At 41.2% G+C, this 144179-nt stretch overlaps 5 protein-coding genes across 6 annotated transcripts; 3 read left to right on the forward strand and 2 right to left on the reverse strand.

Annotated features, from left to right (window-relative positions):
• Positions 1 to 32617: 32617 nt before the first annotated feature.
• Positions 32618 to 60130, reverse strand: scaf6 (SR-related CTD associated factor 6). Its single transcript, XM_080277617.1, has 16 exons — positions 59964 to 60130; positions 58573 to 58743; positions 57789 to 58237; positions 56946 to 57104; positions 56104 to 56339; positions 55026 to 55100; positions 53451 to 53562; positions 52688 to 52846; positions 51146 to 51296; positions 44975 to 44999; positions 37098 to 37222; positions 36299 to 36557; positions 35550 to 35732; positions 35001 to 35087; positions 34425 to 34616; positions 32618 to 34263 (listed from the first exon to the last, which is right to left on the reverse strand). Exons 1-16 carry the CDS (start codon positions 59986 to 59988, stop codon positions 33987 to 33989), a joined length of 2685 nt encoding a protein of 894 aa, XP_080133743.1. The 5' UTR covers positions 59989 to 60130; the 3' UTR covers positions 32618 to 33986.
• Positions 60131 to 62090: 1960 nt separating this feature from the next.
• Positions 62091 to 71925, forward strand: LOC145406464 (angio-associated migratory cell protein). 2 transcript variants are annotated; one of them, XM_080277619.1, is made up of 9 exons: positions 62091 to 62182; positions 63653 to 63794; positions 63911 to 64035; positions 65571 to 65702; positions 66074 to 66218; positions 66600 to 66799; positions 68244 to 68408; positions 70087 to 70268; positions 71813 to 71925. In XM_080277619.1, exons 1-9 carry the CDS (start codon positions 62099 to 62101, stop codon positions 71874 to 71876), a joined length of 1239 nt encoding a protein of 412 aa, XP_080133745.1. In that variant the 5' UTR covers positions 62091 to 62098; the 3' UTR covers positions 71877 to 71925. The 2 variants fall into 2 exon arrangements, with proteins under 2 accessions (XP_080133745.1, XP_080133746.1); XM_080277620.1 differs by lacking the exon at positions 68244 to 68408.
• A 1142-nt stretch (positions 71926 to 73067) lies between these two features.
• On the reverse strand, positions 73068 to 77289 carry LOC145406465 (peroxisome biogenesis factor 10-like). The gene is made up of 6 exons (XM_080277621.1): positions 77229 to 77289; positions 76408 to 76519; positions 75478 to 75635; positions 74594 to 74845; positions 73921 to 74074; positions 73068 to 73280 (listed from the first exon to the last, which is right to left on the reverse strand). Exons 2-6 carry the CDS (start codon positions 76517 to 76519, stop codon positions 73090 to 73092), a joined length of 867 nt encoding a protein of 288 aa, XP_080133747.1. The 5' UTR covers positions 77229 to 77289; the 3' UTR covers positions 73068 to 73089.
• Positions 77290 to 112472: 35183 nt separating this feature from the next.
• Positions 112473 to 124712, forward strand: PolG1 (DNA polymerase gamma, catalytic subunit tam). The gene is made up of 8 exons (XM_080277529.1): positions 112473 to 114640; positions 115086 to 115247; positions 117349 to 117542; positions 118280 to 118501; positions 120182 to 120428; positions 121167 to 121261; positions 123367 to 123458; positions 124361 to 124712. Exons 1-8 carry the CDS (start codon positions 112672 to 112674, stop codon positions 124608 to 124610), a joined length of 3231 nt encoding a protein of 1076 aa, XP_080133655.1. The 5' UTR covers positions 112473 to 112671; the 3' UTR covers positions 124611 to 124712.
• Positions 124713 to 128259: 3547 nt separating this feature from the next.
• Vps51 (vacuolar protein sorting 51) lies at positions 128260 to 143713 on the forward strand. The gene is made up of 16 exons (XM_080277457.1): positions 128260 to 128323; positions 128835 to 128968; positions 130652 to 130786; positions 131095 to 131196; positions 133106 to 133225; positions 134627 to 134767; positions 135146 to 135412; positions 135991 to 136100; positions 137732 to 137929; positions 138865 to 139096; positions 139975 to 140190; positions 141008 to 141148; positions 141308 to 141418; positions 142236 to 142306; positions 142820 to 142994; positions 143398 to 143713. Exons 1-16 carry the CDS (start codon positions 128311 to 128313, stop codon positions 143617 to 143619), a joined length of 2388 nt encoding a protein of 795 aa, XP_080133583.1. The 5' UTR covers positions 128260 to 128310; the 3' UTR covers positions 143620 to 143713.
• Positions 143714 to 144179: the final 466 nt, after the last annotated feature.

Consider the following 144179-nt stretch of genomic DNA (forward strand, 5'->3'; position numbering starts at 1 on the left):
CAGATGTGATTAAAACTGATTATGGTATTATTATGGAACTTTTTGTAACTGAGTAACTACAAATACCTTCAGAACGATTACTCTGTGTATTCTCACTTCTATACTCGTTTCATTTTAAACTGGCGTAACTTGACATCTCTCCATTTTGAGTGTTGAGCTATAACGAAGATTAACACAAAAATATAGCGCTAGTCATGAAGAAGTGCTGTGGAAAGGACGAAGAGTATGGTATTGTCTTCTGTCAGTGAGCTACATGACGTAAGATGCAAAAGGGCGAAAATCTGAGCCAAGCTAAGATGAACAGATAATAGCAAAAGATGTTATCCTGTTAAAGAGAAGCCCATCCAGGTTAAAAAGCTCTCCTAGGCAAAAAAAAAAAAAAAATGGAAGTATGGCGGTAACAGGAGTCAAGAAGAGATCAGGCAAAAGGAGAAACCACACATACCCACACACAAATACCCAAAACACAATGATTACACACACACACACACACACACACACACACACACACACACACAGCCCCAGTAGCTCAAAGGAATTCGTGCCAAGTCTTTGATGTAACGCCCTCGATTCGCTCACTTGCTTCTGAAAGAAAATTTGCATCCACACTGAAGGATCATCGCTTCTGGCAGCGTTACTGGAGGAGTCAGCTAAAGAATGTGTATGTGTGTGTGTGTGTGTGTGTGTGTGTGTGTGTGTGTGTGTGTGTGTGAGAGAGAGAGAGAGAGAGAGAGAGAGAGAGAGAAATAGGTAAATTTAAAAGATATCGTATTGAAGTGGTAAGACGAATAGAAAACTAGACTTGTCCCGACATTATGAGGGATAATGGTGACAGTATTAACACTCAGGCTCCTATGACTCACTCCCAGCTGGCGTTAGATGGATGAGAATGCTGGAGTTGCCCCCAGCATGAGAGGGTCAAGCGAGTTAGTGACCCCCACGGGAGGAAGGGAGGTCGTGTCTGCAGTCACAGGGGATCGAGGAGGGCTGTGTTGTTGTTAAGTGGCCTATGTACAGTTCAGGACAATAATCGTGACATTCTCTCATCCACTCCACCCTGCCCACCCACTCTGCACCCTCATCCCACCCATCCACCCACCCTATCCACCCATCTCACCCACCCACCGCACCCTGTCAAGCTCTCCACCCTGTTGTTGTCAAATGAGTGAACGCTGAGTCTCGGATCCCATTACATCATCTTAGCAGAGGAGTCTCGGATAATACGTGATGTGGGACCTGATGGTGCTTGACGAGACAGACAGACAGACAGACAGACAGAGACAGAGACAGACAGACAGATAAACTCTCTCTCTCTCTCTCTCTCTCTCTCTCTCTCTCTCTCTCTCTCTCTCTCTCTCTCTCTCTCTCTCTCTCTCTCTCTCTCTCTCTCTCTCATTTCCCTTTGCACCCTATACCTTCCAACAACACCTCATTCAACCTCCTCTGACCCACCTCCTCTCCACCGCCTTCAGGGTCGCCATTACACCACTTACCCTGAAGTTTTAAGCTCAGTTTGCATGGCCTCTTCCTTCATATATCTTTCTTTAATTTCTTGCCTTGCCTTTCCCTGCATTAGTTTACCTTGTCCTCCACTATCTTGCTTTGTCCTGCCCTCCCTTGCCCTGCCCTGCCTTGGTGTGTCCGTTCCTGCCCTGCCCTGCTTTGCCCAGCTCTGCCTTGTCCTGTCCTGCTCTGCCCTGCCTTATCTTCGGCTATATTGCATTTCCCTGTGTGTGTGTGTGTGTGTGTGTGTGTGTGTGTGTGTGTGTGTGTGTGTGTGTGTGTGTGTGTGTGTGTGTGTGTGTGTGCGAATATACAGTAAGTGTATTTGCACAGGAGGTAAATTCAGGAGAGTCAGGGTAATAGAAGACATGAAAGGAACCTGTGTGTGTGTGTGTGTGTGTGTGTGTGTGTATAGGAGTGAGAAAACACACACACACACACACACACACACACACACACACACACACACACACACACACACACACACACACACACACACACACACACACACACACAGAATCCGAAATACGAAGAGTTAGGTGCAAAGGAATAAAAAAGGGGACTGAGTTACTGAGTGTGGAGGGAGGAGGAGGAGGTGAAGAAGGAGGAGGGAGAGAAGGAGGAGGAGGAGGAGGAGGAGGAGGAAGGGGGGGAAGTGCCTGAGGGAGGGCTGATCTGTATTGGACTGAAGAGAGGAAGGGAAGACTAGAGAAGATTGGAGGAGAGAGATGAAGAGAAAAGAGAGAGGAGAAGGAAAGGGAAATAAGAAGAAAGAGGTATGAATAAGGCAACAGGAGAAAGATATGGGAAAGGAAGAGACGGAGTGAGAATGAGGAAGGCACGAAGAGTGAGATGGCGATATGCAGAGTCAAGTGGAAATATTTAGCATTCCGAGGTTAAGGGGTTGAGAATATTTTTAGTTCTCTTTATCGTAGGTGTAAAGTAGTGAAATATGTTAGTCAGCACATTAGAGATAGACAGAAAGATACTGCAGACAGATAGATAGATAGATGGATGGATTTATTTATTCATAAATTCACTGTAAAAACATTTTCATTTATTGATTACAGCAACGCAGCACCAGAACTTTGACTTCTCACATAATCTGACCTTGATCTATGACCCTGACACGTTTATATAGATACATGCATACATACACAGAAACCACTTCATCACAATAGCAACAACTTCTACGTACAGAGACAGAATGATAGAAGAGAGAAAGTCTGTTTAGATGGGAGAGGAAAAGAAGAGGAAGGAGGGTGAGATGAAGGATGGAGATGGAAGGATGAGAGAGGAGACGGCGTGAGAGATTGAGAGGAGGGGGGAAATGGAGGCGGTGATGCGATGATACTCAGGCCACAAATGAGATGCAAAAATAGACCAACACAGACGCCTGAAAAACAAAGGATGGAGAAATGAGGGAGGGGAAATGTAGACAAACTGAAGAAAAATGTAATGATGAATAAGAGTCGTCAAACCGAAGAAAAAAGCACAGACATCTGGAAAATGAAGGAAGAGTGAATAACAGACGAAATGAAGAAAGATGTAGAGATGGGCCAAAGCGGACACCTGGAAAATGAAGGGGAACAGGAAGGGCAATGAGGGTGAATAATGATGATGATGATGATGATGATGATGATGATGATAATGTTGATGATAATGGTAAGGATGCCGACGAAGACGATGATGATAATTTCAATGATGAAAACAAGACCAATGATACATAAACAACAATTAAAAAAAAATAGCGCATGACATAAACAAAAGAGAAAGACAGGACGAAAGAGAGGAAACTGGAGAGAAGAAGAAAGTAGGTAAAGAGGAAATGAGGGAGGAAAAGGAGGGAAGGAACAATCAAGGAGGCGCCATAACAGGAGATTAAAGTGAGTTGTGGTGAGAGAAGGAGACAGAATGATGAGGAGAGAAAAGAGAATGATGAGGGAAGGAATTATGAGACAAGGAAGATGATGGCATGAAGGAGGAGGGGGAAGCACAGTGGAGAGAAAGAGGAAAATTAAAAGAGGGAAAAATTCAGAGGATAAAGAAAAGTTAGACAAAAATACAAAGGGCATAAGAACAGGAAGGACGATGACATTTTTATATATATAATTACAGAGAAAGAGAAAAGAGAAGAGAAGAGAAAAGAAGTGAAGAGAGAAGTGCAGTGAAGAGAAGAAAAAAAATGATAAAGTAAGAGAAATTAAACATAAAAGTAAATGAGAAAATGCGAGAGGAAGCGAGAAGAGAAAAGGCGAGACGATAAGAGAGAGAGAGAAGAGAGCATAAAATAATAGGAGGTAAGAGAGAGGACAATAAACCGAGATTGGGTGGAAACAAAGGAGAAAAGAGAGAGGGAAGAAGATAAGAGAAAACCAAAGAGGCGTGAAATAACGTGTGGAAGTTGTGGAGAGGAGGAGGAAGACGAGGAAGAAACAGGGACACGAAAATGTAGAGGAGGAGGAAATAATGTAAGAGAACGTCAAGGAAGCGTGAAATAACGTGTGAAAGTTATGGAGAGGCGGGAAAGAGGGAAAAGGAAAAAGACAGATGAAGAACAGGATGAAAAGAAGGGGGAATTGGAAGAAAATATAAAAAAAATAATAGGAAACTAAGGAGACGTAAAATAATGTGTGCAAGGTGTCAAGAAGCGAGAGAAGAGGAAGAAAAGGAATGAGGAGGAAGGAGGAGGAAGAAGAAGAAGGAAGAAGACGAGAAAGAAGGCAAGGATGAGGGAAATTATGTGTGAAAGTTGTGAAAGAGGGAGAGACGCCGAGGAAGAAGAAGAGAGAATGAAAAAGAGGAAGAAAGAGGAAGAGGAGATACAAAGAAAGAGGCTGAGGAAGAAGACAGTAGAAGAAGAAGAGGAGGAGAAGAAAGAATAGGCGTGATATAATGTGCGGAAGTTGTAAAGGGTGGAGAGAGGCTGGGGAAGAAGAAGAGGGATAAGGAAGAAAGAGGAAGAGGAAAAGGAAAAGGACGAGGTGTGAAGTAAGTTCAAGTAACGCACAAAAGGTGTTAGGAAGCTGAGGGACGAGGATGAAAGAAGACGAAGAACAGCAGAATGGAAAAGGAAGAGAAGTAGGAAGAGATGGAAGCGTGAAATAATGTGCGGAAGCTGTGAAGAGACTGGTAGGAGGAGGAGCAGGAGGAGGAGGAAAAGAAAGACTTGGGACGAATAGTACGAGTATAGAGGAGGAGGAAGAAAGAAATTAAAGGAAAGAATTGGGACGAGGAATATAATGGAGAAGGAAGAAGAGGATAAAACAGGAAAAGGAAGGCGAGAAGGAAGGATAGACTAAAGACGAGGAAGACAGGAAAGAGGAAGAGAAGAAAAGCAGACGAAGCGAAAACTAACAGACAGCTTATCCTCGGTCTTCCTCTCCCTCCCCTTCCAACTATCCCAATTTCATACACCAGTTTTTGCTAAATCTTGGCTTTTACGAAATCCATCTGTAAAGAAAAACACCAGAAAAAGGGAGGATCGGGATGGTGATGATGATGATGATGATGATGAGGAGGAGGAGGAGGAGGAGGAGGAGAAGGAGGTGAAGAAGGAGGAAGAAGAGGAAGGAGAGGAGGAGGAGTTTTTTTTTGGGGGGGCAATAGTTGTAATGTTTGCAATGGTTTCTGTGCTTGGAATGTTTTGCTCGTCAGTAACTGTGTGTTGTAAGAGGATTTGAGACCAATAATATCACAACGGAAAGAGGTGAGAGAGAGAGAGAGAGAGAGAGAGAGAACAGGTCATATCCCCGGCCACCGCTGAGCTCACAACTTTTTTCATGGAACGAGAGTGGAAGAGGATTGCATGACTACCTGTAGAGAGAATTGTATGACTGTAGAGAGAGCATTGCATGACGAGATGATTTCATGACCATCTGTTGAGAGAGAAATCCATGGCTGCAGAAAGCGGATTGCATGCCTAGGGAGGATTGCAGGACTGCTGAAAGAAGAACGCATGACGGCTTCTAGAGAGGATTGCATGGCTGTAGAGAGAGGATTCCGTGACTGTAGAGAAAGGATTGCATGACTAGAGAAGGGATTGCATGACGGCTTAGAAAGAAGCTTACACGACGGCCTATAGAAAGGGGGTCATGAAGAAGGAGTTACCGTATTCTGAGGAGATCTCTCAACACCTCCTCCTTAGCGATTGATTCCGCACATCATATTTCAGTATCTTTTTGCAAGGTGTTGATGCAAACAGTTTCGAAATTAAAACAAAACAAGAAAATGTCGGGGTGTAATATGCAAAATAAATCGCTAAGGAAGAGGCGCTAACATCCCCTTATGTCACTTAAACTACCTACCTAACAATGGCGATAGTTGATACGAGACAAAATACAGAGACGTGGGTTCACAAGTTTTTTTTATTATAGTGTCGGGTATATAATATAGCTGATAACTACCATATTCTATCTATCCATCTATCTATCTATCTATCTATCTATAGCCAGCCGCCCTAATCCCGTAAGGGGTGGCCACAGACAAGTCACCTCCATATCTCACTCTTCCCTGCCAATTCGCTGCCCTACCCCAACTTACACCCCCTCTCTCACATTCACCTGAACAAAATCGTCTGACCATTGCCCGAATGTAAATCCTCAAGTGTCCCAGGTGTCCTCAAAAGGTAGATCGAAAGAGAATATAACATTTTCAAAACGGCATTCTGTATACCAGCTGGAAAACACACACACACACACACACACACACACACACACACACACACACACACACACACACACACACACACACACACGGCATTAACAGCCTCAAAATGGTCTCCTCTGCTGCAAATGGCTTTCCGTGGTTTGTTTATACAGACGCCGGTAGGGTGGCTCCAGAAGAAAGTGAACTATACGGAAGGTGTGGTGAAACAGCCAATTATTACTCAAAAAAACAATACATACGAGATGAACACTGAAAAGGGTTAGCAGTATCACCGTAGACAGATTAACAGAGAGACAGACAGATAAATAGGTAAAGAGATAGATCGGGTATTGCATCCCACACGTTATACATTCCCAGCCTAAAGTTGTCCTCCACAGCGGTACCCCAGGCCAGGGTCACAAGGTCTGCACACCCACCACCAGCACCCCGACACCCTCAGCAAAATGGTCAAGTTCAGCGCATTGATCCAGGAGTCGGAATACGTCCACAGGTGGCCGGTATTGCTCCCATCACTCTTCCCTCTCCCGCCAGTTATTGCCGAGTTACGGAGGCTTTATATAATTAACGCTGGGAGTGACGCAGTGTTGGGGAGGCTTTATGTAACTGTGGTAAGGTGAGATTCCGTGTCAGAGAGGCTTTGTATAACTGACTGAGAGAGATGCGGTGATAGGAAGGCTTAATATAATTGTGACTGGGAGAGATGCGGTGTTAGGGAGGCTTTATATTATTAAGGCTAAGAGATATGCAGTGTTAGGGAGGCTTTATATAACCGTGGCTGGGATAAATGGCCGTATATGAAGTGTTACGTGATGTTTCGTGACCACAATGAGGCTGCAGAGACCTATGCAATTTTGTGGAGCTTAGTCATCTTTGAAATATCAGCGAATAGATTGTAGGTCGTTATGAAGAGTACACCCATAATTATAATAAAAATATATATATATCGTATCAATGGGGTTCTTTGGTTTTGGAAATGATTAAATTCCTCAGGCACAGACCGAGCTATTACGTTGGTACATCAAGTTTTTGCAAAATTCCATTATTGAACCGCTTTATGTATCTTCAGAACACTGACACATACCAAAAATAATATTTGCATTAATATCACAGGGGGGAACATGTATCACAACGCCTCCTCCACATTTCAAAATATTAAGTGCTTCAAGTGGAGCGACTTTTTTAATGGGGTGATGCAACTGTCGTAAGTCTGCTCTCCCTCTGCTCATAACATTAAAGACTCGGGATCTGCTGGCTGTTCAATTTACCAGAATGACATAATAGTGTTACAAATTAGTGTCCATGAAAGGAGTAACTGCATGCACACTCACGGATGCAGTAACCATCTTTATAATTAAAAAATGTGAAAATATAGTTTATGTAAAGCCAAAGCTATACAGTGTGTAAGTGTCGCATTTTAAGTGGCTTCACTTATTTCCTAACACCATTCCTTAACCCAATTTAAATGGCCGCCAAGGTGTGGGCTCGATCCCTGGCCACCGCAGCTCTAACAACAGGTAACTTAATGCAGGTAAGGGAAGTTAGGTAAGAGGCATACTTAGCGCAAGGTATATGAGAGCCGAGACAATACAGGTAACTTAAGCGGCCCAGGGGAAGGCCAGGGGAGGGTCAATGTTGCAAGCACGATGAATATGCAAAGTAGTTGGGTAAAATGCTCCTCCCAGAAGTTTATTTATGAAAATTGAAACGCCCAACGAACGGCATTGCATCGGGAAATTTGAATATTTTTCATGGGGGAGGCGGAGGGGGTGGGGGGTGTGGGGGCGGGGGAGTGGGGGGAGAGTAATAAATTAAGGGAGATTAAGTGAGGTGGGGAAAATGAGAGGAAGGTGGTGGAAGTGGTTTTGGTGGTGGGTGGGGAAGAGGTGGAGGGGAGGGGTGGATTGAAGAGAAATGAAGGGAAGGGAGGGGAGACAGAGTGAGAGAGAGACAGAAAAAGAGCGAGAGAAGTGTGGACGAGGGAAGATGAAGGGAGGGGATGGAGAATGCAAAAAGGATGGGAGAAGACAGAAAGTACGAAAGAAGATGAAGTGGATGAGGAATGGAAGAGAGAGGATGGAAGGATTGGAAGGAAGGGAGGGAGGGGAGAGGGAGTGGGAGTTGGAAGGGAGATGAGAGGAGAGAAAATGGAAGGGATAGAGGATGCAGAGTGGATGCGAGGGAATGGCGGGCTGTAACCAGAGAAGAGGAGGAGTTGCAGAGACAGGACTGGAAAAAATGGAGACAATATGATGGAAGGTAGAAGAAAGATGCGAGAGGGATGACAGAAGATGGGGAGGGGCAGAGAGAGAGAAAGAGAAAGCGATGGGGATGAGGGGGGCAAGAAGGGAGAGAGAGAGAGAAAGAGGGTCAAGGGCAATGTAAACCTGGAGAGAAAGTTTTTGATGAAGAGAGAGAAGTTTTGGAGACGGAAGCAGGTTAGATTAGGAGCAGAGTAATAACACAAAGAGAAGAGGGGCGGGGGAAGCACTGTTATAAGAAAGAGAACAGCATGCAGAGAACAAACACAAAGAAATGCACCGAATTACACAGAAACAGCATCACGAAAAGAAACGGGAAAACAAACTCTCACGACACTCCCCAAGTCAACAAACCAAACTTATATCAGTACAAACAAGACAAGAGGAAACAGAAAAAAGAACACGGACAAAAACGTATAAATACACTGAATATATCTGAAACAAGAAGCGCTGAACGAAGCAAAAAGGGTAGCATCGTTGGGCATAAAGATGTTTCGGCAGGATATAAAAGACGGGACAAAAAAAGAAAGCCGCTGTAAAAGTAGTGTGACCAAGGGGACTGAGGGATATAAAACTGGGAACAGTAAGAGGGAGTATTTATGGGAGTGAGGGAGAAGAGAGGGGGAGAATGGAAGAGAATATGGAAGGGGACCACGGAGATTGAGGGAGGAAAGAGGGAAAGGTTGGAGGAGGAAAAGGATAGTGAACTGACGTAGCAAAGAGGGAGAGGACATTTGGAGGAGACTAAGGAAAGGAAGACATGGGGATTGAGAGGGAAAAAAAGGTAGGAAATGTATGATTTTAATCTTACACTTAATTAACTCGTAATACGGCACATCTCTGTCTCCTTTTTTTCATTATCTTTCTTTTCTTCCAATACACAGCTTGATAAAGACTTCAACACTCCCTTTTAACTGCCTCGTTCTGTTTATTTATTTATTTATTTAGTTATCTATTTATTTACCTATTTATTGTCGCCCCTCCTCCTGTTCTCTATTATTTTTCTAACAGCTCTATTTTTTCTTTTCTCTTCCCTCCACACAACAACACATTCTCTCTCTCTCTCTCTCTCTCTCTCTCTCTCTCTCTCTCTCTCTCTCTCTCTCTCTCTCTCTCTCTCTCTCTCTCTCTCTCTCTCTCTCTCTCTCTCTCTTTCAGTCAATCTGTGGCTGTATCCCCGCCAGTCCTTAATCTACCTTAAGCTTTCTCTCAGTCTCCCTTCAATCATCCATCCTATCTCATGCTCCCTTTGTCTCCCTCCGCCCTTCTCTTCTCTGCATTCTCTCTTCTCTCGTCTGTCTGTCTGCCTCATCCTTCCTTCTTTCAATCTTATCTCGCATCCCACTTTCTCTCCCTGTCTCCCTCAGGCCTTCTCTTTCCTCTCCCTCTCACCTGCCTGCGGCATATTCCTTTATCTTCCTTCCCTCAGCCTCCACTCCTCATCTCTCCATCTCCCCTCCAAGCCAGCTCTCATCCCCTCCTCCTCTCAATATAGTCACCTCTCGTCTCATCCCTCCAGCTACCCTGCCTTGGCCCTATTTAGCAACACACCCTCTTCACCTCTCTCTCCACCTCTCTCTCCCTGGGGCATTTCTCCATTTCTGTCTTCAAATATGCGTCGTCTCTCCCTCCATTAATTATTTATTCCCTTACTCATTCCATCTTCTTTCATCCCTCATTCTCCCTTTATCCTTTCCTTCCCCATACCAACCTTCCCTCCACCCCCTCTCTCTCTCTGACTCCCTCCCTTTCTGTCCATAATATTCGTCGTTTCTCCCTACTTTCATCATTTATTCCTTTACTCCTTCCCTCTCCTTTCATCCCACATACCCCCCCCCCCCGCTATCCAATAGCCGCCCTTTATATAAATACTTCCTTCCCTTTCGCAAACCTACTCCCTTGACCTCTCTCTCTCCCAAAGGCATATCTCTCTATCTATAGATCAAAATTTGTCATATTCCTCATATTCACTGTTTATACTCCTATTCACCCTATGCGCCTCAACTTACAAATTCCTTTTTAGTATCACCCTAGTCTTTTCCCTTTACCTTCTTCTTCCACTACCTTTTCGTCTTTCCTCACATTCAGCGTTTATTCCCTCACTTCTCCTCTATCCCTCCACTCCAAATACCTCCTCTATCCCACTACTATTCCACACATCCCCCCCTTCCCCCCATCTGTCCCCCCCCCCATGCCACCACCCAAGGCAGGAAGGGCCCCATAATTCACTCTGCTTCAAGGTGTGGCCGGCAGACAGGTAAATCGCAGGCCCAGTACACCTGTGCTGAGATACACCTATACCTTCCACATCCCCACACCAGCCATACCAGTAGCCCCTGTACCGTATGTGTGAATATTCAGTGGCAAATTACACATGAAAACTTATTATGCATTATCTGTAAACATAAGCATAGATGGGTAGATGGATAGGTAGATAGATAGGTTGATAGACAGGGGATAGATAGATAGACAGATGCATAGATAGATAGATAAACTACTGATAACGCCTCCGTACATATGCATTTGATGTGTGTAAGCTATGTATACAACGTCAAGCGTCTTTACCTTATTTTTTTTTCATTCACACACATTATTTTCTGTTTTACATCCCCGGGACACTTTTATTTGTCACACACACACACACACACACACACACACACACACACACACACACACACACACACACACAATGAGCGGCCCTAGGGTGAAGGGGCCGACAGAGAAAAGAGTCAGAGAGGGAGAGAGTAAAGAGTGATACCATATTCCTTTTACCTCAGCCAGAGTAGATTAACTCCCAGAGCTGAGCAAGGAAGAATACAGAGCCTAACTTTTCTTACTTACAGAGCTTTTTTAACCCTTTATAATCCAGGCTCTAAATTTACTCCAGCTAAAAAGTAGTATAGAGTGTGTGGGGGGTGGGGAGGGAATAACAGAAAAATAAAAAAAAACTATGAGAAAAGGCAATAATCTGAAACTGGGAGGGAAATGAAGGAGAAATACTGCAATAAGAAAAAAAAAATCCCTGGGGAAAATGGTTGAGAGAAAAGTCCAAAGTGGAGATGGAATATGCAATGAGCCGAAGTCAAGGGGGAAAAATGTGAGGAAAAAGAAATGCAAAGGAAAGAATGGCTGACGATTGGAGAGGGAAAGGCATTAGTCGGGGAGATGGAGAGAGAGAGAGAGAGAGAGAGAGGGGGGGGAGAGAGAGAGAGAGGGAGAGTGGAGAAGAATGTCTGAAATGTTTGAGCAAGAAGGAAACTTTGAAGAGAGACGAAAAGCAGAGAATTTTTCGAAGGAGAGAGAATTTTTCGAAGGAGAGAGAATTTTTGGAGTGAGATGGAGGCAATTAGAGTCTTGTGGGGGATTTATGGCTTTTGGGGGGACTTGTAAACAGAGGGAATAAATTTAATGAGAGAGAGAGAGACAGCCAGAGGGAGAAAGAGAGAAAGCATGTGTATGTATGTGTGTGTGTATGTGTATAGGTTATGTGTATGTGAGTGTGTATGTGTATATGTGTATGTGTATGTCTGAATGAGTTACTCCCTTTTCGTTCCATCACAGCTATCACGCATGCCTGTTCATTTCACAGCCGCGCCACACTAACGATGACTGACACACATTATCGCCTCGTGTTCGTGCATGAGTGGCCCCAGGGAAGATGACAAACCCAGGCGTCAGTGTCAGCATCACATAGTCAGTCGTCAGCAGGCTAGACAGGTGACAGTAGAGCAGGATAGTTTGAAAGGGCCACACGCTTGGCTGGGTCCTGTTATTTCTGTCACATCCACTCTCGCCATCATCACTCACTGTCACACCTCTCTCATACATGATTCACTCACCACACACACACACACACACACACACACACACACACACACACACACACCACCACCACCACCACCACCAAACAAGTCACAACCTAATAAGGGCCACATGAGTGAGTATGCGAGGGAGGGAGGGAGGGCAGGAGAAGGTGGTTATGAGAGCAGTAGGAGGAAAGGTAATGAGTGTAGAGGAACGTATTAACTCCTTCATGCCCTGGACAACTCTAGCACTGTATTGCAACTAAGGCCAGACGATTTTATTCAGTCTGGAAGCATTTGAAAGTGATAGAAGCAATGGAAACGATAAAATAGGAGCCATATATTCGTTTTTCTTTTTTTCCAACTCCCACATTAACGCCGGGAAACAGGCTCTTCTGTGTGTCATATTTCAGTGATATACGATGCTCCATTCTTTCCTTATTGTGAAAAATGGCGTAAAAAGGAGAAACGTTTATCATTTCGACCTAGTAATATCACATCCCACTATTTTTCCACCTCTCTCTCTCCCTCTCTCTCTCTCTCTCTCTCTCTCTCTCTCTCTCTCTCTCTCTCCCTCCATTTTTTCCTCACTAACATTACGTCCCCTCTTTTCCTCTGCTCTTTTATTAGATGCCGGGGTATCTCTAGGGGCGACCCTGTCCATCTGTCACACTAATGATTTTCGGAAACCTGGCGCTTCATTCCCATAGACTTTAGTGACTTTAACGAAGCCCATGTTAAGGCCCTGAAGCTGTCAGTTCTATACAGTACGTCTGCTTTGTTTTTTTTTTTTTTTTTTTTTGCTTTTTTTGTGTTTTGTCTTGTCTTGTTTTGTTATATTTTGCTTTGTTTTGCTTTATTTTGTCTTTTTTGTTTTGTTTTGCTTTGCTTTGTTTTATTTTGTTTCCTTTTTCATTTTTTTTTTTACCTGAGCCAGTCTCTTTGCTTCACTTACGTTTACCCAGAGACTTCAGCTTTTTAAATGGAGTGTGATTTACAGCTAAGCATGAAATCTGATGGTCATTGTCGAGAGTTTAGTGATACAGAAACACAGTACATCCTTAAACAAAAACGCTTAACACAAAACCTGCCCAAAACGGGAATCTGCCACGAAAACAAGAAAAAAAGAAAAAGAAAAAAGAATACACAACAACATATAACTTTGAGGAGAAGTAACACAAGAGATGCATTACGACTACACACACACACACACACACACACACACACACACACACACACACACACACACACACACACACACACAAGGCCACCAAAAATACTTAAATAAAAACGCAAACGTACAACGCTTATAACAAGGACAGTCAAAGGATTCGTCCAAGACTGAGTATCGCCCGTCATCACTAAAAAACTGGATCAGTAATCATTCCTTAAACAAAATGGTTGCAGTTTAATTCGCCGAAATCTAATCAGCTCAAGCCACATATCCCGGGATGCTGCCCACAAAGTTTGGATACAATTTGTACAATTGATGTTGAGATATTTTGGTAACAGACAGACCCACACACAGACGCAGACGATTGCATTAACGCCTCACTAGGTACGCGATAACTAGCACCATATAACAGAAAAAAAAAAAAAAAACTCACACTAGTATACGTCCAGATATCGCGTAAAACACCCTACAGAAAACACGAATCAGAAAGATATATAAATGCACAAAAAACAACAAATCCTGGAAATGCTGAAAATTCTCATCGTCGGACCAGTAATTGCAATGAATCATATCTACTCAAAGTACAATAAACAAAAAGGCATCGTTACTTATGGAATCCATGAAACTGAGCCTGAGTTATGCTTATTATTACTATTATCATTATTATTATTATTGTTGTTGTTGTTATTATTATTATCATTACTGTTGTTGTCATTCTATGTGCTTATCATATGTGCTCAGCTAACATATATTCAAAATGCTGTCAGATTAACTTACTTGAAGAATTATAACAACAAAGTAAATAGGTCATCGTAAAAAGGACAGTCAGTAAACAGTTCTTCAAAATGTTTCGCCTTGTGGTTTAGAATGTTAAGAAAGTAAGGATACCTCTTTGTATGTGAGAAATTTCCAACTTACAGGACGAAGTGTTGATTATCTCTCTGGCTAGTGATGTCTTGTTCCTCGTCCTGGAAAAAAAAAAATACGAACATACTGAAGTGATATGACTGAAGATAGAAGCTAGGGTATTCGACACGATAAAGAAGAATTGAAATTATTGGATAATGAATGACATGCAAAGTGGGATCATTTGAAAACTTTGGAAAATAGAACTGTACAAGGAAATACATCAATAAACACAAGCTTCCATGTCTCACTTCACCCTAACACTATAAATGTGTCTTTTTACTCTTATTCCTACTCGCGCCAGACGATTTAATTCAGCATAAGAAGGACCCATAGTACTGGTTGAGCTATTGAACCTTATATACAATTCCATAATTTCGAAAACCTCTCCTAACTGCATACAAAGAAATAGTGTAGCAAGAAAGGATTGTGGATTATATTTTTAAAGGAATGGAATGGATAGCTACTTCCAAACGCTGTCAAGATCCTCCTGTAAATCAAGGAGAAGCATGGAGATGTAGGTTCATTTGAGAATTCTGACGTTTATGTTACCCCTGAGAGCTATGCACGCACCCTGGTTGTGAGTAACTGCACTAGACTAAAAGAAAGAAAGAAAAAATAGTGTTGCCGAGGGGGGACGCCTTCACGCGGGACAACAAAGCGGTTATACAGACATTCCTCATCTTCCTCCCTGTCTCCCCGAGCCACATCAGCCTGCAGTCCACCGAGTTCACGTTCAGAGGAGCCTGGGGCCACACCAATACTCCCAGGCACCTACGATACACCTTCGGCTGAATAAAATCGCTTGCCGTTAGGAGACGAAAATATATCAGAGTTCTCCCGAACTTGTGAAGGTTAATGGAGGCGGTATTAACACTCTGAGCCTCCTATGACTCACTCTTAACTGAAAAAAAATAATCGAACACTAAAAAATACTAATACAGGCTGATGACCAGAACGGAGAAAAAAGACGATTGGAAACGAATATTTATTGTACAGGAACCCAAGCAAGGGAACTGACAGGAAAAGTAAGGGGAGAGAGAGAGAGAGAGAGAGAGAGAAACCTTCAAAGTCCCACGTATGCAAACTGGTGTGGGGATCAAAGAAGTCAGGAGGAAGAGGTAATATGGAAAGAGAGAGAGAGAGATGGTCTGGGAGGGCAAAGAAGCATCCTACGACCACCAAGCTCTAATATTTACTCGGAGTCAAATAATATAGTTTCTAGTTAGATATGGACTCCTTGCCATCTTAACCCCTTGCATTCCAGCCGTCCTACCTCCCTAACATCCAGTCTATCCCCCTTCTCCCTATCTATCTCTCTGTTTTCCTGCCTATCTACTCCCTTCCTACTTATCTCCCTGACTCCTCCCTCCCTCCCACTTTCTTGTCTACCCACCTCTCTGCCTACCTACCTCCCGGCCTGTCTCCCTGCCTGCTTTGCTGCCCACCTGCCGCCCACCTGGATACATTAATACTGGAGAGCTACAAAAACTCGCCAATTTTTTCTGCCTTCCGCGCTGTTCTACATTTCCAGAACTGCACATCTCCACAGTTACACATTTACAGTTATACATTTATACAGTTACACATTTACAGTTACACATTTATATAGTTACACATTTACACAATTACACATATACACATTTCACAGTTACACGTTTACATTTATACAATTACACAGTTACATGTTTACATAAATACACATTTCCAGAATTAAAACTAGAACTGAAACCTATGTGAAAAAATACGAGGCCTTGAACGGCCACAGGAGCGACAGTAGTGCTAGCAACATCAGGGCAACAGCAGAGTAAGCAATAGCGAAGTAACAGCAGTGCAACAGCAGTGAAAGTAACAGAAGTGCAAACAAAGGCAGAACTACAACATTGCAATCAACAGCAGTGCAACAGGAGTGGAGGCGTCGTTAATCTTGCTGCAGCTCAATTAGTGGCAGTTTTATCCGAGGCGATGCTGGCCTGGCGGAAGTTGATTAAGTACTTCGTTAGTGCTGTGTCTGGTGAGTGACCTGGCATGAAGGTGTAGAAATTGACACAGTACTCCCTTGAAAATTTGTGGTCAATATTATATTTAAATGTAATCCGAGCTTCATATACACATTAGTTTATAAATTAGGTTGTGAATCATCCTCAACTGGAAGAAAAATAGGAAGTGACTCTGGTACACGCATTCAGACTGAAACTTTAGCTACTTTGTGTGTGTGTGTGTGTGTGTGTGTGTGTGTGTGTGTGTGTGTGTGTGTAGTGTAGTGTGTTGTAGTGTAGTGTAGTGTAGTGTAGTGTTCAGTATAAAGACAGAGAAACTGCTAAAAGCTTTTCTACGTCAGCCAGTCGTAACCTAACCTAACTTAGCCTAACCTCACAAATAAACCCAGCCTCCCCCAAACAGGTCGCCAAAGGAAATTACATGATCAAAGGCAGGAAAAGACACGGGATATACGTGGGCTTCAAAAGGCGATCCAGTAGGCCTAAACCCGCCCTGCCTCCCAAATGAAGATCACTGTGTAGGGGAATCCGAATCTCTCCACAAAGCACTCCACTCTGTGTTTCGCAGACACACACACACACACACACACGCACACACACACACACACACACACACACACACACACACACACACACACACACACACACACACACACACACACACACACACACACACACACACACACACTGATTTGCGAATATTTACATCCTTTTTTTTCCATCCTCTTCTTGCTCGTTAACAAGACTTATTTTATCTTACAGGAACTGCAGGGAAAACTTAATAATTTCTTGAGACTTTTTTTCTCAGAGGAAGAGCGTTCTTTTTGGAGATGTGTGTGCTAATTACTGGGCCTTTGAAGTGTTCGGTTCCTGATTCCTGTCAGTCAAAAGTCTCTCCTCCACCATAAAACACGGTATAGTTTTTAAGTAAGAAATTCGTGGAAGACACAGACCAAACTTCAGTAACATCAAAAGTTAAAAAATCCAAAACGTCACCACAATGTAATGAAAATGAAAAAGTTAAAAAAAAAAATCATCTTCGTAAAACACAGACCTTCAAAAGAAAGATAGACTGAATAGCAAGTAATTTCGCCATTCCAAGAAGTGCTGAGGCTGGCGGCACTCCGAAGCGAGGCCCGGAAATATGGAAATGAGGAAATATTATGTCCCGCCCAGCTGATGGCACTTCGGCACTTTTTCTGTCACTGATTTCCAACTTGCATTTTCTGATAGTCGTCTGGAGTGAATACTTTGAATACCTTGAAATACTCTGACTTATTTCAATGCCTTGAATATTTTGACTGAAATACTTAGATAACTACTTAGACTCAAATACTCTCAATACTCTGAAATACTTTAACTGAAACACCTTTTGAAGAATTGCATCATGAATGTTTACAAAGCAGTTATTGCATTCACGATCTTATTACTGATCTGACAAATATAAATATCATGTAAGAGAAATTATATTCGTCTCTTTTTTTTCCAATCAGATATAATTTCCTCTCCCTCAACGCTGTCAACAACCATAAAAACAGCTTGAAAAAAAAAATGCTATCTAGTGTTCCTTATAAATTTATTCTTGCCACCGCCAGAGGGAGACAATGAGGGAAGGGACGGAGAGGGAAGAAGGGAAAATGAGAGGGGGAAGGGGGAGAAGGGAGAATGGAAAGAAGAGGTTGGGAGGAAGAGGATGGAGAGGAAGAGAAGGACTGAGAACGGGAAGGGAAACGAGGAGTGCGGGGAGGGAAGAGGGAAGGAGAAAGTGGGAGAAGAGGGGAAGAAGGGGAGAGGGAAGGAGAAAGTGGGAGAAGAGGGGAAGAAGGGGAGAGGAAAGGGAAGTGGGGGAAAGGGAGAGGTGAGGAAGAAGGAGAGAGGAAATAGGAGGAGGAGAGGGAGGAAGATGAAAAGATTAATTCGAAAAAAGGCATCCGAAAAATCGGAAGGAAATTGCAATTTAAATAGAATTACACATATTGCCTGATATGAACTGACGCATTTTATTATTTGGGTAAAATTGTACTGGCCTGTCAGATTATCCTGTTTCATTATCCTAATTAAATGGTTTTAATAACAATATCAGTTAATTGGCTTTATTATATAATTTAGGATGATTTTTGTTTCAAAACATGTATATGGACAATTTCGTGACATAGTTAGGTAGACAAAAATAAATAAATAAATAGATTGACTGGCTGAGTGAGTGAGTGAGTGAGTGAGTGAATGGATAAGTGAGTGAGTGATATATAGATAGACAGACGGACAGATTGACATATTCAGGCAGTTTATAGTATACACATTTTAAATTCAGCCATGAAGTAAACAGCTAGCTTTGAAGAAAACTGACGTATCAGAGGAAGCATCAATATTACTAAGTGCTGATAATAATTATCTGTTTTGCAAGTGAGAGGACGAAAGGGTGACGCAGGCCAGACGCTCCCTACGCGGCAACATTAATCAGTGTGTGTGTGTGTGTGTGTGTGTGTGTGTGTGTGTGTGTGTGTGTGTGTGTGTGTGTGTGCTGATACCTACACCACGCTACAAAAAAGTCACAAGGCATCGGGAAGTGAGAGGTAACAGCATCAAGGGAAGAAAAACAACACAAAGCTTCCATTAAGGGACACGGAACTCGGTGTAAAGAACTCACTCTTGTTTATTTGCACCAGGAACTCTACAGTACTACCGACATTCATTTTTTTTCTATTTTCGGGTACTGTAGGGGAAGCCTTCATGTGGTGGCACTGATATAACATGGCTGATCCACTGCCTGGTTATATTACTTCCACTATTTTTCTTCTCACCCGATACCACTCTCGCATCCTCCATTAGCCTATTATTACTCCTGTTTCTATCTTCCTTCCATCCAAATATCCGTCAGTTTCATAGCTTTATACACGGAAGCATCTCTTCTGTCACTTTTTTTTTCTTTTCAGACACGGTGCTTAACTTTCGTAGATTTTAGTGACTTTAGAGATCATAATACGGCCCTCAAGCTCCCCCATCCATCTACACACCCGATACCCCTCTCGCCTCTCCCCTGCCCAATACTCCTCCCGATCCGATATTCCTCTCGCCATTATTTGACCCGGATCTGTGCCTCTCCAGCTTACCTTTCTCCTCTCGTGATCCCCCTCTGCTCCCACTCCTCCCTCCCTTTCTCTTCTCCTCCTCCTCCTCCTCCTCCTATTTTTTTTTTTCCTCCTTTCCCTCAACCTTTCCCCTCAACTCTCATCCCTATATCTTCTTTATTTCACCCTGTTTTCTCCTTTTAAGTTTTCTATCTCTTCTTGAGCTCTTCCTTTCTCTATCTGTCTATCTATCCATCTGTCTGTCTATCTATCTATCTATCTATCTATCTCCTCCCACCTCTCTTCTTCCTGGTTTCCTCACCTGGTCCCCCCCACACACTCCCCTAATACTGTAATTGAACATCAGTGCCGGACCATGTCGGAAGGGAAAAAGGAAGCACACTGGATTAACTCAATTGTCACATCGTATGCCTTCTCTCCCCACCTCTCTCTCTCTCTCTCTCTCTCTCTCTCTCTCTCTCTCTCTCTCTCTCTCTCTCTCTCTCTCTCTCTCTCTCTCTCTCTCTTTCTTTCCTCTATTTTTTTCTAGTTAAATGACCTGCTTTTTCTACCTCACCCCTGCTTTCCCTACCTTCCCTACCTCACCCCTACCTTCCCTTCCTCAACCTAGCCTTCCCTACCTTCCCTACCTCTGTGTATACTCTCCCGTCCTTCACCCAGCCACACTTATTTTCCATTATGTCCCTCAGGGTGCCTAGCCGGTGACAAGGATAAGATGTTAGGTAAGGAGAGAGAGAGAGAGAGAGAGAGAGAGAGAGAGGGAGGGAGAGGGAGAGAGAAAGGGAGAGATTACCTGAATTAATAGACAGACAATAGACACTGATAAAAAACAGATATAGATAGATAGATAAACAGATGATACAGACGGAGAGATAACAGACAGACAGACAGATATTCCGAAGAATGATACTGATAAGGCACTGATGTCATGGCTTAAAATTGTGACTGTTTTTCGTCTTGATATTTTTTTTCAGTGAGAGTGTTATCGTGTCGGGGTGCTTGGCCGGGTATGAGAAACGCGTAAAAGCCTTTTCATGTCGGGGTCTTGTCACCTACGCCGTCACTGTTCTCGCCTTTGTTGTCTCGGGGTAACTGGCACCGACCCACTCAGTGCCTTAAGTGCCAGCCTACTCCCTCGGCCCCACCACCACCGCCATCACAATAACCTCCCCCTCCCCACCACCACTCTCCACCATTCCCATTATCACCACCACCACTAGCACAATAACCTCCCCCCTCCCCACCACCACTCTCCACCACCCCAATTATCACCACCATTATCACGATGACCTCCCCTTCCCCACCATCACCCTCCACCATCCCCATCATCACCACCACCACTATCATAATAACCTCCCCCTCCTCACTATCACCCTCCACCATCCCCATTATTACCAACAACACTACAACAAATACCCCACCACTATCATCAGCACTACCATTGCCACCAAATGACCCCCCCCCCCTTCCTCCACAATCACCATCCACGTGCCTGAAATAAAATGATACAATTTTACCTTAAAGAAAATACAAACGACGCCATGACACTGAAAGGGGTTACTAAGACGACGTGACCTGCTCCCGATGCCGCCATGTCACCATCACTGCTCCCGTCACAATAAGGGGAGAGGGAGGGAGTGTTGCGGAGGAAGGAAGGGGGAGGGGGGAGAGATGTTGGGGAAGGGGGGAGAGGTGTAGGGGGAGGAAGGAAGGGGGAAGAAGGGTTCTATTTTCTGGCCCACTTAGAGGTGAGGCTGTGCTGGAGGTGTGGTGAAGAGTGTGGTGATGGGTGTGGTGGGGCAAGAGAGAGGCAGGAGGAGTGTGGGTGTGTGGTGGTGAGAGAGAGAAAAAAAAATGTCATGGGAGGTGTGGGAAGGTGTGATGGAGACAGAGAGAGTGGACGACATAAAACTGAGGCCAGGACGAACAAAGGAATCATTACGAGAGAGGATTGACGCCTGGTTCTTTCATCTTCCCAGTAGTTCCGGGAGAGAAACGATTATACTTAGTGCTGATCAAGTGCTAAGTCGATATGATTACACCCAGTAGAGATCGAATGTTGAGAATACAGGATTATGACCATTACCGATCCAGTGCTGCTGGAATGAGACGCCTTCACGAGGTGGCACTGATATTTCATCTAACGGAACTGGGTCACAACCACAACCTTAGCAGCAGTCTTTAGATCTTGCTTAGCGCTATGTCGTGTTTGGGTGAAGCCGTCTCTATGCCAGCTAAGGAAATCGACCCTCCAATATCAGTAAACGTAACTCAGCCGAAGGGGGATAGGAATAATTGTCAGGTTAGAGTAAGCGCACAGTAGAGTCGATTGGGAATAAACTTTAATTTGTGAGTCAGCGAACATTGCTTTAAGAGGAAAAGTGGAGGACATGGTAAAATTCTGCACGTGGCCATCCAATGCGTCACGGCAGATACAATCCTGGTTACGACAGGAAATTGATGGTGAGTTTGTGGCAAGAGGGGAGGAGAGTGGGGGTGGGGGGCAAGAGGGAGCAAGAGTGCGAGGCAAGAGGGGCTGAAGGAAGGGCGAGCACGGATCACTTTGGCAGGACCGGATTGTGTCGCTGCCAAATGTCCGTCCTGATGCGATCGTTGGGAGTCAGGAACGGAACATCAACTGGACTGATTAACCTTCACTCCCTGAAAGTTCTAAGACAGCATACGCCTGCCAAGATTTTACAAAAGAATAACATACACTTGCTAACTTAAATAACACACTGCAAATGAACACGCTCAGCCTTTAATGAGTCATTCTGAGCTGAATATTATAGTCTTTGTTCTGAATCAACCTGCATTACTCTTCTGCAAAGCGTAACTCTGTTTTGCAGTTGTGTAGTTGAAGCAAGGGGAGGCAGGGGAAGGAGGAGGTGGAATGCGAAGGAAAGGGTGGGGAGTAGAATGAGAATGAAGGGAAAGGAGAGGGAAGGGGAGAGGTAGAACGTGAATGGAGGGGTGAGGGCAAGGGTGGGAGATAAGGGGAGGGGTGAGGGACAGTGCTGGGGGGGTAGATGATGGATGATGCGCAGTGTCAAAGCAAAATAGATTTCTAAGTACTTTTCCTGAAAAAGAAAAAAATAATAATGCTTACCTACCGAAGTTCTGAAGTCTGGAGGATCTCATGCAATATGGTGTACTGACAGCAGGAAGGGTGTTTTAATCCCCTTTTAACTCGATTACTTATTTTTACATTGCTCAAAAGGCTAATGTAGTGCTTGCTTTCTCCTTGTCGCAGGTGCTCTCATCCTCCTTATTAACGCTCGTTCTCACTGATCCACGCCTGTATTTCTGGCTCAATTACTATGCATTCACCTGAGCCTACGCTTATCTCATAGTTTCAGTTAAGGCCTTCATAATTATATCAGAGCCCGAAAAGTACAAAGAAAGAGAAAGAAACGAAAGACGGGATAGAAACCACCGAATACGGACGCAACACCACCAGACACCAAAACAGTCACCCCAGTGCAGTCACGTAATCCTCTGGCTTCGAACGCAGCTACGGCTTGAACCAACTTCTGTTCGAATGAGCACTCTGGTATGCTTCCTCTTTGGTTCGTTAGCTTCATACGAGTTACAGATAAAAACAAATATACGTACTTACATACATGAAGCAAACTTCGGAGAAATGTCAGCATCTTCTTACACATGCTGCCTATCTAGGATATTTTATTCTTGCTGGCTTCAGTAGATTTTATTTTATGTAAGATTTTTGGAAGAGAAGGTATTAGTACGTAACATCATTCCGAAGTTGAATAAACTCGCTGGTACTAGCAAAAATAAACTAATAGGACAACATAGTGAAGGTGTTAAAGGCGTGTGTGAATTTAAGAAGCAGTATTGGAACTATACTCATTTTACTCCAAGTTGATCTTAGACTGCCATCTCTCCAGCTTCAGCAGAGTTATAAACAAGAGAATAACACTAGAAAACGATCCTAGTCGCGAAGAAGTGCTATGGAAAGGTCGTAGAATCATAACATCTTATTCTGCCACAGAGCTCCGTTGAAGTACGCTGCAAATGAACGAAAATCTGGGCTAGGGTAAGGTGAAAAAATATAACAGTATCACTAAAGACAAGACAATAAAGTCTCCCTTGTATACACTGGGATTCCAACACTTATTTCAGAGAGAGAGAGAGAGAGAGAGAGAGAGAGGCGTGGATGGTGAAGGGGTGGCTCAGGGAACTCATAACTATTACAGGGACATATATCGCTGTCAGAGGGGATGCAGGTAGACAGTGTGTGTGTAGCGAGGGGTATACACACACACACACACACACACACACACACACACATTGTTACTTTCATGTTACGGAATATTTTTATTTTATCCAGAACATCCTCTGTGTGTGTGTGTGTGTGTGTGTGTGTGTGTGTGTGTGTGTGTGTGTGTGTGTGTGTGTGTGTGTGTGTGTGTGTGTGCGTGCGCGCGCGCTCTCTCTAACTCTAATCCTGTAAAAATAGTTAGGTAAGAACATACATATATACACTTCATACACAGATAACATACATACCTACATACATACACACATGTCATCACATTCAAATCCCCACCTTTTTACGTAAATCCCTTAAGGTACAAATCCCTAAACCGTCACCCATTCCATTGCCACAAACCCTTTACATGTTTTCCTGCTCAAAAAAACAGATCTCTACGTTATTTCATTTTCACATCAATTCCACTTTGCAGGATATGTGAAAGTTGTTCTCCCTTCCCCTTGATGGAAAAATTGATGGAGTTGTAGATGTAGTTCGGTTTTGGGTTGTATTTTAAATGGTACTGGAAGCTACGTAACGAATTTTCTGTAGCGATTTAGTTTGCATTGTTACTCCTAAACGTTCTCCTGCATGACCAGGTGTAGTCAGATTTTATAGATGTTTTGACTCGTACATGGGTAACACAAGGAACCTACAAAAGCATTTCCAACAACATTTTCGGTGTTGCTGGAGAGAGAGACAGAGAGAATCCTTCATGTGACGCAAAATGACCTCTCTTGACCACCTTGAACGTATCGACCCTGAAGAGAGCAAACTGACAGGCCACGCAGCGTCCTTCTCTAATTAATTACTGGCTGTCCCGTTGCCCTGACACCACTTCCTTCTTCCTCCCACACCGAAGGGCGTCAGCGGGACCCAGTGACGTCATAGGGTTCGAGTGACGTCATTGGATTCGAGTGACGTCAATTAGCTCGAGTGACGTCATTGGGTTCGAGTGACGCCATAGGGTTCTAATGACGTCAATTGGGTTTGAGTGGCGTCATTGGGTTCCAGTGACGTCAGCGGATTCTAGTTTGCTGGCGACGGGGAGATATATCATTATGCCACAGAATTAAAATATTTTAAAAAGACAGTGTCATCTTTCTCAGTTCCACAATGCTCTGATAACAACTTCCTCTTATTTCCGCCAGCGTATTTCTTATCTCAGTTAGTAAACTTCAAGGAATCACTTAGAACTGCAACTGTAACCTATATTTAGTCTTTACTAACTTCCACACAGCCAGACATCACTCCAAAGTTAAATAAAATCTTCAGTAATCAGAACGAAAAGACTTTTGAAATGCGTCTCGGAGTGAAAGGGTTAATCTGGACTGTTAAAGAGTAATATTCAATTCTGTCCTCTCTTATTCGTCCAACTTCGGAAAAGCAATTATCCCCAAGCTGCTGACTGAATTAATTGGACCATTAACAAGTTTTCCGGTTCTGATACACAGCCAAATTTACCGAATCGCCGAACCAGTATCATTCTTGTTTTACTTGACGATTTTCTTTAGTTTGATGCGCCTGACCTTAATGAGGGACAACTAAAAATCTAGGTGCATTAAAAAAAAAAAAATGCAGGTTAGGTTGGGTGTTAGGTTTCCTTGACGTGTGTGTGTGTGTGTGTGTGTGTGTGTGTGTGTGTGTGTGTGTGTGTGTGTGTGTGTGTGTGTGTGTGTGTGTGTGTGTGTGTGTGTGTGTTTCCAATGGCAGTAGAACGTTCACAGAAAACATTTGAGCTGATGCTTAGTGACCTGAAAAATTCTAAACTGCATTTTTCTGGAGCTAAAACCCGATGACATTTTTAAAACCCTACCTTGCTTTTCAGCTAAAGCAAAATGCATATGCAAATGGTGATTGCCTATACAGTAAATATCGTTTTTAGCACAGACAGACGAGAGGCAGACGATAAAAAGGAGAAGGCGCAGCAGAGGACGCGCTGAGAAAGACAAGAAAGTGCCTGCCAATAGGACGACTTCAAAGAGAAAGAGGATGGGTGAGAGAGGGCAGGATGGGGAAAATGAAGCAATTAGGTGAAGGAGCCTCAGGGATCCAGTTAGCGAAGGGTGAATGGTCATACAAGAAGCCTGAGTCGTCAAGGAAGAATGCAGTGGAGAAGGTGGGCAAGGGTGTGGAAAGGAAACGAAGAAAAGGGGAATGCAATGGGAGGAATAAGGAAGAATTTGAAATGAAGAAAGAGGAAATGAGTAGAAGTGATAAGAAAGGGTTTGGAAAGAAGAAAGTGGAATTAAAAGGAAAGCAATAAAAGGTGTTTGGAAAGAAAGGGGAATGCAGTAGAAGGGATGATGAAGATTCTGAAAGATAAAGAAGAAAATGGACGTAGAAGTAAAATAGAAGCTTCTGACCCACGCCTCACCTTATCACTTTTGGAGTAACGGTGTCAGTTTGTCGATTCAAGTGTCCAACACTACCACTCATTTCACCGACGGAGCACAGACTCATATGTGGCCACTTCTGAGTTTTGGCCAACAAGAAATTGAAAGTATCGACACTGATCATTTTAGTAGTAAATTGCGTTTGAAACAGGTAAAAATCGTGTGGACATAGTTTGACATAATATCAAGTACTTGCTAAGCAATATTGTGACTCATTTTAGTCGTAAACAAGGAAAATAATAAATATTTCCTAAACTATGAAAATGGACAGTCTTCGATATTGTACTTTCCTTATTAACAGCTAAATCGAAGTATAAAGTTCGGCAAGTACTTGATATTATGTCAAAACTATAATCACTTGATATTTTTTGAGATTATATGCTATCTGCGGCAAGATTACGAAAATTATCATTGCCGATATTTTCAACTTCCTTGTGGCTTAGAACTCGTAGGTGACTAATTAGCTGTTAAGTATAGAGGAGACTGTGAACTTTGCAACAGACTAGGGAAAAATTGATCGAGAAAGATTTTGTGCTCCCGCTTCAAGATTTAATTTAAAAAAAGAGAGACAGACAGACAGACAGATCGACAGATAAATAGATAGGTAGATAAATAGATAGATAAGGAAAATAAATATAGGAGAAGGATGCTATAGGCAGGAAAATAATATATCATAGTACTGAATCTATCTATCTAACCATCTGTTTATTATCTACCTACAGTATCTACCAACCTCGTTTCTCCAGCCATTCTTCTCTCCATGTACTAGCCTGGAGGGGAAAAGAAACGGAGGGTCAGAGAAAGCTACGCAAAAATCCTGTGATGAACTACAAAAAATCATAGATCGTAAAAGGGAAAATGAGGGAAGGAAAATACGGGAAATGAGAGGGAAAATGAGGTCGTAAAAAAGGTTAAGGGCGACGAGATTGGAGAGTGAGAGGGGAGGAAGAGGGGAGAAGTGGATAATTGCAGGAAAAAACTGGATAATGATGATGAAGGGGATGATGGCGTGGACTCTTGAGATCGTGTCAAAAAAAGAGGCTCATTTCAGGATACGCAGAGAGAGAGAGAGAGAGAGAGAGAGAGCAGTGGAGAAATTATGGTTTAACTTCAGTCGTAAAACATAGCTACCACACCGTACCCTACTACACGCCCTGCCTAATAGTGGAAGTGTAAGGAATTATTACTGTCTGCTTGTCTACCTATCTATCTGTATCTATCTGTTTATCTACCTGTCTATCTATCTATCTGTCTGGCTCTACTTAACTGCCTACCTACCTACCTACCTGTCTATCTATAGCCAAACGCCATCATCTGGGAGGGGATGGCAGTGAATGAATTAATTACCTGTACGCCCTATCCACACGGCTCTCACTTATATACCTCTCCACTCCGCCCATCTACCTCATCCTCAGTCTTCCTGTCCCTCTCTCTCCCTCAGTCTCACACCATTCTCATTCACATGCCTCTCCACCTTGTCCCTCCACCTCATCCTCAGTCTGCCTCTCCCCCTCTCGCCCCAAGTCTCACACCACTCTTACTCATATAGCCTACTCGTACCTCTCCTCCTCGTCCCTCCACCACATCCTCAGTCTTCTCCTCCTCCTCTCCCCTCCACCTCATCCTTGATCTCCTTATTCTCCTCTCCCCCACCACCTTACTCACCTCACATACTATACACTCTCCTAGTCAATCTTTCTCTCTCCATTCATTCCACACGGCACTCCTTACACTTCCCAGAACATCCACATCAACATCACGACGCACCTCCTTCTTACTTCCAGTTTTCACCAAGTTGTATTACTCTGGTGGAAGAATATTTTACTGCACCTTTGCACACAAACCTTTTATCAGTATATCTAACACCATTAAAAAAAAAAAAAAAAAAAAGGGATATTTCAGTGCTATATCATTTTTATGGCTGCCAAAATTTCATATACCGTGGGTCGAGATTGAGGCATATTCCAGGCCATTATAGTCTTCCTCCAAATATACTAAAAAAAAGTTAAAAGAAAAAAGTTATATTTCAATGCTGTATTATATTTTTTAAGGCTGCCAAAATTTCAAATATGGTGGTCTGAAATGTGGTTTGTCCTAGACCATTATAGTCTTCCTCCAAATATGATTTAAACAAAAAAAAGTTATATTTCAGTTCCATATTATTTTTCTGGACGCCAAAATTTCTTATATATGGTGGTGTGAAATGAGGCTTATCCGAGGGCATTATAGCCTCCCCTCTTGCATGAGATTCCCGAAGGGCCGTGAGGATATTTTACTGCCCTTTACCGCACCATAAAACTCTCATTATGGCGGTAATTTGTCGTGCCAGAGAAGCTATACGGGGCTGTTTCCATGGCAACCTGGTCTTGCCCCTAAACCTCTCTCTCTCTCTCTCTCTCTCTCTCTCTCTCTCTCTCTCTCTCTCTCTCTCTCTCTCTCTCTCTAAGTTCATCGGTACTTAAATGTACTGGTCTACAGTTGCCTGTCCTTGGGTCACTAGGCCTCAAAAAGAGTAATGTTTTTGTTATATTTTCTTATCTCGTTTCATCCACAGCTGAGAAAATGCTAGGTATGTCCATTGAGACAAGCTGCCTGGACAGACGCCAAAGATCGACTTTAAGTGCCGTGCAGGACAATGGGGTATAGGGAGAAAAAGGAGAGAGGACTGGGGAAGAAGTGATGGGAGGAAGGGGAAAAAACGAAAATAATAGGATAAGTAGAGAAAGAAACGAGAGAACTGTGGAAAGGAAGAAGATGAGGGGCAGAGAAGGAGAAAAGGAAGAGGGAAATGAAAAGTCAAATAGTTAATGTAAAAAGTTAAGGAAGATAGGGAGTAAGTGTCGTATTTTGGAATTTCGAACACCTCTTGTTTAGCACTTTATATTGCATTCCTCACCTTAATATTCTCTTGTACGATACCGCACTTTACAAATGGAAGTTGGGAGCGCTCACCATTCACTCACTCAGTGTAGTGGTATCTTCATGTGACTATACTCTAACAAGCCAGACAGTTATGTTTTGATTTTTTCACTCACTGCCTTCCACTGCCATATTTCTCTCGACTCCCACTTTCCTCTCATTTTCTTATTTTTCACTTCCCACTTTCTCACCCTCCTTCCTCCACTTTTCCTTTCTCTCCCTCGTTTCATCCAACTTCATTCACTTTCCTCCAATTTTCCTTAACTTCTTTTTCTCCCCTTCCTTTATCTCTCTTCCCTCAATTCCCTCCCACATTTCTCTACTTTTTTTTTTCTCCCCTTTCCTCTCACCTGTTCCATCCCCACAGACAACGGCCGGATCCAAGGCAACTAATTCGTATCACCACCGCGGAGCCAATTTTCTTATTTTCATCTCGGCGACACCTGAATATATTGCCCCCTAAGGTAATAAAGACGATGGAGGGAGGCGGGGAGGGAGATGGAAAGGAAGATGAGGAAGTGGGGGAGATGGAAAGAGAGATTCAAGGAGATGGGGAGATACGGGAGTAAAGGAGACTGGGGGAGATGTGGCGGTAAGGGAGATGGAAATTGAGGGAGATGTAGGAGTGAGGGAGACGGACAGAGATTGAGGGAAATGTGGGTGGGGCGATAAATGCATAGATAGACAGAGGGAGAATGGAGGGGGGAGGGGGAAATGAGAGAGTAAAGGAGGTGGAGAAGGACACAACAGGAGTGCAGGAAGAGAAGAGGAGTGAGGGAGGTGGAGCGAGGCACTGTGGGAGTCAGGGAAAAGGAGAGGGATATTGTGGAAGCAAGGGAAGTGGAAATGACATGGAAGAAAGGGAAAAATTATAAAGAGAGAGGTGAGAATGAGGGAGATGAGAAGACATGCTGAAGTGAGGGAAAGGAGAAGGATACTGTGGGTGTGATGGAGTGCAGGAGAAAGAACATGTAAATAAATGAAACTCAAAGGATTCTATGAGAGACAGGGTGGGAATGTGATTGATGCAAGAAAGCAGAGTGGTGTGGAGGGCATTGAAAGGAATATTATGAAGCTCGAAAAAAAAAAATGGCAAGGGTAGGAATACAATATGGAGGGAACTGAGAGGAAGAGAATAAAGCTCAGGGACAGATATACAGTAGTAAGGGTAAAGATATGTGAAAATTATTGTTGTCAGACGTAGTTGCAGGTAGGAGGAGAGGCATGGAAGGAATCAAGGTTATGAAGCTTGGGGGGATCAAGCATTGGGATGTGAGAAAGATATTTTGAGGGGATGACAGACTAAGATATAGTAAAGAAGAAAGAATGCCGTTAGGTAAGCAGTGAATGTGATAAAGGATAAAGGTTTATTAGTGAGGTAGAAGGGAACATGGTTAGCATATCATTGGGAATAAGAAGGTTATAGCAACTATGAAATGCGTGGGGGAGGGTAGGAAGGAGGTGACAGAAGATGATAAAGGGAAAGGGATTATTATAGTCAGTTTGTTTTTGTATGACGGAACTGGTCCACTTCAACTACTTGATCCTAAACTGCGGTTGTGTGAAATTCAACAAGCCTAAGTAATAAGGTTGCAATTAATCTCCTTGGTTACTGTTCAATGCAACAAACCAGTCTGACTATATCCGGCCATCAACTGGACTGAATGGGGTTAGGGACCTCTGTCAGGTTAGAGCACACATGCTGTAGTAAAACAGGAGGAGAAATAATGAGCTTTTTAATGACAAAAGAAGATTGTTACAACAAGTACAAACAATATCGTGGTGAGAGGGATCAAAGGCACAGTAAGTATCCCCTTCAACTCAGCGACATCACTACCACCAGACAGTTTTGATCAGATTAAGGGTGACTTTTAGAGCAAGAGGGATTAGATTATAGTGTTGAAGATTTTGAAAAGGGCTGTATATACACAAATCATAACCCACCTAAATGAAAATGACATTTTATTTAAATTTCAGTCAGGCTTCAGAGGGGCATACTCTACAGGAACACACCTCATTCACTTTACAGACTTTATAACATCAAACATGTCTAGAGGTGAATACACAGGCGTGGTTCTGTTCAATCTTCAGAAAGCATTTGACATAGTTGATCATGGCATTCTTTGTGACAAACTACAAGCCATGGGCATAGGATCTGTTGATTGGTTCAGACAATGCCTCAGCAACAGAAAACAAAGAGTAAAGTTGATGAAGTAGAATCAGAATTGATGTATATAACTTGCAAGGTATCACAGGGAAGCATTCTTGGTCCACCACTATTTTTGTCCTGTGTCAGTTATATGATTCTGAGTGTCAACTGTAAATTTGTTATATGTGGATGACAGCATCCTTGTATCGGAAAGGATGGTTGTTGAAAGAATAATGTTATGGGAGGGGAAGACTGAAGGGGAAGGGGCTAAGAGAGGCAAAAGAGATAATGTATTGAGCAGATGTGGTTGTAGCAAGAAAGAATAATATGAGAGGGGAGGAGAGGCGACGAAGGGGGACTGTCAAGCAAGGCAGAGGGATATGAGTAATGTGATTACACTTGTTTCACCTTAACTTGGCCCAAGTTATTGCCCTTTTGTAATTTACTTCACAGAGCTCAGTGGCAGAAAAAAATGTTCTGGCTCCACATCCTTTCTATGGCACTTCTTCATGACTAACAGCATACTGTTACTCAGCTGTTGCACTTATGGATTCAGGATGGTGAAATGGGTTTTAGGCCAAAATAAGGTTTCATAAAAAGTATAATCTCATTGCTGTGAACTAATCAGATGGATGAATTACATGCACATACTGAAATAAGTACAGTACTGTAAGTCTTTGTTATAAAACACCTTTTCTGATGCTCTTTTTTTGCTGTTAAGGCTACAGTTTGTTATACGACAATTGACCATCACCGTACCATTGATACTGTATGGCAATTATACAGGTACAGGTATTGTAATAAAAGAAAACTTAGCATCCTATAACCAGTTGAGTTTCACCTGCTGGAACTGGGCTGCTTGAACTACAGTACTAAGTCATGGTTATGTGAAATTTGATTACCCTTAATTATAAGATGTCTCCTTGGTTACTTGTTAAATCAACCTTCCCATCTAAAAATACCTGACTACCAACTGAGCTGAAAGGAGTTAATGATTTTTATCACATTAGAGCAAATGCAATATGGTGTCTCAGCCATACTAAGGGGTTTTGAAAAATTATAAGAGATACAACAGAAAACCAGGAAAAATGAAAGGTAGGAAAGATAATGTTAGCTGTCAGAGAGATATGGTTGCTATTGTTACGGCACCCCTAATTTCACCTGGACATGAACCCAGCTGACTGCAGACTACAACTACCCTAATAGTGCAGTCTGTCACCCTCTTACTGGGAGACAGGAAGGGAGTTAAGGGAGACATCGACAGCCAGGCAACTGTGTCATTTAGTTATATCAGTGCTACCATGTAATGTCCTCCAGCACTGAGAGACGAGATAATGTGATTATAACTGATGATACAGGGTGAAAGTAGAAGCCTAATTAAAAGGAGGGAAGAAATTAAAAATTGGAATAATAATAGTTGTGATAAACATGGATTTACTTTTACTGAAATGATCTGTCAATTATATAAGGTACAGTTTATACATACCATACTACAGAACAATGATGGAAATAACAGGTACAACTGCAGTATTATCATTACATGTATCTTTAAAGGAGTACCAGTTGACTTTATATATATTATTAACAGATAAATATTTTACTTGTTAGTTCCACAGAAAAAGCACACTTCTGCTGAATGTCAAAAAATTTATACAATGAATAACACTCGTCTAAATGCTGCATCTTATAAATGGGGTGTGAAGATCCCAAATATGACACTGAGTTGTATTTTAAATCATACTGGAGACTATAATGATTCATTCGTAACGATTTATTACATGCATTTCACCTTAGGATCCTCTTGTGTGATATTCAGGCAAAGAATATTAACATTAAAGCAACACAAATAACATATATACTAAAAATATTAAGGTGTAATATACACAATATTTCATCATGGCAGAGGTGCTACCAGGCCTCCTACACCACTTGGAATACAGACCTTTGACCTCTGTCAGAACATGATTCTCAGGAAGAGGTTGTCCCAGATTCATCACATCCTTTACTTGTTATAAGATCTTCAAGGATGCTTGCACCACATGCATTTGGTAGTGGAACTCCATCCCTATGTCTATGCAAGGAGAAGAGGCAGTGGCCAGTTAACTGCACACTAGTGTCTTCCAAGATACTTTCTTCCTCTATCTCTCTTTTTGCTATCCTTTGAGATGAATGTGCACTTCTAAAATATGGTATGGTACTCAATGGCTAGACAATCATATGCTACATATGTAATAGGCATAATGTCTAACAATACCCAGCTCCTCTTTATATATTCACATCATGTCCAGTTTTACTGATATATCTACAATATAATCATTCTGTGTCTTCATCATACATGAATAACAGTTAGCTAATCATCTTATAACATACGTACAGATATACTGTATTGGTAAATACATATTTATATACACACATATACTTCTGCAATACTGTTCACTGTCTTAGTATATTGCTATATTCTGATACAGAATTAGTAGGCACAACAAAATAACCATAATATACTACTCAGTGAATATTTAATATTCAAATGTGATACATCCCTGCCAATACAGTGTGGCATCACACATCAAAACATTTGAAAATCATGAACACCAACTGATCTCGTTCACAACTGTACCAGTTAAAATTTTCTAAATATTCAAAAATACTGCCAGTAACAGTAAAAATGTTACAGTGCACAGTGATGCAGGCAAGTATCATTTGCTTATTTTTCTTCTCATATGCACGTAAACAACACACTGTGAAGAAGTACAAAAATTACAATGTTTGGAAAAGTGCATCATTTCATATCTTGCTGGTCAAAAAAATTTAACAAGTATCAGGATTAAAAGACAATCTATTAGTCTGTTTAAAACTTCTCCTCAGCGCGTGCCTTCATACGATTAATAAATGCCTGTCCTTTGTTTTTCCTGAAGGCTTCGTAAGGGTCAGTCTGAGCAGTGGGCACACCTAGGCCCCTGAAGCGCTCCTGTGGTGAGTCACGCACCTCCCCCGCTGCCACTGGGTCGCTGATGCCCTGCTCCTTGGCCCCAAGACCTGACCCTCCCCACCCCATCTTCCGCAGCATCTGGTGACCCTTGTTGCTTTCATCAAGACGCTGATCCAACTTCGGAAAAGTACTGCCCCTGATGATGAGGAAATGTGTGGTATTAACACTAATGTCAGTTACAAAACTGACACTAACAACATTATGTACAATACACAATGTGTGGCACACAAAAGTCTGAATAAAAAAAAAAAAAAAAAAAGTATATGCACATATGTTACAGTAACAGCTTTAACATACATGAATGATGGAGGTGTAGGGCTTCTTGATGGGGATCTGTTGAAGGGGACCCGGGCTGGGGAGGCATTGGGTGATTGTGATCGATTTGGAGATGGAGACCTGCTGATGCGTCGAGGAGATCTGGAACTGGAATCTGACTGGCGTGGTGACCTTGAGCTTGACCGACGATGAGAACGTGATGGTGGGGGTGACCTGGGGTGAGAAAAAATTAGTAAGATTGTGACTGTGGGGGTGATCTGAGAAGGAAGGGAAAAAAAAAATTGTGAGAATGCAATGGTGGAAGGTGGCTTAAGGGGGGGGGGGAGTGAGAACATAATGGAGAGGGTGACCCAAGGAGGGGGGAGGGGGGGAGGAGTGCAAACAGTTCGGTTAAGGTGATATGGGAAAAGAACATTATGAATATGATGCTTGGGGTAACTATGAGAAAAAAAACATTTCTCAAGATGCAGTGGTTTAACTGTACGCACACTCACCCTGGAACCAAGTCATCAAAGTGAAGGAGCTATCACACCAAGATGGGAATGTGAATGATTAGGGACAAGATCACAGCATAAGAGTAAAACATCAAGTACAAACCGTGACTGTGAGCGTGTGTCGGGGCTCCTGCTGCCTGATCTGGACCGAGATTTCTTCTTTTCTTCTGCTTTCTCTGGGCTCACCGATCTGAAGCAGACATAATACTTTATATTAAGCGTGAAGTGTTACAGGAAAATTACAAATTCAACAGAATTTATCTGTCATGGCAGTCAAACACATTTACGACAGTCTGGGAAAAAAGCCTGCCTTCCATTCAACTGCATCTGCATCCCACTTAGGGCATGCTGTGACATTCCTCCCAGACTCATTATACCTAAGAATATATTTAGATAGAGAAACATACCAAACCTCTCTCAGGTTAAGAATACTAGCCAACAGGGGAAAGTAATACGTACAAGAGGCAAAACATTAAGCAAAGTTTTATTAAGTCTCAGCTGAAGAACATTAGCCTGCAGAGACAAGTACAGTACGAGGTAAAATGAGATAAAACGTTATGTGAACTTTGTTTCCAATTATTTCAGTATCTGCAAAACCAGCTAGTCAGAAGCAAAGGAGGTGATATATTAAGCAAACTTCTGTCTGCCATACCTGTATCTGCGAACTGGCTGATCAGATGGCTTCTCCTCCTCCTCTGGTGGTGGCTCAATTACAACCGGGGACGGAGACCGCACTCTCTCTCGTACCCCATCTGCCACCTCCTTTTCCAATCGCTTTACTGCCTGGCTCTTTTCTTTGTAGTAGTCATAAAGACCTAACTGTTCCCACCCTTCACTATGATGGAGGAAATAAAGGTGGAATATAAAAAAATACTAACTTCTGATTTGGAAAAAGTGGCGAATACAAAGAGATATTACTGCACTCATTCACACTAAAACTAGTATAATGCTAACTATGGCATCAGCATGTACTAACTGTCCATTTACAGCTTTATTCCACTGCAAGACCTTGGCTATAGATATCTGTGTCTGTCTGTACTGACATCATAGGACATGGCATACAGGTATCCTTAACAACAATCTCTCCCAAAAACTCTAAATTAACACCCATACCTTCTTATACTTTTAGATCAAAATGGGGAGAGAAAATGTACAAAATATAATATCACTAATTTAAAAACAGTGACTAGAGCACTTCCCATACCATACCGTGGAGGGAAGAATTCCCAGAGGCAGATCAAGGAAGACATGGGGTAAGGTCCTGCATGGAGACCTCTGGGGTTAAGGTCTTAGTAGGAAAACGGCTAAAGATTGTGACACATGCGAGAATTACCATCAAGTGAATAGACCTACACATGCTAGTGTGATTAAGGTCTCTAAACGTATGGTAATCCACCATACCTGTTCCTCGGTTTCTCATGGGAGGGAGGGGCATAGAAATTCTCCACAGCCCTAAGAAGCCTGTCACTGGGTGGGGTCGGAGGTGGAAGTCTCAGCTGGTTGGGGTCAAGAGGCAGGTATTTATGGTCCTCTGTCTTCACAAGTGGTGCCATTAGTCCAGCTGGCAGTTCAAAGTAAGGCACTGTAGGCACCAGATTCTCCTTCTGCTCCTCAACTGGGAATCCTGGTGGTGGCTTGCTGAAGTCTACCATCGGCAAACCTGCCAAAAATAAGTACAGTACCATAAATGAGTTGCACATCAGGACTAGATTTCATACCCAAAACTGAATAAGCGAGATCCTGGGAGCTCAAACCAGCAGACAGGTTCGTAGTATAGTAAAGCAAACCTCCAATATTCATGTAATAGGGTCTGAGAAACTGCCAGAAGTCCACAAAACCTCCAATACCTTTTACAGATTCCTAGTCTTTTCAGTATGTGTATGTAGCTAAAAATCATATAAAAAAAACATACCTAAATTACACCCCTAAATCATATACCACAGACTTCGCTATTTCGGTCAGTCTTTACCTGACAGAACTTTGCCACTCTCACAACTTAAACACTATATCACGACTGCATGCAATTCAGTGATCCTCCGATCTGAATTATATTGGTCACCAATTAAGTGACAGTGGTTGGGGATCTTAATCAGGTTAGAACAAACATACTGTAATACAGTTGTATACATGACACATCTGGAGTTTTTAGGGATCTCTGCCAGGTTTGAACAAATGCACCATAGATATACATATAACATACCCGGAGGGAAGCCTGGGGGAGGTTGATTGAAGTCCAGGGAGGTGGGGAGACCAGGGGCAGCTCCAGGAGGTGGTGGGAATTGGCCTGGCGGGGGACCTGCAGTAAACCCTCCAGTCTGAGCTGTTGTGAGAAGGTCATCACACTTGTAGAATACGGTTACATAAAAAAAGGACCATATTCTAAGTGGCATTATAGATTAGTAGCACCTTTTTTTGGGGGGGGGCAGTTTATTACATGTTACATTTAATTATCTCCTTTATGTTACTTATTTATTTCTGCTATTGACATACAGAAGTTTGCCTTAGTAATGTGCTCGAGAACTGATCAGCCAGACAGACTACTTTTACAAGAGAATAAAACAATGTAACAGGCACATGAAATCACCAAGAGACATCATGAAATTTCTAAGGCAATTAGAAATACAGCCCTAACTGTTCATACAATTAATACCTCAATGACTCTGCAACCTTGGCATAACCTCTTACTGTCATAGCATAATCGTTATCTTTATAATGCTACTTGTATTATCAAACTTCACATTCCTAAAGCTGGGAGTTTCCAATACAACAGGATTTTCAAGCACCAAAACACCAGTGTGGACAAAGACACTGCTGTACACATTACTGTACACATGATTACAACACTCTGAAGTGATGCATCTACTATCAATTCCCTATTTCATTTCCTCTTTTCTCCACCTCTCTAATGCGAGTTCTCCCCCTCCTCCCAACAAAAAAATGGTAATAGTAATAGTTATTTTTGTGATATTATAATAATAAGTACATGAATAAGCACTGGTCAAAATAAGATGATAAAACAGATACTGTACACCAATAAAGAGCAACAAGTAAACTCAGCAACTGATATATCTTGAGTAAAAAAGTACATTCTATTAAGCACTCAATCAAATCCAAATTCCACAATGCACCAAACACTAATTTTTCTCTTGTGCTTCAAAATGAAAAGCTCTTACTGCTGATACTTAATATGAAAACACCCTTTCTTCTGAGGACTGAGAGAGTACGAAACCACAGCAAGGAGAGATGGAAAAGATCACTTCTAAGATCCTGTTGATACATGTAAGATTATTGTAAGATGAGGAACTGTGGGAAACTCATAAGTCATTCACAATTATCTCAATGTGTACCACCTGCAAGAGATAATATGGATTAAAACTGGCCATTTGAACACCAAAAAAATTACAAAAGCAGAAAATGAAAAATAATAAGCTGAATATACCATGAATATGCATTTAACAGCTTATATTTCCTTTAAATAAATTACACCCACATAAAGGAACTTGTACCATGAGCTATAATATGCTGGAGGCTACAACAGTGTCATCAGTCTTTGGTTATTTTTCAGATACGAACAATGACTACAGTTACCGCAAGCAGTCAACTGGTGGAGAAACAGTGATGATAATGTGATCCCAGACTAAATCCTAAATGATGCCTGGATGACTGAGGATTTAATTTTTTAAGTCTTCCCTACTTTTGTTCAAAATCCTACAATGATTCATAAAACTCTCCCTCAATACCAACACAGCAGTCCTGAATGTAAGATCAACTATTAGTGCCCAAGTGATAACATATGAGGATGTGTGGCACTATATGATAAACTGTATGGTAGGGCTGCCATGCTTCAGGCAACCGACTATCTACTCTAATAAAATAATAAAATAATTTCGTTTTACACCTGGTATCCCTGAAGGGCTAAGGCGTTGCCCCTGGGTAGAGGACTTTTGGACTGGAGTGTGTAGCATTTTATGACTAAATGCCCTTCCTGATGTCTACCAATGTCCCTTGGGTGGATTCAATCCTCCAACCCTTCGGTCAGAGCGGAGCACTCTAACCCACTGAGCCACAGCTACTACAAGACCAAAGTAAAAAATTTGCCAATTTTCATACCTCATGAGTACATGTGCTGTATTCTAGGTTACACTGGAGGCTTTGGAGCATAGACTCCTTAGCAATTTACTTTGTATATTACAACTTTAATGCTGTCTTGCATGCTACTTGTATCACTTTAATACTGTACTGGCATAGTGTGCATCAGTAACATTACAGTATTTTGCTTTGTTTCAATGATAAAGGCTCCAACATGCCTGCATGTATCAGCCTTGGTCTCCTAATGGCAATTCGCCACCTTGTTCAAGCAACAGTACAGTATATTGCTTTGTTTCACTGATAAGGGCTCCAACATGCATGCATATGTTGGCTTTTGTCACCTAATTGAGGTTCTCCACCCTGCTCGATCTCTAGCAGACTCTCTCTTCATTCCCTTACAAGAGGATATTCTGATGTACTGTCTTGAACAAATCACTGTGTATGAAGAACTGTGAACTCACCAGAACCACACAGAATATGACACTATGTCAGACCAAAACTACTGTATCCTCACAACTAGTACAAGTTTCTGAATGTGGTCTTAACTCGACCTTTGAAACAAGACACCTTAGCTTCCTTTATCTACCAGTCGACACTGGATGCGCTGGAAGACTTCATTATTCTCTTCCAAAAAGCCGTCCTGGTGGCTATAAGCTAGTGTAAACAATCATGCCCTAAAGTCATGAAGATGCAAGACTTTTTGAAAGTGAAAACATACCAAAGTGATCTTATGCAAAAGCTGAACTACAAAAGCTGAGATGTTATCAAATACAGGTATATTGTTTATGATTACAACTATGGGAATAATGCATCTTGCTCTACTGCTATACATGCAAGGCTAATGATGAGGAATTTCCATGCACATTACTGCACTCAGATAAATAATATTCTACTATGTCAACTTTAAACAAAATGTACCCTATCAACCAATCACCATCATCTCCATGAAGCTTTCAAAAAAGTGTTCAAAATTACATAATATTCATGAATTTCACAATTACACAATAATCATGAATTATTTTTTACACCACTGTCTCAAAATCTGCCTTATCATTTATAAAATTATAAAAAGTGGTTTCAAAATACCCTTAGATCTAGGGTACTGTATCATACAGTACTGACAGATTCTATCATTCCTTCGGCATTACAAGTATGAAGTATATTTCTTCATATAACTACAATACTGCAGGCACTACATCTTGTGAATAACCAGTTACACTTATGTGGCATACTTATACGGTCACAGGCCATAGTTTCAGCTCACCATCTACTCCCACCACCAGGTGAACGAACCCATAGTCAGGGCTTCTCATCAAACAAATTAGTAACAGCTTAAATGCCAGTATCATAATGAGCTGTTCCTTGTGCAGCCTTGCAAAGCTCCAAATTACCCTACTGACACTGGACAACAGGTATTCTTTCACTGACGTCCCTCCAGCCTGGGATGGGATTACAGAATGGACAAAGAACATGATTCACAAGTGTACTTGTAACTGACTCCCTTCAACTTCCCTCTCTAGATGGCAATGTTTCATCCCTCTCCCTCTACTATCACCATTTCACTGGGCACATCTGCACTGTCTGCTTGCATTCCTGCCCCATTATGGTATGCATGCAGTACCCATCTATCACTGCACTCCTACCCCTTTTCTGTCCAGCTTTCTAGTGCAAGAGTTAACAAAAAGTTTAAGTCCTTCATATAAGCAACTAATCAACTTTGGAATTGTCTTTTTCAATCTATATTTCTCTCTTCCTATGACCACCAGTCTTTTAAAGGCAATGGATCCAGGCATCTTAAAATACATGGATCTTAATTTTGGTTCTTTTGTTAAACTTTTCCTCAGAAGGACAACCTTCTGCAAGCTTCCAAGCTTCATTTTCATTTTCTTTTTTTTTTCCCCTTCATTTCATATTTTAAAAAAAATAAATAAATAAATAAAAATAAAAATAAAAATAAAAGCCATCTGAAGAACTTGGGTAAATTTCCAGGGGCACACCCTCAACATATTCATATATGCAAACATACATTTTAGAGAATTGCAAAATAATCCAATTACAGCAGTACATGAAAAAGTAAGAGCCAATCCTATATTACTACCATGAAGGTGTAGGGATTAATGGCTAGCTTACTGTGGTCCAGAACATTTAAGATGTACCTGGATATTCCAGGTCTTTAAGAAATTCATTAAAAGAAGAAGCATCATCCTACGACATATATTAACACTGCAATACTATGGGAAGAATGGCAAATGTGGTTGATGCCGAAGAAACAGGTGACATGCCAACTGGTGCACTGAAGACCATATATGACTCATATGAAAACTTGGCCTCCCCTGACGTAATTCTTGGGTCTCTGAGCATTCAAACCCCTTTGTGAGTGAACATTGAAGCAATTTTGCCTTACTGGTCTACCATTACACACACATGCTCCCAAGCAAGCTATACAGCAAGTTCTCTGTTAACCATACAGCCTATAACCAAAAGTAGAATATTCTCAAATACCATAATCACTCACTGAAACAGACTGATTACATGGAATGTTCTGGTTTAAAGTTCCTATTCAATCTTGGAGTGTATAAAGTAAACTAAACCCCCTCCCCCTTTTGTAGTGCAAAAACATATGTATCAATATTAGCAGGCATACTGACTAGTAGACTTCTGCATGTAGGAGAAATTATGAAACAAGAAAAGACAAGGTTTAAAAAAGATGTAAATGGCATTAATGTTACTCTACAGGAAGCATCATCTGTTTAATCATATGACATAAGGGATCTACTGTACATATCAGGAACAGCCACCAACATTCCATGAATGGATGCTTGTGGATGGAGCGGTACGGCAGTTACTGGATGGACAGGGAGTTTTGGAAATGACCTGAGAGATGGATGGGAGTGTAGGTAGATTGGCAGATAAAGATGTATGCTGAAGACTGGAGAAAAGGAAATGATTATTATAACACTTAAGGAGATCCTATTATATCGATCTATCTATTGCCAGACACCTTAATCCCGTATGGGGTGGCTTCAAACAAATCACCTCCATGTCGCCCTGTTCCCCGCTATTTCACCGCCCTGCTCCCAGCTCACACCCCCCACATATTCCTCTCCACGCCATCCCACCATCTCATCCTTGGCCTCCACCTCCCTACACCCCCTTCCACCTCACTCACATACACTCTTCTCATTAGCCTCTCACTTTCCATCCTCTCCACATGGCCAAACCACCTCAATGTGTTTCTCCTAATGCTTCCTATCACATCCACATCACACTATATAATCCTCACCTATTATAATGTAGACTGATTAACATCTCCCAATGTTTTCATTTCTACAGTGAGTCTGTTCCCATCACTTCCACACTTCATAGTCTAGCTGTATTAGGGTGACCTCCATACAGTTCAGACTACTATACTCCAAAGTCCATATTTCAACAATAATTACCTGCCAATGATCTTTCAAAAAAAAAAAAAAAAAAAAAAAAAAAAAAGTTATACTGTATGCTTCAATATCTTGAGTCTGTGGCAGTTAACCCGCCGCGTGCCAGTGCCATTTTAAAACAGTCTGGCATAACTCTGCGGCCAGTGCCAGTGCCATTTTAAAATGGTTTAAAATAAAAAACTTCACTGTGACCACACTTTTCAAGATTCACAGGTAAAAATTGGCAGGCATGTAAGGTAACTGTTCCTCTACCATCCCCCAGGCTGTCAAGGCCATACACTCACTCGCTCTCCCCCTCACACTCACTCTGCCTCAATCTGCCTGTGTGCCTCATCCAGTGCTGTACATAGTGAAGGCATTTTGTAAATATTTTCATGTAAGTGTAAGTTGTAAATATTTTCTTGTAAGTGTACGGACTATTTAGTGAAGTCAAGTTGTAAATGCCTTCTTGTAAGTGTCAGGACTGTACGTAATGAAGTCAGGTTGTACCTATCTCCAAGTAAGCGTAAGATAATGAATTGACAGTGAGAAAGACACGCAAATTGTGATAGATGCTGAAGTAATAAGTAATCAGAAAAGTGTACTGAACATTGCTATACCTTCCCAGCATAAATACCTGAGTATACATTACACAGAAAATGGCTTTCTCTCACGTATGTGGCGAGCATGAGAGAGCGGCTATACCTGTACAAGAGTATGCAGGACTTAATAAAACCCATTTCCGAGCCTCGGTGTGCATTTTAATGGCGAAATTCGTTGTTTCCACATCAAAATCTATCATTTTAGCCCCCCCCCCCAAAAAAAAAAAGTTGAAACATGGCCGGCACTGGGGTGACCCACAGGGCTAAAAATAGACGGCATGTGGCAGGTTAAAGGTTTAAAATTTGTTCTACTTAAGCCTGATTAATGGATTAACTTGAGCTCTATAAGACTGCATGGAACAGTAGCTGGATGAACTCTGATATTCACACGATTCATTTATCCACAGTAACATAAATTAAAATCAGATGGTGAAGAAAGGCATGTGATGACAGTGATATATGTGCAGTATAGAAAGAATTCTATTTTATCATTTAAACAAGGTGGTAGGTGGGAGCATTCACCATCCACTCACTTGATGTAGTGCTGTTTTGGGTGTCTGCCCTTTCCTCTCTTCCTTCCTTCCTCTTTTGTCTTTCTTTTCTTCATTCTTTCCTCTTCCTTCTGGCCACAAGTGACTTTACACTCACTCTTCTGTCTTTCTTTCCTTCATTCTTTCCTCTTCCTTCTGCCTATGGGTGACTCTACACTGACTGACAAGCCAAATGGCATCCTGTACACCAGGAAACCATTTATTACATTGGGGGGTAACCATATAACCAAATTATGACGCCTGGTGGTTTAGTGGGTAATTAAGGCGCTCCAATCAGATTGAGCCTGTGCATGTTTATATCCAAGGGGTGGTTGGGGTTTATTGCTTATGTAATGCCACTCAGCGAAGAGTGAGGTTGGTCACTCTCATCTTAAATGTCAAGACCAACTTGCCTAGCCCTGGGCTCCTACACTCCTCATGAGGCAACAGAGGATTGGACGATGGATGGATGGATGGATGGATGAAGTACAAACAGCTCTCTACTTTATGTCTGTATACCTATCAATCTGTCTATCTATCTATTTATATACCTATCCCTACGCTCAACTTCATCTCTTCTCAAAACATACCAGTAGATGGTATTAACTGTACATGTCAAAACCATAGTCAACACTCATTATGATAATGTTTGACTAGGGATTAAACAAGAACAAGGACTTTATTCTCTCATGTCATATGAGACAGAATGAGATTATCACCACATTCACCCTATAAATGATCTACTGTAGAAATGAACCTCCTCAACAAGGAGGGTTATCCCATACTTCACCTAACTTGATTACGAAGGATTGGCACAGGAAATGGCACGTACTCAGTCAGTACAAGCTGCCTCTACAAAACTAAATAAAAATTATCTGCCATTATCCAAAATAAAAGAAGAATGATAGCACTGTAGTGAAGTGGTTAACTAAGGAGGACCAAATGTTCCAACTCAGCTGCTCCACCTGAGACTAAAACCTCACACCTTTAAATAACAAAGCAGACCTTCTGATTACATTCCTAAGCTGCTGTGAATTTTTTAAATAACCAAGAATAAATATCCATACAGCAAGTTTTTATTTCAATACTGTATTTTGTGAATACAAGCATGTTTCTCTTCTTCAGTCAGTATAGACCTAATGTGCTGAGCTCATAAAATAAACAGCAATCTTATCTGTGTCCAGCAAAATAAGAAATAAGTGCAGCAGGCACATGACTATACTTAATTAGCACTGAAATTACAAAATGCCTGCCAATAACAATAATATTAAAATTTATTTCTTTATGACTTGATGATATCAGTAAGCAAAAAATGTCAAAGCAACTACAATCAAGCAGCCATAATGACCTAAGTAGATATGCACTAACTCTGAATAAATTTTGAAGTGATGAGCACAGACATACATCCAAAACATGGCAAAGGGTAAATTAGACTTACATAAGTCATTACTAGAAGCTTCGGAGGCTGCAAAATAAAATGTATGTGTTCAACAGGATCCAAGAGTCAGTAATCTTCACTGAAAGATTAAGCAGTTCTTTGTAACTCAATGAAGTTTGCTGTAACATAGTACATGCTGTAAAATGCTGGCTAACTCATTTCTGTCATGGTTCATTATTTAAGAATGACAACCTGCACTAAGCATCATCATCATCCACTTGTTTTCAAAGTTCAAATCTAACTTGTGAACCATGTGCCTCTTCTTAATATACAAATAATGAATTTGCTAATGCCATAATGTAATGGAAATTCTATAAAAGTGAAAAATTAACTCCACTATAAAATGAAAGGTTCAAGCACATACAATTTATGTGTATTCCTCAAGACTTAGCAGAGCAGTCTACAGCATGGTACACTAACTGCTTGTGAGTTGTACTTCATATTATCTAAGGGTGATACTGAACTAGAAAACACATCACACCCTGAACATGGAACATCTCAGACACACAAAATACAGGCAATCATTATTTATGTTTAATGTGCCATCTGTTCAGTTTTAAAACTGCTCCTACTTTTTTTTTTTTTTTTTTTCCAGTGTCTACATCCACTCACTTGATATAGTGCTACCCTCAGGTGACTCTACACTGGCTGCCAAGACAAATGGATTCCAAAAACCAAGTAAATCATTTACTACATTGGATGGTAAGCAAATAACCAACAAATGGATGCCTGGTGGTCTAGTGGATTGGGCATAAATCCAAGGAATGGTAGGGGTTTATTGCTCAAATAATGCTGCTCAATGGAGAGCATAAGCATTAATCCTAAGCTCGGAGGGATGTGGTCCATGAATATTCATTATGGAACTCATAACCTCGTGACTCAAATATTACTAAGGTTACTGAAAAACAACCTGGTGGCTGTATCTGTGTCTGTGGTGATGTTCAAATATTGAGGCAGGAAAAAAAAAAAATGGTGCCATACTCATACAGTAAACTTCACTGTTACTGATTATTTTAACCTTCTGTCTGGCTTGCAACTATCCAGATCACTAAAACACAATGGACACATTTTTCATTCATTTTTATTTCACTCAGAAAATCTAGTCTTGAAGAGTAAGAAAATTTCCAAAGGGTTTAGATCTGAACCAATAAAAAGAAAAAGCTTGTGGGATCAAACAACAATAATTAACCCTGATAAAAAATTAAATATCTGTGTTGCTGAACATGAGTCACTACTGTAAACCCTTTGAGATTCTGAAAATGCGGCTGCAGGTCATATGAAATCCAACTTCAGAGGATCCGATGACGAGTCCACACATCATATTAAAATTACTGCACAATAACTGGCATAAATAGCAATAAACTACATACTGGGTATCATTCAAAAGGCAATTTATCATAGTTTTTCATGGTGGAAAAAATATACATACCGGTATATATATATATATATATATATATATATATATATATATATATATACTGTATCAGTACCTCTATTACTTTATTTTTGGTGAGTATTATTCAAGAGCAATTTTTTTTTTTTTTTTTTTTTTTTTTTTTTTTTGCTAACTTCAACCTCTCATTTCAACTTTTTTTTTCTTTCTTTGATCATACTATGATAAAGTACAACTACTGTACTCAGCTTTAATATGACACCAAAATCTGCATCTTCTCATGGAAAGTAAATTTACACAGACCTATCAAAGAAAAACATCACTAAGTGAAAATGCAGCTTAGAATCATAAAAAATGTTCCATCTTTTTTCTTTTGCTTTACTGCACAATAACTGACATAAATGGCCATAAACTACATATCATTCGGAAAGCACTTCATCGTAGTTTTGCATGGTGCAAATATTTATATATATATATATATATATATATTGAGACAGGCTTGTTCTGAGGGAACCGCAACTTATACAGGAAAAGCAATACCAGTGTTGCAACGAACAGCATATTTATTATGTCCAGACGTTTCGACATATTCATCTATGTCATCTTCAGTGGATCTAAAAAGATGAAAAAAAAAAGACCTGTAAGGTATTTAAAATCCTAAAAGAACTATATGAGCATGAGCTCATCGTACCTACATAAAAGAGAAAACGTAGTGTAAAATTATAGGGGGGACTTAACTGGACAATATATTCAGAGGGACAGCAGACAGACAATTGTTTAGGGCGGGTTTTCGTTTATAAATATGAATGGATTCTAGTACAGTATTCTTAGAATCTAAGAATACTAGAATCCATTCATATTTATAAACGAAAACCCGCCCTAAACAATTGTCTGTCTGCTGTCCCTCTGAATATATTGTCCAGTTAAGTCCCCCCTATAATTTTACACTACGTTTTCTCTTTTATGTAGGTACGATGAGCTCATGCTCATATAGTTCTTTTAGGATTTTAAATACCTTACAGGTCTTTTTTTTTTCATCTTTTTAGATCCACTGAAGATGACATAGATGAATATGTCGAAACGTCTGGACATAATAAATATGCTGTTCGTTGCAACACTGGTATTGCTTTTCCTGTATATATATATATATATATATATATATATATATATATACATCTTTATTAGCTACTTTATTTTTGACAAATAGTTTTCTGCGGCTATATATAAAATTTTTTGTTTCAGCTAACTTCAGCTCATCATTTTGGCCATTTTTTTTCCTTCCCTTTTTTGAACATACTACGATAAAGTACAACTATTCAGCTTCAAAATAACACCAAAATCAGCATCCTATCATGAAAAGCAAATTTACATGGACTGATAAAAGAAAAATATTGCTACCCAAAAACACAGTCAGCGTGAATGCATGTGAATCTAAGACAGCCATAAATTAACCCGGGCGGAAACCTCATAGGGTTAACACTTTCTTAGCACGCTTATCCCTGTCTTGTGAAAAGATTACAAATGTTTACAATTAGATCTGTAATCGCTAATTTTATGAGAAAAGATGACATTGTGTTTGTTTATACTGTAGCAAATCTGGTTTAAAAAACATGAACCAATATCTTAAAAATGGCCTTATTAAAGAGTTAAGCAAGCAATCCTCCCCTATCTTTGATTAATGCTATTTTAATGGCAGAATGGACCAGAGCGACAGCCCTGCCTTATAAACATACATTTGAATTTCCCAGAGGTTTTGACCATGAAAAATGATATTGGTGTGATGGTCAGTCTCCTACCCTTAAGTATCTGGTCTACAGTAACTTATTTTCATGTCCCTACACCCTAAATGGCATAATATTTGACTGGCTGTAACCATTTACCAGTTAAAAGTTTACATATGCGGCAACGTACCAAGCATAAAATTACTGCCACCAACGTGGTTTTCACTGATGACTGAAAGGTGACGTGATGGAAGGGTGATGTGATGTAAGAAGGAGTGACAAAGACGGTCCCTTTCCAAGCTTAGGGGATGATGGAAGGTGCACAGTATTGTGTGAGCTGTCTCACAACAATATCTTTATGATAAGTATGTAATGATACCCCCTTCAAGATGTAGAGGTCAAAGACTATGGCACTGTAGCACAGTTTAAAACATCAATGGTAGATAACCAGACTGAAAAACCTCCGGCTGTCTCTGGGAAATCAGAGTCAATGAACGCAAAGCATGCAACCATCCCTCTGAACGGTTACTCAAACCACTAGACTGCCAGGGATCAAAGACATTTTAATATGAAAAAATATATATATATATATATATATATATATATATAAACCTGCTTTATAATAACATGAGACAGATAAGCACAAACATTCTTACTATAAATAATTGCTTATGTGCACTGCTGTTATCATGCACTGACACAGCTAGTCTTCTAGATATTAGCTTGTACAAATTTTTAACAACCAATCCCCAAAGACTCTAAATTCCTTGTTTTAATTTACAGTACTTTATGCCTACAGTCATATGCAGTAGTTTGGGTACTTATAAAACTTCCACAACAAACATTTCTGACAGTATTCATGATTCATAAGAGGAGAAATTCACAAACATATTTACAGCTTATTGTCATAAACTAGATTTGGCTTTACAGAAAAAACTAAATACATGGGATGATTCTGCACTTTCCCTTCTTCGTTTATGCACAAATTGAATACAAGCTACGGTACAATAATTTTCCTCTCATACCCAAGATTTGTCTTTGTAAGAGGAACAGGAGACACAGGAAGACACTGCTTTATTTCTTCCTTGTCCTTCCAGCAAAAACAAATCATCATCATCATCATCAACACCATCATCATCATCTGGACCTCCTTTCCCACCCTAGGGCAGGGTGAGGAGTAGCAATGTCCAGACAGTCCAAGTTTGCCCACTCCAATGGGACACGCTTGCATTCACTCATCATTCAAGTCAAGGCCCCGGAGTCCTGGCTGTATCTGTTACGCCAAAAACTTTCACCACATTCTGTAGCTTCACAGAAATGTATCTGATAGTCAATCTGAACGATGTCACACTAAAAAAGGGTGCCAAAGCCCTGATCATGCACTTCTTCTCACAACATTCATCCAGCCAGCTTGATCTCTTGTCAGTCCCCTAGCCTCACTGACTTCCAAACCTCTCTTCCTCACACACTCATCCACCATATCCCTCCACCTTCTCCTTGGCCTACCTCGCCTCCTCCCTCCTTCAGATTCGCTCAGATGTACCTTTTTCACCACTCTCTTGTTATCCATTCTCTTCAAATGACCATACCATCTCAGTACACTCTCTTCAATTCAGGTGTCCACAGACTTCCTCACTCTGCATCTTTCACGAATCACATTACAGCATTTCATAACCTATCCACTCTCTGTGCTCCGAATACATGCCTCAGCAGTCCCATCTCCACTGCTCTCACTCCTGACTTTTCATTTTAATGTCACACCATAGTCTAACATCTATATGTTAAAGTTAGCACTAACACTCCTTCATGTAAGCCTCACGCAGCTGCAATACTCAAGCCTCTGTTTCTTATCAAGGCCTTCTTAGCACCAGCTACCTTCCTTCCTTGTGTCACTCTACTTTCCACTTCTTTGGCACATTTTCTTCTCTTTTCTATCATTGTACCCAAGTATTTGAACTCTCTCACCGATTCCAGCCTCCCTCCATTCACTGTAACATCACAATGGGATACACCTTCTCTCTCCATTACCATCACTTTACTCTTTTTTACATTTACTCTCAAGGCACGATGCTCACAGACATAGCAAAACTCTGCACTAGTCTACCAAGCTCTTGTCTGGTATTTGCAAGTACCACTGCATCATTAGCATTCAACAAATTTGAGATATTCCATCCATGACCATTAATTACCAATGCCATCCCTCTCTCCATCATAAGCTTATATTCTAGGTACCGTGGCACAGAAGGCTTCATAGCACCTCCTCCTTGGCAATTTATTTTGAATATTAAACTATAACATTCTCTTATATGCAATTTTCTTATTATAATTTTCACAATCTGCAACAACAGCATACAAGAGGACAAAGGGGTGTAATGTACAGTGTAAACTGCTAAGGAAGAGGTGTCGGAATGTTTCCAACACCACTTACAATACAACCCTTTGTTACGACTGGGAACTAATCATATGTCCGTTTGTGAATTTGGCCCCTAAAGAGGTGAAAGTCACTTCCTACAACACCAACACTACCACCAGTCAGAATTAGCTCCTCCACTATGATGACATTTCTGTTTTATTTTTGCTACTTCTACATAACAACTTCATTTTCAAGAGACTTTTTGAACTGGAGAGATTAGGTGTAGTATTCGTTATTCCTTCCACTACAAGTGTCTCCTCAAAACTTAAAATAATGATCTCATGGTGGCAAGAATACATAAAAAATGTTTCATCAGATTGGAAGAGTTAATATTAAGGAAGGTTCATTTACAGTACTCTGCAATCTTGTATGTTGTGGGAACAGTTCAGTCTGCTTTTGTGAGAAGCAGAGACAAGTTGGCTACTTTCTGAAATTAGTAATCAACCACGCAATCAATGGATGAAAAGATGTAAGCACTAAAAAACATAAAAAGAGCGATGTGGAACAGAAAGTGACGCAGGATGAATACTGGCAACGCTGACTGAGCCATCTCCACAACAAACGAGAACACACAAGAACTGAGTTGTGTAATACATGGACACCCTGTACATTACCAGACTGCAGGAACTACTTTACATAAACTAACCTGCTGCTGCTGCCGCTGCTGCCGCTGCTGCTGCTGCCGCTGCTGCTGCTGCTGCTGCTGCTGCCTGCTCCAACTGCTGTTTCTGCTGCTCTAGTGCCTGAATCTGGCCTGTTGCATGTTGTACAAATGCATTATGCTGCTGTTTATATCCCTGAGAAAATATGGAAATATCACTCAGTTAATAAAACAGATTATTAACTCAATGATACGAAACTACACATCACAGTACACCAGTGGGTTTCCTAATAATTTATAAGATCATCATCCAGTCCTACTTTGCCCCATGAGGAGCTTACAAGCCTGGCCCTAGGCAAGCTGGTCCTGACATTTAAGATGAGAGTGACCAGTCTCACTCATCCCTCAGTGGCATATATGAGCAATAACCCCAACCACCCCGTGGATATAAACCTTCACCAACTCAATCCGACTGGAGCGCCGCAATTACCAACTAAACCACCAGGCGCCATAATTTGGTTATATGGTTACCACCCAGCATAGTAAATGGTTTCCTGGTGTACAGGAAACATTCAGCTTGTCACTCAGTGTGGTCACCCATAGGCAGAAGACTTAGGAAAGAAGGAAAGAAAGAAAGACAAAAATGGGAGTGTAAAGTCACCCATAGGCAGAAGGACGACAAAAGAATGAAGTAATGAAAGAAAGAAGAGATAGAAAGGAAAGAAGGAGGAGAGGAAAGAGCAGACACCCGAGAGCACCACTACATCGAGAAAGTGGATGGTGAGCATCCCCATCTACCATATATGCATGTAAATCATCATTCCTTGACTGGCTACAACCTAATACCGTATCTTTATAAGGATACTCATTAACTAACTATCAGTAACAGCAATGCAAATTTACTGTCATAAATCATTCATTCTTCATTCAGACAGCTTTTATACTTTTCTGTCTATACCCTAACCACCTCAACAATATTGTGGCAACTGGGTCATGAAGATAATCCCAGTGACACTTTTTTATAAGATCCCACTTTTGTTTTGCTTATCCCAGACAAATTTCACACATATTTCTGGTAAATATTTCATTCAAGTTCTGTTGCCTACATATATTTCCAATTACTTACACATAATAAAAAGGCAAAGACATGTATCGTACCTGTGCTGTATAATACTATCATACCAATAAATATCTTAAACCTGTTTCTTAACTTCAAACACTGCATTACTAGAACATGGCATGAAAATGTTAAGCCATTAATATTTAAACTGGTGTCCTTCCTTTAAAAAAAAAAAAAAAAAAAAAAAAAAAAAAAAAATACAGTATAACAATGATATTGCTGTGTTCAATGTACAGTTTCCAGTATCAGTATGCTTCTTTGTGGCTTTCGGCACTGCGTGGCATGTGCGTGTATCTGATTTTTAGCTTTGATTTGGCCACGTTATAGTTCTTTGTTATCCTATCTCTTCCAACTTATCTCTGCTGTCAGAGCCACTTGTGATCTCTTATGCCCTTCTTACACTATTGCCATGAATAGGTGTGATGTGTACAAACATACAATAAACAGTAAACTAACTTGTGTCACACCTCAAAGGTTGCATCAATGTGTTGATTGATAGTTGCCACCACCTGGGGAAACTCCTCCAGTTGACCCTTCTCAAATGCAGCCCAGGACTCAACTGGGTTTTTCAGCTGCATAAGCACTGCCTCCTCTAGATTAATTTTGGACTCCCACAGAGATAACAGCTGAAAGGCAACAGACATATCCGAAATGACAAGCCAAACAGTAAGCTATGGAGGGAACAAGCACAGGCATACCCACGTGCTTTTCTGTGGAAATTGCCATTAAGTTCTATACAAAATAAAACATGAGGGGGGGGGGAAAACTGATCAATTAAGTAAACATATATGAAACTGAATACAAAATTTATTTCCCAAAACCAAACCTTAGTTCTAAGAAGGCAGCCAAGCAGCAATTTGGTAAAGCAGAGTGGTGCACATAACAGTCTGAGGGCTGAAATTAGACATCAATTTGTTGCTTAGCTATGCACTTAAAGAGATGCACCGAATATTCTGGGTATATCAGAGCAAAGCAAATTAATATAGGCAATTCCAGTTTTACAGATTAACGTAGTTGTTCTGGATTACAATACTCCAGAGTTAACAACAACAAAAAATGAGTTACAATAAATCACAATACCAGTTTATATTTTTGCTGTTTTAAAAATTTCTTTTACTTCCTTACTGAGGATCTGAAAACAATCCTCCTTTCCCAAGACATGATACTTCTCTACAGTTTATACATTAATTAAAAAACAAATGTAAATGAACAGTAATCTAAAAACTGTACCTTATCCAGCTTTGATTTCTGGTCATCAGAAGCAATGGTCATGGCACAACAAAACATGGGTGCCAGGACCTTCTGCAGTGACTCCTTCAAATCATCAGCATTCTTCCGCACGCTGGAATAAGAAGACGTGGATGTACAGAATGATCACAGCACACACACACAGTCCTCCCTATAAGGAATGCACATGTTCATCATCATCATCATCATCATCATCCAGACCTCCTATCCCACCCAACGGAAGGGTGAGGAGTAGCAAAGTCCAGACAGCCTAAGTCTGCTCAATCCAATGGGCCATGCTTTTATTCACTCATCATTTAAGCCCAAGGAATCCTGGCTCTATCTGATACCCCAAAAATATTCACCACATTCTGTAGCTTCACATAATGTATCTGAGCGAATCAATCTGGAAGCTGTTACGTTAAAAAGAGGTGCCAAATCCCTGATTATGAACTTCTTCTCACAACATTCATCCAGCCAGCTCAATCTCGTCAGTCCCCTAGCTTCTCCAACTTCCATACCTCTCTTCCTCACACACTCATCCACCATATCCTTCCACCTTCTCCTTGGCCTCCCTCGCCTCCTTTCTCCTTCAAAATTCGCTCAGATATACCTTTTAACCACTCTATTGTTATCCGTTCCCTCCACATGATCATACCATCTCTGTACATTCTCTTCGATTCTGGTGTCCACAGACTTCCTCACTCCGCATCTTTCACGAATCACATTATTTCGAATCTTATCCACTATCTGTACCCCACATACATTCCTCAGCAGTCCCATCCCCATTGCTCTTACTCTTGACTTTTCATTTTTATGCCACACCATAGTCTCACATCCATATGTTAAAGTTGGGACTAACACTTCTTCATGTAAGCCTTGTGCAGCTGCAACACTCGAGCCCCTGTTTCTTATCAAGGCCTTCATAAAACCAGCTACTTTTCTTCCTTGTGTTACTCTGCTTTCCACATCTTTTGCACATTTTCCTCTCTTTCCTATCACTGTACCCAGGTATTTGAACTCTCTCATCAATTCCAGTCCTCCCTCCATTCACTGTAACATCACACTGAGATTCACCTTCTCTCTCAATAACAATCACTTTACTCTTTTCTGCATTAACTCTCAAGGCACGACATTCATAGACAGTAGCAAAACTCTCCACCAGTCTAAGATGATTACAGTATCAAGGAATTCAACAAAGAGCCTCTATATCATATATATGGTATCATAGAAGTGACAGAGATGAAGCTGTAAGTGAATGATACTGTCAACAGTATGGAGCCAAAGATTTTGGAGGTTAAAATCATGTATGTAAGAATGCATGAATGATTTTGCATGGCAGTCTGCTGCAGCCTCACACATTTTTTTTATTCCATCATCATTTGAAGATCCTACCAATGTATTAAGCCATTTGAAATAGTAGGAAACAAAGTTAGCAATGGCATGATAAACAAACACAATTACTTAACAAGTTACCATGGCATGGTAAACTAACACAATTACTTAACAAGTTACCATGGCATGGTAAACTAACACAATTACTTACTGACAATGAACACAGTAAACACTATTACTTACCAATGATGAAGAACATCATTCATGAGATATATAATGTGGAGCTTGTGGTTGAATGGGCCATTGTTCAATGTGGCTCTGAAATATGATAAAACTTCATTAAGAAACTGTAGTCTACTTCAACTATCATTTAAGAATCTGGGGTGACACTGTAATCTTTGTCAAGGTACTAATGTGGCCAAGAATTCCTTCAGATCCTGCTGTCTCTAACCTTTAACTGTGGCACTATCACAAACAGTTTAGGAACATAATGCCGACATAATATGACTGCACTGCCGCTGTTAACAGCCTGTACTAGATACATTTGGGGAAAATGTACAACTTTGTCATCTTTACGGATAATTCAAGATGATAATGAACAAATATAATTAATGTATAGTTGCTGTTGTTGTTGCTGCTATTTTGGCCCCAATCCTATCTACATGTGAATCTTTTGAACTGCAAGAAACCAGTCACTTCAGCTGGTCATTCCCACAGATCTTTGGTAGAGATTATGTTGAAGTAACGTCGTCTCAGGAGTGAGGCGTGACACAAGTAAATGAGTTGTATTGTGACATTATCAATGAGAGGGCATTGTGGCCTTTCATGAGTTGTATTCTGAGCTGGTACTGAAACAGAAGGTAATGGTCTTGTAAAATGAACTTGTCTCTCCAGGGAGAGAAATATTTGTGGGATGAACATCTGGTGGTGTTTGGCTGTAGTTTCTGGATGACTGGGGGTTATGTGTTGATGTACATGTTTATGACTTGCAATGTTAGGTGTAGGAATAGGGATGCTGCTGAAGCATTATGTGTACAGTACTGGGAGGTCTAGTACCTCACACCATCATTTTAGATGGGAACACAGATTGGAATGATGAGGATGATGATGACAATGATTATTAACATAAATATATTTCAAGTAATATTCAGGCTAGAAAATTATATAAAATACTATATACAAATATTTGCTTATCATTTGAAAATTATACAAAATACTCCCTACCTTCCTGATGCGGCAGTAAGGGACTGGATGATGGATTAATGGATAGCTATTTGGCACAAATCAGAATTCATCATTCACTATCTCATCCAGTACTTACTTCCATAAAAGGTAACGAGCAAGCCAGGTATTTTTGGTAGGAGACTGAGCATTGGTGAAAATCCAGTGTTTGCCATTTGAAATGGAGTCTTTGGTGCAGGACTCAGTGATAGGTCCCAGTAAATCATCCAGTTCCTGTGTGGAAAAGCCCAATTCTGTGGCCTCATTACGCAGAACCTCTCCAACAGCAACATAGATACCCTCACGCATCTGTCCTTCTTTCTGTTGCTCCAATACCTGACAAAACAGTCAATTACCATAATAATGAATACATCTTCAACCAAATACCTGCAACAATGCTATCATATAAAAAAATATAACCAATGAGCAATGTCTATGTGATATACAATATCTTAGTCCAATTCCAGGTACCGGTACCGGTATGGTACTCTATAGGAAGCCAGGAAGAGGGGTTTTCTTCCATATTAGCCTGTCTTTGCAGGTTTGTTATTTCTGATCTGCAAAATCATCCCATGACCAGCTAATGTGAAATCCCCTTTAGTCAGCAAGGATGCCACAGGGAGGTTTTCACCTTCCTACTCTTATTCAAGGTCTACATAAAAGCTCTCAGATGAATAAGGGGCTATTGTGCCAATAATCTGTATCTTGGCCAGTGACTCAAAAACAAATGTCTGCCTCTAACACTGACTGGACAAGGTCTTGAATCAGCTTATGAAAAAAGCCTCTAACGTCCAGTCTAAAATACTATATAAAACTTACTCAAACACACAAATGCATAATACAGTATCAAGAATAAAAGGATGACAATTTGTGGCCACCCCTCTAGGATTACAATGTCACAGATAGACAGACAAGACTAATATACAAAGAAGAACGACTCACTAGTTGCTGTGCAGCCAAATTTTGTTCACTCTGCTGAATCTGCTCTTGTAACTGCTGCTGCTGGGCAGACAAGGACTCTATTGTGACACTTGGTGGGGGATGGGGTGGAGGCTGAGCATAACCTGGGGTGGTGGTGGTGAATGCACCTGGCTCCCCAGTCTGCAATTGTTAATTTTATGATCTGTATAACAAGCATCTGAAGTTTAAAATTATGGTTTTATATTAGGTTACTTACATAATTAATAGCGACACTACAAACTACAAATATCTAATGTATAAGTCAGTACTGTACGGTACATAAACTACAGTATCTCCTTTTAAATTCGTTATCATCACCACAACAATATTCCCACCTAAAAGAATGGGAACCGTAGAATTAAAAAACAATAAATGAGAAAGCATATAGAACTAGGTAAGAAAAGCATCCACAGCAGCCCAGCAAAACAGGCCACAATATAATTCGTGCAAAATTCAGTCCTACAAAACCATAGTTCCACCAAACAACCAAGACCATCCATCCATCAAATCTTTCAAAAAATTAGAAGCCTGTGACCAGGATACCCAATCCAGATATTTATGGCAAGAGGGACCAGCTACTTGCCTCTGAGCAACATTTTGTTAGCGGTAAACTCCAACCATCCCTTAGACTCTTAAGGGTCACACCCAGTTAGAGCCCCTTCCCATATGTGTCAGTGCATGATTAAGATTTTTCTGAGTCACAACCACTTCCAGCTGGGAACAGGGAATGAGTTGCAAGCTATAAACTGGATAGTCTACAGTGATACTTGTGACCTCTGACACACAGCATGCAAATTCATACAAGACCTACAGAGAATCACTAACCTGAGGTGCAGTGTACGTAGCATCCCCCGGTGGTGGTGGAGGGAAGGACTGAGAAGAGTGGGAAAATGGTGGCTCACTGGTGCTGGTGGTAACAAAGGAGGTGGAGGTAGTAAAGCTGTTGTCACCAGGGGGAAACGATACAGGGGGTTCACTAGCAGGGGGAGGAGCTGGATACTGTCCCTGGGAGAAGGCCCCAGAGGTAACAGGAGCCTGTGGGAACTGGTTTATTTCAGGTTCAGGGTAGCCAGAGGTTGGGGGATAATTATAAGCTGGAGGGAAATTCTGTGAAGGGAAGCCTCCACCTCCAACCCCTCCAGGAAAGCCTTGAGGTGGAGGCGGGGGTTGGTGGAGCGCTGGTTGCTGAGATGGTTGTGGCTGTTGCTGCTGCTGCTGCTGTTGTTGTTGCTGCTGCTGCTGCTGCTGTTCCCTTGCCTGGCGATGCTTTAAGACTAGCATGATTAAAGAGAAAGAGAGAAAAAAGGAAATATATGAGAATCTGTAATAAATGAAAGAATACTAAAGTACCATATACAGTACATATACTGTATATATATTTAATGAAAAATTTATATGATGCAAGTTGATCAATGCTCTTAGAACATTTGGTCATTAAAGTAGTTACAGCAGATACTGAACTGACAATTCAGACACTGATTATAAATGTCATTTTTATTGTCTATAATTATTTCTCTAAGCTTTTCATGTCCAGTTTTTCTGGCACTATTGGTAAGTTCTACCCATCTGCTGAATCCTCACAGCACTTCATTAACAGTGCAGTACTCACTTGCTTGCTCGGTTGTGACTTTGTACTGGTAGTAGTTGAAGTATTCACCACCAAACAAGAAGCTGAATTTGGGGTTTTCCTTCTGCTTGGTCTTAGTCATTTGCTCAAACTCCGGGCCATTCCGGGCAACAAACTGTGCCAACTTGTCGATAATATTTTTCAGTTCCTGATCTGAGAAAATACCAGTATGAATTATTGGTCCTGCTAACCAAAATACTTCAGCATGTTTATAATATATCCTATGTTCTTCATCTATACAATTACCATGGGCCTACATAATTTTCTGCCTAATCATTCTCTTATTAAGACCATCATCTTTGCTGAAACTACTTTAAACCAACCACAATTAATCTGTGGAAGAAGAAGTGTTAGCAGTAATTTGCAACTCCTGTCTGATTGCAGGAAATGGCTATAGCTAACTATATTGCAGCAACAGAAGCTTTCCTACCGGTAGATTATCAGTTATTCTGACATGTGTGTGTCAAATTTAAAACATTGATTTAATGTCTAAATACTGTGATAATGCCCGGAATGAAGTTACTGTTTAGCTAAACGCACCTGAACCCAGGCCTCGAAGTCCATAGGAATGCCAGTCAATTTTCAGTAGTTCACATCACCCACTTTCAAAACAAAAAATATTTTTTCTTGTTGATTTTAGTGTGATTTCAACGAATTTGAGCTTCATTTATTTCTGAGGGCTCTCGTTTTGAAGATTAGGCCTACCCAAAGCAAAATATATCTATTTTTGGGTAGCTAGTTCAGGAAGCGACCTGGTCGCCCGACTGGCCGTGTTGTTTACCGACCATTGCTCCAACTGGACGTGTCAGTGTATCTCATGTCAAAGCATTGGGAAACTTAAAATCTAACCAATCCTAACCTAACCAAACCAAGCCTAATCCAACCTAACCACATTTGCATTTGATAGCCAGCTTTCAAATGTAAAAAATACACGTTAGGAAAATTAAATACAGCTGACTACTGGCAGACGTCGGTGGAGATCCAGGGTAATTAAATATAAGATTTTCATGTTAAACATACTGTACATCTCCAAAAAGAGGTGGAATAGATTAAAAACAAATAACTCAAAGTCAAATGGCCACCCGTTATGGGATTATGGTATCTGGCAATTGACTGACAGATAGATTCAAAACAACGTGATTGTGTCAGATTTCCTGGATCGAGTGATGTGCACTACCCAAAACTGACCCGAATAGCATTATGGTTGCTATACTGATTGCACGCTACCACTTCCGAACACCATATTCTTATTATAACTTGCACTGAAACCATGACCGCAACACTTGTAAGCTTTAAATTACCCACATGGTTTAACTAATTAATTGTTATATTACAAATTAGCTAGAAAGTAACCCCAATGTCACAAAACTTACCTGAGGGTGGCTGCGGAAGCTCCATGTTGGTCAGTCTATCAGTCGGCTCTATAAACTCTATCCTTAAAGCACACAGCCTTTTTTTTTCACGGTGCTCCTGATGTGGCTGGCTTACGGGGCTGAATTTCTGTAATAGCAATATGAATCAAACTCCCCACACTCCCAGAAACACGGCACAGACAACAACACGACGCTGCACTGTCTGTCACGGGATAACAATACTGAAGCGAAAAATCAAGTTCTGCTGTTTGTTGTGAAATTTCACGATGATCGTATTCCAAATAGGTAAAGGTACGCAAAAAAACTCTTTAAATGAATATACTACAACATTAGGACTTAAATAATTTTGACCCTCTTTTTGCATTGTAGTTAAACTCATTTATTGATAATTCAGTAACATGGACGTTGTTTCATATTATTATTATTTGTTTGTTTACATGAAAACAACACTACAGATGACAAACCTAATTGATTTCATTTGTTTATTTTGACGACTGCTACTTTAGTGACAAACTACTTTATATAGAGATTTATTGGCTGTCAACATAATAGTGCTACTTTTGCCTAATCCTGGATTGGTTTATATAACTATATTATCTCTCAGGTATTAAGAACACTTATTATTTACAATAGATTCAATTATTATATCATGTTACTTTGACTGAGTTATAGTTTAAGCTCTATAGTGAAAAATAACCATTATACAAAAAATAATGAAAAGCTTTAGATAGGACTGATATAGCTACCTTTAAAAGAGCACGTTTTCGGCTGTCAGTCTGTCACAGTGCCGTCTGAAGCTGAAGTTCGCCAAAAATTCAGTAAACTGAATTCGGTAAGTAGTTTGTTTATGTCTGAAATTAAATGGTGTAACCTGTACGACAAGGACAGTAGGACTATTTGTGGACCAAATTTAGGGCTCCCGTCCAGTGTCATCGTATGTTAGGTTGACAAGGCTAAAAGGAATGTTTCACTAATACTCTACACCCAAATTCTGCGGGAAATAACCGGCATCAAGAAGACAGATACAGAGAGCACTTATTTTAGAGAAAATCACTAACAACTTAGTTGACATTGCTGATGTATGCCATATATATTGGTGCATTTATGCTATTTATAGATGTATGGGTCAAACCAGTAGCTACTGTATTGATTAACTCTATCCCATTACATATAATTATATGGTAAAAGGTTGTGGTAATTCTTTACGATTCCATGTATATTAAAACAAACACGATCTCAAGTTACGGTATGTAATTTTGGTACTTAAGCAACACAGATAGTTAACTGTTCCATTGTGTCTGCAGGAAATGATTGGAAAAAGACAAAATATATCTATTTTGGGTTATTAAAGAAAGCAGCCAGGTCACCCGCTCCAGTGTTTACCAACTATCTCTCCGACTGGCTGCGTTGTTTACCAACCGTCGCTTCGACTGGATGCATCATGTACCGGTATATCCCTTGTCAAAGCATTGGAAAACTTAATGATATAACCAAATCTAACCTAACCAAACCAAACCTAATCCCACCTAACCTCACTTGCATTTGACAGTAAACTTGGAAATTTAAAAATGTGTTAGGAACATTAAATACGGCCGGCTGCTGGCAGACGGCAGCAAAATTTTTACACATTCTAAATCCTCATTTATAGCCTTCAGAGGTAAGTTTATGAAAATCCCCAGAAGCTGTGGTAATCCAGGAATAAAACACAAGTACCGTAACCTGTGAAAGACTCATTTCAACAGAAAATATGGAAAGGCCACACCCATTTGGTAAAGAATTAATAAGGTTATTGACATCTTTGTTTAAGGTTAGCTATAGTTTTAAGATAGTATAACCCATATTTGCATACCAGTCATAAGGTAATGAAACTGATAATAAGGCATAAATACAGACAAATGCTATACTTTTCACAGATTTACCTCCGGCCATGGTATTCCACCTAAGTACAGTTTACAGTTCAATAAAGTTGATGTGGTACCATGGATGGAGATATATACCATAATAATTGATGTGCTGAACATAACAGTATCACCAGAAATTTTATTGTTCGCCACATTTAGGTTGATCAGATGTTGTTAATGCAGTTGTTGTTGTCTGTTAAATTGTTGCTTTTTCTTTTCAGACCCCAAACTAACATGAAAATGAATACTCCACCAGTGTCTCCTGACCCTGTTATGGAAGGTGAAAATGAGGACATCGACATTGGGGATATTGAAGAAGTTAGTGTTAGCTACTGTTGCCGTCTGCATTTATTAATATTGCTGTACCTGTAGTGCATAATACCTGCTTGCTTTATTATTCAGAGCAGTGTTATTATTCTGTGTGCAAGTCTTTGCAAATCATGCATTGTTTTCCTTTTCTTTTAGCATACAGTAAAAGTCCAATATTTCGGCATCCAATTCCCCGGCAAATCTGACATTTCGGCAGTTTTGAGAAATAGTCCCATTTACAAAAATCTCCGATCGTTCGGCAGATTCTCCGATTTTTTTCGTCAGTCTTGAAATTCTCCATGAGGCTCGCCAGCTAGCTACCCGCCTTTACCCGCCTTAGTGAGTGAGATAGTGAAAGTGATGGAACGAGTCTACCACTGCCATGAAGCTCAGAGGCTAGCTCTTTCTCCTATAGCATAAAGAGAGGACAAACATGTAGTGAGTCTAGCATGGGAAAGAGAATCTGTTTCGCCATTCTTCCGCCATTCTTCCGAGTTGTTGCCATGCTGCTGCCGACTTCTCTTGATTCTTCTGTGTGCTTTGTGAACTTCGTACCAAAATACCTCTGAAATTACTATTCGAGTGTGCTGTAAGCACCGTAACATCAGACAGGAGCTTTGTAACACCTGAGTGGACCAGTCGTGTGTTGTGAACAGTATAAACATCTGTGTGCTTTGAAAATGGCCTCCACGTGTGGAAGTTAACTGGTGTTAGCAAGAAGCGTACACATAAGATGTGGACTTCTTCCAGCAGTAGCAGACTCCAATCAACCCCTTCTATTGTACATATGTAAATAAGGAACCTACTATAAGTTTAGGTAAGTGCATGTGAACTTGTAGGCCTACTGTACCATTACATTTATATACAGTATGTTCACTAATTTCTTTATTTTTCATATTCATGTATAGTACTGTATTCATTACAGTATTGTACAGTATCAAACAGTATACAGTACTCTCTCCAAACACATTTGTAATGATATGAGTAATGATGATAGTGTTCACCGAAACATATAAGGTACTGAGTGGGTAGGATTTTCGATAATTCGGCAATTTTGATATTTCGGCACTTGCCTGGTCCCATAGATGCCGAAAAATCGGACTTCTACTGTACTGTACTTTCAGGGATGATTAGTTAATCCCCTTCAGAATAATAACGTGCTTTATATTTTATTGCTGCTACCTGTTGATATTATTTAAGTTTAATTATGTTAAGCTTGGTTCATTAAGGTCAGTTTAGAACCATTCTGGTTCAGTCAGGTTCATTCAGCTCACAGCTACCTGTAACATAATATAGTACCAGGTACTTTGCTTGAAGTGTAGATTTTTTTTTTTTCCTTAAAAACAACAGTAGAAACTGCAAAAAATTTGTCACATCACCATTAAAGGTTACTTATTGCAAAGGATTTTTTACTTCACTGTGATCAGCTGATATAAGTGGACTCAGTCAGCCATCCATTATTTAATTCTAATCTTACAGGTAATCGAGCTTGACGACAATACAGATTTGAATGAGGCTGCAGACAGATTAATCGGACCCTCAGAAGATGAACAGATTGGAGATTCAGAAGAGGCAGAGAGTAACACAGATATGGCTGCCCTGATATTCTCAAAACATAAAGGTAAGTACAGTGCCGATAGCTTCTTTCGCAAAATTTTCATGTCAGAAATTGCAGAAGCACAGTACCTAGTGTATTATTTTGACAGATGATAAAAAGGCGAACCAAAACTTCTTCAGGGTCAGTGTTCACCTGCTGCATCTCGCCCACTGGCAGTATAGCAGCATCAGGTGGTGAAGATGACCTTGCATATGTGTGGGACATCATCTCAGGCAATATCATCTTTACCTGCACCGGGCATAAGGTATCTACTGCAGACAAATGTCTCTGGGGTACATGAGAAATTTCATGAGGATGGGAAGAATGAGTACCTGTGTTCATGCCTGCACTGGAGTTGGTAATGATCTTTTGATGTGGAATAATGTGTAAAATTTGGTTTAAGGAAGTTTGTTAAGCTTTGTCACTGTTGTGCTGTGAAATTTTATTGTTTGGGCTCAGTGATTTGTGATACTGTACTGCAGTAGAGAGTAATACCTACATTTTCAGGTTGTTCCAGGAACTGGCACTGATGTACTTGAGTTTAATGTACAGTAATCCCTCTAATATCCAATGTAATAGAGCCAAAGGCATGTCTGGGGATTGGTTTTGTTCGGATGTTGGGTCCCTGCCTCCTGGACTGGTACTTATGGACCCTAACCCAGCCTAACTTTGAAAGCCACCTAAATAACTCCCTACCAGACATGCATAGCACCTATTTAAGACCTTTTTCACACCAGTAATGGACATAAAGCATGAAATAAATGAAAAGGAACCAGAGAATGCAGAATTAGAAGTGAGTATGGAAAATATATAGCAGTGTACAGGGTACTTACAGCACATCTGTGGCAGCCTCCTCTAAGGCTCTGGCAGTGGTGAAAATGCTCTTGAAGCACATACAGTAATCCAGTGTTGTGCTGCACATAATTCTTTGCACTGTGAGTTATAATTGTTTAACACTGCACATTTTGTTCTTAATTGTGCCATACCAGTTTCAATTGCCAGTTTGCACTTCACACTTAATCCTTTGCACTCTAAATTCTAATTTTTTAATACTGCACAACACTGTAAATTCCCATGTGGTCTAGTTTATTCACAAACACGAGCACGTGCAGCATCCATTGCAATGAGCATCTACTCGCGATGGTAGTTAAACTGTAACTGGGGAAGGGGTAGGGGGTGAAGGGGCCGTGTGTAAACACCGCTGTTCGGTGATGCGTGCCAATTTCAAATTCGGAAATATTCTTTTTTTGGGTGGGTGGGGGGGGGTTTGAAGGCCCAGGCCCAAAATGTCCTGAAATTGGGGTGTCCGGGAATTGGGCATCTGGTTATTACAGGGATTACTGTATTTTGAAAGTAGGAATTGGTGGGAAAAAATTACTGTGGGCCTTGATGGCTCATTTACCTTTTTCCTCTGTGTTAATTAGCTGGCAATAGATAGAATAGTATTTACAGCATTAGTATGTCCATTATCAAAGAAAGCATTTTTCCTGTTTTCTTGTTTATATTAATTACATTTAAGAGTTAACTTTGCAGTATCATGCTTTGTGTTTGCTGGTTTTCTCACTGTGTTCTGAATACTGCACTGCCAAGTTATGTTACCAGTACTGGTCCAATAACAAATGTTCTGTATAATCCATTGGTTACACCGTAACTTAAAGGTACTCATCTCTTTCCATGGATGAGAATTAAGGTTGGGATGATGATGATGATGATTGTGATGGTGATAGTAAAGACCTATAAAATTTATTAGATTGTAAAGACTGTAGTTGCAAAGAAGTAACTGATGTGTATGACCCGTAGGATAGTGTGACACAGGTTTGCTTCAGCCACGATGGTACACTCCTGGCAACAGGTGACTATGGAGGATACATTCAAGTCTGGAAACTGGCCACTTCCACCAAGATCTGGGAGTTTGAAATTGGAGACCTTGGGGTATGTGTTTTTCCTTTGCCATAAAATTTATGTCAGCCATATTGTATCCCATAGGGACTATGTAACTGCCTGCCATAATTTCCACAGTTAGCCTACTTAATAAAACATCATAATTTTTTAATCACACCTTGATCAGCAAATGCCATTGGTTTGATTGAGCTTGATTGATTGTACAGTTGGGAATAACGAGGCTTCCATTCATTTACCTATTGAATGGGAGCTGTTGGCTTTCTCTTCTATATGGCTGTTCATGGCTGTGGTGGACAGAGCTTAGCTTTTTGTCACCCTACCATGTAAGCACATGGAAAATTGGATTAGGTTTCTAATGATGATAAATGGCATGCCACTAATAATTCATGACCAATTTTCAGTGGATGACATGGCACCATGGCTCACATGTGTTATTGGCTGGCACAGAAGAGGGTGAGATTTGGATGTGGTTGGTCCCTCAGGGAAACACCCGTACCTTCCCAAGCTTTGGGACTGCATCACAGTGCGGAACCTTCATGCAGGATGGTGGGTTAGGCTATACAGTTTTTAATTATGTCATAATAATATTATTATTCATTTTGGAATAATTGCCAATTCTCCTGTCAGGTTTTTTCTTTCTCTCGCAACCCAACCTCACCCCATCTTTAGGTGGGAAAGGAGGTCTGGATAATAATATAGTTCTTCATCTGGCCATTTTTTGTAATTGCTCTCTGAACCTACCTAACTGTATCCCTTAGGTGGCGTGATAGTGTTGGATTTATACAATATATATTTTTTACTGTTATTATTTATGTTTTATTTCTTTAGGAGCATTATAGCATGTATGTTGCAGTAAGCAGTTTGCATACTTATACAGGAAAAGGTCTGGTGGTGCTGTATGGGTAATGACAAAAAATATATTTACAGGGAAGAGAGGAGCAAGTGGGTACGAAGATGGAAGCGTGCGTGTGTTTGACCTGAAGAGTGGGCAGGTGTTGCAACAGTGGGGTGGTGAAACAACCCAGGCTGGCTCAGTTGTTAGTTTGGCTACACACAAAGACAACACACTTGTAATTGCTGGCTCCATTGATGGCTCTGCTAGGTTACTGAACACTAACAATGGCAAGGTATGGTTGTACTTCTTACCAGCATATAAGCAGTACTCAGATGTTTGAGCTTCATTTCCCTTTCCAGTGGTATAATCCTATTAGTGTAATTTAGGCAGTTCTGCTTTCATCATTGGTGAAGTCATCTTTGTCATCCACTTAACTGTAAATTTGATGGTAGATCATATAACCTGGATGAGTGTAGTTATATCAGTTTAATGGTTCAGGTGATTAACTCATCATATGTAAAATACCTTACTTTTCCATATATAATTATAGGGGGTACATTGATGGGGGCACTCACCATCCATTCACTCGATATAGTGCTGCTTTCGGGTCCCTGCCCTTTCCTCTCTTCCTTCTTTCCATCCTTCCTCTTCTGTCTTTCTTTCCTTCATTTTTTCTTTTTTTTTCTGACTATGGGTGACTCTACACTGAGTGACAGGCCAAATGGTTTCCTGTACACCAGGAAACCATTTATTGCATTGAGTGGTAACCATATTACCAAATTATGGTTCCTGGTGGTTTAGTGGGCAATTAAGGCACTCCAGTCGGATTGAGCCAAGGGATGGTTGGGGTTTATTGCTCATGTAATGCCACGCAGGGATGAGTGAGACTAGTCACTCTCATGTTAAATGTCAGGACCAACTTGCTTAGTCTCAGGCACATATGCTTCTCATGGGGCAACACTGGATTAGATGATGAATGAATGATGATGAATGATATGTATTATCAGGCTGTAACATCCATACGTTTACTGGAGAGGGGTCCTGTCATGCAGAGACACTTATGTAACTAGGACAACTCCCCTGTCCAGTTGCACAGGTGTCCATCATCTCACTTTCCATTTCCCGAAAGGAGGATGGTGGACTGCAGGAAAAGGGTAGCTTCAGTCTGTAATCAGCTGGGTTCACATTAAGATGAATCTGGGGCTTCAACAACAGCAACGGCATCCACATAGTTTGTTGAGTTCCTTAACTGTGTAATGGAAGATAGCATAGATAGAAAGATTAAGGTTAGACTGGACCATATTATACTTTAAGCATAGATAGAGAGATTAAGGTTAGACTGGACCACATTATACTTTATAGCTGAGTGTGAGTAAGGGAGACTGGACCACATTAAACTGCATAGCTGAATGTGAGTAAGAAAATACTGGACCACATTATACTGTATAGCTGAGTGTGAGTAAGGGAACACTGGACCACATTATACTTTATAGCTGAGTGTGAATAAGAGAGACTGGACCACATTATACTGTATAGCTGAGAGTGAGTAAGGGAAGACTGGACCATATTACAATGTATAGTTGAGTGTGAATAAGGGAAGACTGGACCACATTATACTGTATAGTTGAGTGTGTGTAAGGGAAGACTGGATCACTTTATACTGTATAGCTGAGTGTGAATAGGGGAAGACTGTACCACACTGTAAAGGCTGTGACTTTGTCCCTTCATTCATACAGGTCGTTGGGTGCCTTAACTGTGTGGTGGAAGACAGCACTGAGGGTGAAAATGAGGAAGGACAGGACCACACTGTAGAGGCTGTCACTTTCTGTCCGTTCATCCCAAACATTGCTGTCACCTCCACTTTAGCAGGGTTTGTCACTTTTTGGGACATCTCCTCCCAGGCAAGTAATATTTAGTTTTAGCGTGACTATTAATCCATTCCCTCCAATGATATAGTCTTCATTCAGTTCTTGCTACCATGAGATAATTATATTCAGCATGAGAAAGCAGTTTTGATCTGGAGAGGTTAGATGAAGAATTTATAACTGGTTCACTTCTACGAGGCTTTCCTAAACTGAAGCAAATCAGTTTGGTAAAAGCAAGATGATGTTCAAGCTGTAAAAGATTATCCATCATCCAATCATGTGTTGCCCAGTGAGGAATGTAAGAGCCTGGGGCTAGGCAAATTGGTCCTGACATTTAAGATGAGAGTGACAAGCCTCACTCTGCGTGGCATTATGTGAGCAATAAGCCCCGACCACCACTTGGATATAAACCTACACAAGCTGAATCTGATTGGAGCACCCTAATTACCCACTAAACCACCAGGTGCCATCATTTGGTTATATGGTTACCACCCAGCATAGTAAATGGTTTCCTGGTGTAGAGGAAACCATTTGGCTTGTCACTCAGTGTAGAGTTACCCGTAGGCAGAAGGAAGAGGAAGGAAGGAAAGAAAGACAGAAGAGGGAATGTAAAGTCACCCATAGACAGAAAGAAGAGGAAAGAATGAAGGAAAGAAAGACAAAAGAGTAAGGAAGGAAGAGAGGAAAGGACAGACATATAAAAAATAAAAAATAAATAAATAAATAACCAACTGAAGGTGTTAGTGGGGATTTTATGGAATCACTTCACTATTTTTCACCATGAGAATCTTACTGAAATATGAATATTTTGATGTAGTGTTAACAAGAAATAAGAAAAAACATCAATGTACTGAGAGGGTTAATAGAGCCTGAATGATCAAGAATATGTAGCTGCCATACCATAATAGTACTGAACTAACTAGGAACATCCAGAATTTTAAGTTAGCAAAGAATGGGTGGTAGGTGGTGGGGACCATCATCCACTTACTTGATGTAGTGCTGCCTGCTTCCTCCTTAGCCTTTATCATTCTTTTTCTGTGCCAGCCCTCCTCTCCTCGTGTTTCTTCCATCTTTCCTGTCACTTCTTATTGCTTTTCTTTCCTTTACAAGTGGCCTTTACGTTGAGTGACCAGCCAAATGGTTTCCTGTAAGCCAAGAAACTATTTACAACTCTGGGTGGTAACCATTTAACCAAACCATACGTGCTTCCTTCGTGTCAACAAGTGGGTTGGTGGAGGGTTAGTGCCCCTCCCCATAAAACAAATAACTCAAAGTCAAATGGCCACCCCTTAAGGGATTATGGCATCTGGCAATAGATAGATAGATAGAAATTATAGAATAAGTAATGTTGGGGGTAGGGTAGCAAGAGGTAGACCGAATAAGATGTGGGATGAGTTCATCAAGTGTAACCTCAGGGATAAGGAACTAAATACGGAAGCTACCAGAGATTGAGCAGCGTGAAGAGCTGCCATTAGGTAACCAAGTGCATATAGTCTCACAGTAAACACACTTTCAGTATGTTATAATTTTAAAAAATGGGTAACAGCTTTTGATTAGTTCTCCCTGTGTTGTGTTTCCTTTTTCCTTGCTTTCTAGATCCCACCTCACCCCATCCTTAGCTATGAAAAGAGGTTGGTATGATGACTATAATGGTGTGTCTGGAATGATGATTATAACATGATATTGACGTAACAGAAGTGTCTTTGTTCCACAGGTGAGCAGACATGTGCTGGCTCAAGGCTGTGGCTCATCTCAACTAGCATGGCACCCTAGTGAGCCCATTTTATTTTCTGCTGGGCTGGATGGAGTGTCACGGTCATATGACGCTAGATCAGGTGAACCTCTAGCCAAGTACTCTGGGCATAGTCAGAGTGTGTTAGCCCTTGATATTGCCAGGTAAGTTGACTCTCTCTGTTTTTAACATAGTTCAGTTTTCTCGTCAAACTCAGTGTTGCTATTTCCACATCATGACATGTATGTTTTCATTTTAAAAAACAGTGTTCATGTTGACCCTTTCATCCAGTGGCGGGTCTCCCTGTATCATGGTCATGAGCCATATCCCTGCTCAGTCGTCTTTAGCCTGGAATTCTCCACATAAAACATCACGCCACATCTTTCTGGTCTGTCCCTGGGCACTTTTTCCTCCTCATTTACACCTGTGACCTCCTCATCCACTCAAACACCTCATTTTGTTTCATTTTTTAAGGCTCCAACATGCTTGCATGCATCGGCCTTGATCACCTAATGGCAGCTCTCCATGCTGCTCGATCTCTGGCAACGTCCCTAATTAGTCCCCTATCCCAGAGGGCACACTCTATTGCCTCGTCCCAGGTCTTTTTCAGTCTACCTCTTGCTACCCTACTCCGAACACTAACACTTAACACCCCAGTTACTTTCCCCCATCCTCTCCACATGCCCAAACCATCTCAGTCTACCCCTCCTCATCACAACACCAATACACTCCAATCCCATCCTACTTCTCAACTCTTCCATCGTAAACCTAGCACCCCCAGGCCACACACTCAGGGACAGTGCACATCCACCTAATCATTGCCATTTCTGTATGTCTGAGCCTGCGAATACGGTATCCTCTTCCTTTATTGCCCAGGTCACGCTACCATACAGAATTACACTCCTAACACATTCCGCATACAGAGATCCCTTAGCATGAAGGGAGACACCTCTCAGTGTCAGGAGAGGCAACAGCTCCCTGAACTTCTTCCAACCACTCCTTACTCTAGCCACAGAGCTTGCTTCAGCCCCATCTTCAGCACATAACATGTCTTCCAAGTAACAAAACTCATCCATTTACTCAAGAGACTCACCAGCAAACTCAATCCTTTCACATCTGGCAATCTCCACATGATCTCAACACACCACACACATGAAATCAGCATTATCTCACAGTCTTCCTCTAATACCACTACATCTCTTATGCATCCACGTAGCACAAATACAGCACAAGATGAAATTACTTCCCACACCCTGATAGCAAATCGCACATGGCCACTCACCCTCTTCTTTGATGGTACCGCCTCCATCCCTAGATACCATCACTTTTGTTTTATCAGCCTTTTAGGCCCTTGTGCCCCATCCCATCTCTCCACTTCCTAAATCTTTCCTCCACCTCCCTTTCATTCTATGCGGTCAATACCAAATCATCAGCATGCAACATCTCCCACCTCCTTTCTCACAAATGTTCAGACCATCTCATATTACTGGTTTGCCTTACCTCTTTGTGAAAAATCTCTTTTAAAACATGCTATTCTTGTTTGTTTCACTCAGACCCTCCTCATCTATGTCAACAATCTCATTTTTGTGTGTTCCAATCTTTGTGAATCTCCTTTTCTTACAGGCCATACAACATAAACACCTCTCACAAGTACAATATTTACTGAATGATCTTAGGTATGTGACAAAATTGTTTTATATCTTTTCAGAGATGGGTCTGTGCTGTTGTCCTCTTCAGATGATGGTACAGTGCGAGTATTTAAATTAACCTAGAATCTGCAAATGCAAGCAGACTATTTTTATACGAGCATCAAATTATTAAGCAACCTTGCAGTTGTTTGTAGTGATAATTAATAATGTTCTTTGAATAGTTTGTTATTAATTATATTTTGGTAAATACATATATCATGTATGTAAATTGTTGCCAGAGTATTCCTAACCAGTTGTTAATTAAACACAGTACAGTGCATATAAGGGTCTAAATCCAAATGGTGGTTGAGGTTCATTTCTCATATTTCATTCAGGGGTTAGCTTCTGGATATCCTGACATTAAATGTTTGGCTCCATAGCTTTGCCCCAGGCCCCTACACTTCTGTTGGTGTACCAGTCAATTGAACATTCTTGATAGTGGTACAAAAAAAAAAAAAAAAAAAAAAAAATCACAATCTGTTGAAGGTTTTGATTTCCCCAGTAAATCACCATTTATCATCATCACCTAAGTCCCACTATTATAAAAGAATGTGTTAGATGGAGAAACAGGAATAAGAAAAGCTTAAAGCCTGAGAAAGTGTCAGAAAGTACCCCTCAAAATGGTCATTTTGTGATAGTATATAAACTAGTCATGTAACTTCTCCAGGTTTAATAGTGCCATATGGTCTTAAGAAACTACAGTTGTAAACAACTTAGTAGAATAGGTAAGATATGAAGTATTACTGGTTAACTGATATCAAGCTAATGTAGGTTATCCCTTTTAAATATTGTACAAACTCTTACAGATTACACTGCACTTCTCTCGCATGTTAGCAAATTTTGCTGTACAGTACTGGATACTGGTATGAAATGATGGTCAAACTTTAAAAATATATATTTATTGAGTTTATTATACAGTATGATATAGCTCTGTTTGTGATACAATAAAGATTTAACACCCATAAATGACTGGAAAGGGAATGTAGGGCATTTGCAACCTAGCATAATTGCTGATGGCAGTCTTGATTTTATTAACAACAACATTGCACTTTTGATTTCACCTTGAAGCCAGTGAAAGTATTATTTCCCATTTTCCATTACATAAAAAATAACTATGCTCTTCTCATCTTGAATACTGAGTTGTAACAACAGATTAACCACAACTTCATCCTAGTTACAAAGAGGTGCCATGAAAAGGAATTAGAGCTTTAGCACTATCTTTTCCTGCCACTGACCCTTGTGAAAAATGCAGCAAAAGGATGAAAATCTGGCGAGGTGAAAGAATCATCACAGTATATTAGTCATAGTTAAGGAGAGGGACTATATGAGATGGCGAGGCTGGGTGTCTGCAGAGAGGACATTGTTGGCTGCTCTGGAGACATTCATGGATACACTGCCAGCAGAACAAATGTCCACAGGGTGTAACAGAGGAGTGTTTACGTTCATCCAGACACAAGGGACACTGCTTCCTGCTCTCCATATAGCACTCTGATGAAGATGTATTAATTACCCTTCACATTAATGAGGTAAAATATAGTATCATCATCATCATCATCAAAATCCAGACCTTTCCCACCCTAGGGTGGGATGAGGAGTAACAACATCCAGACAGCCTAAGTCTGCCCGTTTCCATTCACTAATCATTCAAGCCCATGGAATCCTGACTTCATATAAATAAAGATGTAAAATACAAACTATATACCCCCACTCTGTCCTCATTATAATGCTGTCCAACACACCCCGACATACTCATCTCATTCACACAATTTAGCCTCCACGTCACAACTGACTCAACAAAAGACCTCTTGAGGGAGGACCATGCTGGAGTGATTGGATATCTACACTATGTCAGGTTTATGACAATAATACCAACAGCCACAACATACTAGAACTGGTTCTTCTGGCAAGTGGATAAGAATAGATGGGAGGGAAAAACAGAAGAGAGCTTAAATTCCTTAGTGTTTTGGAGACCCCACCTTTAGAAAGACTGATGACAGGCTATGAACAGCCTGAAACATCACAGAAAGAACGAACTCAAGCTTGTTCATGATTTTTTCCTCCCACCAATTCTCTGTTCGTACTATCCCATAATCAGTCAAGCAGAAGCTGCCCACTAAGAGTAACTTACTTGTGGCGGGCTTTGAACTGTCTGGTGATGGCTTGACATAGTAAGTGTACGCAGAGTATAAGGTACTCAGAAAGATATGAGTCAGCAAGACCATTCCAAGAATTTTAAAAGATCTCTTGGCAGAACTGTCACCAAACCACTCACGTACCAATACCTGAAGAAAGCCAAGAACAGAGTTACTTAGTTTCTATAAAAAAAAAAATAAAAAAAATCCACTGAAGTACTATTCACGGTTACAATACGATAATGTACTATACAGCCACCTACCAGGAGATCTGTGATCCTGATCATACAATATTTCAGTTTAAAAATGTTAAACATAATAATCATACTCACTGTGCCTCATGCTTATAACTAACAAATCATCACAATTATAAATTCCTGTTTCCTAGACAAAAAAAGATTCCAAATAATGAAAACAGATAAGCAGAGAAGGGGTAAGTTCAGCAGTGAAAGAACTTAAAACAAGAAAGATTCCAGGGGTGGATGGTAATGCAAAAAAAAGTGTTGTATGGGGAGGGAGTTATTTCTGTAACGGAATAGGCCTAGAACTGCAGAGCAAAGTAAGAGAAAAACATTACAGAGGGAGAACAACTTCACAGCATGCCCTGTGAAATGGATCACACACTCATCCATTACCGGTAACCATTCAAGCTATCAGAATTACACTTACATATTTTATGCCAGTAATTCTTTTAGGTATGTGGTAAAATGAGCCTGTGAAGTAGAAGAGTGCAAGGTGGACACGGTGTATAATTGTGAGGGCATGTCTCAATGTGGGGGTGTGGGACAGCAGGAGTGTCTTCAACTCTGGCCGTAGGTACGTTGAAAGCCGCCCTGACCTAGCTGACTCCTCTAACTTTGACAGCAGCCGCCTCAACACCGCTGGACCAAAGCACTGCACTGCCACCATGGTCGCTCTTTGCTGTTATAAACACAAAAGGCATTACTACCTTCAATCATATTAGTAAATTCATCACCTTCGCCCTACTTCCCATCTTAACACTGGGTGGGAAGATACTATATCCCACACTACTGTAAAATATAATACCACAATACAGTCAACATCTTGACTACATCAGAACAGTGCTGTAGCTGTTCACTACTTTTAGCATTTAATCCACAATTATTTTAGCTGGAATCTTTACAACCTCACTTATCAAGACAGTTAACTAACCTTTCAAGTTTCTTCATTTATTCATTCATTCAGTCAATCATCATCTCACTTTTCCCAGCCACAATAAATATGGGTCTATTATGACTAATGCACTGTCCAGTAACACACTTTTAAGAATCTTCAAACACATTTTGTACATACTGTAGTGGTTCCTTGTACACGCTATACATATTAAAGCTACACTTCACTGATCTTTAAAAAGAATGTAAATAAACTTTTACCTTGCTTTTCAAAAATGAAAAATAAACTTCCATGCCTCAGTATAACCTTCAGGTAAAGAAATATTTAGTCATTTATAAAGATACCATGAAAAGACAACAACTCCCGTGCCTGTTTTCCCTATTACTGTATAGTTGTAAAGTATGGTATATGGTACCTACAAATGCACTTGGCAACCTCTGCCTTGAAGAGTTAACTTGCAGGATTCCAGTGTACTCCTCTCCCAAAGTCTGGCGGAGACTGAGGGTGGTAAGGCTGTAGTAAATAACCTCACACAACACCTCCCCATGCCTATGGTGAGTAAGCCATGCTCTTGTTCCTGTGGGGAAGAAAATGTACAAACTATGCAAAAGGAATACCCATCCATCCATCCATCATCAAATCCTGTGTTGTCCCATGCAGAGTGCAGAGGCGCAGGGCTAGGCAAGTTGGTCCTAACATTTAAGATGAAAGTGACCAGCTTCACCCATCCCTGAGTGACATAACATGAGCAATAAACCCTAACCACTCCTTGGATATGTTCTAGTAGCTACAGTATATTTTGGATATGGTGTTACTTTTACATAACTACAATGGTGGAAAACCAAAAGGTTTCATGCAGTCCAGGAAACCATTTACCACAATGTGTACTTGTAATAACCATACAAGCTAACCATATGGCCATCTGATGGTCCAGTGCATTAAAGTGCTCCAAGTGGATTTGTTCCACAGGGTTATACAACCAAGAAATGGTTGTCCATTGTTCACAAAGGGGCCAGAATAGCTCAGGTGGCACTCGCACTTCACGGCCGTAGGGTTGGCGGTTGAAGCCCACATCAGGGTAGTGTGTTTCTGGGGAGAGATGCAGTGGTCTCTTCAAGGGTCTCTCCTTTCCCTGCAGACTTAATGGTCCACTGGTTCAAACTAAGGGGATTCACCCTTTATTGTTCGCAGAATACCACTCAGGATGATCAACTGCTCCTATTTTTTTTCATGAAGAAATATTTCTGACAAATATTTTCCACATTTATACACTTTTCACACAGCACTGTACAGCTATTTACTGAGATATATCACTCTGACTATAAAGAAAAGCCATATATTGTACTCACCAGCTGTTCTTTGTACAATTTCTGATAGACAGCTCTTTAGGTAATCTAGGAAGCTCTCATCTTTTTGTGTGGCTCTGAGAACCTCTGCTGCACCAGCTAGTTGAAAAGGCATCTGAAAAGCACAAAAGCCTCATATTAACTGCAGTACTTTACATGTGAGACCAACATACTGTATATCACTCCTCTGGCCTATGAAACTATTATTGTCAATGATTTTGAGTTTGGAAGGTTATTCATATTACGGCATGTTCAGAAAATGTGGAATTTCCAAGGCCCCCTCCATCCAGCAATTTTGTTCCATGGGCACCAATGTACCACTTTTGCTTAAAAAAATAATAATAATAATTAAAATAAATCCCAAATTATTTTTTGGAAGGAATATTGGTTCTAAGTTTGAGGTGGGTCAGATGCTAACTGCGAAAGGCTTGACAGGCAGCATGCACACCAGAGAAAGGGGTGATCTTCTCTGTACGTTAAATACATTATGTCATTTTGGCCTGGCCTGCCACTCTATATCCACACTCTCCTCTTTCACTGCTATACTTGCCCTTAATTTACTGTAAATTCTTGTGCCTCTGCAAGTCCACAATGATGTACCCTTATATTCACACAGCTGGTGCTGAATTTACTGCTATGGCCCTCATGTCTCGCACAACCACTCCTACGTTCCCTGTGGTTAATCTATAACATAAACTGCCACTTTGAAAACTAGTGTCTCCTAATCTATTATTCACTACTCTCCTCTCTCCACGAAGAGACACAGACGGTCTATATAATCAGGCTTTCTAGGTTATAACTTAAATGGTCAAAGAAACACTAACATTCCACTAATATTCCCCTTCTGTGGGGTCTCGAAGTTAGATGATTCTTGGTTCTTGATGCTGGGGTAGCGGTGATCTGTGATTATTTGTAAACACACCGACTTTAAAGTTTAAAGGGACCTTGTAAACAAACATCAGCCGGAAAGTGCGAATAAGTTTTCATAACAGAAACACATTTTACTAGTTTTAGCTATCATCCTATATTCAGTAAACAGTATTGTAGAAGGCGCTCCTTTTTCCCAAAGAACCAAATATAATCGACACGATTGTGAGGGAGAAACAGTTCCACTTCCAAGACCGACCGATCATGTTGTGATATGTGCCATTTAAATAGTTGGGCGCAATGGGCGCAAAGAAGTGAGAACTACAAAGTTGAGGACTTCGCGATGACGACATGGTCGTTACTCATATTAGTGAGTACTGATGATGATGATTTCTTTGTTTTACAATTGTTAATCATCAGCAACAGGAACTAGCGTATAGTGACAGTATGTGGTAGATTTGAGGTGGTTACAAATGTCTGTTGTACTCGCTGGTACTTGCATGGTTCCCTGGGGTGTGGTAGCTTTTTACCACCTGCCAAGTCATATATGGCAGATAAAACACTCCTTCAGAGGACGTCAGTCTGTATCAAACTAAGAATGTCACCAACTAAACCCCGATGGTTAATTGCGGCTATATGGTTCACTGTAGATAATGTAAATGATGTGGTAATTTAAATGCCTTGAAATCTTCAACAAAAAGTACGTAGTCGAAAGGTAAACAAGTAATTAAATCGCTATCAGTAATCTTAAAGACATGCTGAGTAGCTTAATTAAGACAGTTGAATTATTAAATCTCATACGATGTGTGTTACTCCCGACCACGTGTTATATATGAAATCTCAGTTGAAAGACTAGTATTCGTTCAAATGCCTTGTAACTTATCCACTGTGCTTTTAAACTCATTCATACTGATGATTTAATTTCATTCAAATGCCTTTTAAAATTTTCTCAGGATAGGTTATGTTCTTTAAATTTCCTTCGTCTGTCAGCCACGTTCATCTATTAACGATATGAATGGTTTGTATTTGTGATTGTGAGGTCTTTAAATATTTATTGTCACATACCACAACATATCTACAGCGATTACTCATGATTAGTCTGTCAACCACGTGCTTTTGTTTACAATTTGAATGGTTTGCATTTGTAACTGTGAGGTATTTAAATCTTTATTGCTACATACCACAACATGATGTACATTGTTGCATTATGTTCGAGCCCAAGCATTACGCGAGATTATTTTTACAGACTCGGATTGCCGCACTTTTCTCAGCAGAACGACATATCTATTGGTGTTAGCGTGAATTAATTGCATAGGTGCTCCAGTCACAGCAAAATGATTAAAATACACATGAATATCAAAGTTTATTTCTGCATAAACACTACAAATTCAAATCTGTTTCTGTATATACTTTTAATGATATGTACAGGTGCCATATATTAAACTGATAGTGTCAGCAACAGCAAACTAGAGAGAGAGAGAGAGAGAGAGAGAGATACATTTTATGGTGAGATATCGATTGCATGTTTAAGGAAAGATCAATGTCACTGCATAAGAGACCAGTATATTTTTCTCTATACGCATTTCGTTTGTTAATACACTTAATTTAGACTACTCAGTTTGCTATTAATCGTCGCCTCGTTCAGTAAGGCTACATATTTGTGCGAATGGAAAAATATAGGTAGGAAAATTGAAGAATGGGGGTTTGCTGTTGCTATTAACCTGATACAGTAAATGCAGGCTACTTGGCTGTGAAGCGTAACTTGAACTATGATGTTAACTACATCACCGAAAATTTCAACACTCTTTGACATGGGCAAAAGATTTGGGCAAAGCAGTTAGAGAATGTGCTATTTTTACCGCCATCAACTGGGCTGTAAAGAAAAGCAACCAAAATAACTAAACAGATTAATTATAGACACAGAGGCTACTGAAATCGTGTTTATTGTGTTCGTTGTCACAGTAACGCAGATGCAGGACTTGATTTAATTCTTCCATCTAAACAGTTCATGGGTCACACGGCACATAAATTTTATGACACTAACTAAATAATGCTATAGATGGGAGAATTACACCCACGCGCTTGGAATTTATTATTGGAAAGGCAAAACAGCTTGGGCCCCGCTTGCAATTTTCCTTATGTGGATGTAATCATGGGAGTCTGCCTACCCTGTTTTGTATACTGCATCTTTTACTGAGTAGGCTGCTGTAAATTGCAGTATATTTTTATTTCTTCAACACAGATATACGGTGATACTTTCCTAGTTGACAAGCCACTTAGGCGCACTTATCCAAGAGAAAAGTGGTGCCAAACACTCATTACTTTGAAAAGTATTATAAACGACACGTCATAAACATTCCCGGATCCACTCCTGATGATTCGTATATTTGGACGACTCACGGTATCCTAAATAAAGGAATATTCTAACTGCCAGCCCTTTCCCCTTCTGGTGCCGCCCTCAAAGGCCACGTTTATCTTGGGCCCGGTGGAGACGACCGTTGGCCTGGCGTACCCACAGTACCTGGTGGTGGTGGCCCTGTCGTACCAGCCGGTGCCAGACTTGTCCACGGCAACATAGGCCTTGTAGCAGCCCGGGGAGTACCGCAGTCTCATGAACAAGAACTTCAGCTGGATCGTCTTGCCGGGGGGCGCCTGGAAGGAAAGTTGTTACACATTATTGGTATATTATTTAGTATTTGCACTACTTAGTTCATGCGCAACGTAGGGCATGTACTGTAACAGCCTCGGGAGTCCCGCAGTCTCGTGAACAAGAACTGCTGTTGGATCATATTGCCGGCGCCTAGCTGAAGAGAAGGCTGTCGACTGCAAGAGGGTCAAAAAGGAAAAAGAAGAGAAATAAATTTTATCCAAGAGCCTGACCGGTCCGAGGACTGAACTGGTGTTCTTAAAGTTGCAAGGTGGATGTGGTAACCGGGAGATAAACGTTACTGACTCATCTGTGCTGTGAGAATCCTGCTGACAAGAGACACGAGAGAGTTTTCGCACTGTTTTCGCATAACTTTTAGCCATTTTCCTCCACCATTTTTTTTTTTTTTTTCATAATCCGCATCCATTTTTTTTTTTCATTCCTGATTCTTATCCAAAATATTTCCCATCTTTAAAAAGTTTCTTCCTCTTATATATATATATATATATATATATATATATATATATATATATATATATATATATATATATATATATATATATCCTGACCAGTATTAGTTTTCTCTTATTTCATTAATTTCTTAGTTATTTACAACTGTACATTCCATTATTTCCTCACCTCTATCCAGTATTCACACTGGGTTCTGGGCGGGTACCTCTTGGGGAAATTGGGGGACTGGAGGAAGCCCTTGGTCCTGCTTCCATCGGTGAAGTTAAGCAGGAGGTGGCAGTAAGTTTTGAGTTGGCTGACAGTGATGTTGAAGCCTGGGTAGGTCCTACGGACACTAGTGGAAAACTCTGCGTGGTAGTTGCTCATGGGGACTTTGTATAGGTTCTTCTTAGGGCGACATAGCCTGGTGGAGTGAGTGGGAATGAGTTTGGTGGGGAAGAGATGTAGGGTCAGAGAATGAGGGACGGTGAGGAAATGAGAGGGAGGATATGGAATGTGAGAAAAAGGATTGGGTGTGAGTGGGGTGTGGAGGAATGGAAGGGAAAGTTTATGGAGTGAGGAGGAGGGTTGTGAGCGAGAGGGCGGGTTAGAGAGTGAGAGGGAAAATTGGGAGTGCGAGGAAGGGTTTAGGGAGTGAGAAGGAGGGCTGGGAATGAGACCACCTTAACTTGCTCACCTGAGTTTGGAACTGTAGGGGTAAGTGATGGCCACTTCGTCTGCGCACCGTCTCTTGTAAGGTCGCTCCAGCACGAACGTGTTTAGCTTGTACATGGTGAGCATGGGCTCAGTCTGGGGACGATTGACATTTAAAAGTCGTATTAGTATAACTAGAGACTGTCTAGAAGAGTGTATGTGAATGAGGTGGAGGGAGAGGGGGAGGGGGAAACCAAGGATGAGATGGACGGATAGAGTGAAGAGATAATTAGGGGAGGTGGTGTGAGCTGGAGGGAGATCAGGACAACGCGACATGGAAGCGATTTGTCTATGGCCACCCATGACAGGATTACGGCGTCTGGGTACACATAGATTATTAAAGGTGGGTGCATGAAGATGTAAGCAAGTCCCTGATATCTGAAGGGCATTTCTATAACAACTGTAAATGTTAAAATTGTCCAGCCTTCCTCTTTCGTCAGTGTGTGTAGTAACCAATGATCCAAAACAGTTAGGTGTGTACTACCATCGTCAGTTGCTTCAGAAATTATTGTCATATACTAGGAGCTTTAATAATGCGTCAGACACTTAATACAAATAAAATGAAATAGTAAAGTCCTCAAAACTGCATTACCTTTCCTGTCCCTCAACCCTTCCAGTAAGTTTGTTTCAGTTGATCAAAATGTGTGACTTCACCTTGCCCTTATCCTGTAACATTCCACCTTTTTCAGGCAAAATTTTAATCACGTGTTCCGCCAATGGCCATCAAGTATTTTCCAATTTTTATCCAGTTTCATTCGGAACTTTTTTTTTTTTTTATCTTGCAATCAAACAGAGAGACAGGCAAATAACAGACCAACATAACCCAAAACATAACTCCCTCTTGTTACGCATTGCCTACGAATGTGTTCCTCAGTTATATAACAAAAGTAGGCCACGTATTAGTCTTTAAGTCGTTCACAAGTACCCTGAGACCTGTATTCTCGTCGCTTAAAGATGTTCTCTAGCACCTCTTCCTTAGCGATTTACTTCTCGATTCGGTCAGTTAATAGAGTATAATATTTTTACGTTGTTTATGCAGATTATGGTGATACTGGAACCATTTATATAGCACAGAACAGGATAACGAAGTGTAATAAACAAAATAAATAACAAGAATATGTTAATGAGCTTCTTTAAGTGACGAGAATGCGAACCTCTCTTTTTCTTATTGACTCCATTATGAAAACCGATTTCCAAGAAGGTACTCTTGGGGGTATGCTAAGTGGCATAGGAGGCTTCCCAGCACCTCTCCCTAAGCGATTTATTTTACAATATACGTCTCTACATTCTTTTGTACCGGGTACGTGACTTAGATCAGTTTACCATCGACGAAGTTTCCATCACTAACATACACTACAAGAGGATATTAAGATGTAAAGTTTAGAATAAATCGCTAAGAAACTGACGTTACCAAATCCCAATCCCAAACTAGACTAACACCGAAGGCAAGCCTGTATTAAATTGCCTCCTACCGCGTTGCCTGAGATGCTGCAGGTAAAGCTGTTTGGGTAGTCCTTGCCCTCTTTGAAGCCAGGTGATGTCCAGTGAACGTGGTACCCAATTGTGTCCACCCCGCACGTTGGTGGTGACGCTGTGGTGGTGGTGGGCGGTGGTGTTGGTCCTGTGGTGGTGGTTGGTGGTGGTCCTGTGGTGGTGGTTGGTGGTGGTGGTCCTGTGGTGGTGGTTGGTGGTGGTGGTCCTGTGGTGGTGGTTGGTGGTGATGGTCCTGTGGTGGTGGTTGGTGGTGATGGTCCTGTGGTGGTGGTTGGTGGTGATGGTCCTGTGGTGGTGGTTGGTGGTGATGGTCCTGTGGTGGTGGTTGGTGGTGATGGTCCTGTGGTGGTGGTTGGTGGTGATGGTCCTGTGGTGGTGGTTGGTGGTGATGGTCCTGTGGTGGTGGTTGGTGGTGATGGTCCTGTGGTGGTGGTTGGTGGTGATGGTCCTGTGGTGGTGGTTGGTGGTGATGGTCCTGTGGTGGTGGTTGGTGGTGATGGTCCTGTGGTGGTGGTTGGTGGTGATGGTCCTGTGGTGGTGGTTGGTGGTGGTGGTCCTGTGGTGGTGGTTGGTGGTGTTGGTCCTGTGGTGGTGGTTGGTGGTGGTCCTGTGGTGGTGGTTGGTGGTGGTGGTCCTGTGGTGGTGGTTGGTGGTGGTGGTCCTGTGGTGGTGGTTGGTGGTGATGGTCCTGTGGTGGTGGTTGGTGGTGATGGTCCTGTGGTGGTGGTTGGTGGTGATGGTCCTGTGGTGGTGGTTGGTGGTGATGGTCCTGTGGTGGTGGTTGGTGGTGATGGTCCTGTGGTGGTGGTTGGTGGTGATGGTCCTGTGGTGGTGGTTGGTGGTGATGGTCCTGTGGTGGTGGTTGGTGGTGATGGTCCTGTGGTGGTGGTTGGTGGTGATGGTCCTGTGGTGGTGGTTGGTGGTGATGGTCCTGTGGTGGTGGTTGGTGGTGATGGTCCTGTGGTGGTGGTTGGTGGTGATGGTCCTGTGGTGGTGGTTGGTGGTGATGGTCCTGTGGTGGTGGTTGGTGTCGGTCCTGTGGTGGTGGTGGTTGGTGGTGATGGTGAGGTCATATTCATTGGTGGTGGTGAGGTCATGTTCATTGGTGGTGAGGTCATGTTCATTGGTGGTGAGGTCACATTCGTTGGTGGTGAGGTCATATTCGTTGGTGGTGGTGAGGTCATGTTCATTGGTAGTGAGGTCATGTTCATTGGTGGTGAGGTCACATTCGTTGGTGGTGAGGTCACATTCGTTGGTGGTGAGGTCATATTCATTGGTGGTGGTGAGGTCATGTTGATTGGTGGTGAGGTCATGTTGATTGGTGGTGAGGTCACATTCGTTGGTGGTGAGGTCACATTCGTTGGTGGTGAGGTCATATTCATTGGTGGTGGTGAGGTCATGTTCATTGGTGGTGAGGTCACATTCGTTGGTGGTGAGGTCACATTCGTTGGTGGTGAGGTCATATTCATTGGTGGTGGTGAGGTCATGTTCATTGGTAGTGAGGTCATGTTCATTGGTGGTGAGGTCACATTCGTTGGTGGTGAGGTCACATTCGTTGGTGGTGAGGTCATATTCATTGGTGGTGGTGAGGTCATGTTCATTGGTGGTGAGGTCATGTTGATTGGTGGTGAGGTCACATTCGTTGGTGGTGAGGTCACATTCGTTGGTGGTGAGGTCATATTCATTGGTGGTGGTGAGGTCATGTTGATTGGTGGTGAGGTCATGTTGATTGGTGGTGAGGTCACATTCGTTGGTGGTGAGGTCACATTCGTTGGTGGTGAGGTCATATTCATTGGTGGTGGTGAGGTCATGTTCATTGGTGGTGAGGTCACATTCGTTGGTGGTGAGGTCACATTCGTTGGTGGTGAGGTCATATTCATTGGTGGTGGTGAGGTCATGTTGATTGGTGGTGAGGTCATGTTCATTGGTGGTGAGGTCACATTCGTTGGTGGTGAGGTCACATTCGTTGGTGGTGAGGTCATATTCATTGGTGGTGGTGAGGTCATGTTGATTGGTGGTGAGGTCATGTTCATTGGTGGTGAGGTCATGTTCATTGGTGGTGAGGTCACATTCGTTGGTGGTGAGGTCACATTCGTTGGTGGTGAGGTCATATTCATTGGTGGTGGTGAGGTCATGTTGAGTGGTGGTGAGGTCATGTTCATTGGTGGTGAGGTCACATTCGTTGGTGGTGAGGTCACATTCGTTGGTGGTGAGGTCATATTCATTGGTGGTGGTGAGGTCATGTTGATTGGTGGTGAGGTCATGTTCATTGGTGGTGAGGTCATGTTCATTGGTGGTGAGGTCACATTCGTTGGTGGTGAGGTCATATTCATTGGTGGTGGTGAGGTCATGTCGATTGGTGGTGACGTCATGTTGATTGGTGGTGAGGTCACATTCGTATGTGGTGAGGTCACATTCGTTGGTGGTGAGGTCATATTCACTGGTGGTGGTGAGGTCATGTTGATTGGTGGTGAGGTCATGTTGATTGGTGGTGAGGTCACATTCGTTGGTGGTGAGGTCACATTCGTTGGTGGTGACGTCATATTCATTGGTGGTGGTGAGGTCATGTTCATTGGTGGTGAGGTCATGTTCATTGGTGGTGAGGTCACATTTGTTGGTGGTGAGGTCACATTCGTTGGTGGTGAGGTCATATTCATTGGTGGTGGTGAGGTCATGTTGATTGGTGGTGAGGTCACATTCGTTGGTGGTGAGGTCATATTCATTGGTGGTGGTGAGGTCATGTTCATTGGTGGTGAGGTCATGTTGATTGGTGGTGAGGTCACATTCGTTGGTGGTGAGGTCACATTCGTTGGTGGTGAGGTCATATTCATTGGTGGTGGTGAGGTCATGTTGATTGGTGGTGAGGTCACATTCGTTGGTGGTGAGGTCACATTCGTTGGTGGTGAGGTCACATTCGTTGGTGGTGATGGACTGGACGTCACATTAGCTGGTGGAAAAGGAAGTAAAAGTTAATTCAGGGAGTTGTGTTGCATATCCTGATTAAGAATAGATACTGATTTTATGTTGGCTGACTGAACTGATGTCTTAACTGATGTCTTACCTGATGTCTTAATTGATGTCTTAACTGATGTCTTAATATGCCTGTTTCATGGCAGCTTGGATGTGAAAGAATTTATACCCACAGATACCGCGCTCGTTGAGAGGATACAACAGTTACAACCCATACTGGACCCTCTTCAGGTATATTCTTCACGTAGATAAACACAAGACTTGCTTATGTTTTACGGTAGATAAGTCTGGAGCGTGGTGAAGGAGAGAGAGAGAACTGTCGGATGACTTTGGTTATGAAATTATTCAAAACCAATCACTCTTCCACTACGAATATATTATATTTTTAGTCTACCTCCCCTTGTGTTACTTAACGTATTTTTTGTGACTTTGGACATATCGTAACTCCTCCTACCTAGTGATTTAATCTGCACATAGCTACTCAATAGCCCGTTCTCTTGTACGTTAACGAGGGAAACTGTCGATATTAAGCTGATACAGATAACACACAAGGGAATGTTAAGGTATAATTTGCAAGATAAACCACGAAGAAAAGGGTGACAGGCCAATATAGAAGTAAAACTATTAATGTACATTTTCACTATTAGGTGGTGTCATAAACTTCATTGAAAACCAGTGGACTTTCTGACATCACTTCCTAGTGCGATTCCACCTTTATGCCTCTCGAAACACAGAAAATGGAGGATGGAGTTTTGGACACATGGCACCCTCGAAGTTCCTCCATGATATGCCTCTTATTTTATTGTTATTATTATTATTATCATTATTATCATTATTATTATTATTATTATCATTATTTTGACGATGTTCTGTTAAGGACCCCCAAAAGCGTCATGGGTAAAAAAAAAAACTAACTTCCATGTTCTCGGTTTATCTGGTTTGCCATGTTTGTTTTACTCCACGTATAGCCTCACTTAACCTCGGTGTTATTTTATTTATATATTTGTTTATTTATTTATTTATTTTTACCTGTGTGGTTTAAGGGTCCTGGTGTGGTGGTGGTGTTTCTGTAGGAAGGAGAAAGGTCGCTTTAACAACTTTGCAGACGAATAATAATACAAACTATACCCTTTGGCCTAAAACTGCCATCTCCCTTCCTTGCATACTAAGCTGTAAAAAGAGATTAACACTAGGATATGGTGCTAGTCACGATGAAGTGGTGTGATAAGAATGAAGAGCCACAGGAGTCTTATTGTGCCATTCAGCTACGTGAATTTAGCTACAACAGCAAAAAAAAACTCTGGGCCAAGTTAAGGTGAAGGGACTATAGTTTTTGCGATGAAGTCTCGTTAGAAGTAAGTAGTGAGGCCATCGGAAATCTCAGTGTCTGGCCATATTTTATTACTTTATTGTTCAGTCTAGCCTACTTAAGATGTGTTCGCTAGGCTTATGAGTGAAACTAAAAGCATAATCACGCCTTTTTGTATACACCTCAAGCTTAGAAAACTTTCTGAACGACGATGATGATGATGATGATGATGATGGCGATACTACTACTACTACTACTACTACTACTACTACTGATAATCATAATGTTAATGATGATAATAATAAATGCTTACAGGCATGCGTCGGGGTCAGGAACGAAAGCCACGCTAAAGGACCACTTGCTGTTATAATTCCCGCTTTCCTGCATAATCACCATCTCGTTCGTGCCGGAGGTAAATGTGTCTCCCGCGGTAGCCGTTAGGACTCTGGAAATTAATATGAGACGGTTAGTGTGTTCTGGGATGGTACCATAACCATAAAGGCTACACCTCCACGTAAAATGTGCAAGTTGTGGTTGGTGCAGATGGTATTGGTGGAGATAGTGGTAGTGGTTATTGTTGTTGGGGTGGTGGTGGTGGTGGTGGTGGTGATGGTGGTAGTGGTTATTGTTGTTGGGGTGGTGGTGGTGGTGGAGATGGTGGTAGTGGTTATTGTTGTTGGGGTGGTGGTGGTACTGGTGGTGGTGATGGTGGTAGCAGACCCGTCGACTGCAGATAAGCAACTGCCCTATACGCCGTTGATGTTATTTCTGCGTCGTAGTGGGACGTGTGGCGTCCAGTGCTCTATTATCTGTGTTGTGTCGTGCGGGTCTGTTTAACAAGAAGGGCGCGTATCGTCTGCGATTCCACCCAACTCAAATCTAAGCTGGTAATTCAGGAGGTCTGGGTGACGTCCTAACCTACAGTACCTTAGCAAACTCGATCAGCTTTATTTAAGGATACCTCTTGTGGGTGGATGTCTGGATGGGGGACCTGCAGTATAGTGTTATGATCGATGAGCAACAAACTTAACTAGTGAACTTGCAATGTGCGGCATAACTAGTCAGCTTGGGGGATGAAGAACCAAGTTGTCATTCTGAAAATAAATCGAATCATTCACCTGTTATCGCGTACTAGGTGGGTTGAACTTAGAGTTAGAAGTTCAAGAGACTAACTGATATCATACTGAAGATGGATCAGACCTGCAGGATGAAGTTGAAACCGCCGACCTTGGAGATAAAAAGCCAAATTATTAAATAACAGATGGCGAAGTGGACTTAGTGTAATGTGGAAGCGATCGATTATCTGTAGAAAATTAATAACTGGACTTACTGTGTGAAGTTAAAGCGATCGGCCGTGCATATGACGAACCAGATTTATTAGAGAGACAGTGAAGTGTAACGCGGTTTGGCACAGACATTAAATAAAAGCCAAGTTATCAGTAATCAAACTTACCGAGTGAAGTTGAAGCGGTCAGACTGAGAGATGAAGAGGCCATTCCAAAGAGTGAAATTCAAGACGGTAAGCTGAGGCGACATGCAGGGCGGGGCGGTGATGAGGATCATGCAGTGGATGGCTGTGGAAACCAGATATATCATTACACATATATTTTTCTCAGTACAAAAGGCAATCAGATTAACTCCTTCTGCACCTGGGTTAATATCTGTGGTTTATTTGTCCTGTTTATATCAAGTAAAGATTAATTTTGTTGATGTTCAAGTGTGAGGGACGATAAGGAAGGGCGAGGCGAATACTCACGTGGGAGGTTCGATGGGAAGTTATCTGAGGACAAGACTCCCTCGGTTGTAATGTTCTTGACACAGGTGCTTCGGACGTCCGCTACGCAACAGAAAATTGGTGTGAAAGAAAGTTAAAAAAAAAAAAACGGAAGATTACTATACAGTATACGGCAGTGGCGTAGTCACACACACACACACACACACACACACACACACACACACACACACACACACACGCACACAATGTGTGACCACAGACAGAAGAGAGTTAAAGCTATCCCCATATCCTAAAAATTAAAGTAGAAAAGAAAAAAAAAGATAAAGATTACTTGGACTAGGTAAAGGCGATGAAATATATTTGTAAATGAATAAATTATAGACAGAAAAGAGTTAAAGCTATCTCTCGTCTCCTCAAAAAAGAAAATGATAATAATAATAATAATGATAATAATAAATAAAAGTTTACTTGGACGAGGTAAAAACGATGGACTAGGAATAACTGAATCGAGGGCAGACACAAGACAATCAAAGCTATCCCTCGTAGCCTTACCATAATATTCATTTACGACGACCTCACAGTTGGTGCCGTTGGTGCCTGGTGGACAGACACATGTGCAGTTGGTCCCGGTGTACCCATCGTTTTGGCACGGATCGGTAGTAATCCCACATTTCTCCAGCCATCGACCTGAAAGCGCGGAAAGGACATTAACCCTCCAGTGATCGGCGCAACACTGGTATTGTGTTCCAACTTAACAACTTTAACACTAAATTATTTTATTCAGCAGAGTTATATGCTATTTTTACCCTAACTTGGTCTAGATTTTCGTCCTTTTGCAGCTTATTTCACATAGCTCCGTGGGAGAAACAGTGCCACTGCCTGCATACTTTCCAGAACACTTCTTTGTTACTAACATCATAATCTAGTGTTCATCTGTTCTTACAGCTCAGCATTGAAGATGGAGAGATGGAAATTTTAGGCCAGTTTATAGTAAAAAGAGTACAGTATTGTATTCCAGCTAACGCCAGGCGATTTATTGGAGTTGAATATATAGCTACGGAATATATATTTACACACACACACACACACACACACACACACACACGTCTCTCTCACCAATGCAGTTGTACATTCTGTTAACGAGCAGCTTGTCCCTGTGGGTGAGTCCATTTTCCACAGTGATGAGGGTCTGGTCAAAGGGGCTGAGGGTCAGGATGGTGGGCAGGTCGTTATTGCTGAATGCCTGAAGGAACGAAAATGTTAAATAATAGTCCAGCCTTCAGATGTTATATAATCTTTTATCCTTCTTCTGTTAGTCTTCCTATTCTTTACTCTTGCATTTAAGATTTCTTTTAGTAGGAAGAACTACAAACATGGGAAGACTCGGCATGTTCCTTGCCTTGTCCTTCCTACAGTAAAAATTAATATACTGTTGTTACGAGAGGAAACTGACTTTGTAATTATTGTAAGTAAATATGAGGCCTTGGTCACATACGAAGATGCCGTAGCGCATGACAGGAAACACACACGAAGGTGTCGTAGTGCATGACGTGAAATAAAAGCTTACGAAGATCCCTAAGTGTTTGACAGAAAAAAGCTACGAAGATCCCGAAGTGTTTAACAGAAAAAAAAAAAAAAAAAAACTTACGAAGCTCCCGAAGTGATTGACATGAAAAAGATTGCAAAGGTGTCCTAGTGCATGACAGGAAAAACTTACGGAGGTGCCGTAATGCGTGACAAGAAAAACATACGAAAGTGCCGCAGTGCTGGACATGAAAAATTTACGAAGGTGCCGTAGTGCATGACAGGAAAAACTTACAAACGTACCGTAGTGCATAACGTAAAAACTTGCGAAGGTGCCGTAGTGCATAACGATAAAACTTGCGAAGGTGCCGTACATAACGAAAAAAATTAAAAAGGTGCCGTAGTGCATAACGAAAAAACTTACGGTGCCGTAACGCATGACTCGAACAAACTTACGTAGGTGCCGTAGTGCATGACCGAAGTGTAGTCGTAGGGAGAACCGTGGTAGTCCGAGTTAGATTCCAGCACTTTGTCAAAATTGCTGACCATGCCGGAATCCACGTTAGCAGTGACGACATGGAGGTAGCTGTCCCTCTCTGGCCTGCTGTGCTCGTGGAAAAGACCCATAGCGTGGCCGATCTCGTGAGCCACCGTGTCTAGCTATAGAGAGAGAGTGAGTGAAATTAGTGCCAATCGACAGCAAGAGAGTTACTAACCACTTCATTCCAATGGCACATCTTTCAAGGCTACCTCCAGATTATTTTACTCATCTTAGGACAGACTTTTACTAATGAAGAGGTTAGTGGAGGCTGTTTCTAGGTTAATAGAGGCTGTTTCTAACCCGACCAGTTCGAGAAGTATACCCGGATGTGAATAAAATCGTTTGGAGGAAGCAAAGATTAAAGGGTTATATGGCCATTGGCCTGATGAAGCATTTATCTGTTTTTTTTTTTTTTCCTACCTTCCGACGATTTTACTCAGCTGAAGATTTTTTTTTTTTTTTTTTTTTTTTTTTTTTTTTTTTACTGGAAGGGGTTAGATTTAGGCTTCAGTATCCCCGTCGCTGTGTGCTCTCATTAGCTGAATAAAATCGTCTGGGTAAAGCAAAAATATAATTGAAATACGTCCCCGGAATGAAGAACGTAGATATAAGACGTTTACGGTATGAAACATCACCCTTGTATGCCCTATAGAGTTATATAATACAGTAGTAACTTGTGAATTGAAAGCGCTATAGGAGTACTCTGCGATGATCTGACCTTGTGGAGAAAATGGAAAGTGTAGCGCATGTGAATGAGGTGGAGGAGGAGACTGGGAAGGGGTAGACCGAGGATGAGATGGAGGAATGGGGTGGAGGGGTATATGAATGAGGGTGACGTGAGTTGGAGGACGGGCAGCTTGATGACCGAAAACAGCCAGACACCTTAACATGTGCCCGGTTATAGACAGACAGATAGAAAGAACTGATAAATCCATCCTTACGCTTGTACATCCCGAGCCAATGGAGACATCCTGACCATTTGCGTACTCAGGTATAAACCCAAGGTAGCCCACGTAGGACCAACAACCAGTCAGGCTTCGGAATTTGAGATGGGGAGACGTGTAGTTGCCCACCTTCTCCTCGAATTTGATGCACGTGCGTTCTTCCCAATGGGCAATGCCAGCCTTGACGTACGAATTTAAGTGGACGTCTGTGGAAAATTGCCCAGAGTTAGTGACCAAAAGAATAATGTCTTTGATAGGCAATACAGCACATGTTTTATTAGAACTATGTCGAATAATAATTTTCACCTGTTAGAAAAAAAAAAAAAAAAGGCCAGTGCACAAGATGCAGAACAAATAGGCACGTACTATCAACCACACCCATAATATGATACGTAGCAGCCAAATGCCACTCTACCTGTAATCGTATTTAGTTTGAGACTAGTACATCTTAAGCTGCCATTCAGTGATATGCATCGAAACAGTCCTGACAACCTACCCACAGTCGGACAAGGGGATTGGGGGCAAGTAAGGCTTTCTTTCCATATCCGTAACAGTCTACTTTACCCACAGTCTGATAGGGGAATGTGGGGAAAGGAAAGTTCTCTGTCCATATACGTGAGAGTCTACCTTACTCATAATCTGATACGCGAATATGGAAAAGGCAAAGCTCTCTGTCCATTTACGTAACAGGCTACTTTATTCACAGTCTGATACGCGAATGTAGGGAAAGGAAAGCTCTCTGCTAGGCTCTCTGTCCATGTACGAAGCACCGTACTTTTCTCACAGTCTGATACGCAAATGTGAGTAAAGCTCTCTGTTTATATACCAAACAACCCAGCGAACCCACCCACCGTCAAATCAGGGAATGTGGGTCAAGTAGAGCTCCTTATCCTTATACCAAACAATCTAGCGCCATCTTACCCAGAATCTGATACGGTACTGTGGGAAGCCCGTCGGTTCCATTTGGCCAGCGATAAATCGGGTCCTGTTGTCCCCTGGTGCGCCCCTCCAAAATGTCGCGTTGGAAGGGCGCCAGCATCATATCGTGCTGGTAAAGGTCCCCCTGAGGCTGGTGGATAGGGGTCAGCTCCTCGGGTTTGTGGAACTGTTCATTTGGATGGAGTGTTAGTAGTCGTGGGGTTGGTGTTAGGATGTGGTAATGCAGGGATTGGTGTGTGTGTGTGTGTGTGTGTGTGTGTGTGTGTGTGTGTGTGTGTGTGTGTGTGTGTGTGTGTGTGTGTGCGTGTGTGTGTGTGTGTATGTACACTGCTTGGGACTATGTAACTGTTAAATTTAATGAGAAGTACTGTATTAGTGGTAGTGATAGTGTTTTGTGTTGCTGATGTTAGGTGTGTGTGTGTGTGTGTGTGTGTGTGTGTGTGTGTGTGTGTGTGTGTGTGTGTGTGTGTGTGTGTGTGTGTGTGTTTGGTGCGTTAGGATTATGAAATTGAATGAGAAAAGAATAAATATTGAGGAAGCACGAAAAATCTTTAAGGATATGAGGAAATGAAAACAATTATATAATACAAATATGAGGGCTAATTAACTCCTTCAGCCCGACGACCTATTTTTATTCGTTTCTTCCTGTCATCTCCTAAAGACTTTATTCAGCGTAGGAGAGATATTTTGAAGCGGAGATGTTAGATGTAGCGTATGTTTACCTCTCCACTTCAAGAGTCTCCACGAAGCTGCATAAAATCACTAGGAGGAAGCAAGAATGAAGTGGAAAGAGACACACACACACACACACACACACACACACACACACACACACACACACACACACACTTACCACAGGAGAGTGTGTTCTTGTCCTCGTCCCAGCCTCCACCCCCTGAATAGTGAGAGAACCAGATTAGTGTGGGAAGCAGAGTTAGGGCAGGTTAGTGGAAAGCAAATTAGTGTGTGCGGGGAAGGTTGGTGTGAATAGGGGATAGGGTATTGGACTGCTGATCTTAGTGTTCTTCAGTGTAACAGCCTAGCCTCGGGGACCTACACGACAAAATAGCTTCTGATTTCGTGAGCATGACGGTTAGATACAACCCCCCCTTCGTCCCTATCCCACTCCATTCACTCTCCCTTCCACTTCCCCACCTTTAGCTGTGGCCCCCTCTCTCCTCCCCTTCCCTTCCCCATCCATTCCCCCTACCGTTTACCATACCACCCCCACCCCTTCCCTAGTTCCCCTCCTTCCCCTTCCCCCTCGCCTTTCCCCTTCCCCTTCACCTTCCCTCGCCCTACCCCCCTGCCCTAGTTTTTGATATGCCACCCCCTTCCCTCCCTCGTCTCTCCACCTTATTTCCCCCTCCCCCCCCGAATAGCTTAAGCTGTGGCACTTGGTCATGCTAATTGGCTATTTAGAAGCAGATGTTGTCATTTTATGGTCAAATGTTCTGCCTAATTACTCCCTATTAGACTCTATCATCATGACTTTAAATTTATGATAATTAGTGTATTAGGAAAGAAGTTAACCCTGTGTGGTACTATTTTTCATTTTTTTGTAGTCTTTTTTTAAGTGTTTTCCTTCATCTAACGATTATTACGTCAATTATCTTACCCTTTTACTAGATTATCATACATAGGGACATATTTCGGTGTTCTACTGGAGAGAGAGAGAGAGAGAGAGAGAGAGAGAGAGAGAGAGAGAGAGAGAGAGAGAGAGAAAGAGTTTGAACATTTTTCTAACCATATTCTAGAATTCATATCAATATTTCTGCCATGTCTTGCAGATTTTAGCATTTTCCTCTTACGATTTTTGGATTTTTGTGGAGCTAGCGAAGTTTTGGCGCCCCCTGATTCCGTGACCTTTTTTTTTTTAACATTAAATCCTTTCAGTACGTTGGCATCCCTTTTTAAAACATTTTTTTGCTGCATCCAGACGAGTTTATGGTGAAAACTTTTGGAAATTAGCCGATTTAGATTTTCAAAGTAGTGTAGAAATCGGTCCTTGTTTGAATAATGAATAAATCGACTCTGAGAAAGTACTATACTGCGCTAGGCTATTCTTGGCAAAAAAAAAAAAAAAAAAAGTGCTATACGAAGCTAGTACCATTCAAAGCTACTCTTAGTAAAAAAGTACAATTCAAAACTCCTCTTTGTGATAATATACCTTCCAAATCTAGTAAAAAGTACTATTCAGATCTACTCTTAATAAAATGTTCTCTCCAGATTTACTCAATAAAATGTACTATACAAATCTACTCTTCGTAAAAATCACTATTTCAAGTTACTCCTAGTGTTAGGGTACTATTTAAAATTTTTCAGAGTAAAAGTACTGTACTTGCCAATATACTCTGGTAAAAGATAAATATCAGTTTACTCTTATAAAGTACCTCCCAAAGGTAATCTTGGTGTAAAAGTACTACCTAAAGCCACTCTGTGTAGAAGTACTTCCCAAAACTACTGCTAGTATGAATGTACTTACCAACATATTCCCAGTGTAAAACTATTTCCCAGAACTACTCAGTGAAAAAGTATTTCCCGTAGCTACTCTCAATGTAAATGTACTTCCCAAAACTGCTCAATAAAAAAGTACTTCCCAGAACTAAACTTAATAAAAAAAAAGTACTTCCCAAAACTCCTCAGTAAAGAAGTACTACCCAAAGGTATACTTAGTGAAAAAGCACTACACATAGGTACTCTTCGTGTAGAAGTACTTCCCAAACCTATTCTTAGTTCAAAAGTACTTCCCAGAGCTACATTTAGTAAGTAAAAAGCTGTCCGCAGTGAGAAAGTACTTGTACAGTTCAGAGTTACTCGTAGTTAAAAAAAAAAAAAAATGGAGATGTACTTAGAGGTACTTAAAGTGAAGAAACCACCGTTCAAATTTACTCAGTGAAAAAAAAAAAAATTGCTGTTCAAAGCTACTGTTGTGAGAGAGAGAGAGAGAGAGAGAGAGAGAGAGAGAGAGAGAGAGAGAGAGAGAAAGAGAGAGAGAGAGTCTGGGAGCCTGAGTGTTTAAAAGAAATAGAAAACAAAATATTCCAATAAAGAGTCCATAAGATTTACTGCCCATGAATATATAAACTCTTATTAATGAATCCGGTACTGTCAATTAAAGAAAGAAAACGAAAAGAAAGAAGAAAGAAGACAAAAATAACAAAGTTCCTCTCGCTGGCAGAACAGTGAGTCGTGTTCTACTTGGCAACGGAGACCTTATCGAACTCATTCTTTGACATATAGCCTACAGGGCTCTCCTTACATTACGCATCTCAGCTCTCACGTATTGTTGGGACGGCTCCGTCAACGTTATCAGTGTCTACCTTGCATCGTTTTCTGTTTTCCAGTTTTCTTACTTTAGTATCTGATGTTTGTAAATGGTTTCCTGTATACCAGGAAACCATGTATTACACTGGGTTGTAACCATAGAACCAACCTATGGCGCCTGGTGGTGGTCCAGTCGGATTGAGCTGGTGCTGGTTTAAATCCAAAGGATGGTTGGGGTTTATTGCTCACGTAATGCCACTCGGTGATGAGTGAGGCTGGCCACTCTCATCTTAAATGTCAGGACCAACTTGCCTAGCCCCGGGCTCCCACGCTCTTCATGGGGTGACAAAGGATTGGATGATGGATGGATGGATGGCCTGGTTTTCTGAAGCAGCTAAAATGTTTCCACTTCCCACAAAAGCAGACCGAGCCTTCCCCATAAAGTGCGAGGATTAAGATGAATAATGCAGTATATGGCTCTTCCTATGTATTGCACCTCATTCTTGTCTTGTGTGTTTTTCTTGTAGGTTTTGTTGTGTGCTTATCCTTTAAATACCGACAAAGTTTGCTTCAGTAATATACCAGACGATACCAAGCTGCAACAGGCAATATAAGTCGCCTTGAAAGAGGTGTTACATCCCCCAAGCCAACGAGGACTTACCACAGAGGAGAGGGAGGAAGGGAGGAGGAGGGTGAGGAGGAGGGTGAAGAGGAGAGTAAACATCGTCCCCTCCTAACGTTCCGGCACCCACTGATAGGCTTCGTGAGTTCTGCGCGGTAATATATGTCGACCCTCTCTCCCTCTCCCTCTCATGCATACATAACACCTCTTTCCCGCTCCATTAACCTTTTTATTACTCAAATGTGTCTCTCTTTACACACGCAACCCATTCTACTCATAACCTACTTAACCTTCTTTCTGACCGTCAGTTTGGATTCCGCCAGGGACGCTCCACTGGCGATCTTTTCTCCATTCGGGCTCATGGTCATCCACCTCCCGGGACTTCAGTGAAACCATTGGCAGTGCACTTGGCATCTCAAAGCCTTTCTGACCAAGTCTGGCATAAAACTTTAATTTTCAAATTACCCTCATTGGGTTCTATCTTTCTGTCTGTTACCTCATCTTTAGCTTCCTTCTGGTCGTTTATAGATGCTGTTGTAGACGGCCACTGATCATCTTGTAAATTTGTCAGTAGTACTGTTCCTCAATGTTCTGTTCTGTCATCAACTTTCTTCCTTCTGTTCATCAAGTGTCATCAATGATATTCTGAGATGCTATCCACCCATACGCGGATGGCTCTGTCCTCCATATTTCCACTTGCTTTTCGCCGCGTTTCACCACAGCAGTTATCTCAGCAGTCACGACATGAGGCTACGGCACACCTGTTTTCTGACATGGCTTTTATTTCTGTCTGGGGTAAAAGAAACCTTTGACGAGAGTCTCAGACATATTTACGATCGATTTCATGACGCAAGTCAGATCTGATTTTGCAGGAAGAACTACAAACATGGAAAATTCTGTACTCTACTTTGCCTGTCTTTCCTCCTGAAGCAGATATGGTTTCGATAAAACAGAAATTCAGCTCGTACATCTTTCAACCCGCCTAAATCTTCCACAAGAATATCACTGAATATTTCGACAAAATGCAGCTCAGTGCTTCGTCATCTGTCAGTATTTTCGTGGTTTCTTTCTCTCGGGAGCGATCATGGAGAAATCACTTAACTTCCTATACAAAATCCTCGTCCAAGAGATGAAGTGTGCCAGTCCGACTCCATACTTTCTTTACCGTGCCCAGCTGTTGACGTTACAAAGGTATCTTATTCCTCCTGTGGAGAATACGCTTATCTTGTGTGAAGTGCTCAAGACAAACAGCTCACCTAAACAGGGCAGTCATAGATTTTTCATCTCCTCAACACCCCATCCCATACTGACTCCCTTCAACCCCTCTCCCTTCGCTGCAGTGTTGCATCTGCATCCCTCTGCTATCGATGGTTCAGTGTTCACTGTCTCTTCAAAACTGTCTACTTGCATCCCTCCCCATGACGGCGGGCGCACAGCACTCGTCTGGCAACGCATTCTTAGTCCTGTCTTGTTCAGGTTTTATTTCCCTTTGTCCATAAACCCCCGTCTTTTAAACACAATGTGCCTTGGCATCTCAGTATGAAAAGATATTGAATTTGGCTCAGTTTTGATCAGTTTTCCCAGAAAAAAGAAAATGCCTGTTTTCAGCCGTTGGCTCTTTCTTCTTTGCTTAAAAAATAATACATGGCACCTCTCTCCCGTACTCATTTAGTACACCGTTTACACATATGCATCCCTTCTTACACACACACACACACACACACACACACACACACACACACACACACACACACACACACTTCTACTCCTCCCACATCCTCCCGTCCCCACACCCCACCCTGTTAAACTAATGAAATCCCTCTGGTCCCGTAGAGAGTACACCTGTCCATCTCACCTGGGCATCTCTCATTAGCACCAAGTGGAGCTTTGATGAGGCTGCGGTGTCGAAAGTATCTCATTACCTGTTCTGGCACCTTTTTGGTCTCTTCACTCCTGTGACGTGGTTTACACAGGGCGGTCCCAATATTACGCATTCCATTGGCCGTGTGTTGCGGGGACAGCCTAGAGAATATAATGCTGGTAACGAAAAAGTGTGAAGACGTCCCCGTAAGAAAATGGATGCAAAAAGTGGATGTAAAAAATGTAAAATGCTGTAAAAACTGATCCTGGAGAGGGACGCCTTCACGTGGTGGCACCGATATAACCAGGTGTCTTAAATGCCTGTTTACACAATCGTCCCGCAGCTACTTCCTTATCCTCAAATGGAGGATGGTGAACTGCACAAGGGCAGTTTAAACCTCTAGTCCACTGGGTTCATATTTCAAATAAACCTGGGGCTGCGACAACGACAGGTGCTACTACTGTTTCTACTACTACTACTACTACACCATTACTACTGTACTACTACTACCACCCCCACCACCACCAACACCACCACTGCTACTGCTACTGCTACTACTGTTGCTACCACCACCACCGCTACAACTGCTACTGCTTCTACTAATACTAATACTACTACCACCACCACTACTGCTACTACCATCACCACCACCACCACCACCAACACCACTACTACTACCAAAGAGCTATCTCTATACTCTTTCCTACTACTACTACCAGTACTACTGTTGTTGTTGTTGTTGCTGCTGATGCTGATGCTACTACTACTACTACTACTACTACTGCTGCTGCTGCTGCTGCTGCTGCTGCTGCTGCTGCTGCTGCTACAAACCCTTTCAGCACGAGAGGTGTTTCCTAAGCAGACCTTACTCGTGTGGAGGTAGAGGGAAAAAAGTCTTTCATGATTGGACACAATAATATTTTTCCCTCAGCACACCAAGCCAGACTATTAACACTCTCAGGTTTCTGTGACTCCCTTTAAACTGAATATACTCGTCTGCAGTGAGGTTGAATTAAATGCTAGAATTGTTCCGTCGACAGTACGGTTATAGAAGCTCCCTAACACCTTTTCCTAATCAGTTTATTTTGTTTATTACACCTAACAGTCCCATTTTGTGTTTTATAAATCCTTCCCTAACACCTCTTTCTGATCAATTTATTTTGTTTATTACACCTTACGGTCCTACTCTGTGTTATATAAATCCTTCCCTAGCACCTTTTCCTAAGCGATTTAAAGGTATTTTGTTTGTTACACCCTACTGTCCTTTGTGTCTCATAAATCCTTCCCTAACATCTCTCCCTAAGTGATTTATTTTGTTTATTACTCCATACTCTCTTATTCTGTGTTATAGAGATCCTTCCCTAACGTTTTTTCCTAAGCGATTTATTTTTATTACTCATTACTGTCCTATTCTGTTAAATAAATCCTTCGCTAATATTTTTTCCTAAGCAATTTGTTTATTACACCTTACAGTCCTCGTCTTTGTTATACAAATCCTTTCTTTACATCTTTTCCCAAGCGATTTATTTTGTTTATTACACCTCTTTCACTTAAGGGTATAAAATCGTCAGCATCTTGGGCTTGCCCCAACCATTAAAGGGTTATTCATAGCCCTAATTCCAAGTCGTCGGTTTTTCAATATTATCTTTTCATCAACCCCTTGGCTATTTATTTTAAGCACTGTTATTCGTATCCCTAATATTTACCCATCTCTCTCTCTCTCTCTCTCTCTCTCTCTCTCTCTCTCTCTCTCTCTCTCTCACACACACACACACACACACACACACACACACACACACACACTTCGAGAAAACAGTGCCCCGAATGCAGATATATTTCTATTTTACTGCCAAACTCTTTACTATGCTATTTTAACGCTAACTTGGCCTAAAATTGTCATCTCTCCATCCTGAATGCTGAGTTGTAGCAATAAATTAACAACAGAGTATGATGCTAGTCACGAAGAAGCGGTATGGAAAGGATATAGAGCCGCGGATTTGTCTTATACTGTCACTGAGTATTTGAAATAAGACACAAAAGGACGAAGATAAGATTAAAGAATAAACAAATAAATAAATATAAAAACAGTAAATAAAACAAATAAAGGAAAATAAAGATAAGAAATGAAATGGGAATAAGGTAAAAAAAAAATAATAATAATAATAATAATAATAAAAGTAAATAAAATACAAATAAATAAATATAGAATAAATTAATGAATGAACAAGTAACGCTCAGCTTCTATGACACCCTCAGCTGAATGTCTGGGAGAATATGTAACACCTTTTCCTTAACGATTTATTGTGCACTTTCCTCCTTAATATCCTTTTCTGTGTAATTAATGTAAGATATGTCCATATTAAAAACGATATAAGTTGCATAAGAAAAATGGTGATGTGTACTATGCAAAATAAATCGCCAAGGAGGATATGTGACGAAATCTCAAACATCCTCCTCGGCGATTTATTTTCCATGATATCCTTCTTAATCTCAAAATATACATCATTCCATCTTCAGTGCTGAGATTAACACTAGAATAAGGTGCTAGTCCCAAAGAAGTTCTATGGAAAGGATGTTGAGTCTTAGGTTCGTATTCTCGTTGGTCAAGGATGCTCCCAACTCCTCTTCCTTAGCGATTTATTTTTTAATGTGCCTGGTTAATATCTCTTTGTATGCTATTTACGTAGAGTATGGCCATATTGGAAAGATTTACCTGTAGGTAACACAGAGTGGGATAGTAAGGTGTAATAAGCAAAATAAATCACTTGCGACAAGGATACCGGCAATTGAATTACGGGTAATAGGCTTCAAAAGGACGAAATCTCCTATATACAGGTTGGTCCATATATAACGCTGCTCTTCCATTACCCCAGGCGATTTTTTGTGTGCTGCGGGAACGCCACACTCAACGGTATCATTGTCTATCCAGTATCATGTATTTTTTCTTACTCCCATTGCAACGCCCTCATCCGTAGACTGAACCCTCCTTAAGATACTGCCATGTGGGTTTTTAGTGGGGTACACTTTCATGGATCACCCTGCATTGTAGTATTTAGTATCCGTAAATAAATATAAAGTTTTTTTTTTTTAATATAAAGGTATAGGAACACGAAGAAATGTTAGTAAGTTAGTTTTATTTCCACCACAGCCTGGAAAGAAGAAGGCAGATGCACTCTGGTAGGACTGAAGTAAGGAGGAGGTGGCATCTATATAATATCGTACAAGTAAGTCCTATCTCAAATCACATTCATTGTATAAAAAACATAAACAATCTTAATACTGAAATTGGTGATATTTAAAACAGTATATAATCCCTGTATTTATGATTACTCTGAAAGTTCTTCATAGATAAATTATTTTCACTTGATGATTATCTTCTCTTGTGCCTCCCTTCTCGTCGAAATCACTGAACCTGAGTAGTGAAGTGGGGGATGGTGTGGTGAGGGTAGCTTAAATGTGCATCTGGTGGCCGGTGAGTGTGGCTAAATAAGTGCTGTTCTCGGATTTGTCATCTAGTGCTCCTATGGGTTTTGCCAGGGAGGTGGTCAGCTTGCTAAGAAAGGTTTATACAACTGTATACTTGGCTTTGAATCCCTTGGCTTTCCTGCTGCCGGCGTAGAAGGCAAGGGCCATCTCATTGCTAGTAGAGTTATAGGCATTCCTCATCCTGCCGCAGGATCTCCCAACGTTCGCACTGTCTTCAAACGTAAACCCAGCCTTGTCAACGGCCACATAGGACTTGTAGCAACCCTTAGAGTAGCGCATCTTCATGAACTCAATCTGCAGCGTAATGGTCTTGCCTAAGGGAGCCTAGGCAGAGAGAGAGGAAGTGTGAGGAGACAGGCACGAGAGATGGTTATGTGATATTTTAATTAGAACACGAGGCAGGTCATGTAATCAATAATACGCCAGTTGTCAGTTTTAGAAAATGGACAAACTAGGCTTAAAATGCAAATGTATTCCCCATAGGAATTACAAGTTAAAGAAGACAGTTCAAGGAAACTTACGAATAATAAGCGACAGCTATATTAGTTCAACACAGGAAAAACAAGATGTGGGTGTTATACTATAACACAGGAAACACAAGATGTTGGGACGGTACCTTGAGCCAATACTCGCAAACTTTCATTGGTGGGAAGCGTTTGGGGAACCTTGGAGACGTCAAGTAACCCAATGTCTTATTCATGGCATCAAGGTCAAGGAGCATGTGGCAGTCGCTGGTCAGATTCTGCTTGACGGTGATCACGAAGCCAGGGTATTCCACCTTATCGTTGCTTATGAATTCCGCCTTGGCGTTGGCGTGAGGGACAATGTATTTCTTCCACTTAGGCCGGCAGATTCTGCAATAAGGGTTCATTTTTAATTGTAATAAGATTTACTATACTATCCTCTTGGCAATAGTGGGAAGATATCAAAATGGTAATAAATAAATGATGGTAATACTCATACTTTATTGTTCTGCTAAGCAAGATTGTAAAAAAAGGTGAAACTCGTCTATATTTACTTTAATTTGACCAAGAATTGCCACCTCTCCATTATGAATGCTGAATTGTACCAACACATTAACACTATGATGCTAGCCACGAACAAGTTCTGTGGAAAGGATGTAGAACCGTAGTGCCCTCTAATTCTGCCAGTGAGCTATGTGAAATAGCCTGCAAAAGGACGAAAATTTCGGCCACGCCAAGGTGAATGACATATAATAAATAAATGACGGTAATATTTTCTATTATTGCTCTGAGAAGGAAGATTGTAACGAATTAACTCAAGTTACTGCAATATTTTTATCTAATTTCGCGAGCCCAAAAACCCTCTGGTAGTTAAATGAATATAATGCAACAGGCGTGACTAGATCGAAGAGGTTAAAGGTCATTAAGAGGATGTTTGATTTATATGACCATTTATGAGAGGTTAAGGGTCATTAGCGCTAATTTATAAGACCATCTTGGAGGGGTTTAGGGTCACTAGTTCAAATTTATATGACCACCTTGGAGGGCTTAAGAATATTAAGCGGTGTTACCACTCTGGAGGGGTTTAGGGTCATTAGCTCTAATTTGTGATCATGGATGTCAGTAAATATTTGCATATTATCGAGATGAAGTGGTAAAGGTAACAAAGATAGGAGAGGATATTTTTTTCTGAAGGATCATCTCACCTGTGTGCACCAGCGTCGCCTGGTCTGAAAATACCCACATAGTCTTTGCATTTGTTCTTGTATTTCCTCTCCAGGGAGAAGAAGTCGAAGACGAAGAGAGTAGGCTTGGGCGATGTCTGAAGCCGCCAGACAAATGGCATGAGAAACATTGAGCAAAAATGAAATGAGAACATATAACAAGAAAAAGATCGGCGTTACTGTTCAGCGCCAGTTGTACAGGCTCACCATAAAGTATCCGAACGCTGTAAGCTCCATGCATTTTGAAATATATGATTGAAAAAACTGCAAACAGCTCTCCTCGTGTGTGCCTCTGTCAGTAATACTCACTACACCATACATCAGTGCAATGGCTTCAGAGTGAGCCATTCCCAAATCAGACATGCCAACCATTCCAGGATGACACACTAAGTTCTGCTCACTTTCACATCCAGCGAGCCCAGATGTTGGGATACTTTCTGGTGAGATTATATAGCCATGAGCAATAGTTCTCGGACAAGCCTCTCCCAGCACTGTGTCCTGCTTTCTAAATTTCTCATTCCTCCCCAAACGGCAGAGGGTATGCCTCCTTCTTAAACTCTTTTGTTGTGTGTTTCATAGCGCCATCACATGAAAAATAATTTCTGTAGCACCGTCCATTGTTACAGCCGGTAGAGAAGTGTCAGCGAACTTTTACTCATGGATGTAAGTAAAGAATATAGATATCATGATTATATTTTAATGTCTGTGTAGTAAGAGTAGAAGATGCATACAGAACATGACTATCATATTGGTGAGAGTCAAGGATACGTAGAAAACACTATTGTATCATGCATTAGTACTTGTACAGCGAGAGAAGAAGATACCTACAGAATATTGCTGTTTCATGTTGAGAATATAAGTATACCACGTAGTAAAGATTATGTAGTAAGAGTAGAAGATACATCGAGAAAATAACTGTACCATCCCTTAATGACTACCTGTATTTAGTGTGAGTAGAACAGAAGTGTAGCCTACCATTCATTAATGACTATATAGTGAGTGAAGATACATAAAGAATGTAACTGCATCGTACAATAAAACTGTAATAAGTAGCAGATACGTACAGGGGCTACCGGTACCGTGAAATTGCAAAAGGCGTTAGGGGGGTAATTAGCAGTACCGTTGAACCCTGGTGACTTCCATATATAAACGTCGCTGTCGGCTGTAGTTATGGAACATGTCGCCCCCACCATGTTGACACCCTGCCAAGACAACAGTACAAGTCATACACTACAGTATACCCTTTGCACATTAACCTGGCAAAGATTTTTGTCTTTCCCCTTTCAGCTTGATTAATGCCCAAGTGTAGTCATTGTTTGAGTGGTTCATTTTGACAAATAGATAAGAATGGGGGTGGGGGACAAGAAAGAGCTAAAGTTCTGTATTTCTCTAACGTTTCGGACTACACAGAGCCCTGCCTCAAAGGACAGACTCGGTGTAGTCCGAAACGTTAGAGAAATAGAGAACTTAAACTCTTTCCTGTGTTCCCTTCCCACCCATTCTTTTACAAGTGTAGTCAGATTTCAGGATGAAATTGACTAGAAGCTAGGGAGAGGCATTCCTTCCCCCTCCACGCTGACACCCTGCCAGGACAATAACACCTGCCTTACATTATAGTATTGTTACTGTAACTTGGCCCAGATTTTCGTCCTTTTGTAGCCAATTTCCCGTTGCTCAATGGAAGAAAAAGGGAATATTACAATTCTACCTCTTGTCCATAGCATTTCTCCGTAGCTACCATCATATTCTAGTGTTAATATCTTGTACAGCTCAGCATTCAAAATGGAGAGACGGCAATTTTAGGCCAAGTTAGAGTTACAATAGTGTAGGCAGCAGCTCCGTTGTCAACATACACAATCGTATGTTTTGTACCATTGCGTTGTCGTTGTAATCTACTGTACAGTATATTGGAAGATAGACTAGACTGAATGATTGATTGATATAGTAGATAGATAGATAGATTGATTGATAAGATCAGAATAATTATATCACTGAACATATGACTGAAGTTTTCAGACATATCAAAAAGGTATGATGGGAAATTCTACAGCCTCAGTTATAAAAGAAAGCTGATAAATGGCACCAATAATCTTTTCACCTTAAACTGGCTCAATTTTTTTTCCTCTTTTGGTTTATTTCCCGCGGCTCAGTGGCAGAAAAATGCAATGTTTTGCTCTACAGCCTCTCCATAGCAGGTCTTCGTGATCTAGCATTATATTCTAGTGTTAATCTATTGTTGCAAGTGAGCACTGAAAATAGAGATATGGCAATTTTTGTCCAAATTAAAATAATAGAGAGTTTCATTAAGATATAGTAGTGTGGAGCGGGGTGGTAGTGTGAAGTGGGACTCTAAAAATGAGTTTGGCTGGTAGTGTGAAGTGTGGTTGTTGTGAACTGAGATGATAGTGTGGATTATGGTTACTGTTAAGTGGGGTGGTAGTGTGAGGTGTAGTTAGTGTGAAGTTGGGTGGCAGTGAGAAGTAGTTATGGCAGTGTTAAGTGGGTTGCTCTGAAGTTGTGAAAGGGGAAGTGTGGTTAGTGTGATGTGGGATGGTACCGTGAAGGGGGGTGGTTATGTGAGGTAGGGTCGTAGTTTCAAGTGGAATTGTAAAATCTATAAGGTTGTATTGTGAAGCTGGGCTGTTAAGTTAATTAGGGTGAGAGTGTGAAGCGTGGTTTGTGTAGTGTGGCTAGTGCAATGTGGGATGGTAGTGTGAAGCGGGTTGCTCTGAAGTAGTGGTAGTGTGAAGTCGAGTATTAGTGTGAAATGGGGTTGTAGTGTGAAGTGTGGTGGTAATGTGAAGTGTGGTGGTAGTGTGGAGTGGGTTGCTCTGAGGTAGTGGTAGTGTGATGTGGTGGTAGTGTGAAATGGGCTGCTCTGAAGTAGTGGTAGTGTGAAATATGGTAGTAGTGTGAAGTGTGGTGGTAGTGTGAAGTATGGTGGGAGTGTGAAGTGGGGTGGTAGTGTGAAGTGGGTTGCTCCGAAGTAGAGTGGTAGTGTGAAGTGTGCTAGTGGTGTGAAATGTGATTAGTGTGAAGTGGGGTTAGTGTGAAGTGGGCTTGTTACCATCAGCGTCACCGCTAGGGGGAGGAGGAGCCACGCCATTGCTGTTGTGGTGACAGGTGAGCTGTGACTGTGTCCAAATTACCACGGCGTCTCTTTTATATACCCAGCTTTCTTCCCCCTCCCTCCATTCCTCCTCCTCCCTCTCTCCATCCTTGTCTTACTACCTCCCCCCCTTCCCCTTCTCCTCCCACTCCTCCCCATCCATGTCTTACAACCTTGCCTTCCCCTTCTCCTCCCACTCCTCCTTCATCTTCACCCTCCCTCCATTCCTCCTCCTTCTCCTCCTCCCCCTCCCCCCACTTAGCACCTATTTCATTACTCCCTACACGCCCACACCTGCCTCTCATTTTCAGGTCTAAACACCTCTCTCTTAGACATTTATTTCGCATATTACACCTTAACATTCTTTTCAATTTATATCGCCTTAATCTTGGTGGCATTGAAGGCTTCGTAACTCCTTCTCTGCGATTTGTTTTACTTTTAACGCCTTAATATTCTCCTTAATGTTATTTATATCGAAGTGTGGACGAGTAACATATAAGGGGATTCTGGGGTGTAAGGTATAGAATAAATCGGTAAAGAAGAAGGGCTGCGAAATCTCCCAAGCCACTTAGAATACCGCCCTCACTCCCTCCAGCCTTCGCACTAACCTCAGTGACACCACTACTCCTGTCCTTGGTACTGGAGAGGGACGCCTTTATGTGGTGGCACTGGAGAGGGACGCCTTTATGTGGTGGCACTGGAGAGGGACGCCTTCATGTGGTGACACTGGAGAGGGACGCCTTTATGTGGTGGCACTGGAGAGGGACGCCTTTATGTGGTGGCACTGGAGAGGAATACCTTTATGTGGTGGCACTGGAGAGGGACGCCTTTATGTGGTGGCACTGGGGAGGGACGCCTTTATGTGGTGGCACTGGGGAGGAATACCTTTATGTGGTGGCACTGGGAAGGGACGCCTTTATTTGGTGGCACTGGAGAGGGACGCCTTTATGTGGTGGCACTGGGGAGGGACGCCTTTATGTGGTGGCACTGGAGAGGGATGCCTTCATGTGGTGGCACTGGAGAGGGACGCCTTTATGTGGTGGCACTGGAGAGGAATGCCTTTATGTGGTGGCACTGGGGAGGGACTCCTTTATGTGGTGGCACTGGGGAGGGATGCCTTCATGTGGTGGCATATTGGGGAGGGATGCCTTCACGTGGCGCCGCTGGGCTTAATGGGTTGATAGGTAAAATGGGTAACTAGGGTAACACTTAGGAGAGATAACCATAGTGATCTGGGCCATGCAGTGGCTTTATATCCCAGGACAGTGGTTAAATAGCCCGCTACAGGCTCAAAGGCTCAAGTTATGGAGATGAGCACCGCGACTAAACGCCTCGTGATGTAAGCCCTCCGCTGCCTCTACCACCATACTAGTATATTAAACAAAGGGGAAAAAAACGGAGATTTCGACATACTTCCTTGACAAATTTAAGAGAACACATAAATTTTATTTTATGGATTGTCATTTGTAAATTATTTAGACACAAATGCCATAGACATCTTAAGTATTTCCTACCGTCAAATGATGCGGGAAGGTTCAAGGCAAACTTTTTTTTTTACCTTATTTGGGACATGCATCAAAGGAGAAGGAAATTCCAGCTTCGTCTTCTGCTGTCCGTGAGGTTGGAAATGCAAGACTTGGTTGGGAGTGCTAGGTCCCTGCTTCCCATATCTACCCTCTTAACTTCGAGTAGCCAAAATTTGCCGTCTGTCCATCTTGTGTGCTGAACTGTAACAAAATATCAACACTAGAATATGATGCTTGCCACGAAGAAGTTCTATGGGAAGAATGTAGTGCCGTAGTACTGCCATATTCAGTCACTAAGCTACGGAAAATAAACCCTAAAAAAAAGGATGAAAATGTCCTCCAGGTTAAGATAAAAGAAACATATGGTATTCATTAGACATGGGAGGAGTACGTGGGATTATTACCTCTTCCCTTTTCCAGTTAGGGATAGGAATATAAGAGGCACTGTCAGGGACAATATTGCGCCCACTATTTTACTGCATCTATCTCACTTGAGTGTATGTGTAAGGTGGAGGGGGAGAGAGGGAGGGGGAGACCAAGGATGAGATAAATGAATGGAATAGAGAAGTATATGAGAGAGGGTAGTATAAGCTGAGGGAAGGGCAGCGCAATGGCAGGGGACACGACGACATGGAGGCGATTTGTTTGTGGCCACCCCTTACGGGATTGAGGCATCTGGCTGTACATAGATGGACAGATAATATATCCGCCACATTCCTCCCTGACATATCCAAGAACATTATCTATTAGAAGGGAGGTGCTGGAGAGGAACGCCTTCACGGGGTGGCGTCGATATAAGCGAGTGGTTCATCTGCCCGGTTATACAAATGCCTCTCAACTCTCTTCCTGCTCCTAAAAGGTGGATATACAAGGTCTGCTGAAGGGCAGCTTCAGCCTGCAGTCCACCAGGTTTACATTTCCAATGAACCTTGAGCTACTACTACTACTACTACCACCACCACTACTACAACTCCTCCTCCTCCTCCTCCTCCTCCTACTGCTACTACTACTACTACTACTACTACTACTACTACTGCAACTGCTGCTAAGTCCCTCGTAACTCAAGGAATATTTGCCACCATAGGAAACTAAGAAGTAAAAGAGCTGAAAACATTAGACCATTAATATCGATCCTCCTCATAGAGATCGATAGAGACAGTGAGCGGTAACGAAAGGCAGTGATAGCCTACAATCTTAGGAATCCAACATACTTTTCAAAATATCATCTAAGTGCGTCATAATTAATGTTTGACTTTAAAAAGATGCATCTAAGTGTTTCAAAACTATTGTTTGATTTAAAACATGTATCGATACTACTATACGTGGAATAAGGCGTGATTCATCTCAGTCACTGGCGGTCTCATTACGTTCTTCACCTATGTTCAGGTGTGTTAATAGTCCTAGAGTGATTTAAGACCCGGCCAATTACCTCCTCTCTGTTGCGCAAAATCATCCCCAGAACTTTGGTTGTTGACGACGCCATCTGAGGAAAGGATGATTGCAATTTAATGTCGTCATCGTTATCAGTTGTAAACTTTATTGACAGCACAGAAGCCCCCCCCCCCTCCTTTTTTTTTTTTTATCCTCAGTATGTTTTTTTTTTCTTTTGTGGATTATCTTGAGAATATCACACAGCTCTTCGTACTGAATCAGCTTGTCAAGCTGGGTGCGCTGAATCTACAGTCTCTCTCTCTCTCTCTCTCTCTCTCTCTCTCTCTCTCTCTCTCTCTCTCTCTCTCTCTCTCTCTCTCTCATGTATGGTATGTATGTGTCTGTGTGTGTGTGTGTGTGTGTGTGTCCATCTTGTCTCTCAGCGAAGTGCTACCCATAGGTGAGTCTGCTCTGAGTCTAAATGGTTTTCTGTAACGAAATGGAGAAATGACAAATTTTGGCAAAGTTAAAGCGAAAAGTCTCCTGTACAGACATTTTCTTGCTGCCATTCCATATTTCTCTCTTTTGGGGGGCAATTAACGTAGCCATGAATATTAATCGCATTACACCACCAACTGATAGGTCTAGTTATGCCATACCAAATGACCATTAACGAGGCCACGATTATTACTATTCCCGATTTTTTTTTTTTTTTTTTTTTTTTTTTTTTGTAAGAGTCCATACATACTGTATATACCGTGGATGATATTTTTCCCCTTTTATTTTCGTCTCATGCAACGTGACTCACTCTCAGCTGCATTAACTCTTCTGTCACCATAAGTCTGTTAAATATATAGCTGAAAAAGCCAATGCCAGAAACTTCTTTGATAGAGAAGGCTTTCCTTATTTTGACGGGGAAGCGTACTGGCGGAGAAAGAAGCTTTGAAAGAATGCCGCATGAACCAAAACATTGTTTAGGGCGGACTTTAGATTTACATATCATATTGGATAGAGGAGATGGCTTGAAGTTGATGGAATTAGTGTTGTAAAATTAATAGTAAGTATACAAGAGGAATAGTTAGGGAAAATTGACATTCTTCCTTATCTGCGGTTCAGATGTGGTGGCCCCACCAGGTAAGATTCCCAGGTAAGATTTATATGCCCTCCCTTGTTATGGATAATTGTCCGAAAGACTTGGGTTAGGCTAGGATGATTTAGGGTAGGTTTGCTTGAATGTTAGTTTAAGTTGGGCTAGGTTGTGTACTGCTGTTTCTTATATGGCTATGTCATCCTAATCTTACCTTATTATTTATGTACGACAGTGACGCAATATTTCCGGATTTCCGATTGGGAAGAAGCGTTGACAGGATCCATTTTTTTTTTATATATATATATATATATATATATATATATATATAAATTAATTACAACGCTGGGTGGTTACCATATAACCAGAACATACGTGCTCCCTACGTGTCAGCAAGTGGGTTGGTGGAGGGTTAGTGCCCCTCCCCGTAAAACAAATAACTCAAAGTCAAATGACCACCCCTTACGGGATTATGGCGTCTGGCAATAGATAGATAGATAGATAGAATTATGTACAGCAGTGATGCAGTTACCCAAACCTTTAGGAGTTATTGATGCCCTATATTATTACCCAGTTCTCTACATCCATCATAACATAGCTACATTTCAGACTAACCTAAAGGGTAGTGCTGGAGAGGGCTGCCTTCATGTGATGGTGCCAGTATGACTGGATGGTGGAGCTGCCTGGTTATGTAAACGGCCCTTAGTCCCTATAGGCCCAAAAGGAGGATCATGAGCTGCTGAATAAGGACAACCACAGCATCCAGTCTACCAGATTCATGTTTCAGATGAACCAGTGTTTGCGACTGGTATGAGTACACTGTTGACTGATGTGAAAAAATAAAGTCTGATAACTTTAATACTGGTACGTCTGATTTTAGCCAAATCAACAATTGTTGAGTTTATTGTAAGTGCATTGCTGTACACTCTGCTGGAATGAAACAATGTTGAAGCATGTTTAACCTGACAATGCTCACTAACTTCTCAAACCTCTTTCAACAGATTTGATGGCCAGATGTTTTTAGATTGGAGGGTTAATATGAATAGTAACCAAGGAGATTCATTCCTGTTTCACAACTAAGACTGATTGAAATTCCTTCAACCACAGTATAGTATTCAAGTTGTGAGTGGTCCATTTCTATTACATGAAAGCAGCCAAATACTATATATACTACGAATTTACTGGAAACTGTTTACATTAAGTCCTCGTGTTATTCATATTTTTTAATACTGTAGTCATACTTTTATTTTCTTGTTTCATGTGAATATTAACTGAAATAAATTCCTTTCAGACTAAGATCCATGTCCATGATGGCCTTGTCACTGAAGCTACGGAAGTTTCACTGCTTAAGATGCCTGCTTTGTCAACCTCCAACCTTGACTTCATCACAACCAGTTCTCAGTTATGGCCAGCTCCAGTATATTGTACAGAGATGTAAAAACACAGCCAGCGTAATGGAAGCAGGAAAGTACCATAGAATCATCAAGAAGTATTCCAAAAAGATGCCATTTAAAGACAGTGGGAAGCCTGTTGTTTCATCTGGTACTGGGAAAAATCAGGAGACAGAGTTGAAAATTGGTGAAGATGTCAGTCAGGAGGCAGAGTTGAAAATTGATGAAGATGTCAGTCAGGAGGCAGAGTTGAAAATTGATGAAGATGTCAGTCAGGAGGCAGAGTTGAAAATTGATGAAGATGTCAGTCAGGAGGCAGAGTTGAAAATTGATGAAGATGTCAGTCAGGAGGCAGAGTTGAAAATTGATGAAGATGTCAGTCAGGAGGCAGAGTTGAAAATTGATGAAGATGTCAATCAGCCACAAGAAAGCAGTATTAAAATGGTGTCCTTAAAAGATGTGATGACTGAGTTACAAGCAGATTTGTTGAGTAGAGGCAAGAATGACAGTACAGAGCCAATGAAGCCTCCGAATAAAAAGGTAATTAAAACAAATCTAAATGATAAGAAAATCTTCATTGGAGAATGTAGTGAAAAGATCATTCTTCATTCAAAAGATCGTAGAGAAAAGATCATTCATTCAAAAGACAGTTTGAAAAGAAAAAAGAAAATAATTTTTGCCAGCAAAAATGCTTTGGAAAACACACCTTCCATAGAAACCTCCGACATGTATAGCTCTTTAGGTCTTCGTAAGAATGCCATCAGTATTCAAACTCTTTCATCAAGTCTCCATGGCCAATTGTTTAAAAATATTAAACCCAGAGCTAATGATGATGCTGAGGAAGATTTAAAAGAGATTAAGAAGCACTTAGAAGCTCATGGATTATGGGGCAGACCAACGTCAGTATCACCAGATTTTGATTTCAAGATTCCAGAGCTGGTGGATCATGACTTAGACCAACATTTTCGCATAATTGCTGAGGATCAGTGCGGTGTATATAAGACATTACTAAATCGCTTGGTTGGAGCTAATCTTCCAGAGTGTCCTTTACAGTGGAAATTCACTCCTGGCTGGACACGATACAATTCTGATGGCAGCAGCACTCAGGTAGATTATCCAGACTGCCAGGCTTTGGTGTTTGATGTGGAGGTGTGCATGAGTGAAGGCAGTCATCCCACACTAGCCACTGCTGTTTCTGACAAATATTGGTACTCGTGGTGCAGTGACCAGCTTATTGACCCTCAGAACCACTGTGATATAAGCTTCAGAATGGAGAACCTTATACCCATGGAAACACCAAAGGATACAGAGGGTCTGGGCCATGGGGTGCTGGGCATTCCACGCATCATTGTTGGGCACAATGTCAGTTATGACCGAATCAGGATTCGTGAGCAGTATTTCTTGGAAGGAACTTCCACTCGTTTTGTCGATACCATGTCCCTCCACATTGCTGTTAGTGGTTTGGTTTCTGAGCAGAGAGCTTTAGTGATGAAGAATAAGACAAGTGCCAAGTCTATCAGATTACCTTGGATGAATGTTGGGTGTCAGAACAGCCTGAATGAGGTATACAAGTTTTATTGCAAACTTGGTGATCTTGAGAAAAGTACAAGAGATACCTTTGTGAAGGGCAGCTTGGATGATGTACTTGAGGATTTTCAGAATCTGATGAACTACTGTGCTGGTGATGTGAAAGCAACGCACATGGTGTTAGTGAAGTTATTACCTTTGTTTTTTAAGCGGTTTCCTCATCCAGTTACATTTGCTGGGATGCTGGAAATGGGCCAGACATTTCTCCCAGTTACAGAAAATTGGAACAAGTATATCAAGGCAGCAGAAAAAAAATATCATGAGGTTGAACATTCACTAAATGAAGAGTTAGTAAAGCAGACCCAGGTGGCTCTTGGCTACATGGATGAGATGAAATACAAGCATGATCTGTGGCTGTGGAATCTTGACTGGTCACTTCCCAAAGGTCGTGTGAAGAAATTAGCTGGCCATCCCAACTGGTATCGAAAATTGTGTGCCAAGACAGGGCAGCGGGAGGGAACACCAGAGCCAGAAAATATGAGCACTAGCCTCCAGGTGGTGCCCAAGCTGCTCAGGCTCACATGGGAGGGATTCCCACTCCACTATGAAAGGGATCATGGATGGGGATATTTGAAACCTGTGTACGACAGTTTTGATGAAATACCAGAGTCTGAGATGTTTGAGTATAACAGCACTACTGCAAAAGACCAGCCAATATTTCCTGTAAAAGCACTTTATGATATGATTTATGGGTGTACTGGGACTTCTTCTTGTGTGGAACCCAAACAGTCAGAAGAAAAAGATGATATACCAATAGGAGTGGAGGAGTGGGAAGAGTTTTTATTGGAAGCTGAGTCACAGGCATTTAATAAGAAATTTAAAAAGAAAGTAAAACAAGATTACATTGACATTGGAATCCCTGGTGTTGGGTTGGTGCCTCTGCCCCACAAAGATGGAGTGGGCAACCGAGTGGGCAACCCATTAGCCAAGGACTTTTTGGCTAAGATTGAAGACCAGACCTTGAGTAGTTTTCTGGGTGATGTGGCAGAACTGGTCTTAAAAACCAACAAGTCCCTTAGCTACTGGAAAAACAACAGAGATCGCATCCTTTCCCAGCTGCCAATCTGGCTCTCTCACAACCACCTTCCTAAAACTGTTCTTGAAGCAGGTAAACCAATTTTAGGTTTTTCTCTAATAATACATGCAGTCTATCACAGCACTGTAAAGTTAGAGCAATTGGCAGATCAGCAATATAGGTAGCATTGAGTGTGTGATAGATAATTTTATGAATTATAGTTCTGTGGATGTACTGACTAAAATTGTAAAAACAGTTAATATATGGTGAAGTCTTACTGTACTTTTCCCATACAATACTGCAGATAGTTTATATTAAAAAGTAATATTTTTCTTGCTTTAAGTAAATGACAAAAAAAAAAAAATCGTCAGGAGGTAGGAAGAATTTACCCAAACAACACACCACTGTCATACTAAAAATAGGTAGATACTTTCCTAGTGTGTGCTGATGATTAAAATTTAAGAGTTGTACAGTATAATATTTTTCATGGATATGAGTGCAGGTAAAAAGAAAAAAGTGTTTTCCTTGATATATGCAGATGAGTACAGTGGGGGAGGTCAGTTTGGAGTGATACTGCCGCAGGTGGTGAGTGCTGGCACCATCACCAGGAGAGCAGTGGAGCGCACCTGGATGACTGCCTCCAATGCGTATGCTGATAGGATTGGCTCAGAGCTCAAGGCCATGGTTGAGGCTCCTCCAGGTACTGAGGAAATTTAATACAGGTACATGTAACTGATATCCCCCTTTCAGCAAATAAAAGCCACAGACCAGTAATCTTTCGACAACCTGGATAGCCTCGTACATGGATGCTGTGAACTGGCTGTTTGAAATCCCTATTCGTACATTTTTCCATAATATCTGGACAGTGCTTGCATCTGGGTGGAAATTATGGCCGCACGAACATTTCCATGTCTGGGTGGGCAGGAATTGCCCAGTGGCGGTGCTGTGTCTGGCTGGGTAGTTCACCCAGAATCTGCTAGAGACCCCCTCGCTCAGTCTAAGTTCCCTCGCAGTGATGTAAACAGTTAATGTTTTGGCACACATGGTGGTTTTTGTGGTTTTTCCCTACCTGCTTCTGGCCTTGTTGTTCCTTACATGCCTCCTCCTAGTGTGTGTGATGGTCCCTTCACCAGGGAAAAGGGAGAGGTTAGTGCTGACTCTTTAGAAGTGGAAGATCCTGGGTAAGATTGATGCAAGATGGTTGAATCGTGAGTGTTGACATTGATTTTATTGTAGCTTACAGTACTGTACCATGATTTTATTCTATTTTACCATGATTTAATTCCATTTTACCATTGTTTTTTGTGTGCCCACTGCATTTTTTGGTCTGCTTGACCCAATGGATTAATGTTAAACAGCAGAAAATAGTGTTGTATGACGTACTGTAGTGGCCTTTTATACTGTCTTTCAAAGTTAGGTAATGTACGGTACAAATAGAGACCAGGGGAGAAGTCCACTATCCGGACAGAGCCACTATCAGGACAGAGCCACTACACGGATGTGCCATTGGCTCTGTTACGTCAGATAAATGAGGGATTACTGTATTTTCATTTTAACCTAGCCCATTTTTGTGGCTTATTTTGCAGTGTTCATTACCAGAAAGAGACAGTGCCACATCCATACATATTTGCTTTGCACTTCTTCATGGTAACCTCATATTCTAATGTTAGTGTAGTGTTACAACTCAGTATTCAACATGGAAAGGTGGCAATTTTAGGCTAAGTACTACTACCGTACTTCTGCTCACCACCTGTATCTCACCAAATCTCTTATTACCTACCTATGTAGCTATAGCCAGGTGCCGTAATCCTGTAAGGGGTGGCAGTTTGTCTTTGAGTTAGTTGTTTTATGGGGAGGGGCACTGACCCTCTGTCAGTCACTCTTAACCATGAAGAATTCCAAGGAGTTATTCATCAGTGCTCTAAGAATCTCATAACCGTGAATAGGAGCATTCCTCGACTGAATTTTTGTAAGACAATCATAATTACATCTGTAATTTACATCTAAAATGGTTTAGAAATAAATGCTAGAAGACTTATAAGACTCTGGGTTCATTAGATAAAACAGACATTTAATTATTTTTCTTTGTTACTCAGTCGATTTTGATGCAAATCCGATTATTGGATAATTTTCCCTTCCAATACAGGTACCGATAGTAATAGGCTCTTACCCGCTGATTTACAGCACTGCTTCCCACTTTTCTCTGCTGGCTGTAATGTCTGAGTTGACACAGGCTTGGTGTGGTTCACTGCCCATGGTATACAAAAGTTCATGTAGTGTATCACCTCGTTAGCCTCTTGCTTTTCTTTGCTGGCCAATCCTGGAGCAGAGTCTTGGTATGTTTCACCACTCATTTGTTACAAAAGTTGATCTAATGTTTCACATCTGTGTATTAGTTTCCTCTGCTGGTTACTATTCTTAAGCTGAAGGAAGCTTGGTATGTATAACTAAATTTTTTATGTACTGGGGAGGGGGAGGCCGAGGATGAGATGGAGGGATGGGGTGGAGAGGTATATATGAGAGAGGGGTGTGAGTTGGGAGCAGGACAATGAAATGGCGGGGGACAGAGCGACTTGGAGGCGATTTGTTTGTGGCCACCCCAAATGGGATTGAGGCGTCTGGCAGTAGATAGATAGATAGATTTTATTGTAATGGCAATATTGGTAATATTGTTATAATGATATATGCTGACAGTAACACTTATGAATACTCTATCTTGCTGGATGGATTGGGGACATTATTTTAGAATAAGTTTGTTGTATTAGATATTAAAGTTGCACATGGGCTGAACTCTTTATCAGGGTATAAGTTTGTGGGTGCTGATGTAGACTCACAGGAGCTTTGGATTGCTGGGTTGCTTGGAGATGCGTACTTTGTGGGTGAGCACGGAGGAACAGCACTGGGGTGGATGATGCTGCAAGGAAGGAAAGCAGATGCCACTGACATGCACAGCCGTACTGCTGCCACTACTGGTGTCTCTCGCGACAATGCCAAGGTGAAGTCTTTACCATGGGGGCAGATCAGGGAATATTTTTGAGGTATTGCCTCCATCTGTTTCCAAAGTAATGAGGGTTTGGCACCTCCTTTCTCTCAGTCAACTAAGTAATGTTTGTCAGCCACGGATGGTTTGAATTATATGTACAGTATATGGGGGGAAAAAAAAAAATCAGCATAAAATAGCCTGTAAAAGATTCAATATTTATATGCAAAGTGCTGTATACTGATGTTGGTGTGATATACCAGATGTGTTGGTGGGCAACATGGGCAGCATCTGTGAATCTCACCATTTGTAACCAACATGTGTGAATATAGGCTACAGTATTTTTGGCTGGTGAAGTTTACAATACTTGTGAGCAAATAAGCACTCTTTTGTATCAAACATATCTGGCTAGTATCAGTCCTCTCAGTATGATGACATATAGTATTGCACTATTCAATTTATCCTTACTAATTTTATAAACTATTGCTGGTTCATGTGGAAGATACTTTAAGCTACCTAACTTCATCAATCTAATGACTGTGTGCTATTGTTTCTTTTATTGTTGCTATATTCAGACAGCTCAAGAGAGATTTTTGACCATACATTATCTCCATTGAGCTAAGTAAAGTTTGCTTAGAAGTATCAAGAATAAACTAAAGAGATGTCACTGGATTCTAGGATTTACTGTAGTTCAGATCACCAAACTGTTCCCTGCCCCAGCTGGAGACTGATGATATGTCCTTTACTTATAGGTTATAAATTATGGTCGGATATATGGAGCTGGTTTGAAGTTCATGCAGCGGCTGTTGAAGCAGTTTAACCCAAGTCTGTCCGAGGTGGAGACACGGCAGCGAGCAGAGCAGTTGTTTTCCAGTACTAAGGGGGAGCGAGCCTGGTACCCCAGTCCAGCTGGTCGGGACCTGATGGGGGAAGTAGGCTTCTCATACAACGGAGAGCCTCTCACACGCAACCGAGTTAGTGCTTCTAGGTCACATGCAACAGAGTCTGTGTTTTTAAGTTTAGCTGAGTGTTTTTAGTTATCATCGTTTTTTCTTTACATTATTCCTTTGTCATTACTTTATTTTAATAAAGTGCAGTCTTTGTTTTTATCATTACATAATTTTCTTGATCATTATGACTATTATATGCCTTTGAAATTATGGGTTGTTTGTGGCACTCACCATCCACTCGATGTAGTGCTGCTCTTGGGTGCCTACCCATTCCTTTAGATCCCATTTCTTATGTACTTGTTCGTACACCTTCTGAAATTCATTAAGCAACATCTTCGACTTCTCTTCTTTATCATCATCATCATCATCATCATTGTCATCTGGACCTCCTTTCCCTTCTTAGGGCAGGATGAGAGTAGCAATGTCCAGACAGCTTAAGTTGCCCAATCCTATGGGCCATGCTTCTATTCACTCATCATTCAAGCCCCCGAAATCCTGGCTCTATCTGATATGCCAAAAACTTTCACCACATTCTAAAATATGCCACAATAATTCTTGCACTCACTTTGCTCATCTTTATTTTAGTACAGGGGTATTGTCACAGCCTTTTTCCACTCTGCTGGCACAGTTTCACTCATCCACGCCTTCTTATATACTGTGTCTCCAACAGGCACTTCATTCCGCCCTCTCCACTACACTTAATCATCTCTTCATACACCTCATGAACCCCAGCTGCCTTCCTATTTTTCAACCTCATCACAGTGTTTTTCACCTGTGCAAGTGTCACGAATTCTGGCACTGCACCCCTTCTCTACACCCCCCAAAACCAATCATGGTAATAATTGCTTTGCTCTCTCCATTCCAATTCATCAGACTTTCAAAATATTCTTTCCATCTGGTCCTTACTTCATCCCCATGGGTTAATAATATCTACCACCTACATCCCTCACACTTTCACATTTCCTTCCGCTGTCATTTCTACATTTCCGCACCTCTTTCCAGAATAACTTCCTATTTTCAGATTAATTTGAGTTCATTTTTCTTCGTAGATCATCATTTACCTCCTTCTTTTTCCTTTTCATTAGTCCCTTTACATGCTTCTTGCATTCAGTATATTCAGTTCTTATTTCAATTGAACCCCTGTCCTGTAACTGCTGTACCTCATCACATCATTCTGACACTTTTTCCCACCTAAAGATGCAGTAAGGCAGTACAGTATCCAGAAATAAGGAAAGAGAAAGTGGGAAAACTTTCAACAGCATGGCCATTATAATTCAGTAAATTATGTATTATATATGTATGGAGTTGAAATGTAGTTGTAGCATATTTACTGAAAAATGGTTTTATGTACAGTTAGAGATACCTGCATATTTAGCAAGATAGTGAGGATGTGTGACAAATAGGTAATCATGTTACTACACTCTTGTACCGTTGAGTGCAATGATGAGTTTTTTCTTCTTTTCTGGTGCAACAACAGAACAAGGCAGTTTTAGATGACACCACTCAAAGTGTAGGGATCCAAGGCTAGGCTTTTACAGACTAAAACATTTCATCATCATCATCATAACTTTTTTTTTTTTTTCTTTCCATCTCAAGATGGTGTGAATTGTAGTAAATATAGTTTATTAGCACTTCAACTTATTGCCAGTTTTTCCTGTTGATTGTCCTTTATTTTTGCCTCAAACACTTTCTCTCTCCCTCAAGATTGTGCAGTTGCTGAGACAAGCAAGAGAACACAACATTGAAGCAACATTTTCAGAAGTGACAGAGACACCACCAGTTTGGGTGGGAGGCTCAGAATCTCATATGTTCAACTGTCTTGAGGCCATTGCGCGGAGTGAGGTACCCAGAACGCCAGTGTTGGGGGCCATGATCACACGCGCCCTTCAGCCTTGGTGTGTTGATGACCAGTTCATGACCAGCCGGGTAAACTGGGTGGTCCAGAGCTCAGGTGTGTGCAAATTTGTGTGTGGTAATGACAGATAGATAAATATGACGATTTATTGATAAGGGTTACATGGTTTTATGCACAATTATATAGAGCACATTTTCATATTGTGCCTGGTGGTTTAGTGGGTAATTAGGCTCTCCAGTCAGATTGAGCCTGTGCAGGTTTTATATCCAAGGGGTGATTGGAGTTATTCTTCACGTATTGCCACTCAGGGATGAGTAAGGCTGGTCACTCTCATCTTAAATGTCAGGACCAGTTTGACTAGCCCCAGGCTTCTGTAATCTTCATGGAGCAGCACAGGATTAGATGATGATGAGAAAATCTAGGTCATGAGATGGCATTTCAGAACATATCAGTAACAATTGAACATCATTGTGGTTAGCAGTGAAACTTCAGTAAACATGCTTTCCTTATACTGCAGACGTAACCCATTCACCCTTGTGACATATTTTATTACGTATTCTTACTAATGCCAGGCAGTTTTGCTCTGTTTAGGAGAGATTTTTTGAACTGGTGGGCTTTGATACAGCCCTCACTATTACCTTTACTGTAAGATATTTTCACTAAAGCTGAATAAGTATGTATGGTGTTAGAAGGTATAAATATTAAACTACATCATCAAACTGAAGGGGTAATGGCAAAGAAGAACATCAAAAAGGCGATTTATGAGATCTTACTGTATAATGGCTGTACCCATTTGCATTAATCATTAAGTTCAACAGAATGAATGTTTTCCAGCTGTGGACTACCTTCACATCATGCTGGTTTGTATGCGCTGGCTGTTGACAAAGTATCAGATCTCTGGGCGATTTTGCATCAGCATTCATGATGAGGTAAGTCTTGTCCATACTGTGCTGTCAGGGACAAAGGTTGGCCTAATGTTCCACTGTGTGTACTTCAGACTTATCGCATTTCCGTCACTTATCTCCCTGACACGTATCTCACTTATCTCCTTTGCAGTTCTTAAAGTCTCCAAAACTGAATAAAATTGTTTGGAGATAACAAGAATAAAATAAAATGTACATCACCAGAGGGGTTAGGCCAATGTTGCCTGGAAACTGCTGTTCCCTGTTTGAACACTCACAGGATGGTGTAAGGTGTCTGAGATGGTATGGTCAGACTCAAATATGAAGTCTGTTTGGGTGGGGCCCGAGAGGGGATTTCCCTCTCTACAGCTTTGTCGCATCAACCCCAGTACCTATCTCTCTCTCTGTCATATGTCAGCTATTTACTATTTGAAATTGTATATTAAATATTCTGTACTTATTAAATATATTAAATAAGGCTATATAGTGTTATGAATGTGTCGCTTTTTAGGATAATAGCAATGATTTGTATAAATTCCACACCACGTGACAACGTCGCTTTCCGACGTTGCCAGAGGTCAAGGACACCCACCTCAGACTACAGGTGACCGGTCACTTCCTCCCTGATCCCCACCCACGATGGCAGCTACTCCAACTCGCTCTCATGTGCTCCACAGTCGGGGGAAAGAACTTATTTACAATGTGAACAAGTATTTTCTAGAAGAAAGATCAGAGAGAGGACTTATGGCTACTGGGGAAACCTCTATAAAAAAAAAACGCGCCAAGACTTTTACCTCAGTGGTGGTGTGGAAAAAAGGTCGAAACAATATAGAAGAAAACACAACTTATAAATATATAAAAACTTTCTCAATCAACTGAGAGAGAGAGAGGTTTGGCAGAGCTGTAGAGAGGGAAATCCCCACGTGGGCCCCACCCAAACGGACTTCATATTTGAGTCTGACCATAGTAATGAAATCCCATACTGTATCTCATTATTATTTGTATGAGCAGGTCGTGATTTTTTCCTTAGTCATCATACTGTACTTACTTTACAGTGCAGTTAAATTGTTTATTGTTTTTCGTGACACTCATACAGGGTTCAGTACTGAAGTGAAAATAACTAGGCTATTTGCAGTCCCCTTGGTTGTTCAGTGGATTGGGTTATGAGAGAGGTCAAAGCAGGGGTTGTGGCAGTTGAAATGATACTATTGATGAATGTTGGGTTATATTGCAGAGCAGTATTTCACATTTGAACCTAAAATGTTCTGTCTGAGGCTAATGATGATGATAATGATATTGTTAGTTTAAAGTAATATGGTACAAAGTTGGTATTACATAGAACAGGCAGGTACTGAAAATTATGAACTTCCCATTAAGTGCTACAGCACTTAAGATGTATTTCTCATACTACTCAGGCAGTGGAGTTTACCATCATCCTCCCACTTGATGTAGTGCTGTGTACTTCTTTCCTCCTCTCCTTTCTTATTCTCTCTCTGTGTCTACCCTCCTTTCTACCTACCTCTCTCTTTTTTTGCTTTTTGTCTTTTTGTATTATTATTTCCATTTCCGATAACTCTACATTGAGTGACAGGCCTAATTATTTCCCGTAACCCAAGAAACCATTTACATCACTGGGTGGTAACATATTAGTAAATTACAGGGTGATGCGGAATCTACCATGGTTCCCCTGTTAACCAGGTGGAGAGACACAAATGTAGTGTCCACCGAGGAACCAAACCTCCACACTTTTCCCTGTGCCTTCCCGTGGTGAGTCATTGTCACCCATAAGGGAACATCAGTTCACTACACGGGATGATCCTGCAGGGGCGGTTGCTTGCCTGCAGTTGACAGGTCTGCTCAGCCAGACAGACTGGGGTTAATCTACAACAGTGACAACAACTCAGCCTCCAACCAGTTGATTTTATTCAACTGAGAAAAGATGTTTGGTTGTGAGTGAGTTAATAAAGACCACCTCTAACTCCTCCATTTCAAAATCCCCTAAGCCAAGGAAAATTGTCTATCAGTATTAAAAATAAAGCAGAAAGTAGACAGCTGAACTGAAGGTGTTAAGGTTCAGTTATACATCCAAAAGATAGTGTTATAACTAAATGGTACAAATTTTTATGGCACAGGTGCGTTACATGGTCACTTCAGACGATTGCCATCGCGCTGCTCTTGCCCTTCAGCTCACCAACCTCCTCACACGCTCATATTTTGCTCTCAGGTCAGTAGGTTGCACGAGCAGAAGCCTCACATGTTCATGGATGGCACTGTATTTGGTCAGAATTATTTCGGTACCAATAGCTTTCGTAGACTTTACCCAGTCACCACTGCCACAGTAGCCAAGTGGTTACTGGTAGTATTACTAACTATGAAGCTGCCAGCATGATAATGCCCAAATTTAAATCTTGATGAGGGCACCTACTGCCACTCAAGGTCTCCATTCACCCATCATGGGTGGTAGGTTACATGAGTACCAAGGATAATACCCAGGCAAGGTAACTGGTAGCACTGGTTGATACAGTGGCCTTATATCTAAAGATAGTGGATGAATACCTCACCAAAGGTTTGGAGATCTAAGTTATGGACATGAGGACCGTAACTTAGTGTCTCATGGTGTCTACTCCCACCTTTACTATTGCTTTTTACCATCAGCAATAAAATCTCAGAATATGGTTATTAAAGTGAAGTTTAACTGAAAAATTTCCTGAATTTGAAGTTTCTACTGGAATGAGATTTTACAGTTAGTGCCATGTTGGAGTGATGATAATTATATGCTCTTTGTATGTACTGTATTTAGTAATAATTTGAAAAAATGCTGAGGCTAGAATAATAATCTTTGGTTTGTGTATGCTGTAACAGTACATGATGTTAGAAATAATAATATATTACACACAACATATGTAGGTTGTGTGTTGCAGAAATAGTTTGGTAGAGTGACTTTGTGATTAGAACTAAGACTTTATCTCCCGATTGTCTCAGTGAAATATGAAAGCCGTGTGAAAAAAATAGTAGGCAGAGTTATGTTGTGATGTTAATAATAATGATGATGAGTTTTGTTGTAATAATACTGTTACATATAAAGTCGAGCTTAATGTGACAAGATCATTTTGCTGTTGTTTGCAGACTTGGATTCCAAGACTTGCCACAGTCAGTAGCATTCTTCAGTGGTGTCGACATAGACCAGGTGCTGAGGAAGGAGCCACACCTTGATTGTGTCACACCATCCAATCCATTGGGCCTCCACCAGGGATATGGAATCCCACCTGGAGTCACTCTTGACATGCAGCAGATCATGGATATTACACAGGGGGACCTAACTAAAAAGAATCCGGATGTGAATGGGAGCCAAGAGAATCTCACTTCAGGATCATGATACTTTGCTTAATAAATTGGTAGCTGTGAGTCATGACAGAATTAGTTAGTTCTTTTATCTTCAGGAGATATATTGTTGGGATGAGGAAATCTCCTGCAGAGAGACTGGGTGGGAGTACTTATGGACACGACCAGTGACCTTGAAGAAAATTCTTGGCTGTAATGAATGTAACTGTGTTGGAGCATGTCAGAATCATCTAACATCCCCACTCATATTGTAAAGTATAGTTGGTTTGATTTCGCCTGATGGAAGTGGTCCACTTCCACATTGAGAATACTAAGTCTTGATTGCATGAATTTGATGAGCCTTGGCTTTAAAGTACTAATGCATCTCCTTGGTTACTGGTTTGATCACCCCTGTAGTCTGACTACACTTAGCCATCAACTGAGCTGAAACAGTCGGGGAATTTTATCATGTTAAACATGCAGTTGTACATAACAGGTTTGCAAACATGCTAACACATCAGCTGTCATATACAGTACTGTAATGTGTAAGAAACCTTGTAAATGTGAAGGTGTCATTTCCTTTGATCTCATGTACTTGTGGCCAAATTGCCTGTCTAAGAGTGACTGGTTGTGTGGCCAGTTACCAACCTCATAGGCACACATCACATATACAAGTCCTTCCCAGGAACAGCAGTATTCAGCTACCTGGTACCTACTACACCTAGCTGAAGCTGGATGCCTTGAAGCCTTGTGGCACAATACATGCTGTTTCATGGGAATTTCGTTTTTTTTTTTTTTTTTTTTTTTTTTTTTTTTCTAATACAATAGCCCTGTTGTGATGTGCCATCTTGGAAAGTTTTGTGTGATATATTCACCCATCAATTTGAACCTCTATATGTGAGACAAGTACTAGTGAACCCATAACCGGACATTTGCCTGGCTGGTAACTGTATGTGAGAGATGAGGTTATGGGAGAAGGGAACTGCTATCTACCATTCCTCATATCCCCATCCCACTGCTTCAATAGCTCTTGTCTAACATATAATGGTTTGAAATTATGGGTGAGTGTACGATGTGGAACTTTCCTTGAGTATGCCTGTGTCAGCTGGCTCCATGACTGGTTTGACAGGCCAGAGGAAGGAATGGCATACCATCCTGATGGGAATAATTTTCTCAGCCCACAGCTGTAGAACCTGAAAACAACAGGGGAAACATTGTTTACAATGCTAAAAATTGAACAGGACAGTAATGTGAAACAAGTTGGTATACTTCCAGAGAAGGGGAAGCTTTTGCAGTAAAAGGATATAAATGAATGATACATTATTATTATTATTATTATTTTTTGTAATGTGTCTAATTGTAGGCATTAGACTTGACACCTTGCGTCCTGAGTCCCAACAGTTCTGTCTGTTACACACCAATACATCACCAAATGGGCACTAACACCCACTGTCCATACTCAATACATGACAGGGTCTGTCTCATTCAGGATGGGTATGATGATGTTAATAGAGGCATTTTTATGACATGTCAGTCGGTCTTGTGGAAGATCAGTAATGTTACTTTTCATGAGATTCAAATAATCACACTGTTCCCTGCCTCATCCTGGGTTTTGGACGGCAGATCCCTCTCTAATTGGCAATGAAAGTACTGCACACCATTTCTACTGTTGATGATGGACTGATATGAAGCTCAAAAAGGGGTAATTTCCTGTGGGAGAAGATATTACAAAATGCACTGGCATCTTCAAACAAAATATAAAGATCAGAAATGTACTGTATATGGAAAAGTCATCTTAAGTAGAAAATATTTTACCTCTAAACTTAACAGCAACTCAGAAATGGAAAGAAGAAAAGAGGTATGCAGAGACCCAGACAGGAGAATGAAAAGAGTATACTTCATAACCCAATGCCCCAACAACAAATAGAATGGCATCCAGGAAATTGAGGGAGGCCTTTATCACTGTGAATATTCACAGAGTATTTATGATGAGAAAGAGTAGGATTCTAATGTGCTGTTAAAATACAAAAGAGAGGGAAGAGAAGTCCTTTAAATTAAGCTACACAAGCTCAGGCAAGTGAGGTAATGGGAAAACTAAAAACACTCATGGACAAGTTAGAGGAAGGCAAACAAAGATGTGTAAAAGAGGCCAATGAACATATCTTTCAAGGGAGAAGAGGCAGACTGAAAGTAAGGTAGATGGATAAAACTGGACGCATATGACTGAAGAATCTTGAGTAGACAGTTTACATACAGTCTGTTCTCATCTAACACATTTAATTGCTTGCACACCCCTATCGCATTAGAGAAATTTCATGTTACAGGGACTCTTGAAACACCCTATTTCCTTCCGCTCCCCTGGCAAAAGTCCACATTTTCCCCCGTGTGGTGCAAAATTTTTTTATACCACCCCAATTTTAACCCCCTACAAAGCATTAATATGGTTCAAAAAATTAAAAGAGTACAGTATTATTACAGTTAAAAGCCACATTTTATTTATCTTATGGGAGGATAACAGGAGACACTACGTCGGAGGGAGCAGGCAGAGTGGGGAGACAGGCGGGAGCAGGGAGTGTCCTGATTGGCTGGGTAGTTCAAAATCGAGAATGTTGAAGCGTGATTGGCTGGGGGGTAGATGACATCTGTTGGCAAGGTAATGCTCCTATGATTCGTCTCATCACCACCCGCTCGGTTCAAATAGCCGTGTTAGCTTCATCAGTGGCTGTATTGGAAGCGATAGCGCTTGCGGGAAATTGTACCATGTTAGACCATTTTTGTGTTAGCAAAAACAGCGTTAGACGAGGATAGACTGCTCAACATGGATGGGCAAGATCAAGCTGTGTTTTACAATTCTCAAATGGTAGCTGATCTATAGTGCTGAGAAATATCACTCTCTGTTATTAGAGAAGTGACCTGCTTCTTCCATATGCTATGTGCATGGGTAAAGGTATGGGATTAAGGGTAGTGTGTTGAGGGAGTAGAGTCATTACTAAGTAGGAGCATTTACGTGAAAGTATCTTTGTTAGGGACACCTTTTGCAGGATACAGCAGTTGGGAATTAACCTCTGCATCCTAGATAATTTGTAACCTAACTTATTCCCTACATACTTCATCATATTTCAAATCAGAAGCAGTACAGTATAGAACTACAGTACTGAATATGCCTTTGTAATATTCTTTTGTATTATACAGATTTTGGATTACTGATTACATAATTCAAGAATGCGATATGTAAAACAGACGAAATATTCCTTTGAAACATCAGTGAGTATGTGTGAGTTTTAAAGGTTTTCCAAATGATCGCTGCAAGGGTTCAAGTGCAAAATATTGCCTAAAACTTGATCAATTATAATTGATAATGGGTTTATGCGTTTCACTGTTAATATTTGTCATACATTCACGTAGAATAAAAACTGTAGGACTATTATATTGCCTTGCTATAATCAGTTTTTCCCGGGTGGTTTTTAGCAGGACAAAAGAAGCCTCAATTTTCAGTTGTTTGACGTTTAGTTGTGTGATATAGGCGCCCTTGTGGATTACGAATGTTCTCTATAATCATTCGAGTTTTAGTAATATAACTTTACGAAAATGAAGGAGAGCAAGGTTTCAGAGGTTACAAGCAGCCGCTACGTGTGAGGAAAGTAACTGAGACATACGGTTGAACTTAATCAGTACATTGCATACTAACACATAGGCCTACCAAGTTGCAGTTCTGCTTATAAGAAGAAAAAAAGAAAAGAAAAAAAAAAAACTACATGATGGAAGCAGGTAGGTAACTTGATGTATGGTAAATAATCAGTCACTTAATCCATAAAAGAAGGAAAGTTGGCTTAGGTCCATTCCAACACTGTAGAAGATTATATTATGTTAATGTTATCCACAGTAATCTACCTTTAGCTAATAGTTGAATTGATGTGCTGTATTTCCCTCAGGCACTGGCATGATACACACTTGGCTGCCAGTAAATATATATAGGGGATTGGTTGTATGACATCTATTACTCTAATTAAAAGTTAAATTGAATGTGGGAAAATTGTTCATTGTCTCCTACTGTAGAATGAGTATTTTTGCAGTTTCAGAATGTCAACTCTCTCCCTTTGGCTAGTTAAGATAGGTTATGTTTGGTTGGTCAGATCAGTTAAGTTTGATACAGTAGAGTGGGTAAGCTAAGTTAGGAAAAAAGTAAGAATAAACTTGGTTGAAACTGTAGATTTACTTTAAATGATAATAGCAGATTACCAGGCATTTATCTACCATAATGGTTATTTGATTGTTTTAGAGTCAAAGAAAGAGAGAAAGCGACGAACAGAACTGCTTAAATTTTATGGTGGTGGTGGCGAGGATGTCAACACTCCATATGACATCAACTCCAAGCACTTCAATCTTGATATGTATGTTCAGAAAACTATTAAGGTAAGTAATGGGAATACAGTATACAGTCCCACATTACTGTACCCCCTTTGAGTTGCTGGAGAAAGATGCCTTTATGTGGTGGCATTGATATAACCATTCAGTTCCAATGCCTGGGTATACAAATGTTCCTCAGTTCCCTCCCTGTCCTGTAAAAGGTGGATGATAGCAGGAGGGCATCTTGGGCTTGTAACCACTGCATTCACATTCTGATGGCCCAGGGGTTGTAGCAACTGTACAGCAACTACTACTACCCCATTGAGATTTAAGATCCTAAGGCTTGATTGTTGTAGTTCTGAACATTTAAGAGTAGATTGTTGAACTTTGCCCCTGATAGTGTTTAATGGGTAAGAAAAAAGAATAAGTTGTTTATTAGAGAGAAAGTTGCATTTAAAAAATGTGTAATTACCATACAGTATTGTATATTTGGAACAATACTGTTTTTTTGGATTAGGTTAGAAAAGAAGTAAATTAGGTATTACTTTTTTTTTTTTTTTTTTTTTCCCCAAGAAGAAAACAGTACAGAACCCTGCCCACCCTAAGATACCACACAGTATTTTAGCACATTTAATTTAACCTGACCCATAGGAGCAGTGTCATTCCAGATAACTACTACAGAAGGCTTTGAGAAAGTCCCCTGAAGGGTAACTGAGAACAGGCCTGATAGGCACTGAAAGTAGGCTATCACTACTGAAGAAATAGTTATATTTTAGAAAGACTCTTCTCTGATGTAAAAAAAAAAATTATATTCAAGGTTGCAAATGCAGTACTGTATGGTACATGTCATATGTACTGATATTGGATGTTGTGATTAAGTGTATATCTATGTCAAAGTGTACAGTCATTTAATGAAATAGTTAAATGATATATATAAATAATTTGCTAATCACATCATATTGTTTATAAAGACTCCAACATGCTTAGCCAAGGTCTTGGTTTGCTAATGGCAGCCCTCCACGTTGCTTGATCGCTAATGTGAATTGTTTCATTTCTGATGCTTCACTGCTCGTCCTGACTATATAATAATAAACAGTGGCAGTGCTGGGCAACCGCACACCAAATGGAGGTTCACACCCATGCTTCCGCGCATCTCTAAGTTTTCACACTTCCGCACAGCCGCACCCGCACCCTATTTATATACAGTACTATCCAGACTATGTGCATATATATATATATATATATATATATAAAGTTGTATCACAAAGAAATACAGTATATAAGTTTTTATTGTTACATTATTACTTTTATAAACTTCAATATTCAGTGGTCGAGTGATCTAGGAGCATTTGCTGTCAGATTTGGAGGACAAAGAAAAATATGCAGCCGGGACGTCTGACGCCTGTGTGATCACTGATTGCAGTGATCAGTATTTAGTATTTAATACTATGTATCATCTATGATCAATTTTTTTCTTTTTCAAGTGTGCGACCAGGTGTGCGGACCATTCTGCATTTCCACACCCGCACCTCCCCACCTTTTTACCAATGTGACTGCACACCACACTGTTGCACATCATTTTGCACTTTCCCACAGTGCAGAGGTGCGGAAGGTGTGCAGAAGTTGCCCAGCACTGAACAGTGGTGTCTTATGTGAAAAGTTTTCATAATTGAAACCATGTTAAATGAGAAATACTGTACAGTATTTGTAACAAGGGCATAGTGTAATGATGGTGGTGGTGTGGGACAGGAGAGCAGCCTGAAGCAGCTACTGGAGACAGAGGCAAAGTTGGTTGGGGAGGTGCAGTCGCTGGACTCGGATTGCCAGACACTGGTGTATGACCACTATGACAAGTTTATTGCTGCAGCTGATATCGTCCGGAAGGTAGCCTTTGCTTTATACAGTAATGATAGTCATCTTTAAAAAGTTGCTTCATTTAATTTTGTTTATTAAGTTGATGAAATATAAGTACCCAGTAACACCCTTTCTTCACTTAAATTTGCCTTTGATTCATTGTAATTACAGTATTAGTACTGTATTAGTATTTCTATTTATTTATTAATTTTGTTTCACTTAAAATCGTAGTTTACCAACACACATCCTACACTTTACATAATTTCAGGATCATGATTATGATGGTGATGATAGATAGATGAATGGATAATATTGGTCATATTTCTGTGTTTGTACAGATGAAGGAAGGGTCAGTGAGTATGGAGGGACAGATTACACGGCTGCAAGAGAACATGGCTGGCATCACATCATCCTCCACCACGATCACTGAAGCACTCCAGGTATGGTAACTCATTTACCATTTTAACACATAGGGCAGTATTCTAAGAGGTATAGGAGGCTTTGTAGCACCTCTTCTTAGCAATTTATTTTGCATATTACATCTTCATATTCTCTTGTATGGTACTTACATCATTTAAATATTGATATGGTTTGCACCAGTGGCATACAAAAAGATATTGAAGTGTAATGTGTAGAAAAAGTTACTAAGGAAGTGGTATTATGAAATCTCCAGAACCACTTACAATAAAACCCAACTGCCCGATTTTTTAGTGAGCAATGTGATGTGGAAGAAGAGTAGAGCAGTGCACTGATGAGAGAGAAGAAAGAGAAAGAGTGTTTGAGACAGTGAGAAATGTATGTGTGGACAGAGTAGCCTACAGTGCTCGTCAGAAGTATGGAGCGCCCTGCGTCCCTCCTGAGAAACAAACCTTTCAACATTGAAAAAACATAAAAATAATGCATTTTATTTACCTTTAGTGCTTTGTAGGGTAGCCTTTACGTTTCTTCACGGACCTGAGACGTCTTGGAAGTGAAAGGGCGAGGCTCCTGAGGTGCTGGAGCGGTATTTTGTCCCAGGAGTCACGAATGGCGGCTTCCAGCTTAGGCAGAGAGCTCACGTCCTTCCCTTGGAGACTCTTCTTTACGAGGTACCAGAGGTTTTCAATCGGGTTGAGGTCTGGGCTATTTCCTGGCCAGTCTGTCATGAATGATACCTCGCAGTCACGAAGCCAATTGGTGACCGATTTGGCCTTGTGAGCAGGTGCACCATCCTGCTGAAACACTCGTGCACCTGTTAGCTCGAAGGAGTCTGGTAAATGATCACACAGAAGCTCCAGGTAAACATCCTGATTCACTCTGAGGTTCTTGGGAAGTACAACAAGCTTCCCCAAACCCTTCCCAGAGAAACAACCCCATACCATGAGTGAATCAGGATGTTTAACTGTGCTTTCTACATACCGTGGGTCAAGTGGGTCACTACCTTTTCGTGCTCCTCTGTTACAGGTAACACTAAACGTTGCCTCATCAGACCACAACACTGACAACCATTGCTCCTCACCCCAGTTTAGATATTTATTAGCAAAGGCAAGCCTACGAATTCTCTGGCTGCTAGAGAGAAGAGGCTTTTTCACAGGCCTGTGACTTGTGTAACCAAGCTCATGCACCCTACGAGACACTGTTCTCACTGACACCTCACCAAACACTTCTGGGTTGCTCTCCTTAATTTTCCTTGCACTCACATGAGGATTAAACTCCACTGCACGTTTTAAAACATTAACAGACCTTGGGGAAGTTTTCCTAGGCCTACCAGACCTCGGTTTCTTTGTGGGAACTTCACCACTGTTTTCCTCCCGAAACCGCGCACACCAACGACGCACTGTCGATCGTGCCACACCAACCAATTCACTAATTTCCTTTGTCTGGTGGCCTGCCTCCTTTAGAGCAATGATCTGGGATATGATTTCACTCGATAGTTCACGGGTAGGTGCCATAATAAAGTTTTAAAGGCCAAAACACTGTGGGACACTCAGTAAAAAATGGCGCAATTTGAGAGGGACACTCGGCGGAGTTCCTCTCTCTCAGGCAGCCCGTGGGCAACTGAGGCGGGAACCAACCAGCGTGTCGGAAGGCCTCAGGCTACCGTGACGTCATGCTCGGAGCTCAAACTTGTGGCTCAATTCTTACCCCCAAAAATGGGTGATTCTTTTTGGGCCATAAGTATTGCGCGCCCGGCGGACAACGCTGAATACTTCTGACGAGTACTGTAGTGTGGTTCTGTCTTGGTCATACCGTGTGGGGGGGTTCCCAGGAAGGAGCAAGATATGAGATATGATAATGATGATGGTGGCAGAACAGTGTCAGTGTACTCGTAATGTGGTACAGTACATCACTAACCTGTAATTTTGGCAGGAACGTCGTGCTGACCTGGGCCGGCTGCTGGGGGTTCACGGCACGCTGAAGAAACTGGAGTTCCTCTTCCATCTTCCCCACAAGATTGATGAGTGCATAGCTGACAAAAATTTCTCAGAGGTGAGATGAGTATTTTGTTACAGTCCTCAGTGACTTGTGTTTGTACCATATATTAAAGTACTGTAGTGCCATAGTAAAAAAGAATTTATCCAGAGCCACTTGAGCTGTGTGTGTGTGTGTGTGTGTGTGTGTGTGTGTGTGTGTGTGTGTGTGCATCTTTTTTATTATTAATTTTTTTGAACTCTAAGTTTGGACCTACTCTTTGCCACAGGGAAAGTGGTCCCCCATACCAACCTATAGTTAGCACAAGAGTATAATATGGAGTGAATAGTGCATTTAGAAATAAACTTTGTTGCAGTGACAGTTCTTGTGTGTTGGAGGTTGAAATGCATGTGCTATAAAGGAAACCTCCACAGAATACAAGCATGAGAAAATGCACATGGAAACATACCATGCCTTACACACTCCTAAGTGCCCACCCAGGTTGCAAATTAGTTTTTGGTTCAGTGAAATGAAGTGGAAGTACTTTAGTCATTGTGTTGAATGAACCATGTTAAAGGATGGTTATAAAAATTGAAAAATATTATTTAGGTAGCCAATGAGTACTTGTCATACAATAGCCCCTGCCCTCATGGTAATCCAAGGTAGGGACTTCCCTAAGCTGAATATAGTCTAGTCATCTGACAGTAGCCACAGTAAAACAGCTTAGTGAGATCCAGTCTTGTAAGGGCTTTTTGAACTTGAAATTATCTTTTGCATATTACCATCTTCTGACTTGGGTTGGATTTTTGTTTTTCTGTTTCCAAGTACTGTATGTTGTAGATAATTGAGAAAACAGTTAATTAATTAAGAGGGACTAGCACCAAGCCCAGGAGGACTATATGGCACTAAATTTGAGAAAAAACAATGGTATGAGTGTAGCCTAATAGTAATTAACTTTGATTACTGGTAATTGATAAAGTTTTGTATTATCCAGTCTCATTTTGAGAAGTGGTTTGGCCATGTGGAGAGGATGGAGAGTGAGAGACTGATGAGGAGAGTGTATGTGAGTGAGGTGTGGGGGGAGAGGGAGGGGGAGGCCGAGGATGAGATGGAGGGATGGAGTGGAGAGGTATATGAGGGAGGGGTGTGTGAGTTGGGAGCAGTGCAGTGAAATGGCGGGGGACAGGGCGATGTGAAGGCGATTTGTTTTTGGCCACCCGATATGGGATTAAGGCATCTGGCAATAGATAGATAGATAGTAGTTTTGCTCCTAGACAGAGGACTTTGAGGTGTGTAGTTCTTTGCAACCAGATGCCCTTCCTGCCTTTCATCTTTTACGCCTATATAGCAAATGCATTCTATGGCAAGAAAACTGTTGCAGTATAGTCATTATTGTACAACTTATGTATGTAGTATGACTCTTATATGTAGTTGCAGATGCGACTGATTTGGTAGTGACATACAGTATGGCATTTCCAGGGTGTGGTGAGCTACGTTGAGACAGCTGAGGTTCTTCATCGCTACCGCCACTTGCCATCATTCACTGCCATCCACCAGGACTGTCAAGCTGCTGTTTCCAGGCTCAATACTGCACTCAAGAATCAGCTGGCACTCAAGGAGGTAGGCAGAAATACTGTACAGTGCACCTTATTTTATCTCACATTGGGTGTGGTGCCAGTAATCTCATATCTCCCATTCACCCTACTGATTTCAGAAACCTTATTTTGTCAAGCAGTTTTCATAGCATTTTGTTGCTTTACTTGCATCTTTTATGTGTGTACTTACACTAGTTAGCTAAAAAAAATTACAGTGTATGGTGTCCTTTTGATTTCTATTTGTCATCATGTAATGCAAACTGATAATTTTGTACGTAAAATAGAAAATGTTTGTACAGTTATTGTTTGTGACCATCCTCTCTGGGATTAAGGGATTTACCTATAGATAGATAGAAAAATTTACACTGATAAAGGAAATTAATTTAATATGATGGTGGTTCAGGGTAGTGCAAGAGAGCTGACAGAGAGTGTAGACCTGCTGCTGCAACTGGGAGAGCCAGCTGAGGGTCTGTGTGATGACTTCCTGGCCCATGCTCGCACCAAGCTGGAAGAGGACTTGGCTAACCTGGCTTCTCTGGCCCAGGCTACTGCCCCAGCTCTCCAGACCCTGCCCACAGATTCAGGCCAGCAACCTGATTCCACCACCACCAGTGCCACCACCCTCCAAACTCCCACAGAAGATCACACTAGCACTCAGACTCCTCCCATGGTCATTGTCTTCAAACTGTTTAATTGAACTCAGATCTTTCAATCAGTTATTGATGGGATTAACACTGTTAGTTCATTAGTGACACCTCTAGTTTGGTGTATTCTTTTATCTCCAACTGCTCTTCTTCAGTTTATGAGAGCCCAAAGTTGGGAAGGGTCAACAAATCCTACATTTAGTCCTTCTATCTCAAATAATGTCTGTGAAGCCAAGGAAAATACCCTGGTGGTAGCAAAAATAAAAGTTGCCTCTTGCTGCAGGACATTCTTGAGTTTGTGGGCCAGTGCCATGAAACGTTTACAAGGAGTATATGGCTGGCTTATCATGTATGAAGCTGAATGAACTCATCTGAAATTAGCAAGAGTACAACTCAAAAGAAGTCACCTTACTGAATGTCTTAACCCCAGTTCTTTTTTTGGCTGCAGGACATTTTTTACTTTGTGATGGGTATCTGTGGTTAATTATCTCATTGCTGTAGGGGCTGAATAAAATTGTTTGGCAGTAGCAAGCATAACGTTAAAAAGGGGGGAGGATTAATCTCTTTGTGCTTATCGGTACCTTTTTTTTTTATTTTTTTACAGGACATTCTTGAATTTGTGGATCGGTGCCATGAAACATTTGTAGGGAATCTGTGGATAGTCATCTCATCATATAAGGAAATGTTTTTGAGGAGTCCTGAGGAAGGAGGGAGGTAAGTCATAGGAGACAGTGGTCAGGTGGTTAGAGTAGCAGTCTGTTAATCGAAAGGACATGAGTTTGATTCCAAGCTGGGGCAGGTAACAGTTTAAATATTTGAATATTATTAAAATAGACTTACTGATCTTTCATAGTATCCACCTGCAGATAGGAAACACTTTGATTATTTAAATTTCATTAATACTGTACAGACTTTTCTTATCTTTTATTGTTTCTACCAAAGTGCAGGGAATACTTTGACAGTTTAAATTTTGTTAAACCTGACTTTGTTGATCTCTTACAATATCCACCAGCATATCATAAAAACATTCCCACAAAAACCATCATGCCAGTCCAGAATCATGGCAGTTTGTAGGGATTCTCGTCATATAGTAATTACGGTACTCATTTAACACACTGTAGATGTGTTGTTAAAAACTATTGTGGTACCGTAAATGAAAATTGCTTAAAGTGAGGGTGGTGTCCCAGCAAGAAATGTTGGTACCCAGTATCCCCAGTATTGAAAATTCATAATGAATGCCATAAAGAAGTATCTAGATGAATTTAATGCTGTGACTGAATATGTCAGTACTGTAGTTATGTATTGGGATAAGTACTAATGTGAGTTGTATCAACCATAACCCTTCATTGCACGTCCTAAGTGCTTGATAATGAACAATGACATGTTATGAAATGGTTGGTGGGGGTGCTCACAGTCCTTTCATTCGATGTAGTGCTGTTTTCAGGTGCCTGCCCTTTCTTCTTTTCCTTCCTTCTTTCCATCCTTACTCTTTTGTCTTTACTTCATTCTTTCCTCTTCTTTCTGTTTACGAGTGATAAGCCAAACGGTTTCTTGTACACCAGGAAACCATTTACTTTGCTGGGTGGCAACTGGCAACCATAAAACCAAATTATGGCACCAGGTGGTTTAGTGGGCAATTAAGGCACCCCAATCGGATTCAACCGGTGAAGGTTTATATCCAAGGGATGGTTGGGGTTTATTTTTATTGCTCATGTAATGCCATTCAGGGTTGAGTGAGAGTGGTCACTCTTATCTTAAATGTCAGGACCAGCTTGCCCAACCCCAGTGCTACGTTCCCCAATGGCAAGACTGGATTTGATGATGATGATGATGATGATGATGATGACATGTTATGTGACAAGCTGGGATCAGTTTGGCCTACCCCGAGCTGCTATGTTCCTCAATGGGCATCACTGGATTTGATGATGATGACATGCTATGTGACAAGCTTTGTAGTGAAAGAATTAACAGCTGATATTACATGAGGAAATGTGTTAACAGACTGAAGGGGTTAAGTAGAGCTATTGACAGTATTTTCTTGATTTGCAGTGAATATCATGACCACCGTCAGAATGTGGACAAGTTTTATAGTAGTTAAACTGTAAGTGATGATGATGTTTGTGTTTGGTGTTGGAGAGGGATATCTTTGTGAAATGGCACCAGTATAATGAGCATGACCACTGCCTGGTTATGCATATGTCTCTCATCTCCCTCCCTGTCCTCCAAAAGATGGTTGGTGGATTGCAAGATGAAGGCAACTTTAGCCTGCCGTCCCCTGGTTCACATCCTGATTAGCATATGGCCACAGCAGCAACAATAACACTAACAACCTTTCTTGTTGCCAGTGTGTGTACAGGCATTGCTGTTGATAAGCTGCGAGTGTTTGTGGGTGAGCTGGTGGAACAATATGTAGCAGTAGTTGGGGTGAGGGTGGCAGGGGAGCCAGACACAGCACACTATGGTCCGCTTACCACCGCCCTTGACAAGTTTCATCGCCGACTTCATGCCATCACACAGCTCCTTCCCAACACAAACTTTGGAGAGTGAGTTTTATGTCTGAATTTGCTGTTCTCTACATAACTACCCTATCCACAGAGAGAGTTCACTTAGCCAGACTACAACGTGGTCATCGCTCTTTCCTGCTTCACATACTCCTCTCATGCACGTTACTATCACAACACAGCAGTCCTTCAACCCAGTACGTCCATCAACCCAGTTCCAACAAAAGGCTTTGGAAGCGCATGAGTAAAGTAGACGGTTTCCTGTTCCCCACTGGTTTCATGTCCAGATGAGCTTAGGGTTACAGCTGCTACTATTAAAGCACAGTACTGCACTTAATCATTGTTAAAGTTAGCAGACAAGACCCTAATAACTGTGGTAACAAAGTGTATGGCCTTCCTGAGGGACTCGGGGCTGTTCGGCCAGACTGCCTAGGGAACAACTACTACTACTACTACTACAAAGTGTAGTGGTAAGTCAGTCCTTTTCAGTCAGGGATGCATTTCAGTATATCACAATGATTTCTCCACGACTGTTCTGTAAATAGAAGGAAGTAGCTTGGTAACTATGAAATTTTAGTGGACAGTTTTTCTGTATATTACAGTGTATTTAATAGCAAAAAGAACAAAAAAAAAAAGTTCATATAGAGTGTTACACATATTACACAACATATTTCTTCTATGTTTAGACAATGCAGTCAACATTATTAGTGTCACTGCATCATTTTATGATGATGATGATAATCATCATCATCTGGACCTTCTTTCCCACCCTAGGGCAGGGTGAGGATATACTTCCCATAATGCTTTTCATGAAAAATAGTTGATTTTTTATGTCCTTTGATTGCATGGTTCATTAGAAATTTCAAGAAACAGTCAAAATGTCTGCACTCCTCACACCAGCCATCCCCACAGTGCATAAGATCAGAGGGTATAATACAAAGACCACCCTGTATAGCCAAATGGTGTGTATTCCACAGGGTGGCACTGGGTCTGGTGTTAGAGGCAGGTGAGGCACGGTGTCAGGCATCCCTCAATGCACTCAAGGCAGGTCTGACTGCCAGCCTAGCTGATGTTCGGCACGCCCTGGCTGCCCCCAGACACCCCACCCAGGATGGTGCTGATGCGGCCACACGCCACCTCAACGAACACCTCACACGACTGGTGGCTGCCACTGCTGCAGCCATCAAAGACCGGGTCACAGCGCTACAGGTCTGAGGCAGTAACATTGTTTTCAGTCTTAGAGCAGTATTATAGTTGGTGTGGTAGATTTTGTTGCATCTTTTTCCTAGAAATTGAAAGTTTTATGCATGTTACACCTTCATGGTCTCATGTATAATTGTAATATTAAATAGTTTGCCTTAGTAGCACACAAGAGGATCTGTCTATCTATTGCCAGATGCCTTAATCCCATACGGGGTGGCCACAAACAAATCGCCTCCACGTCGCCCTGTCCCCAGCCATTTCACTGCCCCGCTCCCAACTCACATCCCCCTCTCTCATATACCTCTCCACTCCATCCCTCCATCTCATCCTCGGCCTCCCCCTCCCTCTCCCCTCCTGCACCTCACTCACATACTGTACACTCCCCGCATCAGTCTCCCACCCTCCATCCTCTCCACGTCCAAACTACCTCAGTGTGTTCCTCCTAATGCTTTCCTATCACATCCACACCACAATTCTCCTTTATATCCTCATTTGTCAGCCTGTCTCTCCGTGTGACCCCACAGGCTCCTCTTAATCTCTGAGGAAGAGTTGGAATCTTATCAGTCTCTTTGTGTCATGGATATTTGTGTGCATATTTGTGTAAAAATTTCCAGTACTGTAGTATGTTCACCTTAACTTCATCTAGATGTTCATCTTTTGCAGGTTATTTCATGTACCTCAGTCACAGAAAAAGACAGTGCTATGGTTCTACATCCTTTCCATAGCACTTATTCATGATTGGCATTATACTCAGCAATGTTAATTGATTGTTACTGCTCAGCACTCAAGAAGTAGAGATGGCAGCTGTAGGCCAGTTAGAGTAGTAAAAAGTACAGTGTAATGCATAAACTTCTTTCCTGACCCACCCATTTTTTTCCCCACAGGCCTTCACACAGCCCAAGCACACCTTTGCGGTGGTGGCTGAGTTCCGTCGCCGGTACTGCCGTGAGCTAGTGCGAGAGGGGGTGGTGGTGGCATTCTTCCTTCACCTCACCACCACAGTCCTGGACCTGGCTCACAGGAAAGACAAGGATCCAGTGTTACTTCTGCTGCTCTCACGCATGTGTCTCGATCTACACACTTCCACTGTACACTACTTGGTAGAGGCTTGTCTTAAGGTCAAAGTTGTGGCTGTGGATATTTGTTAGCAGTTAATCTTGCAAAATACAGATCAGTGTCCTCATGTATCTTACTGGTGTAAACTCTACTAATATTAAAGTGATATAATTACCATACAAGCAAAAGTTAAGGATATGATATGCAAGATAAATCATGGAGAGGGAGGTGCATCTAGAATATGAGCCATAAGCCCATATTCTCATCAGTTAAGTAAGCTTCCTTGCCCTCCTCTTTACCAGTATATTTCTCCATATGACATGAAAATACTTTGGGTGAGTTCTGTTTGCTTAAAAAGATAAAAATACAGTAGCATCCAAGTCAGTACTGAGGTGTAATATTTAAGATTAATTACTAAGAAAGAGGTGCTAGAAAGCCTCATATGCTGACATGAATATAAATCTTAGCTGATTTCTTGCAGCCAGGACAGTTACCTGTCGTTTATTACAGTCTCAGTGTGTTGAGAATAACATTTTGGTAGAAACTAAAAAAGTAAAAAAATATATAGCCTACACCTTAACTTCACTTCAGAGATCATCAGAAATTGCCTCATCATGTGGAATATGCTATTACCTTATTATTAAGCACTTATTGCAAAATAATATAGTGTACTTTTATTGTGCAACTGAGTCATTGTTATGTGTGTGCAGTGAATGGCATGGTATTGTCTGTTATTACTGCGCACCTGAACCACTGTTATAATGTGTAGGCTAGTGAGTGAGTTATGTAGTATTGTGTGTTGCTGCTATGAAGCTGGAGACTAGTGAATGGTGTGTACTATACAATGTTGTTGTTATACAGCTGAGTCACTGTGATGAACAGCTGCAGCTGGAGGATAAGGCTGGACTGACCCCGCTGTCCACCATCACTGCTGGCATGAGGGATGCAGGCCAGGCACTGCTAAATCAGTATGTCCACACCCAGGGTGCCAACATAAGTCAGGTTAGTTGTGTATGTTCTGAACTACAGTAACCTAGCCATGGGATAATATGTAATTTCAGTTCCCTTGTTTTCTGTATATGTTAATGATGATAATGATGCAGCACAACTATCTCTTGATGTAACTTTCCTGTATAGTAAAAGCTGGTATCATGTCCTTAGATGCTGCGGCGTAGTGTGGAGGTGAAGGATTGGCTGGGTTGTGGTGAGCCTCGCAGTGTTCGCAGAGTCATGAGGACAGTTCTGGATGACCTCTCTACTATTGACACACAGGTTACCATCCTTCAGTGTCTTTGTTGATGTGACTCTCATTAGCAGCACAGTTTGGGTAAAAAGTTTGACTTAACATTTCACCCCTGCTTTATACTCACTCTCTTTAGACCTAATGCTGTATTGAGTTCTCTGGTGATGAGAGAGTAAAACCACATAATACAAGAGTGGAATGAATATTTAGCTACTCTGTTAGGTGATTGGTGGTTACAACAAACTTTTACAGTTTAACACAAAATTGTATCAATATTTTTTTTTTTTTTTTTTTTTTTTTTTTTTTTTTTTTAAGTAACCCTCCATCCTCTAGGAAGACCTTTCTTTGGAAAACATGGAAGTAGTGTCTTAGCTGCTAGTTAATGGAAAGTTTAATTAGGATTAAAATGATGTAAGCATAATGATAACATGAGTATCACTGTGAATCTGGATGAACTGGTGAAGTTAGAACATTTTTAGCTACCCACATAAGGAAGAGTTGTTTATTGGGAGATAAAAGAGTTTCACCCCAGTTTGTAACCTCTTCAGGTACAGTATCAGTAGAACTCATTCATTTGAACAATTCACAGTACAGTGATGAGGAGTCATTGTTCAAGCTGTGACAAACCTCACAAATCGTGTCACACATTTTTTGTTTCATTTTCTCCAACAGCTTCCAGCGGCTGGTCTGTGGCTAGTTTTGTTGTTTAGATTCCAGTTCATAAAAAAACATCACCAGTACCATGACTAGTCTTAGAATGGGTATTCCCTGATTGGAAGCCTGGTGTCATATTTGCATATACCTCTGATATCAAGATTTGTAGTTGAAGGAATGTGTCGCATACAGGTTGGTGCATTGTATGAGGACGGGAGCCAGCGCGATCGTTCTTCAGACTCCTCTCGTCGTACATACCACAGGTAGGTTACGTTTTTACTTGAATCTTAATGTATCTTTTCTGTTTTCTTTTTTCCTCGTTAATTTGAGGGTATTGTATGTAGAAAATAGGGAAAATGGGAAAAGCTGGATAGTTGTACTCATAGATATATGGAAATGTATAATACATTTTAACTAATGTCAGAGCCACTCACTCAGTGTATTGCTACCTTCAGGTGCTTACACTGAGTGACATACCATATGATTTTGTGTAGCCCAGGAAACCATTTACAGTGTTGGATGGTAACTATACTGTATACTGTAACCAAATGGACACCTGGTGGTGTAGTGGGCTGGGGTGCTCAGACCAAATTGAACTTCCATCTCAGGACTGAGTACCCTAGCCCCTGGCCCTTCTGCTGCTAATGAGACAAAAAATAATAATAATAGTAATAATAAAAATAAATAATAAATAACTAAAATGATTAAAAAAAAAAAGATAATAGATAAAATGGTGATCCTGATGATATTAATTGTAATGACACGGGAATCCACAGCCTGAGTGTATCACGAGGAGGTGCACGCTCTGCCTGGTCCTACACACCCAGCCAGCTGGACAATTCACTTGTGGCCAACCTCAACAAACTTTGGTCAGAACGCATTGAAATATTTGCTCCTGTTGAGTTCACTCGAGTCTCAATTTTGACCGGAATAGTCAAAATCAGTCTAAAGGTGAGTATCAAAAACACTTCCTAGTAATTATATGTTGCCACCATCAAGGTTGCGAGTTTGTTGCTATACCATGAACTTTATATTACAATATATAAGGATGAGTTTTTAACTGTCTTGAGGATTAAGAGTGGGATATTGTGCTAACTTGCAACCGATGTTATTCCAGATTTATTCAGTACTGTATAGGGGAAACAGGGTGAGGGTAAAGATCATTCCATTTTATGACAGTAACTTCCAGTGTTTCATATGTATTTTGTCCAAGCATCTCATGTTAAGCAAGATTTGCTTGGGACTCATCTTTGTATTATTTTCATACATAACTTTACCTTTCTATACTTGAGGTACTGGTAGGATAAATGTGCAAGCAGTGGCAAAGAACTAAAACCTGTTACCATGTTGACAGACGCTGCTGGAGAGTGTGCGGTTGAGGACCCTGAGTAGGTTTGGGCTACAGCAAGTACAGGTAGACGTCCACTTCTTGCGAACATTCCTTTGGTCCTATGTGGCTGATGAGCAGGTTCTTAATGTTCTGCTGGATGAGGTAGTGACATCTGCCAGTGTGCGGTGCTGTGACCCAGAACTGATGGAGCAACGGGTGGTGGAGTTTATTTGTGAGCAGAGCTGAGGTTGCTGTCAGTGGTGGGTTACCAGTTTGCAGTCCTGGGACAAAAAAAAAAAAAAAAATGCAGTTAGTCATGCCTGTAAGTTGAAGTCGTGATGCCAGAGGTTTGAATCATGAGTGAATGAGTGTGTAGCTCATTTCACAGAGTATATAGTAATGTTGTTGAGTTCCTCCTCTGTCACCTTTTTCCCTTTAATTTTTAAAGCAGTAGGTATTAAACAATTATATTAACCCACTCACATACCGATGACAGCCTTGGCTGTCATCAGTTTCTGAGGCTCAGACATTCGGATGACAGCTTTGGTTGTCATTCAAACGGCTAAATTCTACTTGCCCTTTCTTTTTTGCATTTTGCATATATTGCCATTTTAAGCCTAGTACGATAAAATACAATTACTAAGCTTCAAAATGAGACTAAATTGAGCCCCCTACGATGAATAATAACTTTGCTACAAGTGGTAATATTACAACATCTCTGCACAACTGTTTGCACAGTGCTTCAGCTAAAGTCACGCGCAACAGCAATTTTTTAAGAACACCCCCGATGGGAAAGGGTTAATGAT

The sequence above is a fragment of the Coenobita brevimanus genome, chromosome 70 (assembly GCF_032717465.1).
Source record: "Coenobita brevimanus isolate Jiangsu-jjx chromosome 70, ASM3271746v2, whole genome shotgun sequence".
Classification (NCBI taxonomy): domain Eukaryota; kingdom Metazoa; phylum Arthropoda; class Malacostraca; order Decapoda; family Coenobitidae; genus Coenobita; species Coenobita brevimanus.

Bases quoted from the DNA above. Each gene is read 5' to 3' on its own strand.
- Vps51 (XM_080277457.1), top strand. The intron at 130,787-131,094 runs GTAGCCTTTGCT...GTGTTTGTACAG, and splicing joins CAGCTGATATCGTCCGGAAG to ATGAAGGAAGGGTCAGTGAG. The intron at 142,307-142,819 runs GTAGGTTACGTT...GGGAATCCACAG, and splicing joins TCTCGTCGTACATACCACAG to CCTGAGTGTATCACGAGGAG.
- PolG1 (XM_080277529.1), top strand. From the start codon at position 112,672: ATGTATAGCTCTTTAGGTCTTCGTAAGAATGCCATCAGTATTCAAACT. The intron at 114,641-115,085 runs GTAAACCAATTT...TGATATATGCAG, and splicing joins TAAAACTGTTCTTGAAGCAG to ATGAGTACAGTGGGGGAGGT. The intron at 123,459-124,360 runs GTCAGTAGGTTG...TGTTGTTTGCAG, and splicing joins CGCTCATATTTTGCTCTCAG to ACTTGGATTCCAAGACTTGC.
- LOC145406464 (XM_080277619.1), top strand. From the start codon at position 62,099: ATGAAAATGAATACTCCACCAGTGTCTCCTGACCCTGTTATGGAAGGT. The intron at 63,795-63,910 runs GTAAGTACAGTG...AAACTTCTTCAG, and splicing joins GATATTCTCAAAACATAAAG to GGTCAGTGTTCACCTGCTGC. The intron at 68,409-70,086 runs GCAAGTAATATT...TTTGTTCCACAG, and splicing joins TTTGGGACATCTCCTCCCAG to GTGAGCAGACATGTGCTGGC.
- scaf6 (XM_080277617.1), bottom strand. From the start codon at position 59,988: ATGGAGCTTCCGCAGCCACCCTCAG. The intron at 56,340-56,945 runs GTGAGTCGTTCT...CTGTTTTGTCAG, and splicing joins ATTTGGCTGCACAGCAACTA to GTATTGGAGCAACAGAAAGA. The intron at 36,558-37,097 runs GTATGTTATATG...TATTTTTGGCAG, and splicing joins TCCCCCAGGCTTCCCTCCGG to GTTTGCCGATGGTAGACTTC.
- LOC145406465 (XM_080277621.1), bottom strand. From the start codon at position 76,519: ATGCCTTTTCAACTAGCTGGTGCAGCAGAGGTTCTCAGAGCCACACAA. The intron at 75,636-76,407 runs GTGAGTACAATA...TCTTCCCCACAG, and splicing joins AATTGTACAAAGAACAGCTG to GAACAAGAGCATGGCTTACT. The intron at 73,281-73,920 runs GTAAGTTACTCT...CATCTTCATCAG, and splicing joins CAGTTCAAAGCCCGCCACAA to AGTGCTATATGGAGAGCAGG.